Raw genomic sequence first — 144,179 nt, 5'->3', positions numbered from 1 at the left:
AATCAGCACAACAGTTTTCAGCTGTGCTAACATAATTGCAAAAGGGTTTTTGAATGATCAAATAGCCTTTTAAAATGATAAACTTGGATTAGCAAACACAACGTGCCATTTGAACACAGGACTGATGGTTGCTGATAATGGGCCTCTGTACGCCTATGTAGATATTCCATTAGAAATCAGGCGTTTGGGTAGTAACAGTCACTATCTGGTGTGGCCACCAGCTGCATTAAGTACTGCTGTGCATCTCCTCCTCATGGACAGCACCAGATTTTCCAGTTCTTGCTGTGAGATGTTACCCTACTCTTCCACCAAGGCACCTGCAAGTTCCCGGACATTTCTGGGGGGAATGGCCCTAGCCCTCACCAACAGGTCCCAGATGTGCTCAATGGGATTGAGATCCGGGCTCTTCGCTGGCCATGGCAGAACACTGACATTCCTGTCTTGCAGGAAATCACGCACAGAACGAGCAGTATGGCTGGTGGCATTGTCATGCTGGAGGGTCATGTCAGGATGAGCCTGCAGGAAGGGTACCACATGAGGGAGGAGGATGTTTTCCCTGTAACGCACAGCGTTGAGATTGCCTGCAATGACAACAAGCTCAGTCCGATGATGCTGTGACACACCGCCCCAGACCATGACGGACCCTCCACCTCCAAATCGATCCCGCTCCAGTGTACAGGCCTCGGTGTAACGCTCATTCCTTCGACGATAAACGCGAATCCGACCATTACCCCTGGTGAGACAAAACCGTGACTCGTCAGTGAAGAGCACTTTTTGCCAGTCCTGTCTGGTACAGCGACGGTGGGTTTGTGCCCATAGGCGACGTTGTTGCCGGTGATGTCTGGTGAGGACCTGCCTTACAACAGGCCCACAAGCCCTCAGTCCAGTCTCTCTCAGCCTATTGCGGACAGTCTGAGCACTGATGGAGGGATTGTGCGTTCCTGGTGTAACTCGGGCAGTTGTTGTTGCCATCCTGTACCTGTCCCGCAGGTGTGATGTTCGGATGTACCAATCCTGTGCAGGTGTTGTTACACGTGGTCTGCCACTGCGAGGACGATCAGCTGTCCGTCCTGTCTCCCTGTAGCGCTGTCTTAGGCGTCTCACAGTACGGACATTGCAATTTATTGCCCTGGCCACATCTGCAGTCCTCATGCCTCCTTGCAGCATGCCTAAGGCACGTTCACGCGGATGAGCAGGGACCCTGGGCATCTTTCTTTTGGTGTTTTTCAGAGTCAGTATAAAGGCCTCTTTAGTGTCCTAAGTTTTCATAACTGTGACCTTAATTGCCTACCGTCTGTAAGCTGTTAGTGTCTTAACGACCGTTCCACAGGTGCATGTTCATTAATTGTTTATGGTTCATTGAACAAACATGGGAAACAGTGTTTAAACCCTTTACAATGAAGATCCGTGAAGCCAACACTACCAGCTAGCAGTACTGTAGCAACTAAATACAATATCATTTTAGCCAGCTACATTCGTTCGCAGCGACGCCGTTTTTCAAACAAAGTCAACACCGCAGCCATTGCTAGCTAGCCAACACTACCAGCTAGCAGTACTGAATACAGCAGTACATAATTTTGTAACGTAAAGCTTCACTTTCTGAACATTCGAGATGTGTAGTCCACTTGTGTAGCTAGCATAACTGACTTTGTGCTAGCTAGCCAACGTTTAATTATTTCTGCGTTATGAAAGGAACTAGACACGGACACAAATGATCTGTTTAGTGTGTTAACACACTATTGGTAGTTTGTTGTAACCAACTATTGGTGCTAAACCGTGTGTTATTGGATGCTAGCATGCGTTAGCTATGGCGTCATAGGATATGGTGCCCTGGGCGGTTTTCACGGAAGAATACTGTACCAAGTTAGCTAGCTCAACAAACTAAGTTAGAGTCTGTTCCTAGAAAACATTGAACCGCTGTAGTTTACAACAATTATAATTTCTAAAGTGGAAGTTGGGATAGTTATATTTTAGTGTTTCAGTGAAAGGTAAGTGAGGGATGCCCCGCTCTCTCGCTTCCCCAGATGTTTAGTAAATTTTATTCCGATCACTTTTGCATTATTGTAGCCTTTTCTGTAGCCTGTCAACTATGTGTCTGTCTATCCCTGTTCTCTCCTCTCTGCACAGGCCATACAAATGCTTCACACTGCGTGGCTGCTGCCACTCTAATCTGGTGGTCCCTGCGCACACGACCCACGTGGAGTTCCAGGTCTCCGGCAGCCTCTGGAACTGCCGTTCTGCGGCCAACAAGGCAGAGTTCATCTCAGCCTATGCTACCCTCCAGTCCCTCGACTTCTTGGCGCTGACGGAAACATGGATTACCACAGAAAACACTGCTACTCCTACTGCTCTTTCCTCGTCTGATCATGTGTTCTCGCATACCCCGAGAGCATCTGGTCAGCGTGACGGTGGCACAGGAATCCTCATCTCTCCCAAGTGGACATTCTCTCTATCTCCTCATTTGAATTCCATGCTGTCACAGTCACTAGCCCACTCAAGCTTAACATCCTTATCATTTATCGCCCTCCAGGTTCCATTGGAGAGTTCATCAATGAGCTTGACGCCTTGATAAGTTCCTTTCCTGAGGATGGCTCACCCCTCACAGCTCTGGGTGACTTTAACCTCCCTACGACTGCCGTTGACTCATTTCTCTCTGCCTCCCCTCCTGCTCTGTGGCTTGATGACTCATTGCGAGCTCACAGAACAGGGCTCCGGGCATCTTTTCACTCCCTCCTCTCTACATTTTCTTCCTCTGTTTCTGCTGCTAAAGCCACTTTCTACCACTCTAAATTTCAAGCCTCTGCCTCTAACCCTAGGAAGCTCTTTGCCACCTTCTCCTCCCTGCTGAATCCTCCTCCTCCTCCCCCTCCCTCCTCCCTCTCTGTGGATGACTTTGTCAACCATTTTGAAAAGAAGGTTGACGACATCCGATCCTCATTTATTAAGTCAAATGACACCACTGGTCCTGCTCACACTGCCCTACCCTATGCTATGACTTCTTTCTCCCCTCTCTCTCCAGATGAAATCTTGCGACTTGTGACGGCCGGCCGCCCAACAACCTGCCCGCTTGACCCTATCCCCTCCTCTCTTCTCCAGACCATTTCCGGAGACCTTCTCCCTTACCTCACCTCGCTCATCAACTCATCCTTGACCGCTGGCTATGTCCCTTCTGTCTACAAGAGAGCGAGAGTTGCACCCCTCCTCAAAAAACCTACACTTGATCCCTCCGATGTCAAGAACTACAGACCAGTATCCCTTCTTTATTTTCTCTCCAAAACTCTTGAGCGTGCCGTCTCTAGCCAACTCTCCTGCTATCTCTCTCAGAATGACCTTCTTGATCCAAATCAGTCAGGTTTCAAGACTGGTCATTCAACTGAGACTGCTCTTCTCTGTGTCACGTAGGCTCTCCGCACTGCTAAAGCTAACTCTCTCTCCTCTGCTTTATCCTTCTAGACCTATCTGCTGCCTTTGATACTGTGAACCATCAGATCCTCCTCTCCACCCTCTCCGAGTTGGGCATCACCGGCGCTGCTCACTCTTGGATTGCGTCCTACCTGACAGGTCGCTCCTACCAGGTGGCATGTCGAGAATCTGTCTCCGCACCACGTGCTCTCACCACTGGTGTCCCCAGTGCTCAGTTCTAGGCCCTCTCCTATTCTCTCTATACACCAAGTCACTTGGCTCTGTCATATCCTCACATGGTCTCTCCTATCATTGCTACGCAGACGACACACAATTAATTTTCTTCTGATAACCAGGTGGCGAATCGAATCTCTGCATGTCTGGCGGACATATCAGTGTGGATGTCGGATCACCACCTCAAGCTGAACCTCGGCAAGACAGAGCTGCACTTCCTCCCAGGGATGGACTGCTTGCTCCATGATCTCGCCATCACGGTTGACAACTCCATTGTGTCCTCCTCCCAGAGTGCAAGGAACCTTGGCGTGACCCTGGAAAACACCCTGTCATTCTCCGCCTACATCAAAGTGGTGACCCGATCCTGCAGGTTCATGCTCTACAACATTCGCAGAGTACGACCCTACCTTACACAGAAAGTGGCACAGGTCCTAATCCAGGCACTTGTCATCTCCCGTCTGGATTATTGCAACTCGCTGTTGGCTGGGCTCCCTGCCTGTGCCATTAAACCCCTGCAACTTATCCAGAACGCTGCAGCCCATCTGGTGTTCAACCTTCCCAAGTTCTCTCATGTCACCCCGCTCCTCCGCACTCTCCACTTGCTTCCAGTTGAAGCTCGCATCTACTACAAAGCTGTGAGGGGAACGGCACCTCCTTACCTTCAGGCTCTGATCAGACCCTACACCCAAACGAGGGCACTACGTTCATCCACCTCTGGCCTGCTAGCCCCCCTACCTCTACGGAAGCACAGTTCCCGCTCAGCCCAGTCAAAGCTATTCGCTGCTCTGGCACCCCAATGGTGGAACAAGCTCCCTCACGACGCCAGGACAGCAGAGTCACTGACCACCTTCCGGAGACACTTGAAACCCTACCTCTTTAAGGAATACCTGGAATAGTATAACAGTAATCCTTCTACCCCACCCCCCCCACCCCTCCCCCACCCCCCCATAAAGGGTGGTTGTCCCACTGGCTATCCTAATTTGAATGCCCCAATTTGTAAGTCGCTCTGGATAAGAGCGTCTGCTAAATGACTTAAATGTAAATGTAAAAAGTTATTTGGAATTTTACGAATTATCTTTGAAAGACAGGGTCCTGAAAAAGGGATGTTTCTTTTTTTGCTGAGTTTATGATCAAATGCCACCAGGTGGGTCCATATTTAATAACCACGCCACAAGATCAAATGACCAACCAGGTCCATATATTTTACATCAACTGATAAACAATGTGAAAATATAATAGTATATGATCTAATGCCAACAACAGTGAGTGAGTGTCACGCCCTGGCTCTGGGGACTCTTAAATGTTGAGCCAGGGTGTGGATTTTCGATGTTTAGTTTTCGATGTTTTTTGTTCTAGATCGTTTAGTTCTATGTTGGCCAGGGTGGTTCCCAATCAGAGGCAGCTGTAGCTCGTTGTCTCTGATTGGGGACCATACTTAGGCAGCCTGTGTTGCATTAGTATTTGTGGGATCTTGTTCCGTAAGGTTTTGTGTATAACCTAGGACTTCACGTATCGTTTGTTTATTGTTTTGATCGGTTGTTAAGTACAATAAAGAATGTATGCTTATCACGCTGCGCCTTGGTCCGCTTCAGTCGACGATCGTGACAGAAGATCCCACCATAAGAGGACCAAGCAGCGTGCCCAGGAGGAGAGGATGGCGATGTCGCAGGTGGGCAAATGGTGGTCTTGGGAGGAGATCTTCGCGGGCAGAGGGCCATGGGCAAAGTTAAATGCCCAGGCAGGAGAGGAGAAACGGCACCAACCGCGCCGACGCCGGACATGCGAGAGGCAACCCCAATAATTTTTTTTGGGGGGGCACACGGCGTGGATGACGGGGCAGCAGGAGGCAGCTACAGGGCGAATCTGTGGACTAGGAGAGGAGGCCACCAGGTTACGGGGGCTATTGGTCATGAGGGAGAGGGAGAGTGTAGAGGCACGGCGAGAGGAACTGGTTAGGCAGCAGAGGGAGCGGAGATTTAGAAGGAAACCCAGTCCCGCTCCTCGCACCAAGCAAGTGGTGTGTGTCACCAGTCCGGTCCGGCCCGTTCCTGATTCCTGCACAAGGCCAGTGGTGTGTGTTCCCAGTATGGTCCGGCCCGTTCCTGCTCCCCGCACTAAGCCTGTGGTGCGCGTTGCCAGCCCGGTCCGGCCTGTTCCTGTCCCTCGCACCAAGCCTGTGGTGCGCGTCGCCAGCCCGGTCCGGCCTGTTCCTGCCCCTCGCACCAAGCCAGTGGTGCGCGTCGCCAGCCCGGTCCGGCCTGTTCCTGCCCCTCGCACCAAACCAGTGGTGCGCGTCGCCAGCCCGGTCCGGCCTGTTCCTGCCCCTCGCACCAAGCCAGTGGTGCGCGTCGCCAGCCCGGTCTGGCCTGTTCCTGCCCCTCGCACCAAGCCAGTGGTGCACGTCGCCAGCCCGGTCCGGCCTGTTCCTGCCCCTCGCACCAAACCAGTGGTGCGCGTCGCCAGCCCGGTCCGGCCTGTTCCTGCCCCTCGCACCAAGCCTGTGGTGCACGTCGCCAGCCCGGTCCGGCCCGTTCCTGCTCCCCGCAACAAGCCAGTGGTGCGCGTCGTCAGCCCGGTCCGGCCCGTTCCTGCTCCCCGCACCAAGCCAATGGTGCGCGTCGTCAGCCAGGACCGGCCCGTTCCTGCTCCCCGCACCAAGCCAGTGGTGCGTGTGTCCAGTCCGGCACAGCCCGTGCCTGTTCCACCGGTGCCTGGTCCGGCACCGGTCAGCTGCTCCACTCCGGAGCCAGAGCAATCCGCTCCACCGGTGTCCAGTCCAGCTCCGGCCAGCAGGGCCAGACCAGATCAGGGGCGCAACGAGGGGGTGGAGAGAGAGTGGTGGTCACGCCCGGAGCCGGATCCGCCTCCGAGGCGGAATGCCCACCCGGCCCCTACCCTCTTGTGTTTGTGTGGCGCGGTCGCAGTCCGCGCCTTTGGGGGGGGGTACTGTCACGCCCTGGCTCTGGGGACTCTTAAATGTTGAGCCAGGGTGTGGATTTTCTATGTTTAGTTTTCGATGTTTTTTGTTCTAGATCGTTTAGTTCTATGTTGGCCAGGGTGGTTCCCAATCAGAGGCAGCTGTAGCTCGTTGTCTCTGATTGGCGACCATACTTAGGCAGCCTGTGTTGCATTAGTATTTGTGGGATCTTGTTCCGTAAGGTTTTGTGTATAACCTAGGACTTCACGTATCGTTTGTTTATTGTTTTGATCGGTTGTTAAGTACAATAAAGAATGTACGCTTATCACGCTGCACCTTGGTCCGCTTCAGTCGACGATCGTGACAGTGAGTGACCTTTCAACCCACTCTAGCATTAGTGGAGGAGGATGATAAAGGTGGATGAAGTCCAAAAGTCTAACGATGGTCCACTGCAAATCAGCCGCTGATGTCGGAATCATCTGTCACCTCTCCTTATAATGTACCTCACCCTTCCCTGTACTGAACATAATAGCTGGAAGGCTTAGCTGAACATAACACAATTACTACACACACACTGTCATCTCATATCTCAAGTATGGAACATACTGTACTGGAGAGAGAGAGAGAGAGAGAGAGAGAGAGAGAGAGAGAGAGAGAGAGAGAGAGAGAGAGAGAGAGAGAGAGAGAGAGAGAGAGAGAGAGAGAGAGGTGTACATGCCCGCGTGTGTGTTCGCGCACGTGTTCTGTATGCGCGGTACTAGCGAACCTAATGGAGGTCGTGGCACCTGGGTGATTACACCCCTCCAAGTATCCCTCTCATGGGTAATTTGGAGCTGCGTGTTCTAGAACACGCTGACAGACAGGAAATGTAACCACGACAAATAAGGCATTTCTCCAAGTTGTAATGTGGGGATAATGGGCCAGCTACAGGTCCACTCCATTATGGCTGGTTGGTTGGTTCTCCCCCTCAGTGTTGTGTGTTGGTATGAATCATCATAATGGCTGTTGTTTTAGACTGATGAATTAGACTTGATGTTTAATGGATTATGTACAAGTTCAGTGAGTGTATGTGTGTTTGGTTGTCAGGCTGAATTTAAGATTAAAATGAGTATTTTGTGTCCTGTAGAGTGAAGGACTTGTATAAGTCATTGTAATAGCTGTTGTTTTCAACAAGATGTATGTGTTCGTCACGTAACTGAGACTGAAATTCCTATTATTTAATTTTATTGTATAGTTGTATGAAGCACTGTTATGAATGACTATTGTTTTGGATTCAACCAACATTCGACGAATTATGTTCACTAACTTTACAGTCATCACAAGTTGAGAATGAAATCCCTAGTACTGTATGTCTTTGTAGAGTTCAGTGACTGTATGTTTGTCACATACATTTTCCAAATTCCTGTCACATACACAAAGAACATAGTACGTCAAGCCTGTGTTAGAATCAAAGAGTTCCTTCATCTTGGAGCTATGGGGCATCTTACACATTTGAAATAATGATGCAACAATGTAACGTAGAGAGTATGCAAATATAATGTATCCACTGAGTAAAATGTGTCAAATTTATACTCCATTAGCACACTCATTACCATGTTGTCATGAAGTTCAGAGTAAGCTGGCATGTACCACTAATACGTATTAAGCCCTTTACTTTACACACACACACACACACACACACACACACACACACACACACACACACACACACACACACACACACACACACACACACACACACACACGCGTGGGGGTGCATAATCACACACCTTCCTTTGGGATCCCTCTTAGTCCAGTATGATTCCTTCCAAGTATATCGTGTCCGGGTTGTGGTGTGGGTCTGGCTTGCTATTGGTCTGGAGATGGCTGAATAGGCCAATCAGTGACCTGCAGATGTTGTCTCAGTGGGGGCAGGGATGGTTCATCCTGTAGACAGGGCTTATTGTTACAGGCACTGTCGGTCCATTGCAGCGTGCTCTTTTCCCGTTAAACCCCCTAGTCTAAGGGCCCGGGGATGGGTTTCTAATAAGCTAACATGGAATTGTTTTAAGATGGTCATACCAAGGAATTGTTTGAATTTTAGGACCCCTGTAGGTATCCCAAATAAATATTTTTTTAATAATTTGACGAAACATTACATTTGGCCTTACTGCTATTAGCCCATAGCAATACATTGAATAACAGATAGTCAAACAATTAATCAAAAGGAAGTACAGTACCAGTCAAAAGTTTGGACACCTACTCATTCAAGGGTTTTTCTTTATTTTACTATTTTCTACATTGTAGAATAATAGTGAAGACATCAAAACTATGAAATAACACATATGGAATCATGTACTAACCAAAAATATATTTTATATTTGAGATTCTTCAAATAGACACCCTTTGCCTTGATGACAGCTTTGCACACTCTTGGCATTCTCTCAACCAGCTTCATCTGGAATGCTTTTCCAACAGTCTTGAAGGAGTTCCCACATATGCTTAGCACTTGTTGGCTACTTTTCCTTCACTCTGCCCTCCGACTCATCCCAAACCTTCTCAATTGGGTTGAGGTCGGGGGATTGTGGAGGTCAGGTCATCTGATGCATCTGATGCAGCACTCCATCACTCTCCTTCTAAAATAGCCCTTATACAGCCTGGAGGTGTGTTGGGTCAATGTCCTGTTGAAAAACAAATGATAGTCCCACTAAGCCCAAACCGTATCGCTGCAGAATGCTGTAGTAGCCATGCTGGTTAAGTGTGCCTTGAATTCTAAATAAATCACAGATGGTGTCACCAGCAAAGCAACCCCACACCATAACATCTCCTCCTCTATGCTTTAACGTGGGAAATACACATGCAGAGATCATCCGTTCACCCACACCGCGTCTCACAAAGCCACGGCGGTTGGAACCAAAAATCTCACATTTGGACTCCAGACCAAATAACACATTTCCACCGGTCTAATGTCTATTGCTCTTGTTTCTTGGCCCAAGCAGGTCTCTTCTTCTTATTGGTGTCCTTTAGTAGTGGTTGCTTTGCAGCAATTCAACCATGAAAGCCTGATTCACACAGTCCCCTCTCAACAGTTGATGTTGAGATGTGTCTGTGACTTGAACTCTGTGAAGCCTTTATTTGGGCTGCAATTTCTGAGGCTGGTAACTCTAATGAACTTATCCTCTGCAGTAGAGGTAACTCTGGGTCTTCCATTCCTGTGGTGGTCCTCATGAGAGCCAGTTTCATCATAGCGCTTGACGGTTTTTGCGACTGCACTTGAAGAAACGTTCAAAGTTCTTGAAATATTCCGGATTGACTGACCTTCATGTCTTAAAGTAATGATGGACTGTCATTTCTCTTTGCTTATCTGAGCTGTTCTTGCCATAATATGGACTTGGTCTTTTAACAAATAGGGCTATCTTCTGTATAGCCCCCCTAACCCCTACAACACAACTGATTGGCTCAAACGCATTAAGAAGGAAAGAAATTCCACAAATTAACTTTTAAGAAGGCACACCTATTAATTGAAATTAATTCCAGGTGACTACCTCATGAAGCTGGTTGAGAGAATGCCAAGAGTGTGCAAAGCTGTCATCAAGGCAAAGGGTGTCTATTTGAAGAATCTCAAATATAAAATATATTTTGATTCGTTTAACACTTTTTTGGTTACTACATGATTCCATATGTGTTATTTCATAGTTATTTCATTATCCTACTGTCACGGATTCAGCCGAGGCTGCTCCTCCTCCCTGCTCGGGCAGGCTTCGGCGTTCGTCGTCCCCGGAGTACTAGCTGCCACCGATCTATGTTTCGGTGTTTGACTTGTTGTGTCTGATTGTGTACACCTGTTCCCCATTATGTTGTATTGTATTCCCTAATTAACCCTCTGTCGTGCATTGTATGTTGTGAGTTATTGTTTGTGTCATCGGCACACTTAGTTTTTCTCCGTTGTTTGGAGACTGTTTATTTTCACTGGCGACTTTCATTAAAGTACGGTTTCCAGTAGCTCATCGCATTTCACTGTCGCCGTTCTGACACCTACAATGTAGAAAATAGTAAAAAATTAAAGAAAAACCCTTGAATGAGTAGGCGTGTCCAAACTTTTGACTGATAGTGTATGTTTTGAAGTGTTTTTCCTATATCTGAGAGATACAATGCATTCAGAAAGTTTTCAGACACCTTGATTTTTTCCACATTTTGTTACATTACAGCCTTATTCTAAAATGGATTACATCGTTTTTTCCCTCATTAATCTACACATAATACCCCATAATGACAAAGCAAAAACAGGTTTTTAGAACTTTTTGCAAATGTATTTAAAACAAACAACAAAAGAATCACATTTACATAAGTATTCAGACCCTTTATTCAGTACTTTGCAGGGATTACAGCCTCGAGTCTTCTTTGGTTTGACACTACAAGCTTGTCAAACCTGTATTTGGGGAGTTTCTCACATTCTTCTCTGCAGATCCTCTCAAGCTCTGTCAGGTTGGATGGGGAGCGTTGCTGCACAGCTATTTTCAGGTCTCTCCAGAGATGTTCAATCGGGTTCAATTCCGGGCTCTGGCTGGGCCACTCAAGGACATTCAGAGACTTGCCCCGAAGCCACTCCTCCGTTGTCTTGGCTATGTACTTAGGGTCGTTGTCCTGTTGGAAGGAGAACCTTCACCCCAGTCGGAAGTCCTGAGCGCTCTGGAGTAGGTTTTCATCAAGGATCTCTCTGTACTTTTGCTCCGTTAATCTTTCCCTCGATCCTAACTAGTCTCCCAGTCCCTGCCACTGAAAAACATCCCCACAGCATGACGCTGCCACCACCATGCTTCACTGTAGGGATGGTGCCAGGTTTCCTCCAGACGTGACACTTGGCATTCAGGCCAAAGAGTTCAATCTTGGTTTCATCAGACTAGAGAATCTTGAGTCTTTAGGTGCCTTTTGGCAAACTCCAAGTGGTCTTTCATGTGCCTTTTACTGAGGAGTGGCTTCCATCTGGCCACTCTACCATAAAGGCCTGTTTGGTGGAGTGCTGCAGAAATGGTTGTCCTTCTGGAAGGTTCTCCCATCTCCACAGAGGAACTCGGGAGTTCTGTCAGAGTGACCATCGGGTTCTTGGTCACCTCCCTGACCAAGGCCCTTCTCCCCCGATTGCTCAATTTGGCCATGCGGCCAGCTCTAGGAAGAGTCTTGGGGGTTCTTCTTCCATTTAAGAATGATGAAGGCCACTGTGTTCTTGGGGACCTTCAATGCGGCAGAGTTTTTTTTGGTACACTTCCCCAGATCTGTGCCTCAACACAATCCTTTCTCGGAGCTCTACGGACCATTCCTTCGACTTCAAGGCTTGGTTTTTGCTCTGACATGCACTGTCAAATGTGGGACCTTATATAGACAGGTGTGTACCTTTCCAAATCATGTCCAATCAATTGCATTTACCATGGGTGGACACCAATCAAGTTGTAGAAACATCTCAAGGACGATCAATGGAAACAGGATGCACCTGAGCTCCATTTCGAGTCTCATAGCAAAGGGTCTTAATACTTATTTACATAATGTATTTCTGAAAAACTGTTTTCGCTTTGTCATTATGGGGTATTATGTGTAGATGAATGAGGGGGAAAAATACTTTTAGAGTAAGGCTGTAACATAATAAAATGTGGAAAAAATAAAGGGGTCTGAATACTTTCCGAATGCACTGTACAAGAAAGCTCATTATATATATTTTTTACCCATATTTAACACTTTTTTGGAACAAAGTATCTCCATACTTCTATTCTTTTTTTAAACAGATGAATCTTGTGAAGCTTGTGGGCGTCATAGAGCGAAACTCGACATGTACATGTTCGTGAGAATCTCCTCTTTCTACAGTGGCGTCACATTATTTTGTAGCGCAAAACTTTTTCGTGAGAAGACTGATTTTCGGGATGTCTCCTTGTGTAGCTCTACCAGCTTCCACCGCAGATGCGGAAGTCCGACAATCTGTGGACAGTAGCCCATTCAAAAAATAGATATCTATATCTTAAACGGATGGATTTTGATTAGGATTGTTTTTATTTTATAGATCAATCACCTCTAGGGGGTAGTTCTCTTCTTTCGGCCTCAAAGAGTTGAGTTCCATTAGTGATTGTAGTCCTCCATTCGTGATTTTGGTCCTCCACACGCACACCACACACACCACACACAAACACACACACACACACACACACAGCCCCCCCTGTCCTCATATGACACATGCATAGTTGATAAGGATGGCGTGATTAAGCAATAAGGCACGAGGGGGGGTGTATATGGCCAATATACCACGGCTAAGGGCTGTTCTTATGCACGACGCATCACGGAGGGCCTGGACACAGCCCTTAGCCGTGGTATATTGGCCATATACCACAAACCCCCGAGGTGCCTTATTGCTATTGTAAACTGGTTACCAATGTAATTAGAGCAGTAAAAATAAATGTTTTGTCATACCCGTGGTATACGGTCTGATATACCACGGCTGTCAGCCAATCAGCATTCAGGGCTCGAACCACGCAGTTTATAATAAACTCTAAACCTATCCGGATATAGAGCAGGATCTGTAGCACATTGTGATGGTTAAGTTGACTGAGCAAACGGTCATAAATCAACACATACACAACTGTGTGAACACTGCCCATGGTTGGCTTATAGAGGTTTATGAAGCGTGACCATATAACACACACACACGTGTACACACACACGTAAACACACACACACACACAGTGTTGGCAAATAGTGTGAAGCGTGGCTGTCTTACGTTAGAATAGGAGTAGGGAAGGGAAGGGAAACAGGACACTTGGTCAGTTGCACAACTGAATGCATTCAACCGAAATGTGTCTTCATTTACTTAACTGACTAATTCTGTTGTTTTTTCACTGTACTAAGAGGTCTTGCATGTGTCAACAGTGAATGCAATGTTAAATATTGAATATGTGTGTGTGTGTGTGCGTGTGTGCGTGTGTGTGAGTGCGTGTGCGTGTGTGTGTGTGTGTGTTATTGGGAAACAGCAAGCAGAACAATACAAAAAAATGAATATATACTTTTTTATTTAACTTTATTTGACCAGGTTAGTCTCATTGAGATTAAACATATATTTTCCAAGAGAGACCTGGCCAAAAAAGCAACACAAAGCACTGGAGTTTAAAACATCAGTTTACACATTGAATTGGCACATTTGTTTTGGGAGGAGGGGTTCAAATATTGACAGCCCGCTAAATAATTTTCCACAATAGATTTTACCCTAGCTGTAAAATACACTATATGACCAAAAGTATGTGGACACCTGCTTGTCAAACATCTCATTCCAAAATCATGGGCATTAATATGGAGTTGGTCCCCCCTTTGCTGCTATAACAGCCTCCACTCTTCTGGGAAGGCTTTCCACTAGATGTTGGAACATTGCTGTGGGGACTTGCTTCAATTCAGCCACAAGATCGTTAGTGAAGTTGAGCACTGATGTTGGGCAATTAGGCCTGGCTCGCAGTCGGCGTTCCAATTCATCCCAAAGGTGTTCGATGGGGCTGAAATCAGGGCTCTGTGCAGGCCTGTCAAGTTCTTCCACACCGATCTCGACAAACCATTTCTGTATGGACCTCGCTTTGTGCACGGCGGCATTGTCATGCTGAAACAGGAAAAGGCCTTCCCCAAACTGTTGTCACAAAGTTGGAAGCACAGAATCGTCTAGAATGTAATTGTATGCTGTAGTGTTAAGATTTCCCTTCACTGAAACTAAGGGGCCTAGCCCGAACCATGAAAAACAGCCCCAGACCATTATTCCTCCTCCACCAAACTTTACAGTTGGCACTATGCATTGGGGCAGATAGCGTTCTCCTGGTATCCGCCAAACCCAGATTAATCCGTCGGACTGCCAGATGGTGAAGCGTGATTCATCACTCAAGAGAACGCATTTCCAATGCTCCAGAGTCCAATGGCGGCGAGCTTTACACCACTCCAGCCGACGTTTGTTATTGCGCATGGTGATCATGGTGTGCGGCTGCTCGGCCATGGAAACCCATTTCATGAAGCTCCCGACGAACAGTTCTTGTGCATGACGTTGCTTCCAGAGGCATTTTGGAACTCGGTAGTGAGTGTTGCAACCGAGGACAGACAATTTTTACAGTGAGGGAAAAAAGTATTTGATCCCCTGCTGATTTTGTACGTTTGCTCACTGACAAAGACATGATCAGTCTATAATTTTAATGGTAGGTTTATTTGAACAGTGAGAGACAGAAAAACAACCAAAAAATCCAGAAAAATGCATGTCAAAAATGTTGTAAATTGATTTGCATTTTAATGAGGGAAATAAGTATTTGACCCCTCTGCAAAACATGACTTAGTACTTGGTGGCAAAACCCTTGTTGGCAATCAGAGGTCAGACGTTTCTTGTAGTTGGCCACCAGCTTTGCACACATCTCAGGAGGGATTTTGTTCCATTCCTCTTTGCAGATCTTCTCCAAGTCATTAAAGGTTTCGAGGCTGACGTTTGGCAACTCAAACCTTGAGCTCCCTCCACAGATCTTCTATGGGATTAAGGTCTGGAGACTGGCTAGGCCACTCCAGGACCTTAATGTGCTTCTTCTTGAGCCACTCCTTTGTTGCCTTGGCCGTGTGTTTTGGGTCATTGTCATGCTGGAATACCCATCCACGACCCATTTTCAATGCTCTGGCTGTGGGAAGGAGGTTCTCACCCAAGATTTGACGGTACATGGCCCCGTCCATCATCCCTTTGATGCGGTGAAGTTGTCCTGTCCCCTTAGCAGAAAAACACCCCCAAAGCATAACGTTTCCACCTCCATGTTTGACGGTGGGGATGGTGTTCTTGGGGTCATAGGCAGCATTCCTCCTCCTCCAAACACGGCTAGTTGAGTTGATGCCAAAGAGCTCCATTTTGGTCTTATCTGACCACAACACTTTCACCCAGTTCTCCTCTGAATCATTCAGATGTTCATTGGCAAACTTCAGACGGGCCTGTATGTGTGCTTTCTTGAGCAGGGGGACCTTGCGGGCGCTGCAGGATTTCAGTCCTTCACGGCGTAGTGTGTTACCAATTGTTTTCTTGGTGACTATGGTCCCAGCTGTCTTGAGATCATTGACAAGATCCTCCCGTGTAGTTCTGGGCTGATTCCTCACCGTTCTCATGATCATTGCAACTCCACGAGGTGAGATCTTACATGGAGCCCCAGGCCGAGGGAGATTGATAGTTATTTTGTGATTCTTCCATTTGCGAATAATCGCACCAACTGTTGTCACCTTCTCACCAAGCTGCTTGGCGATGGTCTTGTAGCCCATTCCAGCCTTGTGTAGGTCTACAATCTTGTCCCTGACATCCTTGGAGAGCTCTTTGGTCTTGGCCCTGGTGGAGAGTTTGGAATCTGATTGATTGATTGCTTCTGTGGACAGGTGTCTTTTATACAGGTAACAAACTGAGATTAGGAGCACTCCCTTTAAGAGTATGCTCCTAATCTCAGCTCGTTACCTGTATAAAAGACACCTGGGAGCCAGAAATCTTTCTGATTGAGAGGGGTCAAATACTTATTTCCCTCATTAAAATGCAAATCAATTTACAACATTTCTGACGTGTTTTTCTGGATTTTTTTGTTGTTATTCTGTCTCTCACTGTTCATATAAACCTACCATTAAAATTATAGACTGATAATTTCTTTGTCATTGGACAAACGTACAAAATCAGCAGGGGATCAAATACTTTTTTCCCTCACTGTACGTGCTACGCACTTCAACACTCGGTTGTCCCGTTCTGTGAGCTTGTATGGCCTACCACTTCACGGCTGAGCTGTTGTTGCTCCTAGACATTTCCTCTTCACAATAACAGCACTTACAGTTGACTGGGGCAGCTCTAGCAGGGCAGATAATTTGACGAACTGACTTGTTGGAAAGGTGGCATCCTATGACGGTGCCACACTGAAAGTCACTGAGCTCTTCAGTAAGGCCATTCTACTGCCAATGTTTGTCTATGGAGATTGCATGGCTTTGTGCTCGATTTTATACACCTGTCAGCAACAGGTGTGGCTGAAATAGCCAAATCCACAAATTTGAAGGGGTTTCCACATACTTTTTTATAGATAGTGTAATTTAAGGAGAGAAGCTCCTGTAGTTTCAAGTCCTTTTGTAGCTTGTTCCAATAAGAGGGGGCAGAGTAGACTACAGGAACGCTTTTTTACCAAGCTCTGTACGGGTCTTAGATACAGTCCTGTGAGAGTAGGAGATAATTGCCATTAGTCTGCTGGACAATGTAGGTCCACAGGTACATGGTACATGGGAGCTGTTTCAGTTTGGCCTTATAAATATAAACCTACCAATTACTTAGTCTCTGTCTCTCTGAAGAGCTAAGGACGGTTTTGGAGTTTGTAACAAACCTCAGTGCCCCATGATACACAGTGTCCAGCATACGTAATGACGCCATACATGTACAAGGTATCACCATAGTCGGTTACAAGCAAGAAGGTAGAGGAAACTAGTCTCTTTCTCGCTTCAAACGAAAAACATGACTTATTTCGAAAATAAAAACGTCTTATATTATTTTATTAGTACCAGCTAAATGTTCAAAGTGACCATCAGACTCTTAAAATTCACTATTTCTCATTAGCATTACAAATGGTTCCCCTTCCTTTCTGACAGCAGCACACACACACACACACACACACACACACACACACACACACACACACACACACACACACACACAGTGTTGGCAAATAGTGGGAAGCTTGGCTGTCTTATGTGAGAATAGGAGTAGGGAAGGGAAGGGAAACAGGACACTTGGTCAATTGCACAACTGAATGTATTCAACCGAAATGTGTCTTCATTTACTTAACTGACTAATTCTGTTGTTTTTTCACTGTACTAAGAGTTTTGCATGTGTCAACAGTGAGTGCAATGTTAAATATTGATTGTGTGTGTGTGTGTGTGTGTGTGTGTGTGTGTGTGTGTGTGTGTGTGTGTGTGTGTGTGTGTGTGTGTGTGTGTGTGTGTGTGTGTGTGTGTGTGTGTGTGTGTGTTATTGGGAAAGAGCAAGCAGAACAATACAAAAAAATTATATATAAAATGTTTTATTTTACCTTTATTTTACCAGGTTAGTCTCATTGAGATTAAACATATATTTTCCAAGAGAGACCTGGCCAAAAAACAGCACACAAAGTTTCAATAATTTACAACATAAAACACAAAACATCAGTTTACACTTTGAATAGGCACATTCGGTTTGGAAGGAGTGGTTCAAATAGGGGTCAAAACATTGACAGCCCGCTAAATCATTTTCCACAATAGATTTTACTCTAGGTTTAAAATAATTTGAGGAGACAAGCTCCTGTAGTTTCAAGTCCTTTTGTAGCTCGTTCCAATAAGGGGGCAGAGTAGGCTACAGGAACACTTTTTTACCAAGCTCTGTACGGGTCTTAGATACAGTCCTGTGAGAGTAGGAGATAATTACCATTAGTCTGCTGGACAATGTAGGTCCACAGGTACATGGGAGCTGTTTCAGTTTGGCCTTATAAATATAAACCTACCAATGACTTAGTCTCTGTCTCTCTGAAGAGCTAAGGAAGGTTTTGGAGTTTGTAACAAACCTCAGTGCCCCATGATACACAGTGTCCAGCATACGTAATGACGCCATACATGTACAAGGTATCACCATAGTCGGTTACAAGCAAGAAGGTAGAGGAAACTAGTCTCTTTCTCGCTTCAAACGAAAAACATGACTTATTTCGAAAATTAGTTGGTAGAGCATGGCGCTTGCAACGCCAGGGTTGTGGGTTCGTTTCCCACGGGGGGCCAGTATGAAAAATGTATGCACTCACTAACTGTAAGTCGCTCTGGATAAGAGCGTCTGCTAAATTACTAAAATGTCAAATCTAAATAAAAACGTCTTATATTATTTTATTAGTACCAGCTAAATGTTCAAAGTGACCATCAGACTCTTAAAATTCACTATTTCTCATTAGCATTACAAATGGTTCCCCTTCCTTTCTGACAGCAGCACACACACACACACACACACACACATCCCTGCCCTTCTGACAACTCACGTAGTGTGAAAGTGCTTGCTGTGATCGTTCTAATGGCTTATGGAGTGTTACGTTTAGTGTAAATTACGTTGGAATGTTGGTAGGAGTGTATGACCTTTATAAAAGCGAGAACAAAACCTTCTGTGGCCAATGATAATGTCTGCATCACAAACAGCACTGTAGTCCCTATATTGTGCCTGGAGGCCCTATGGGCCCTGGTCAAATGTAGGGTACTAAAAAGAGAACAGGGTGCCATTTGGGACGTAGATATTGTGTTTTCATGCTCAAATACCAGTGTGGGTTTTCAACAAGTGTAACAACAAAAACTGTAAAATCCTCCAACGTTGGTTCTGGTCGACCAACCAAATGGCTTAAGAGTAATTACATCGACAATGTGATGGTTATTTCTTTTCCAAAAGGAACAATTATTTTTCCAAAAAGGAACATTGCATGCATCCCAAATTGCAACCTTTCCCCTATATAGTGCACTACTTTTGACCAGGGCCCATAGGGAATAGGGAACCATTTGGCACGCAGACATTGAAATGCAATGCAGCTAATTAAAACAGACCGTTATGAACGACCCCGACTCCCCCAGTGTGCTTCCCTGTATTACGTGTCACAATCTCTCTCCACCTATGAATGAGGAGACTGATGACACTCAGACAGTCACACAAAGGAACAGAGTTAATTACAACAGATCTTTATGAACGACCCCCATGTGCTTCACTGTTATACGTGCCATCACTGTCCACCTATGGTGTCATCAATGCCAATCAGTGCTCAGTACAGCACAAGCGGCACGCACACACACCACACACACACATCCCACACACATCCTATCATACATACATATCAAATATACTGTAAGGTCAGTCACCCTGATTAAAAACGTCACTCTGATTAAAACAGATAAGAGCCTTGTGATGATGACTGTAACATTATTACTCACTGACAGTGTGTGTGTGTGTGTGTGTGTCTGGTGTGTGTATGTGTGTAGTGTATGTGTGTAGTGTATGTGTGTGTGTGTGTGTGTGTGTGTGTGTGTGTGTGTGTGTGTGTGTGTGTGTGTGTGTGTGTGTGTGTGTGTGTGTGTGTGTGTGTGTGTGTGTGTGTGTGTGTGTGTGTGTGCGTGCGGACCATCCTCCTCAGTGAATTTCATAAAAACAGCGAAATAGAGAATTATCCTTTTTAGATAAAACTATACTAAATATATTCATGTCTTACACAGTAATTATGACAACTTCCGGAGGACGTCCTCCAACCTATCAGAACTCTTGCAGCATAGCATGAACTGACATGTTGTCCACCCAATCAAAGAATCAGAGAATTAATCAAGTACTCAAAGCAAAAGCTACAGCTAGCTAGCACTGCAGTGCATAAAATGTGGTGAGTAGTTGACTCAAAGAGAGAGAAATACAATAGTTGAACAGTTTTTAACAAATGATTTGATTTAAAAATGAAGGAGAAGCAAGAGAGAGAGAGCTAGCTATATGTCATTGTATTTTTTTCACTTTCACTTAGCTAGTGAATACAGCTAGATAGTTTAGCCTACTCAAACACCCGGCTCAAACAAAAAGGGATGCTATGTTAGCTAGCTGGCTTTGACTATCCAACACTGGAACTCTTCCAAGTCAAGGTAAGCTTTTGGTTTTATTAATTTATTGCCACTGGGGCCCGCCGATGTAACTGCTAAACTGCTTGCTGACTACACTGTACTGCATGATTGTAGTGGGTTTACTAATGTGTTAGTTCTAGTAGCTATGTTGACTAATATGACGTTAACTAATACGGCAACACCAATGTAGGCTGTGTGTAGCGGTTAGCAGCTATGATATGAAGGTTTGGCTTGGAAAGATTTTTTCGCCTGGTCACAGACAGCTGATGTCCACAAGCGAAGGGAAAGGGTGAGAGGAGGAGAGCGCGTAGATGTGAGAAGGAATTCTACAACGTGCAAAGTGATCATGCTGTTTATATGTGGCTGCTATGAAAGTGAACTGTGTTTGCGTGTGATCAGGGGTATATTCATTCCGCCGATTCTGTTGAAAAACATTTATTAAACGGAAACAAAAGGAATGAAACAGGGATAAACATACCTGAATTTCTCCAATAGAAACTCTCGTTTGGGACTGTTGGACTAATGATTACACCCTAGATCAGCTAGATGCATGCAAGCGTGTGCAAGGTGATATTGAATGTGTCACTGTCTGTCACTTTGATTATTCAAGTTTTTCTCTCGACCTGTGCCCCTACGTTATAAACTTTAATTCATAAGCTAGGTTTTAGCAACATCATGGTATAGGGAAAATATGAGTATCATGTAGTAGCCTCAACCTATCAATGTTACATTGAGGTGGGTGAATGGAATATGAATGACAGTCATCCAATATGCTGTAATAGAAATAAGGCCATGCTCATAAAGACAATTATCTTCGGCACCGACCGTTTAAGATGTATGTGTGTGTGTGTGTGTGTGTGTGTACTGTTGCTAAAGAGTTATTAATTTAGCCACCCCCTCATGGGACAATGGGAATGGAGTTTAATAGAAAAACATCCAACCAATGCATTTCAGCATCATTTAAGCTTCGTGTTATAGTATTCATCAAGTTCCCTTACAGAAAAAACATTATTTCACATGTGAAAATGTGTATTTGGAACACTTCACATGTGATCACATGTTTTAACACATATAGTTATAGAAGACAGAGAGAGAGAGAGGAAGACAGAAAGAGAGGAAGACAGAGAGAGAGAGAGGAAGACAGAGAGAGAGAGAGAGAGGAAGACAGAGAGAGAGTGAGGAAGACAGAGAGAGAGAGAGAGGAAGACAGCGAGAGAGAGAGAGAGAGGAAGACAGAGAGAGAGAGGAAGACAGAGAGTGAGTGAGGAAGACAGCGAGAGAGAGAGAGGAAAACAGCAAGAGAGAGAGGAAGAGAGAGAGAGAGAGAGAGAGAGAGAGAGAGAGAGAGAGAGAGAGAGAGAGAGAGAGAGAGACAGAGAGATTGTGTGTGTCTCTCTCTCTCTCTCTCTCTCTCTCTGTGTTTATACTGTAAGTTTATTTGATCAGGAGAATGGGTGGCATAGGTTCAGTTGGACCATGGTACAGTACTTTGATCAATCTTTAGATCGAATTAACAATGACAGTTGGCTGCTGTTTAATAGGACCTAATCCACATCAAATAACAAATAAATTGTCATAAATAGGAGATTATCATATACTCTAAGATAGTTGATCCACAGTAACTATATAGTTTATTGACTTAACTCTAGGCCTACTAGACAACCAGAATAAAACAATCTCTCTCTTACACTTTTATTTCTAAACCATGGGCTTTTTTCTATTATTCAAACATACTTCTTCACAGCTAGCACAATTTTATTATTCTATTCCACTTGATAGCCCAACTTTTTTTCAAAACCTATCCATTATTCAAATACAGCTGACAGCTAGTGGGAAAGTGTATTCCATCCCACTTGTGAGCCCATGTATCTATTTACTATTTGGGAAGATGCTTTTAAACTATGCCAATGAATTGATAGCATGGCAGCGCAGCGCAGCAAAGGTCAGAGTAAAGAGAAGCTCTTGTAGAGAGTCTGCAGGGAGTCACTTTGTTTGTAGCGCTCTTTGAGCAACACATTGTTAATCAATACAGTTTTATGTCCGCTTCTATGTGTGTGTGTGTGTGTGTTTGTGTGAGAAAAACAGAGAGGGCATTTTAGAAATAAGCCTTGGGCCCTGAAGCAACTCCACGCTCTCTCTCTCCTGTCCTCTACCCCTCCAACCACATCTGCCCTCCCTCCCCTCATCCCTCTATCCTCTCACCCCTCCCTCAATCCCTTCCCACAGGGACAGACTAGTTAGGTTTTTAAATATATCTTCTACGTCAACAAACGCTGAGAAAAAGGCAGAAATATGCCTAATGTTTTTGGTTTACAAAGAAGCCTTATATCCTTAGAGCTTATGGTTAGTGGGTGGAAGGATGGGTGGAAAGATGGGAGGAAGGAAGGATGGAAGGATGGAAGGAGGGGTGGATGGAAGGAGGGGTGGATGGAAGGATGGAAGGATGGAAGGATGGAAGGATGGAAGGATGGAAGGATGGAAGGATGGAAGGATGGAAGGAGGGGTGGATGGAAGGATGGAAGGATGGAAGGAGGGGTGGATGGGTGGATGGAAGGATGGAAGGATGGAAGGATGGAAGGAGGGGTGGATGGGTGGATGGAAGGATGGAAGGAGGGGTGGATGGAAGGATGGAAGGATGGAAGGATGGAAGGATGGAAGGAGGGAAGGAGGGAAGGATGGAAGGATGGAAGGAGGGGTGGATGGAAGGATGGAAGGATGGAAGAAGGGGTGGATGTGGGGGAGAGAAAGACAAGACACAAAGCAGGTCAAATCATAATCATAAGTTATTTGACACAACGGTTGTGTTACATTTACATTTACATCATTTAGCAGACGCTCTTATCCAGAGCGACTTACAAATTGGTGCATTCAACTTATGATAGGCAGTGGGACAACCACTTTTTAAAAATAATAGATACAAATTATATACTACCTAATGATATACTTCTGCCAGGTAAGCCTACTTTGCAGTTAACATTTCATTGAGAAGGTTTTGCGGAAAGTATTTCTGTCAACCCACAAGACGGTCATCACATCAACTGGCTTCACATGGAGTGAGGAGTGATTGACAAACGCCTGCACTACATAGACAGACTAGGGCAATATTGCTGGAAATTAATTGGTAGATATTGTGTTAGGTTTGGCTTTTTAAACCAATAGTGGCTAACCAGGGGTGGGATAATATCAATGTTGCGTTAGTAGCCTAGCTGGGAGCTTGCGGTGTCTGATACTTCTGAGATTTGTTAATGACAGTTTGTGGTGGAACACGTGAAAGTTGCATATTCTTCCAGAATAGTTTGGCTTGCTACTCATAGGTGGTCTTTGAACTACTTGGATTGTAGTTACAACTGGTATTGTTGTGGGACAACGGAGAGCTTGACTGCACAAAAACGATTACACAACCATTGTGCGGATTCTTGACAACCTTTGTATAAAACAAATATAATCTCTCTCTCTCTCTGCCCACATTTTTTGGATTGTTTGGTTTGTTTCATGGGGAATTACTCAGACCGTGGGGGAATTACTCAGACCGTGGGGGAATTACTCAGACCGTGGGGGAATTACTCAGACCGTGGGGGAATTACTCAGACCATGGGGGAATTACTCAGACCGTGGGGGAATTACTCAGACCGTGGGGGAATTACTCAGACCATGGGGGAATTACTCAGACCGTGGGGGAATTACTCAGACCGTGTGGGAATTACTCAGACCATGGGGGAATTACTCAGACCGTGGGGGAATTACTCAGACCATGGGGGAATTACTCAGACCGTGGGGGAATTACTCAGACCGTGTGGGAATTACTCAGACCATGGGGGAATTACTCAGACCGTGGGGGAATTACTCAGACCATGGGGGAATTACTCAGACCGTGGGGGAATTACTCAGACCGTGGTGGAATTACTCAGACCGTGTGGGAATTACTCAGACCATGGGGGAATTACTCAGACCGTGGGGGAATTACTCAGACCGTGGGGGAATTACTCAGACCGTGGGGGAATTACTCAGACCGTGGTGGAATTACTCAGACCGTGGGGGAATTACTCAGACCGTGGTGGAATTACTCAGACTGTGGGGGAATTACTCAGACCATGGGGGAATTACTCAGACCGTGGGGGAATTACTCAGACCGTGGGGGAATTACTCAGACCGTGGGGGAATTACTCAGACCGTGGGGGAATTACTCAGACCGTGGGGGAATTACTCAGACCGTGGGGGAATTACTCAGACTGTGTGGGAATTACTCAGACCGTGGGGGAATTACTCAGACCGTGGGGGAATTACTCAGACTGTGGGGGAATTACTCAGACCGTGGGGGAATTACTCAGACCGTGGGGGAATTACTCAGACCGTGGGGGAATTACTCAGCAAAATAGTGAGATCAAATCTTTCACGAAATGAACAAAGACCCAAAAAAGCAGCAGATAGCCTGTGGTATTCCATTTTTCATGAACTACTATGTGATATGATCGGAATGATGTCCAGTCAGAGACCTCATTTAAACATTCACACACTTTTAGTTCTCTTGTAACTGGAGTATTTTCTCATGGGTCTGGAAAAATGCTGATCCCATTGAAATATATATAAACAGAAACATTACCCCATAGCCCACTTTAAGGATGTGACCCTAGAGAGAGGAGCGTTTTTATGTATGTGTCATCCCCCAGTGATTGGTCCAGTGTGTGTGTGTGTGTGTGTGTGTGTGTGTGTGCGTGTGTGTGTGTGTGTGTGTGTGTGTGTGTGTGTGTGTGTGTGTGTGTATGAGTGTGTGTCATCCCTCTGACCCACTCAGCATGGAGCCAGATGGATCCTGTCCAGAGTTCCACAGTAGTCTATCCTCAGGGCCCTGGGGGGCTAACATGACAAACAGACAGCTTATTCACATCTTCTCCCTTCTTCTCCCCTCTTCTCCCCTCTTCTCCCCTACCCCCCTCTTCTCCCCTCTCCTCCCCTACCCCCCTCTTCTCCCCTCTTCTCCCCTACCCCCCTCGGTCGTTCTCCAGCTCTACCATCCCTCCATCCATTGCTCTCACATCTGGGGACCTCTCCTCCCCCCGGCTAAGTGGCTAAGTGGGAACTCTCAGCTGAAATATGAAAACAACACGTAGTGGCCTGAGTTGCAGTAAGTAAAGTAAGTAGCCTCGCCCGAGAACAGCTCATAGGGCAGGAGCCAGAACAGCTCATAGGGCATGAGCCAGAACGGCTCGAAGGGCAGGAGCCAGAACGGCCCATAGGGCAGGAGCCAGAAAGGCCCATAGGGCAGGAGCCAGAACGGCACATAGGGCAGGAGCCAGAACGGCCCATAGGGCAGGAGCCAGAACGGCCCATAGGGCAGGAACCAGAACGGCCCATAGGGCAGGAGCCAGAACAGCTCATAGGTAGAGGAGCCAGAACGGCCCATAGGGCAGGAGCCAGAACAGCTCATAGGTAGAGGAGCCAGAACGGCCCATAGGGCAGGAGCCAGAACAGCTCATAGGTAGAGGAGCCAGAACGGCCCATAGGGCAGGAGCCAGAACAGCTCATAGGTAGAGGAGCCAGAACGGCCCATAGGGCAGGAGCCAGAACGGCTCATAGGGCAGGAGCCAGAACGGCTAATAGGGCAGGAGCCAGAACGGCCCATAGGGCAGGAGCCAGAACAGCTCATAGGTAGAGGAGCCAGAACGGCCCATAGGGCAGGAGCCAGAACAGCTCATAGGTAAAGTAGCCAGAACGGCCCATAGGGCAGGAGCCAGAACAGCTCATAGGTAGAGGAGCCAGAACGGCCCATAGGGCAGGAGCCAGAACAGCTCATAGGTAGAGGAGCCAGAACGGCCCATAGGGCAGGAGCTTATCTCTTGTTGTAAATTGAGGCAATTTGATGTACACTGCTCAAAAAAATAAAGGGAACACTTAAACAACACAATGTAACTCCAAGTCAATTACACTTCTGTGAAATCAAACTGTCCACTTAGGAAGCAACACTGATTGACAATACATTGCACATGCTGTTGTGCAAATGGAATAGACAACAGGTGGAAATTATAGGCAATTAGCAAGACACCCCCAATAAAGGACAGGTTTTGCAGGTGGTGACCACAGACCACTTCCCAGTTCCTATGCTTCCTGGCTGATGCTTCCTGGCGGTGCTTTCACTCTAGTGGTAGCATGAGACGGAGTCTACAACCCACACAAGTGGCTCAGGTAGTGCAGCTCATCCAGGATGGCACATCAATGCGAGCTGTGGCAAGAAGGTTTGCTATGTCTGTCAGCGTATCCAGAGCATGGAGGCGCTACCAGGAGACAGGCCAGTACATCAGGAGACGTGGAGGAGGCCGTAGGAGGGCAACAACCCAGCAGCAGGACTGCTACCTCCGCCTTTGTGCAAGGAGGAGCAGGAGGAGCACTGCCAGAGCCCTACAAAATGACCTCCAGCAGGCCACAAATGTGCATGTGTCTGCTCAAACGGTCAGAAACAGACTCCATGAGGGTGGTATGAGGGCCCAACGTCCACAGGTGGGGGTTGTGCTTACAGCCCAACACCGTGCAGGACGTTTGGCATTTGTCAGAGAACACCAAGATTGGCAAATTCACCACTGGCGCCCTGTGCTCTTCACAGATGAAAGCAGGTTCACACTGAACACGTGACAGACGTGACAGAGTCTGGAGACGCCATGGAGAACGTTCTGCTGCCTGCAACATCCTCCAGCATGACCGGTTTGGCGGTGGTTCAGTCATGGTGTGGGGTGGCATTTCTTCGCACAGCCCTCCATGTGCTCGCCAGAGGTAGCCTGACTGCCATTAGGTACCGAGATGAGATCCTCAGACCCCTTGTGAGACCAGATGCTGGTGCGGTTGGCCCTGGGTTCCTCCTAATGCAAGACAATGCTAGACCTCATGTGGCTGGAGTGTGTCAGCAGTTCCTGCAAGAGGAAGGCATTGATGCTATGGACCGCCCGTTCCCCAGACCTGAATCCAATTGAGCACATCTGGGACATCATGTCTCGCTCCATCCAACAACGCCACGTTGCACCACAGACTGTCCAGGAGTTGGCGGATGCTTTAGTCCAGGTCTGGGAGGAGATCCCTCAGGAGACCATCCGCCACCTCATCAGGAGCATGCCCAGGCGTTGTAGGGAGGTCATACAGGCACGTGGAGGCCACACACACTACTGAGCCTCATTTTGACTTGTTTTAAGGACATTACATCAAAGTTGGATCAGCCTGTAGTGTGGTTTTCCACTTTAATTTTGAGGGTGACTCCAAATCCAGACCTCCATGGGTTGATACATTTGATTTCCATTGATAATTTTTGTGTGATTTTGTTGTCAGCACATTCAACTATGTAAAGAAAAAAGTATTTAATAAGATTGTTTCATTCATTCAGATATAGGATGTGTTATTTTAGTGTTCCCTTAATATTTTTGAGCAGTGTATAAGTACACCCCCTGGACAGGAGGCTGATTGGCCTGAGTTGGCATGGGTTCAAACCCTACGCACTCCCCTTCTGTCTCGCACTCATACCTTTCCTGTCTTCTTTTCACTGCCCTATCCATTCAATAAAACCACAAAAACATGGAAGAGAGAGTGGGACGCAAGGCTGTACTGTAGGCTATGCAGGCCTGCCACCGTCGTCACCGGCTGGTGTCAGCGCGGCAGCGCTTGAGGAGATAAGCGATAACGAGTATCTGTTCTTTCAGAAGCTCCTCATCCTTGGAGACAGACACACGCACAACCACCCCACCCCACCCCTCACCCCCACACACACACACACTCCGAAGGTAATGCAGCAGGAAATGATTACAGATATGCTTCAAATGGTTGAAATTAGAGGCAGTCAGGCAACCGACAGAGGTTCAATTGCCGGCATCCTTCTTAGGTTTGCAGAGCCTCCCGGAGGAGGATGTCTCAGAGCGCCAACATTACATCAGGGTTATTGCAAGGTGTGGAATTGGATTGTTATGATCATCACCACCCTGTCATTGAGATTCATTGAACCAATAAGGAGAAGCCTAGACAGTGATAATTGTTGTTTTGTTCTAATCTCCAACATAGATGGTCTACGAGATGTTTGTAATGTGTGATTGCTTGGACTAACAATAAAAAGTTTAGTAGAGTTTATCGAAGAACAGACAAACAGCTCTTTCTACAATGACAGCCAGAAAATACAAATAAAAGAGTCTGAGAAATCATCAATATCACGATTGTTGTTTTGTCCTCATCTCCTACATAGATGGTAGAACATTACATGATGTTATGTTTGGTAGTGGCTGATTACTTGGACACATAGTGATAAACAGATTATCAATGAACAACCGAACAGCTCTTTCCCACATTGACAGCCAGGAGAAAAAGAGTGGAAAAAACAGACCAATTTATTGGATTGTTTTGTTGTGTTGTGATGTGTTGTGGCAGCAGCAGGTAGAGAGACCAGACAGACTCAGTTATTTGCTATTTTCTGTAAAAACCCAAACAGACCAATAAAGGTGGGGAGTGGGGACTGCCTGGCAGCATGGCATCTTCAGGACTGTGAGTTATCTGATCTGGATTAGGCCCTGTGGCCATTTTTGATTGAGCAGAGATTACTGTGTTTACTCTGGGGGATGTTGAGTGTGTGTGTGTGTGTGTGTGTGTGTGTGTGTGTGTGTGTGTGTGTGTGTGTGTGTGTGTGTGTGTGTGTGTGTGTGTGTGTGTGTGTGTGTGTGTGTGTGTGTGTGTGTGTGTGTGCATGCGTGGGCTCTCTGGATGGTCTGCCAGTCATAAAACAGTGGTAATTGAATGAGTGAGAGACTGGAGCCCCCCTTCAGACAGATGAGTAGTAAATCCCAGGATGTGACAGGAAGGCGATCCTCTAGTATCCTCCTCCTGGTGTACTGTGAACAGAACCATGAAGACATCTCTGACAGGCTAGGGCCCAACCTGCACTGTTGTACTGTGAACAGAACCATGAAGACATCTCTGACAGGCTAGGGCCCAACCTGCACTGTTGTACTGTGAACAGAACCATGAAGACATCTCTGACAGGCTAGGGCCCAACCTGCACTGTTGTACTGTGAACAGAACCATGAAGACATCTCTGACAGGCTAGGGCCCAACCTGCACTGTTGTACTGTGAACAGAACCATGAAGACATCTCTGACAGGCTAGGGCCCAACCTGCACTGTTGTACTGTGAACAGAACCATGAAGACATCTCTGACAGGCTAGGGCCCAACCTGCACTGTTGTACTGTGAACAGAACCATGAAGACATCTCTGACAGGCTAGGGCCCAACCTGCACTGAAGGCACTATCCCAACTGACATACAGTTAGTAAGTCGGACTATGACAGTAAGGCTATCTTCCTCCAACTGTATATTGATATAGACAAGGGGCCTGAATTGCATTCGAGGAAGCACCCCAAATAACACCCTGTTCCCTATATAATGCACCCTATTCCCCATAACGTGCACAAAAAATACGGTGTCAGTTCAAATAGAACAAGTTTTAAACTAGTATACCTTTTTTAACCAAAGATGAGTGAAAATATCTAATTTGTCGAAAAATACATTCATCATGACACGCTTGGCCCTCTCCAATGTCTGTTTGCCTCTCCAATGTCTGTTTGCCACTTCACAATATCTGTTTCATTCATCTCATCCCATTAAGAGCTCTCTGCTCCTGGCTGATGGTTGTTCGTCACACACATTAACACACACATCCCTCCCTCCCTCAGGGTTCCGGCTACAACGAGATACTCATAGAAAAATGCAGTTGTGTTAAAAAAGCTGCATTTATGAATCACCGGCATGATTTTTTCTAGAAATGTACAAATGTATAAAACTTCTAATGACGCATTGCGATGACAGAGGGGAGTGGTGTGTGTGTGTGTGTGTGTGTATGTGTCCCCCCCCCCACTACTTTCCACAGGCCATTGGGTTCTAATAGGATAAGAAGGCATTCCATTAATTTCTAGCATTCTCGTTCAGCAGCTACCAGTAATGAAAAACCCCACAGAGACTGCGGAGAGAGAATGACAGGAGAGATTTGTATAATATCATCTAATATAATGCTGCATGGGCTTGATACCAGGGACAGACTAGGACCAGAAATAGGCCTGGGCATTTCTAACACACCGGCCCATTGTGTTCCTTGAGGCCGCCACACCGGCCCATTGTTTTCTTCAAGGCCCCCAGTTTTAGCCAAATAATGACAATTCTGCTCAAGAAAAAACTATTTAGACAGGCCCACTCGGCTAACAATGGACCAGCCCATCTGGCATTTGCCGAACTGCCCTACGGCCAGTCTGTTTCTGCTGGAGACTGGAGCGCTACTGGTGTATAGTCTCATTATGAGCCAACGGACAGAGAGGAAGAGTTACCCTGGTAAATCTGCCGACTGTGTCTGAATAGGACAGAGACGGACTGTGTCACCGGACAGGAGTGTTCAGCTATACGTCAGGAAATGCGAGATTACAATGAGTAATACGTCACTGTGTGTGTGTGTGTGTGTGTGTGTGTGTGTGTGTGTGTGAAACAGGAGATTGCCATGAGTTATGATCACAATGCATCTCACTAGGAAGTACAAGAGCCGTATCTTTGATAAGAAACTGTCCTCTCACAACATAACCAATACAGAATCAAGGTGTCAGGTTCCAATATGAAAGATAACACCACTACATTTAACCCCAATAAAATTACACAGCGATGCTTCCTGGTGGTATCTGTCCCAGCCAGGTAGCCCGCGATACAAGTCAGTATTCGACGTCCATCCATGCCTAAGGACGTCGGGAGATTACATGGAAATCGGCCACTAGGGGCAACAGTGAGCGGTAAGATTTAATTTTGCTAGGGCGTTGTGGACAGGGATAGCCAGGAATTTCAATGCAAGCACATGTACGCACACACACACACACACACATACACACCTGTTGGCTGTGAACCTAAACCTCTTTGGGTCTAGTTTGAATTATGTGAAGGAACTCTGATTTATTGGCAAAACAATATCAGCCTGAGAGTTTACAGTTCTCTCCCTTTCCTGTTGTCTCACTTTCCCTCTCTCTTTCCCATTCTCTCTATATATATTTCTCTCTCTCTCTCTCTCTCTCTCTCTCTCTCTCTCTCTCTCTCTCTCTCTCTCTCTCTTCTCTCTCTCTCTCTCTCTCTCTCTCTCTCTCTCTCTCTCTCTCTCTCTCTCTCTCTCTCTCTCTCTCTCTCTCTCTCTCTCTCTCTCTCTCTCTCTCTCTCTCTCTCTCTCTCTATATATACATCCTTCAAACTCAACTCTGGACCTGGAAGCCAGTTCCACTGCCTTTTTTCATTGGTCCCCTCTAATCAGGGACTGATTTAGACCTGGGACACCAGGTGTGTGCAATAAATTATTAGGTAGAACAGAAAACCAGCAGGCTCCGGACCTCGTAGGTTATAAGAATTGCTCTATATCACGTGTCAAAGTCATTCCACGGAGGGCCGAGTGTCTGCGGGTTTTCGCTCCATCCTTGCACTTGATTGATGAATTAAGGTCACTAATTAGTAAGGAACACCCCTCACCTGGTTGTCTAGGTCTTAATTGAAAGGAAAAACCAAAAAAACACAGACACTCGGCCCTCCTTGGAATGAGTTGGACACCCCTGCTCTATATGGTGTTAAGAATTAACAAAAATTTAGGCAAGAGGACCAGACTTGAATGGAACACTTTAACTAGTTGCCTTGAACGCAGCTCCCTAGCAACTCAACAAGCAACAGCTGCTACTAATTGCCAATCAGCCTCCACGCCTGTTTGCATCACTTTAACTAGTTGCCTTGAACGTGGCTCCTCAACAAGCATCAGCTGTAACTCATGTCTAATCAGCCTCCACACTTGTCCTCACTCTCCTTAATCACCACTGCCACCCTACTTAAACCTTACCAAACTAACATTCCTCCTCTTGGTCTGCAGTGCATGTTGCGTTGCATGACATTGCGCGTTACAAGCCTGATTAAGGTTTTGCTTCTAGCTAGTATCTCTAAGGTTCTTCCGAGGATGTCTTGGGGGATCGCCATCACCACAGCAGCCTAACTAACACGGCCTGACGGTGATGTCTACCTGAGACTCCGAGCCAAACTCTACAGCAGGGTTCTTCAATTCCGGTCCTGGAGGGCCGAAACACCTCTGTTTTTCATCCTCTCCTTCTAATCAGGGGCTATTTCAGACCTGGGACACCAGGTGAGTGCAATTAACTACCAGGTAGAAATAAAAAACAGAAGTGTTTCGGCCCTCCAGGACCGGAATTGAAGAACCCTGCTCTACAGAGTCAACCCTCTGGATCCTTCATCTGCAGCCCTCTGCTTCATCCATCCCATTCTCATTCCCTTCCTGAATCCTCATTATCACATCCATTCCATTTCCTCAATAGATATTCTAAACTGGTCCTTTAACTAGTGAATTGTCATTCATTTCCTTTCTCCTTGTCTCTCTAACTCTGCCACCAGCCCTCAGCCTTATCATAAACTGTCAGCTGCTGTCTTCATTTCCCACCATACTAGATGCCTGACACATATAATAGTCTGCCTATTGGGATTCATATTTGGCAACACTGCTTCCTGTCAATGTATTTGCTCAGGTTATTGCTAATCAGAGAGCCTTTACCCCCTACTGTTCACCACCTCTGTGTTCATCATAAGACGACCATAGCAGTGGAGCTACAAGAGAGACCAGGGCCTGTATCCACAGTGTCTCAGAGTAGGAGTGCTGATCTAGGATCAGTTTAGCCTTTTAGGTCATAATGAATAATATTACAGTGCATTCGGAAAGTATTCAGACCCCCTTGACTTTTTCCACATTTTGTTACGTTACAGCCTTATTCTAAAATGGATTAAATGAAAATTTTCCCTCATCAATCTACCCACAATCCCCCGTAATGACAACACGAAAACAGGTTCGTAGAAATTTCTGCACATTTATAAAAAATAAAACAAAGAAATACCTTATTTACATAAGTATTCAAACCCTTTGCTATGAGACTGGAAATTGAGCTCAGTTGCATCCTGTTTCCATTGATCATCCGTGAGATGTTTCTACAACTTGATTGGAGTACACCTGTGGTAAATTCAATTGATTGGACATGATTTGGAAAGGCACACACCTGTCTATATGAGGTCCCACAGTTGACAGTGCATGTCAGAGCAAAAACCAAGCCATGAGGTCGAAGGAGCGCTGAGACACGATTGTGTCGAGGCACAGATCTGGGGAAGGGTACCAAAAAAGGTCTGCAACATTTACATTTACATTTAAGTCATTTAGCAGACGCTCTTATCCAGAGCGACTTACAAATTGGTGCATTCACCCTATAGCCAGTGGGTTAACCACTTTACAATATTTTTTATATATATATATATATATTTTTTTTTTTAATTATTTTTTTTTTTGGGGGGGGGGGGGCTGCGGCATTCTGGATGAGTTGTAGGGGTTTAATGGCACAGGCAGGGAGCCCAGCCAACAGCGAGTTGCAGTAATCCAGACGGGAGATGACAAGTGCCTGGATTAGGACCTGTGCCGCTTCCTGTGTAAGGCAGGGTCGTACTCTCCGAATGTTGTAGAGCATGAACCTGCAGGATCGGGTCACCGCCTTGATGTTAGCGGAGAACGACAGGGTGTTGTCCAGGGTCACGCCAAGGCTCTTCGCACTCTGGGAGGAGGACACAACGGAGTTGTCAACCGTGATGGCGAGATCATGGAACGGGCAGTCCTTCCCCGGGAGGAAGAGCAGCTCCGTCTTGCCAGGGTTCAGCTTGAGGTGGTGATCCGTCATCCATACTGATATGTCGGCCAGACATGCAGAGATGCGATTCGCCACCTGGTTATCAGAACGGGGAAAGGAGAAGATTAGTTGTGTATCGTCAGCGTAGCAATGATAGGAGAGGCCATGTGAGGATATGACAGAGCCAAGTGACTTGGTGTATAGGGAGAAAAGGAGAGGGCCTAGAACTGAGCCCTGGGGGACACCAGTGGTGAGAGCACGTGGTGCGGAGACAGCTTCTCGCCACGCCACTTGGTAGGAGCGACCGGTCAGGTAGGACGCAATCCAGGAGTGAGCCGCGCCGGAGATGCCCAGCTCGGAGAGGGTGGAGAGGAGGATCTGATGGTTCACAGTATCAAAGGCAGCAGACAGGTCTAGAAGGATAAAGCAGAGGAGAGAGAGTTAGCTTTAGCAGTGCGGAGAGCCTCCGTGACACAGAGAAGAGCAGTCTCAGTTGAATGACCAGTCCTGAAACCTGACTGGTTTGGATCAAGAAGGTCATTCTGAGAGAGATAGCAAGAGAGTTGGCTAAAGACGGCACGCTCAATAGTTTTGGAAAGAAAAGAAAGAAGGGATACTGGTCTGTAGTTGTTGACATCAGTGGGATCGAGTGTTGGTTTTTTGAGAAGGGGTGCAACTCTCGCTCTCTTGAAGACGGAAGGGACATGGCCAGCGGTCAAGGATGAGTTGATCAGCGAGGTGAGGTAGGAGAGAAGGTCACCGGAGATGGTCTGGAGAAGAGAGGAGGGGATGGGGTCAAGCGGGCAGGTTGTTGGGCGGCCTGCAGTCACTAGTCGCAAGATTTTATCTGGAGAGAGAGGGGAGAAAGAAGTCAAAGCATAGGGTAGGGCAGTGTGAGCAGGACCAGCAGTGTCATTAGACTTAACAAACGAGGATCGGATGTCGTCAACCTTCTTTTCAAAGTGGTTGACGAAGTCATCCACAGAGAGGGAGGAGGGGGGGGGTGGGGGGGAGTTTCAGCAGTGAGGAGAATGTGGCAAAGAGCTTCCTAGGGTTAGAGGCAGATGCTTGGAATTTAGAGTGGTAGAAAGTGGCCTTAGCAGCAGAAACAGATGAAGAAAATGTAGAGAGGAGGGAGTGAAAAGATGCCAGGTCGGCAGGGAGTTTAGTTTTCTTCCATTTCCGCTCCGCTGCCCGGAGGTCTGTTCTGTGAGCTCGCAATGAGTCTTCAAGCCACGGAGCTGGAGGGGAGGACCGAGCTGGCCGGGAGGATAGGGGACACAGGGAGTCAAAGGATGCAGAAAGGGAGGAGAGGAGGGTTGAGGAGGCAGAATCAGGAGATTGGAGGGAGAAAGATTGAGCAGAGGGAAGAGATGATAGGATGGAAGAGGAGAGAGTAGTGGGAGAGAGAGAGCGAAGGTTGCGGCGGCGCATTACCATCTGTGTAGGGGCAGAGTGAGTAGTGTTGGAGGAGAGCGAGAGAGAAAAGGATACAAAGTAGTGGTTGGAGACATGGAGGGGAGTTGCAGTGAGATTAGTAGAAGAGCAACATCTAGTAAAGATGAAGTCAAGCGTATTGCCTGCCTTGTGAGTAGGGGGGGACGATGAGAGGGTGAGGTCAAAAGAGGAGAGGAGTGGAAAGAAGGAGGCAGAGAGAAATGAGTCAAATGTAGACGTAGGGAGGTTGAAATCCCCCAAAACTGTGAAGGGTGAGCCATCCTCAGGAAAGGAACTTATCAAGGCGTCAAGCTCATTGATGAACTCTCCAAGGGAACCTGGAGGGCGATAGATGACAAGGATATTAAGCTTAAATGGGCTAGTGACTGTGACAGCGTGGAATTCAAATGAGGAGATAGACAGATGGGTTAGGGGAAAAATTTAGAATGACCACTTGGGAGAGATGAGGATTCCTGTGCCACCACCCCTCTGACCAGATGCTCTCGGGGTATGCGAGAACACATGGTCAGACGAGGAGAGAGCAGTAGGAGTAGCAGTGTTTTCAGTGGTAATCCATGTTTCCGTCAGCGCCAGGAAGTCGAGGGACTGGAGGGTAGCATAGGCTGGGATGAAGTCAGCCTTGTTGGCGGCAGAACGGCAGTTCCAGAGGCTGCCTGAGACCTGGAACTCCAGGTGTGTGCTGCGTGCAGGGACCACCAGGTTAGAGAGGCAGCAGCCACGCGGTGTGAGGCGTTTGTGTAGCCTGTGCGGAGAGGAGAGAACAGGGATAGGCAGAGGCATAGTTGACAGGCTGCAGCAGATGGCTACAATAATGCAGAGGAGATCGGAATGAAATGAACTAAACATCTGGGAAAGGAGAGAGCAGGCCTCCCTCACCCCAAAAAAATATAACTCTCCCAACTTCCACCTCAGAAACTATAATTGTTTCACTGAACCACCCGAATAAAACTCTCCCAACTTCCACTTTAGAAATTAGAATTGTTGTAAACTCCGGCAGACTGTTATCAGTAGCTGTAATTAAGTACAGCAGCTACCAACCACCTAACGTTAATGCCTCGGATAATGAGGTTAGAAAAACAGCTGAATGGTGGCAGCTAGCTGGCTCAATCACAGGTACTCTTAAGCGTGAAATAACATTGGAAACAACTAACCACAGTTGCTAAAAGTTACCAGTAGCTACCCGCTAGCTAGCTAGCTAGCTTTGTTGGTCCAAGTAGTGGGTAAGCTATCCTCGTGCTTCGCCGGGGTCCGCCGAATACAATACTTACCTACAATAATTACCTACAATAACCTACAATAACTACCTGAGTAAACTACCTATAATACCTAACTACAATACCTACCTACAATCTAAATACATGGTTTAAGCTTTACTCAACACCATATAAGAAGCCAAGCTTACCTTTCATAACGCAGCAATGATTAAACGTTGGGTAGCTAGCACAAAGATATTGTATTTAGCTACTACAGTACAGCCAGCTGGTAGTGTTGGCTAGCTAGCAATGGCTGCTGTGTTGACTTTGTTTGAAAAAAAGCTTGTAGCATCCTACCCAAGAAGACTCCAGGCTGTAATCGCTGCAAAAGGTGCTTCAACAAAGTACTTATGTAAATGTGTAATATTTCCGTTTTTTATGGGCAAAAAATTCTAAAAACCTGTTTTTGCTTTGTAAATACGTGTTATTGTATGTAGATTGATGAAGAGGGAAAAAACTATGTGATCCATTTTAGAATAAGGCTGTAACGTAACAAACTATGGAAAAAGTCAAGGGGTCTGAATACTATCCGAATGCACTGTATATGGACAGATCCTAGATCAGCATTCCTATTCTGAGATGCTTTGTGGATACGGGCCTGCTCCAGTTTCTGTGGATGGAGGCATATTGGGCTCTTTTCAGCCAGACGGACACTGATCCTTACTCTGATTTTTACTACAAACATATTAGAGATGCTTTCATAGAAAATACCCCAAACACTTTTGTACACGACTATGACATCACACTGCTACTTTCAAAATGGCCATTTATACCATCAAGCTATCACAGACTGCTCATTCAAGACTTCAAGGATATGGGCTTACTTGTATTAAACCATCACGCCCTGCTTTCATAAAAACGTTTTTATAGAGAACACCCAAACTCTACTCTATCACTACTTGAATCAAGTTTGAAAATCTAAAAGTCTTCTTTGTACAAGACTATGAGGATATGGGTTTACGGCTAACAAAATGTCAGTTTATGTTCAAGGCCATTACAGACTGCCAAACAGCAGAGTACTTAGGTCTAATCTCCTTCACACACCCACAAGCTGTCCATCACCACCCACAGGATAGAAGATTAGAGACACTAGAAACAGCCCACTCCAGCTCTCTACTGTGTGTGTATGTGAGAGAGAGAGAGAGAGAAAGAGAGAGAGAGAGAGAGAGAGAGAGAGCAAGTGGGGTAGAGAGAGATGAAAAGAGAGAGAGAGAGAGAGAGAGAGAGAGAGAGAGAGAGAGAGAGAGAGAGAGAGAGAGAGAGAGAGAGAGAGAGAGAGAGAGAGAGAGAGAGAGAGAGAGAGAGAGAGAGAGAGAGAGAGAGAGTGTGTTTGTTTGTGCATGCACACTTGCCTGTCTTGATTATGGTGAAGCTCAGTCCCTCCTGATATCAAGTTACAGGGAGTATGGGTTACCATGGTTGTGTTAAGTATAAACATCTCTCAATGGCCATTGTTCTGGTTCCTTAACTCTTTTAGGAAGGTCAACTCTGTGAGACGACAGCATCACAATATTATGCGTGGTCACACACACACACACACACACACACACACACACACACACACACACACACACACTCCTATACACACACACACACACACACACACACTCCTATACACACACACACACACACACACACACACACACACACACACACACACACAGCAGTGTTACTTCAGATTAACATAATAATAACATCTCAAATTCACGTTTAGGGAGAGAACACAATGAAACTCTGTCTCTCCTGTACAACAGTCTTTATACTGTCTGCCCTCATACAGTGAGAAATGAACGTCGGAACACCCAGAACACTGGGTCAGAGAGCACCATTAGGAATGGGTCTTAATATAACTGTTATAATCATCTATCATTATTATATCAGTATTACACACCATAACATAATATACTCTAGACTGTGTGTGTGTGTGTGTGTGTGTGTGTGTGTGTGTGTGTGTGTGTGTGTGTGTGTGTGTGTGTGTGTGTGTGTGTGTGTGTGTGTGTGTGTGTGTGTGTGTGTGTGTGTGTGTGGTGTGTGTGTGTGTCTTTGCTGTCTTCTGTTAAAGCCTCATTAATGCGACTGTGAGCGACCGAAAACATAAATTGTGTGTCTTGTATCAGAGTGAACAGTAAACCTTGTGGTTTCCATCGATGGTACAGAGGGAGAGAGAGAGAATGAGAGATAGAGAGAGAGAGGAGAGAAAAAAGAGAGAGAAAATGAGAGAGAGCCTGACACGGTTGAGTGTGTGTGTGTATGTGTGTGTCTGTTTAGAGTTTGTGTCTGTGTGTATGCATGCGTGCATGTGCGCCTTTGTGTGTTTCAGAATGGCAGGAAGGTTCAATAATCAAATCCCCAAATGTCCTCTATTTGTCTGTGAGAGGATGAGAGATAATTGCGTTCGGTCATAATGAGCTCTGGAAAATAGATTGTCTACCCAAATTGTTTTCGGGGAAATTTGTTTTTAGGGAATTTGTCATCCTGGTATACAATACACCCAGCCTAATACAGTACTATCCATATAAATAGACAGATCTATTCATTTAACATATTTCTATAGTACTATCATATACAGGTAACTGCCAAAATAAAGGAAACACCAACATGAAGTGTATTAAGGGCGTTGGGCCACCACGACCCGCCAGAACAGCTTCAATGCACCTTGGCATTGATTCTACAAGTGTCTGGAACTCTATTGGAGGGATGCAACACCATTCTTCCATGAGAAATTCCATCGTTTGGTATTTTGTTGATGGTGGTGGAAAACGCTGTCTCAGGCAACATTCCAGAATCTTCCATAAGTGTTAAATTGGGTTGAGATCTGGTGACTGAGACACACACACACACTTTAAACCTCCTACGCTCCATTGAGACCCCTCTTTCAAAGTCACTGAGATTTCTTCTTCTAACCATGGTAGCCAAAATAATGGGCATTTTTATAAATGACCCTAAGCATGATGGGATGTTAGTTGATCAATTAACTCAGAAAACCACACCTGTGTGGAAGCACCTGCTTTCAATATACTTTGTATCCCTCATTTACTCACGTGTTTCCTTTATTTTGGCATTTACCTGTATTTATCAAAGAGATTATTAAGATTATTATTAAGGTTATCCATAAACTGGTGTTGGCATACAGTTGAAGTTGGAAGTTTACATCCACCTTAGCCAAATACATTTAAACTTTATTCCTGACATTTAATCCTAGTAAAAATTCCCTGTCTTAGGTCAGTTAGGATCACCACTTTATTTTAAGAATGTGAAATGTCAGAATAATAGTAGAGATAATTATTTATTTCAGCTTTTATTTCTTTCATCACATTCCCAGTGGGTCAGAAGTTTACATACACTCAATTAGTATTTGGTAGCATTGCCTTTAAATTGTGTCAAACGTTTCAGGTAGCCTTCCACAAGCTTCCCACAATAAGTTGGGTGAATGTTGGCCCATTCCTCCTGACAGAGCTGGTGTAAATGAGTCAGGATTGTAGGCCTCCTTGCTCGCACACGCTTTTTCAGTTCTGCCCACAAATTTTCTATAGGATTGAGGTCAGGGCTTTGTGATGGCCACTCCAACATCTTGACTTTGTTGTCCTTAAGCCATTTTGCCACAACTTTGGAAGTATGCTTGGGGTCATTGTCCATTTGGAAGACCCATTTGCGACCAAGCTTTAACTTCCTGACTGATGTCTTGAGATGTTGCTTCAATATATCCACATAATTTTCCTTCCTCATCATGCCATCTATTTTGTGAAGTGCACCAGTCCCTCCTGCAGCAAAGCAGCCCCACAGCATGATGCTGCCACCCCTGTGCTTCACGGTTGGGATGGTGTTCTTCGGCTTGCAAGCAACCCCCTTTTTCCTCCAAACATAACGATGGTCATTATGGCCAAACAGTTCTATTTTTATTTCATCAGACCAGAGGACATTTCTCAAAAAAGTACGATCTTTGTCCCCATGTGCAGTTGCAAACCGAAGTCTGGCTTTTTTATGGCGGTTTTGGAGCAGTGGCTTTTTCCTTGCTGAGCGACCTTTCAGGTTATGTCGATATATACTCGTTTTACTGTGGAAATAGATACTTTTGTACCTGTTTCCTCCAGCATCTTCACAAGGTCCTTTGCTGTTGTTCTGGGATTGATTTGCACTTTTCGCACCAAAGTACGTTAATCTCTAGGAGACAGAACACGTCTCCTTCCTGAGCGGTATGACGGCTGCGTGGTCCCATGGTGTTTATACTTGCGTACTATTGTTTGTACATATGAACGTGGTACCTTCAGGCGTTTGGAAATTGCTCCCAAGGATGAACCAGACTTGTGGAGGTCTACAATTATTTGGCTGATTTCTTTTGATTTTCCGATGATGTCAGGCAAGGTAGGCCTTGAAATACTTCCACAGGTACACCTCCAATTGACTCAAATGATGTAAATTAGCCTATCAGAAGCTTCTAAAGCCATGACATAATTTTCTGGAATTTTCCAAGCTGTTTAAAGGCACAGTCAACTTAGTGTATGTAAACGTCTGACCCACTGGAATTGTGATACAGTGACTTATAAATGAAATAATCTGTCTGTAAACAATTGTTGGAAAAATTACTTGTGTCATGCACAAAGTAGATGTCCTAGCCGACTTGCCAAAACTATAGTTTGTTAACAAGAAATTTGTGGAGTGGTTGAAAAACGGCTTTTAATGAGTCTAACCTAAGTGTATGTAAACTTCCGACTTCAACTGCATGTCCATCATGTGTTGGACATACAGTCTGTGTACTAGTTATCAAATAGATTATTCTAGTTATAGTTAATAATAGTTTTATGTGTTCACCCAGCCTAGTATACAGTAGCTTCCGTCATTGTAAATAATAATTTGTTATTAACTGACTTGCCTAGTTAAATAAAGGCTAAATATATATATATATATTTTTTATTATCATGTAGTTGTCATGGAGATTATTATTAAGGTTAATCATGAACTATTGCTGGTATGTCCAACCTCTAGGCTACAATCTCACTGTACTAACAGCACTAATAGCAAATATGTCACGGTTTCGGCCGAGGCTGCCTCTCTCCCTTGTTCGGGCAGGCTTCGGCGTTCGTTGTCTCCGGAATACTAGCTGCCACCGTTGTATGTTTCATGTTCGTTTGGTTTTGTCTGTTTGTTGTCACACCTGTTCTCGCTTAGCCTAATTAGTGTTCTATAAGTTTCTCGTTGTGTTTGTCTAGTGTTGTGTGTTATTGATTTTGGTCAGTCGTGTGTAGGGCTTAATTCTTGTATTTCGCTCGGTTGAGCTTCCCTCCACTGCGTTGGAGTATTACGCACCTGTTTTGTGCGCTTTTGTTTTGTGCGCCTACGTGCGTATTTCGCCTTCGGGCAAGAGTTGTCCTATTTCCGTGTTTGGCGATTACTAAAGTCTGTTGGACTATCCGTCGGTGTCCTGCGTTTGATTCCACCACTGCACCCACCTACAGCACGCGTTGACAAAATAGATTTTTGCAGTTATTAAGCTAACATATTTAATAATAGGTATTAAGTTGATGTCATTTTAACCAGTTAGGCCCACTAGGAGTGTCACGCCCTGGCTCTGGGGACACTTGTATGTTGAGCCAGGGTGTGCATTTCATTTGTTTATCTGGTATGTGTATTTCTATGTTGGCCTGAGTGGCTCCCAGTCAGAGGCAACGAGTGTCAGCTGTCGTTGGTTGTCTCTGATTGGGAGCCATATTTAAACTGTCTGTTTCCCATTTGTGTTTGTGGGATCTTGTTTCAAGTCTGTTTATGTTAGACCGTGAACTGTCACGTATCGTTTATTGTTTTGATCGTGTCTCTAATTAAAGAGTATGTTTGCCTGCAACGCTGCGCCTTGGTCCTCCTCTCTGGTAGACGATCGTGACAGAAGAAACCACCAAGATTTGACCAAGCAGCGTGTCCAGGAGCCATCGCCAGGGAGATCTCTAGCAGATCTCCTTCGCCTCCTCGACTGGGTCAAGCCGGGTGAGGAAGAGAAGGGCTTGACATTGTGGCAGAAGGGCGAAAGGCTGGCGAGGGACATGGAGACCTGGTCCACGGGTAGGAGAGACGCCCAGAAAAATTTTAGGGGGGGGCTAACGCCGTGGACGACGGGCCAGCAGGAGACCGCGGCAGAGCGGCCCAGCGGGTTGGCAGAGGAGGCCGCCAGGTTACGGGGGCCACTGGTCGAAGAGGGGGTGGAAGGTGTAGAGGCACGGCGAGAGGTACTGGGGTGTGTTACCAGTCCGGTCCGGCCCATTCCAGATCCCGGCGTAGGACCAGTGGTGTGTGTCCCCAGTACGGTCCGGCCTGTTCCTGCTCCCCGCACCAGGTCAGTGGGGCGCTTCGTCAGCCCGGCTCGGCCCGTTCCTGCTCCCCGCACCAAGTCAGTGGTGCGCTTCGTCAGCCCGGCTCGGCCCGTTCCTGCTCCCCGCACCAAGTCAGTGGTGCGCTTCGTCAGCCCGGCTCGGCCCGCTCCTGCTCCCCGCACCAAGTCAGTGGTGCGCTTCGTCAGCCCGGCTCGGCCCGCTCCTGCTCCCCACACCAAGCCAGTGGTGTGCGTCGTCAGCCCGGCTCGGCCCGTTCCTGCTCCCTGCACCAAGTCAGTGGTGCGCTTCGTCAGCCCGGCTCGGCCCGTTCCTGCTCCCCGCACCAAGTCAGTGGTGCGTTTCGTCAGCCCGGCGCGGCCCGCTCCTGCTCCCCGCACCAAGTCAGTGGTGTGCGTCGTCAGTCCGGCACGGCCCGTGCCTGTTCCACCGGTGGCTGGTCCGGCACCGGTCAGATGCTTCACGCCGGAGCTAGAGCAATCTGCTCCACCAGTGTGCAGTCCAGCTCCGGCCAGCGGGGCCAGACCGGACCAGGGGTACTTTGGGGGGTTGGAGAGGGAGCGGGGATCAGGCCCGGAGCCGGATCCGCCGCCTAAGCGGAGTGCCCACCCGGTCCCTCCCCTGTGGTGTTTGGTGGGCGCGGTCGGAGTCCGCGCCTTTAGGGGGGTGGTACTGTCACGCCCTGGCTCTGGGGACACTTGTATGTTGAGCCAGGGTGTGCATTTCATTTGTTTATCTGGTATGTGTATTTCTATGTTGGCCTGAGTGGCTCCCAGTCAGAGGCAACGAGTGTCAGCTGTCGTTGGTTGTCTCTGATTGGGAGCCATATTTAAACTGTCTGTTTCCCATTTGTGTTTGTGGGATCTTGTTTCAAGTCTGTTTATGTTAGACCGTGAACTGTCACGTATCGTTTATTGTTTTGATCGTGTCTCTAATTAAAGAGTATGTTTGCCTGCAACGCTGCGCCTTGGTCCTCTGTTCCCGACGATCGTGACAAGGAGTGAATAACAGGTATTAAGTAAGATTAATCATCAACTATATTTTTGGCATTCTACCAATACATAGACTACAATCTCAGTGTGGAAAACATAGGTAGCCAAATACAATACAATACTGTATCTCTTTCTCTCTCTGTTTTTAGTTTTTTTTAACCAAGAAGAGCAATGCGTCACCACACCTTTCACAATGCCCTTAATCATATTGCCCTATTCTGCCACGATGATATTGTTGGGTATGGTTGGGTAGGCCACTTGAAAAAGCGGATGTTTTTTCCTGAAAGTGCACTGGGGGTCAGAATAATACATGGGTGTGTTGGATTCATCACCATTTCCCTCCTCCCCTATATGGTTTTATGATATCAACAGTGAGGCAGTCAGGTCAAATGTGATTCCAGCTCGACAGCACCTCATCCTAACTTCAATTGATATGTCCGAGATGGCAGGAAAGTGGGTGACATGTATTCCTGTCTTTTGATTGGTTGGGCCTTGGTGACAAATGAGCACTCAGGTCTGTTGATCTATTTCCATGAGGGATGTGTGTGTGTGTGTGTGCATGCGTGTGTGTGCGAGCACGTGCGTGCGTGTGTGCATGTATGTGTGTGTGTGTGAAGGGAGGGCTGTAGACTACCAGCTGACCTGTTAGTTGAGCTGATTCATATGAGGTTCTTGTTATGTGGCCCAAGTGAACGCACACAGAGCTTGGTGGTTTGTTTTGAATAAAACATCTACAAATAAAGTCTATGGTCTTTTTCACGGCCTGAAAATGAGGGCAGGTAGACAATATCTTCACACAGACGATGTTGGCATTTAAAAACCATGCTGTGCTCCTCTATGAGCTAGGTCTAACCTAACATTTATAACTAGGTCTAACCTAACATTTATAACTAGGTCTAACCTAACATTTATAACTAGATCTAACCTAACATTTATAACTAGGTCTAACCTAACATTTATAACCAAGGCTAGACTAACATTTATAGCTAGGATTAGATTAACATTCATAGCTAGGGTTAGACTAACATGTATAACTAGGTCTAGACTAACATTCATAGCTAGGGCTAGATTAATGAATAGCTAGGGCTAAACTAACATTTATAACTAGGGCTAGACTAACATTCATAGCTAGGGTAAGACTTACTATCATTTGATGTCTTCTTTAGATGTGAGCTCAGTAGTGAGAGAGAGAGAGAGAGAGAGAGAGAGAGTGTGTGTGTGTGTGTGTTTGTGAGTGTGTGTGTGTGTTCTACCCATGACCAGTCTATCAGGTTCTGGTTTGATGAGCCAGCTAGCTCCACGTCCTGGGTTTAATGATGCGTGAGGCGGCAGTACGTGGAACTCTAAATGAACAGTTACTCTGCAACACGGATGAGACCTGCTCTCATAACTGCCTAACTACCGGTGGATGTGTGTGTGCCAGGCTGAACAGACTGGGAATTAACATTCTGCCTTTGATTACAGCTGCTAGGCTATGTTCAAAATGGAACTATATTCCTTATACAGTGCACTACTTCTGAAACGACACCCCATATTCCCTGGCCTCACAGTGAAGCACAGTGTCTGAAGCACGTTCATGAACAATGATCAATCTCACTTCTTTCTCCCTTTCCTATTGTCTGTGTTCTCTCCCTAGACATGAATTTGAGACATTATTATTATTTTCATCAGAAGTAACACTGCTGTGTGTGTGTGTGTGTGTGTATGTGTGACCACGCATAATATTGTGATGCTGTCATCTCACAGAGTTGACCTTCCTAAAAGAGTTCAGAAACCAGAACAATGGCCATTGAGAGATGTTTATTCTTACCATAACTATGGTAACCCATATTCCCAGTTGTAACTTGATACCATATAAAATGGTAGTGTGTTTCAATAACGATGAAATAGAATACACGAGGTGGCTCAGAAAGACACAATTATTTCAACATCATATCAACATAACATCAGAAAATACTACATATATTATCATATTCCTGACCACGTTTATCCAATGTTGTGATTCAAACATTCACAAAACTGTAGAAAAACATTGGTTGAATGTTGGATGAACGGGGCTGGAATGGTTGAGCTTTTTTAAAAGTCTGTATTCACAGGATAGTTTGTTTCCAAGCTGTGGTGTGGCGTAGTGTGGCCGACCTTTTGAAAAACCACATTTCAATGCTTTTACTGCACGTACTGTAGTAGGTTTTAGTCTTTCCCCCAAAAGCCTTTGCAACATAATACATTTAGATGTTTTGCCACAGGTAGGTACATTATTTGTTTAAAGCCACGGATCCGACCATGCACAATAACTATTTATTTAAAAAAACATGTAAACAACTAAATGTCCCAAGTCCAATCATACCAATCTTCGGTTATCCCTGCATAGGATCTTTTTAAAAGACCTTCGGAAGTCATTGTTGAAGATTGTATAGATAATAGGGTTGGCTGAACTGTTACAGTAGCCGAACCAGAAGAAGAATTTAAACAGTGTGTCAGGTATGTAACACGAGTCACAGAGCGCCTTCAGAGTGTAGGTAAAGAAGAAGGGGAACCAGCAAATGACAAAAACTCCAATGACCACAGCCAAGACGAAGGTGAACCGTTTCTCTCTGTTCTGTCTCCCCTTCCATCGACTCCCCTTAGAGCTCTGTCTCACCACCAGTTTGGGCAACGCTGGGTGGTCCACTCCTGGTTTGATCTGGCTCAGTTTGGTTTTAGCCGTGTGTTTCTTCTTCTTGATAGAACAGGGATTGTTGACCTGGTGGTCAGAGGATGAGGAGTCCTCCATGTCCACGCCGTTTATCTCTCCTTCTTTCTCCTCCTCTCCTCTGTGTTCATCCCCCTCTCTTTGCTCTCCGTTGAGCTTTTCGTGACAAGCGTGTTGGTCACATCCGACCCCCCCAGCCCCGTTCTCCTTCTTGCCCGTCACCGGCGATGCTGCGGCCACCCTTTTGGGTTTCCGGTCGACCAGTGGCGCCCGCGTCCGTTTCTTAGCGATCTGATAGATCCGGATGTAAACGAGGATCATGATGACGCAGGGCACGAAGAACGAGCCGATACTGGACGAGATCATGTACCATTTGTCTTCGTTGATCTTACACACTGGCCCCTCCTCTTTATCGCTCTCCTTCTCCATGGTGATGAGGGGCGGGAACGAGATAACCGCGGCGATGACCCACACGATGACGATGATGCACTTGATCCTGCGCGGCGTCCGTTTCAGGTTGTACTCGATGGCCTGGGTGATTGACCAGTACCTGTCCAGACTAATGGCGCACAGGTGGGCGATGGACGCCGTACAGAAGAGAACGTCCAGTGCGAGGTAGATCTCACACCAGACTTTACCAAAGTACCAGTAGCCCATGAGTTCGTTGGCCAGGGAGAAGGGCATGACCAGGGTTGCAACCAAAATGTCAGCCGACGCCAACGAAACCAGGAAGAGGTTCTGAGGGGCCTTCAGGGCCCGGCTAGTAAACACAGCGATGACCACTAAGACGTTGCCGAAGACTGTCAATAGGATGAGTATCCCGACCAGGATCGTTAGGGGCAACGAGATCTGGAGGCTATAGGGCGGACCCCCAAGGATGGTCTCATTGGTCATGTTGCTCATGATGGTCGGGCTTGTAAGAGTCTCATTGTTCATGTTCGTCATGTTATCCCACCCCGCCATTGGTTCTCCTTAGATCCTCAGGGATCCAATCATGTGAGGTCAGCAAATGTCGTCCGGGAAACCGTGTAGTTTGCAGCTGGAAGACTGGAAAGGGAGGGTGTGGGACTCTTCACTGTTATTTGTGTATTTATTTTTCGCTCCATTGCATGTTGGTCGACCAAGTACAGTTTAGGTTGAATATGGCTGACTGTCACTTCATCTGAAAAATAGGAGGCGCAGAAGTAAGAATTTTTAAAAGAACAAACTGGAGATGTTTTAACTGTCAATTTACACACATACAACATAACTCTCTAGTTATACTTTCCAAGAATATAGCAGGAACACATTAAAAATAACTCTTACCTCAAGCATCGTACTGTGTCACTTGGGTCCTTTTGAGTGCCCGACAATAGAATGGACAGCGAGTAACAACTTGTTTATGCAGGTCAGTTACTCGGGAATCAGCTGGCTTCTCGCGCATCGCTTCTGTGTTCCATGGATGAGCGCGAGCTAAGATTTCACAGTCAGTTTTCCTCTCCACAGAATTATCCTCACTAGCAGAGAGCTAATAGAGCCGTAATCACGTTATCCTGTGGTTGCTGCTGCTGCTGCTGCCGTCGGCTCTGTGAGTGGAGACTCTCGCCCTACTATGCTACTGCTGGCCACTCCAAGCACCGCTGCGCCACGCCCTCTATTTACAACCCCAACCTACCAGTACTGCGTTGCTATAGCAGCACCCGGAGCCCACACCACGTGGAAATTAAACAGGCTTTTTTTTTTATTAGTTGGCGCGCGCTAACTCCATTCACGAGCCCACCCCTTTTAAGCACCATTTATTTTCACACAAACCATTCTAAAACTGTTACAATAAAAAACTGAAGGGGCTGGGGGTCATAGTCAATGGTAAATAATAATAAGCCATTTAGCAGACGCTTTTATCCAAAGCGACTTACAGTCATGCGTGCATACATTTTTGTGTATGGGTGGTCCCGGGGATCGAACCCACTACCTTTGCGTTACAAGCGCCGTGCTCTACCAGCTGAGCTACAGAGGACCACATAAGAGAATTATAGGCTAGGCCTACTAAGCAGTAAACTATTGACCAGTCAACATTGGCTGTAGCCTAAGCTTAATAGTTAGCCTATGGGGTAAAATAACCAATGTCAAGCCATGTGATGCCTAATAGGCTCATTGATGGATCACTATTTATTAAGCATTTGCAAAGGCTCGTGCATAGAACATCACATGATTTAAATGGTCTAATACTTTCCTAAGTATGCACATAACATGTAAAAACATATGATTTGGACACCACTTAAAGTAGCCTATATCCTAATAATGGGAGTTTTATGTATCTCCATTGTTTAATGCTGCAATATGTAACTTTTTGGGCGACCTGTGAGTTATAGATCTGTCATTCTCATGGAAAGCAAGTCTAAGAAGTGATAGATAGATCTGTTCTTTGTATGCAATTTCTATGCTTCCTGTACTTAAGTTTAGTTTTTGTGTCTTTTATTTTCGGTTTTGTACACCAGCGTCAAACCGCTAAAAATACAATATTTATGGTTATTGAAAATATATTTCATAGCGGTTTAGATGGTACAATTGCTTGTTTTGTCACATAAACTGATATTAGGCTAACTATTAGCATTTTAGCAACCAGGAAATGGCAGAGCGGTTTCTGCATATTGCACTTTTAAAATATATTATTGAGACAGACTACATTGGATCAACTTGAAGAGTGATAACACAAAAGAGGTAGGCTATGCTCAATTTAGCCACTCTCCCATTTTGGAACATGTGCTTTCAATAACATAGCCTTCTACCATTAGAAAGCTTTTCTACCATATCATGTGTGGTTGGCAGAGGAATGGAGGAAAGTGTTGTTAGTGTGATATCATATGACACCGGACTTCTGTGTTTTGAGTAAACATCACTGCTAGGATCATGCATCTGCGCGCGGATGGAGCGCGAGGATACAGTGACACCTGTCGTCTTCTGAAAAAGCTTCCGCGCCCACCGACCGTCTCTCTCTGGTTCGCTTTGGAAGAAATAGCCTATGAGGCGCGCCATCACCACTGATGTTGTGACATTCAGGAGTGTAAAACCTACCGTTAAGTATCGAATAATACCCCATAGTACACTATGCTTTTACTGAATTTAGGCGTTTTAACTTTAACCTTTTCTAATATGACCATAGGTGCTTCCAACTTCTGTTCTCCCATATAAAACATTTTTTAAATGCAAAAGTGTCACATATTTGACATTATTTAAATAGGTTAAGACAGGACCATCCTAGGTAAATCTTTAGGCAAGGTATTTAGTTAATGCAATAAATTGGAACGTACTCTGATGCAACATCATCATTAAGTGCTGAATGCAGTAAATTCCAAATTCAGACTGCCAGTCCAGATGACACATGAAGTATTGTGATACTTTACCAATGTCCAAACTCCTGTCTCTCCATTTTCTAGTGGTGGCTTCAACGGGAAACGACAAGACAGAAGAAGAAAAAAACGTACCTCACCTGTAATATGTCTAATGTAATGTATTCTGAAACCCCAGTCAAAATCCTCAATCTGACTATAATTCAAATAAATTTAGAAGTTGAAGGGTGAAAGTAATTGATGTTGACTGGAGTCGAGATGTGAGGGACCATGTTTTAAATTATCCAGTAGGGGGCGCTCTTGTATTGGGACAGGCAGAGCCGTACATTGGTCTCTCTGGGTACAGGTGCAATAGAATGGAAGTGTGTCGAGTTTGAGAAGTACAATTTCCAGTTGTATTACACAGACCATTTCCATCTACTTATTCATAATGAATCAACCGTGATATTGAATCAAATTCAGACGTAGCCATCCATATAAATATAATGAGTAATTATTTATATATATCGTTAAATTGCACTTTATTTAGACAGGTTGGAAACAGAGTGGGAGGCATGCAAGCATCAGTACAGAAGAATGAGTGGATGCGAGATTGAACCGTGGGGAGTTGTACATGTGCCATGAGTGTTACCATTCGACAACAGCGCTACACAGAGTTAGTCATTCAGATATTCTATGTGCCTGTTATTGCTCTTCGATTGCTGTTTAGACCTTTCATTGGTCAGTTCGAGGTAACCTTACTGTATGTGTACGTCCCAAATGGCACGCTATTCCCTATATAGTGCACTACTTTAGACCATAACCCTAGGGACCCTGGTCAAAAGTAGTGCAGTGCACTGTATAGGGAATAGCGTGCCATTTGGGACAGACTCTGTCATGTGCCATAAGTGAAGTAAATAGGAAGACATTGAACTAATGGTTTCCCGCACACAAATTAAACCTAATTGAGTTAGCTTTTAGTCCAGGACTAGGCTTAATCTTTGTCCGGGAAACTGCGCCACAGTCCCTGAAATAGTGGTCAGTTATATTCTCTCATTTGAAAGAAGAACACATCCATACAACATCATTTATAAATTCAAGACAGGGCAACCATTTTCTTTATATTGAAGAAGTAACATGAACTGCACATTACAATTAATTGGATTAAAAGTACATTTATAATTTTTTTTCAGAGCTCAAATTCCACAATTTGACAAAATAGTGGGAAAACCTCCAAAATATAAAATCAAAACCAAAGCATTGTGCAGGCATGACAGGAGTAATATACAAACATCAGAAAATTCTAAAATGGTAGTTTGTACACTCGAATGACATCAAATGACACAAAAATGACAAGTTTTTCTAGGTACAAAAGATAAATTTGAGAGAGAACAGCCCAGGTCTGAACTTATTAAAAAAGGCACAACACTACATTTCAACTGTTTTTGGGTGGGGGGTTAACTGACTAACAGGATTAGAGTCAATTACATGTTCAATTCAGTCAAGAAGTACAATAAAATAAAATAAAATCAGATTTCCCTCAATGCTCCTCTATGAGAATTTTAGCAAACATCAGGAATTTACCGAATTGAAATGGATCCCTGCTGACTAACACACAAGATACTGTTCAAAGGTCTCCAGCTGATACTGCTGTGTATAATAGGCAGAGAGGGAGAGATCTTGAATGTACTTAGCAAAAGGGCCAGACAATATAGCTAGGGCTGGATAATGTAGCTAGTCAGGTGCTTCTAGAATCTACGTAGCCCAAAAACATTCTGGGCCCAGACAGTATCGCAACAATCCAAAGCCTATATGAGTTTAGTTTTTCATTTAGCTTCAGGCAACAAGTCTGGGCACCGTATCAAGTGTTCCAGAGTAGGTGGACTGCTGATCTAGGGTCAGTTTTGCCCTTTAGATCATACTGAATAAGATTACATGGACAGGTGGGACCCTGGGCCAGTGTTCAAAACTCATTTCACAGTAGGAGTGCTGATCTAAGATCAGGTCCCCACCTGTCCATAAAATCTGATTCATTATGATCTAAAAGGCGAAACTGATCCTACATCAGCACTCTTACTTTGAGACGCAGATATTTTTTCACAAATTGGTATTTTGACCAATCAGATTAGCTCTGAAAAAGAGCTGATGTGAAAAGATCTCATGTGATTGGTCAAAAGACCAATTAATATCAGAATTGGGCTGCCTGTGTAAACAGCCTAATTGCCATTCTCTTCTGTATGATTGGGATTTTTAAATTGTGCCCTCGCTGTGCTTGTGCAAATCATTGCTAAAAGGTCAAAGGTAAAACTGTACAGGACTCTTGGCTTAAATGCTGCTTCATGAGTTTTTAAAAGCAATACAAATTCAGTTACAGAGAAGAAAAAAGCAACAAAGACAAAAATAGGAATTACTTGAGGACATAGGCAGCTCTGTTCTGCTCTCTAAATGTGACTGGCAACAACCAACCATGTTCATTTTGCAGTACTTTTTGGTGAAAGCACAAGAAAAAAAAAGTTACAAGATACTATATTTTTTCCACTTTTTTTTTCTTCAATTTGTAAATGTTTATAGGTTTATTAGTTCAAAATATGTACATGCAGAACGTCACCAAACATTGCAGTTTTCTCCCCATTTTGCAAAACTTAGGGGTCTGAATAATTCTTTACAATGGGTCGGCTTTGATTAATAATTGTGTAATTTACAACCAAGCAAACAAATCATTTTTCTCGTTTCATTTGCCAAGTAATACTTAGTAAAGGCATGTGTCTCAGTACTGAAAAGTATGATGTTAAGGTAAAATAAATTTGTCATGTCATCATGTCTCATGTCAAAATGTCAGAGAAACCATTTTTCCAATCCCTACCACCACAACTTTAAGAACAATTATCTTATATACTCCTCAACTTGTACAATGGTGGCCACCGTAGTCAGCAATGCAGACTCACGTCTAGGTAGTCACGTCTGCATATACTGTACTCATATATTGGTTTAGACAGAAAAGAGAACCTTCAGTTCTGGAACATAGGTGCGCTAGATTATGGTTGGCGCGAAAGCCTACAGGACGGTGGCGCTCCAGGAACAGGGTTGGAGAGCACTGGTATAGGGATTGTTTGGGGTAGCTAGCCTGGAACCCGAACTGAATTGTGTTGTTTCACTATTGATCACTAACAAAGTGTTCCAGAATAATGAAACTGAACACAGAATTCAGTTTGGAGAGTGCTTATGTGAACTGTCAATTAATCATCACGTCAGGTTAAAATATACATGTACAGAGCTAGAAAGGAAGAGAGAACAGAAAGTGAAAGTTACCTACTACAGTCACAGACCATAGACACAAAGAAGGGTAAATAACAAAAAGGTTTTTAACAGTTAAGGCTGCTTGATAAAGAATATGTAGCTAAAGCATCGCTGGCTACACAATGTTTCAGATACTGTGAAATGTACAAAAAAAATCTACAGGAAACATCTTTGCAGATACCAAATAGTAGCAACATTATCTGGTGTTACTTATACAACGAATCGCTGCCCCCAACGTAGTTCCGACCCAGACAAAAAACCATGTCAAATTATTTTTCAACATGCTTGGTTTCCTATACAACATAGCCAGGCAAGAAAAAGGATTGAGACACACAAGACATTTTTCTACAATAATTAAAAAAAGACGATAAAAGGAACAAAATGCCCATGATTATTACACACTTTCTATGAACTGAAATCAGACAATTGAAAAATCATTAGAATGCATCAGAACAATACCTCTTCATCGTCATCAACCTCAGATATAAGAGTCCAAAATATGACCACCCCCGAACCTAGACTAAGTTATAATTTTTTTCTTCAAAAAGCATGTTTTTACTTACATTCCTTGTTTTTGATAAATGCTTTTCTGAACGATAATGATTATGTCTCAGGTTCTCTACACATACATCAGTAATTCACCCCTCAATCGCAAATGGCACATAGATTAAAATGTATGAACAAAAACAAAGACTCAACATTATACAGGATAACAGCCTTTCTCTCGCTGCATACCCTAATGCACATCTCACTTTTAACTACTCACTGAAGGCATTTTCACATAATGATTCCATTTTGTTTATAGCTAAAACGTAAATACACAACCATTCCCCCCAAAAAGTACATTTGTTTTTTTATTTTTCATTTCTTCCGAAGCTTTAAAAAATATATAAAACCAGGAATGCAATGCCTCTGTTGGTATTCTTTGAGCGTGAACGAGAAGAAAGCCCTTTTTAAATTTTTTGGTCTTTCCAAAAAAAGTTGTGTTGTAACTGCGTCGTTATAGGCTCAAATATGCACCTTAGTTTTTCCTTGTTGTACGTCGGTCCAAACAATTTGATCTGTTTGAAAACCACAAGATCTCATGTGACTCCAAACTCAGAGGTCAATGAATTTTCCCAGCCAAGCTACTGTACAAGTCTTCTGTATCGAGTCTGTATCGCTGTTGTTGTTTTTGTTTAGGATAGATCTCACTCCCCCCTCATCAATTGTTTACAGCATATTTTTCAAGCAGCAACAGGTTCTGCTGGTAGGATTAGAAGCAGCAATACATTTTGTCCGGGTGTGTGCTCTGCCCAGGCCTAGTTTTTTTCTTACCAGTCCACAACCCACATCAAAACCTTAATCGTAAACTGCTGCCAAAAAACTAGACCCACACTTGATTAAAAATAAATACTAAAAGATGATTGAGTACAAAGCTTGGACGCAACACGTTTGTTTCCAAAACCAAAAAAGCTTTTGGTTTGATTTACCTTAGTTGGGATTTTAATGTACAGTCACGTGATATAATACTAACCCAATACAGTGTCATAAAAAAAAAAAAGTAGTAACAGAAAATGATTTACATTTTACAATGTGGATCTCAATGAATTGCAATAATTTGACAAAACATTTAGCTTGTAGTACATATGAGCAAGATATGGGGTACTTTAATACATCTTTAAACATATCAACAGGCCCTTATTGGACATACACAGTTCAAGCTAATATTTTCCATCAAGATTGAAAGAACAAAAGCCAAAACGTCTGAATTTGACGCTCCACATACTTACTAGTTTAGATTTCTTTTGAGCTTGTTATCCCATCCTTAATATTCATTTGACACTATTATAAAATGTACATGATAAACTGTTCAAAGAGATAAAATACTTATTCACTGTGAAACAAAAATGCCCCAGTTCAACATAACCATGGAGATAAGGATATTGTCATTGTTAAAAGAGGATGATGCCAATGTCATTTAGAAAGTGCATAAGAACAGCATCATTGCTGGGACAGTGTGGGACAAAAAAAAGAAAGAAGCTGAGCAATACTTCAACTTTCAGATCTCGTGAAGAAGCGTACTAAAAAGCAGTCAAAGAAACTGGATGTAAAATGACAATTATGGGGTTTGATTCATGTTTTTGGCATACCTTAATGACCGTAACCATGGCAACGTTAGTCATTAGTTATATTGACACCTTTCCTTCAACGTTCCTGATATGTTGTTGTTGGTCGATCGTTTCCACGTTGTATGACAGTAACGGAGCCCCAACACTGAAGATATAGCAAAAACGTTAACATTACAATGACTCAATTGCACTCAAGGCAACAATCAGTATTTATAGAATATAAAAAAATCACTACAGATCACTTATGTCTTTTTACAGTTTTCAATACTTTTTCAAAAAATAAAAAATAATAAGTTGAATATCTTAAACATGAGGGCAACATTACTGCCCATTTTGGAAAGGTTTGAGTCAAACTTGCTAAGTCCTTTTTTTAAGCATTAAAGATTTCGCATTTATTTTATATATTACTAGCTTACTGTTTAAAGATTACTGCTTATTTTTTATTTTAAAACCTCCGAAAGCCATTGATTCGAATTTATACTGTATCTTTATCGCTTTCTTTTATAGAATCATTGTCATCCAACAATGATAGAACTAATATAAAATAAATGTAAAAACATATATTTTTAAACAAATCATAATTCTAGGAAGAAAATTAGTTAAAATAAATTATACCTTTGTATAATATTCATGGTCAATTGTGTTTAGAGCGTCGGAAAACCAGTGGACCATCCTGGACATATAGGCACAATTTTTTTACATATTAATGTGAAATTAAAAACATCAACATTAGACCTTTGTTCTTTAACCTCAAACCTCACGATAACACAAATCTTTAGTCGAGTGGTAAAAAAAAAAAAGTATATATATATATATATATATATATATATATATATATATATATATATATATATATATATATATATATATATATCAAAAAGAAAAAGACATGACAAAATGAACATTGATAATGGCAGCAGCAGTAAAAATTAAAGTTTCAAATATTATTTTGTTTTTGCATACAATAGTTGTATCCTAAGCTCTCCTAATATACATATACCTAATTACTGTAAATGCGTTCGCATTGGGAATATGGTTTATATGTTAAAAGAATCATAGCCACTTTAGCGCACTGTTACTCAATATACATGATCCGTTTTGGCAAAAGAGTGGTAGATATATTAAAGGGGAATTCCACCACTTTTTAACCTCCTATTCATTACCTCCAGTGCTATACCAGTGTCTTCATATGTATGCAAACAGATGATGTATTGTATTGTGCTGGAGTTAATGAATGTAAAAAAGTGGTGTAATGACCCTTTAAGTTGTCGTCTTACATGATTCGGGAATAAAATATTGGGGAAGTTGGCCTTCTAAATGGCTATGATTCCTCAACAGAAACGCTGGAGCACAGTCTCAATATAATTGTACTTGTTTGTTTAGTTTTTTCCTCATATAGATAGATAATGTATGAACCGAAAATGTTTTCCTACTCCTCTCTTTTTGTACATTTAGTTTGTTTTTGTTGTTGTTATGATGTTGTTGTTGTTTTTTTTTACAGTGTACGACACACGTAGTTGGATAGGTAAGGGATTGGGTGGGGTGTCTGAGTGGGTGGGCGTCGGCCTTCAGAACATTGGTGTGGCTTATCCGATTACGGGCGTGGTCTGTTGTCAGATCATGGGCCTTGCGTGGGCCTTTAACACCATGGACCTGGTCATTCAGCCATCATATCAGCTCTCAGACCATGGCCTCCCTCCGGGCCCTCACAAAATCTTGGACTCCGGGCCCTATCAGACCATGGCACGGTAGGGCCCCTGCATTTTGAGGAACTGGATAATGAAGGAGGGGCCCCCGGCCACGATCTGCGGGGGCAGGTGGCTGAGGGGACAGTTCTCGATGCTCATGATGGACAGCTTGCTGCACAGGGCCAGCTCAAACGGGAGGCTGTGCAGGTTGGGGTTGTCGTTGAGGTACAGCTCCTCCAGGTTCTCCAGTGTACCTAGGATCGAAAGGAGGGAGGGAGGAGAGGGTGGAGAGAGGGATGGAGGGAGATAGTAAGGGTAGAGGATAGAGGAGTGTTAGGTTCTGCCTGGAGGCACTGAGACAGATACATAATAATAATAATAATAATAATAATAATAATAATAATAATAATAATAATAATAATATGCCATTTAGCAGACGCTTTTTATCCAAAGCGACTTACAGTCATGTGTGCATAACATTTTTTACGTATGGATGGTCCCGGGGATCGAACCCACTACCCTGGCGTTACAAGCGCCATAGCGCCATGGTCTACCAACTGACCTACAAAGGACCACATGTAGTTTTCTCTCTATTCTGACAAGTTTAAGTATCCATTTGAAAGCTTGTGACCTCCTCCAATAAGCTCCTTGTTTCTCAATGACATTTGGAGTTGGGGTGAGGATGGAAGGAATCAAGGAAGGACTTTTGAGATGCACTCCTAATCTGAGTTGTATTTGTATTTATTATGGATCCCCATTAGCTGCTGCTAAGGCAGCAGCTACTCTTCCTGGGGTCCAAACATATTAAAGCACTTACATTACATATAAAACAAAAGATAAAACAGTACATCATATTACATTTTTACTCCTCTACATATCTACAATACAAAATGTTTAAAAACCACCATACAACAATATCACAATGTGTACGTATGCATGTGTCTGTACCTTTGTGTGCGTCTCTTCACAGTCCCAGTTGTTCCATAAGGTGTATTTTTACCTGTTTTTTAAAATCTGTTTCTACTGCTTGCATCCGTTACCTGATGTGGAATAGAGTTCCATTTAGTCATGGCTCTATGTAGTACTGTGCGCCTCCCATGGTGTGTTCTGGACTTGGGGACTGTGAAGAGACCTCTGGTGGCATGTCTTGTGGGGTATGCATGGGTGTCCGAGCTGTGTGCTAGTATTTTAAATAGACAGCTCGGTACATTCAGCATGTAGCCTGGGTACCAGTCTTTTTCTGTATGTTTGGCAAATGACACAGAGTACAAGGAGTGGTCTTAGCAGAAACAGACCGGTACCCAGGCTGAGTGGTATGAGGTAAAATGTATTTACCAATCTCTTCCGGCAGGTGCTGCAGCAGGTTCTCTCCCAGACCCAGGTGGGTCAGGTTGGTGAGGTGACCGATCCCACGGGGCAACGTGGTCAGCTGATTATTGGTCAACACTAGTTTCTGATAGGATACAAGCAAAAATGGAATGTCAATTTCACACCATGGAAACCCTGATGAAGACACCTTAGCTGTCGAAACGTTGTTAATAAATTATTGTTCAAAACATCCTGGAGATATAAAAATAGTTTATTTAAAAGGTCCAATGCAGCCGTTCAATATCAAATTGTTTCTGATTGTTTTGAATTAAAATGATAAAAAATAAACCAAAATAGATTCTTAGCCAAGAGTGTCTGGGAGTGGTCTGAGTGGGGAGGGGAAAAGTACAAACGAGCTCTTAATGGTTTGGAACTCTTTCTTATTGGTCTATTAACTAATTTACCACTTGGTGATGTCACCAGGCAGGCCAAAACTCCAATCCACCAAAACAGGCTGAAATTTCAGGCGGTCTTTTCAAACAGCATTATCATAATTTTCACAATTTCACAGCATTATTCCAACTTTATAGTGTGGAAATACACTAAATGACCAAAAGTATGTGGACACCTGCTCGTCGAACATCTCATTCCAATATCATGGGCATTAATATGGAGTTGGTCCCCCCTTTGCTGCTATAACAGCCTCCACTCTTCTGGGAAGGCTTTCCACTAGATGTTGGAACATTGCTGTGGGGACTTGCTTCCATTCAGCCACAAGAGCATTAGTGAGGTCGGGCACTGATGTTGGGCGATTAGGCCTGGCTCACAGTTGGCATTCCAATTCATCCCAAAGGTATTTGATGGGGACTGCCAGACGGTGAAGCGTGATTCATCACTCCAGAGAATGCGTTTCCACTGCTCCAGAGTCCAATGGCGGCAAGCTTTACACCACTCCAGCCGACGCTTGGCATTGTGATCTTAGGCTTGTGTGCGGCTGCTTGGCCACGGAAACCCATTTCATGAAGCTCCCGACCAACAGTTCTTCTGCTGACGTTGATTCCAGAGGCCGTTTGGAACTCGGTAGGGAGTGTTGCAACCGAGGACAGATTATTTTTACGCTCTACACGCTTCAGTACTCAACGGTCCCGTTCTGTAAGCTTGTGTGGCCTACCACTTCGCGGCTGAGCCGTTGTTGCTCCTAGACGTTTCCACTTCACAATAACAGCAATAACAGTTGACCGAAGCAGCTCTAGCAGAGCAGACATTTTACGAACTGACTTGTTGTAAAGGTGGCATCTTATAATGGTGCCATGTTGAAAGTCACTGAGCTCTGCAGTAAGGCCATTCTACTGCCAATGTTTGTCTATGGAGATTGCATGGCGGTGTGCTCGATTTTATACACCCATCAGCAACGGGTGTGGCTGAAATAGCCGAATCCACTAATTTGAAGGGGTGTCCACATACTTTTGTATATACAGTGCCATCGGAAAGTATTCAGACCCCTTGACTTTTTCCACATTTTGTTAGGTTACAGCCTTATTCTAAAATTGATTAAATTGTTTTTTCCCCTCATCAATCTACACACAATACCCTATAATGACAAAGTAAAAGCAGGTTTTTATATATTTTTGCAAATGTATTAAAAATAAAAACGGAAATATCACATTTACATAAGTATTCAGACCCTTTACTCAGTACTTTGTTGAAGCACATTTGGCAGAGTCTTCTTGGGTATGACGCTACAAGCTTGGCACACCTGTATTTGGAGAGTTTCTCCCATTCTTCTCTGCAGATCCTCTCAAGCTCTGTCAGGTTGGATGGGGAGCGTTGCTGCACAGCTATTTTCAGGTCTCTCCAGAGATGTTCGATCGGGTTCAATTCCGGCCTCTGGCTGGGCTACTAAAGGACATTCAGAGACTTGTCCCAAAGCCACACCTGCTTGGTCTTGGCTGTGTGCTTAGGGTTGTTGTCCGGTTGGAAGGTGAACCTTCGCCCCAGTCTGAGGTCTTGAGAGCTCTGGAGCAGGTTTTCATCAAGGATCTCTGTACTTTGCTCCATTTATCTTTGCCTTGATCCTGACTAGTTTCCCAGTCCCTGCCACTGAAAAACATCCCCACTTCACCGTAGGGATGGTGCCAGGTTTCCTCCAGATGTGATGCTTGGCATTCAGGCCAAAGAGTTCAATCTTGGTTTTATCAGACCAGAGAATCTTGTTTCTCATGGTCTGAGAGAGTCTTTAGGTGCCTTTTGGCAAACTCCAAGCAGGCTGTCATGCGCCTTTTACTGAGGAGTGGCTTCCGTCTGGCCACTCTACCATAAAGGCGTGAATGGTGGAGTGCTGCAGAGATGGTTGTCCTTCTGGAAGGTTCTCCCATCTCCACAGAGGAACTCTAGAGCTCTGTCAGAGTGACCATCGGGTTCTTGGTCACCTCCCTGACCAAGGCCCTTCTCCCCTGATTGCTCAGTTTGGCCTGGCGGCCAGCTCTAGGAAGAGTCTTGGTGGTTCCACACTTCTTCCATTTAAGAATGGAGGCCACTGTGTTCTTGGGGACCTTCAATGCTGCAGACATTTTTTGGCACCCTTCCCCAGATCTGTGCCTCGAAACAAAATCCTGTCTCGGAGCTCTATGGCAATTCCTTCGACCTCATGGCTTGGTTTTTGCTCTGACATGCACTGTCAACTGTGGGACCTTATATAGACAGGTGTGTGCCTTTCCAAATCATGTCCAATCAATTGAATTTACCACAGGTGGACTCCAATCAAGTTGTAGCAACATCTCAAGGATGATCAATGAAACAGGATGCACCTGAGCTCAATTTCGAGTCTCATAGCAAAGGTCTGAATACTTATGTAATTAAGGTATTTGTTTTTTATTTTAAATAAATGTGCAACATTTTCTAAAAACCTGTTTTTGCTTTGTCATTGTGGGGTAGTGTGTAGATTGATTGACTTTATTTATTTTTTGAGGGGAAAACACAATTTAATCCATTGTAGAATAAGGCTGTAACGTAACAAAAAGTGGAGAAAGTCAAGGAAAATCACATTTTTGAATGCATTGGGCCTTTAAAAGTAGAAGAAAGATTACTTATGTCAATGAAATTCCTCATCACAGCACTACAGTATCACTACATTTGGTAGTGGTCTTTGAATGGTTTATAACTCAACACATTTTAGTTAAAGGTAGGCCTAAATGCTTAGGTGACAGTGTAGGGAATTAGCATAATAGTATCAAACCTGTAAATCTTTCAGGTAAGCAATTTCATTCGGGAGCGATTCCAACTTGTTCTCCTCCAAGTCGAGCTCCCGTAGTTTCCTCAGGTTGCCAATACCATGTGGCAACTTCTTGAGAAGATTGTTGGACAATATCAAGACCTGTGAACAAAACAACAGAGATGTTTCAGAACACTGAACGGAACATTAAAACACTGAAGCGAACCGTCACAACCTGTAGCTTGTGTTAGACTTTAAAATAACTAAATAGTTGATAAACTATGTTGAAAAGGGAGTGATAATCATTTAGATTTTCGGGTCAGTTTGAATAATGTAGGAACTGAAGATGGCATCAGAAAAGCAGTAAGTCAATTTTTCAGGAAAGATCCCATCCGAGAATTCTATTTAGGCCACACCTCGAGCGAAACGAGTCCGCAGATGTCCTCGGGGATCTTTGTCAGCTGATTAGTGGCCAGGTTGAGCTCCACCATACTGGTCCACGTGCCAAAGTCTAGCGGCAGAGACGTCAACTGGTTGTCCTGAAATACAACAACGATATTGACAATCCACAACGGACAACGATTCCAGAACCAGAGCAGAAGGAAGACTTTGTTCAATAAGGTTAAGTGGATAATGTTGCTCACGTCAGCTATTTACCTAAGCAAGCACCATCACCAACCATTGTAAACCTTAAAGGGATAGTTCGGGATTTTGGCAATGAGTCCCTTTATCTACTTCTTCAGAGTCAGATGAAATCAAGGATACCATTTTTATGTCCCTGTAGAGTTCCAGTCATTGCGCTAACGCTAGTTAGCATTGGCTCGAGAAACTACCTCTAACTTCCTTCATACTGGACGCAGATACATACAAATGGTATCCACCGTTGGGAAGTAGATAAAGGGCTTTATTGCCAAAATCTCCAACTATCCCTTTAACATCAGAAGAAAGAGCCACATTGACCTGCCTACATAATGTCTGGGACTATTGTCTTGGTCCCCTTACTAGAAGTCATCAAAAAAGAGGGAAGGAGACGACAACACGTAACAATGGACAGCATTACCTTCATGTTGAGTTTGCTGAGGACTTTGGCCCTGGAGAAGATTCCGAAGGGGATCTTGTTAATGCGGTTGTGCTCCATGTTGAGAGAGTAGATGGTGGAGAACTGGGAGGGCCCTCCCACCGGGTAGGACTGGAAACAGTTCCTCGCCAGGGTTAGACTGGTCAGATTCACCAGACTAGACAGGAGACCCTGGGATAGAGAGAAGGAGGAGGTGGTAGACAGATAGATAGATAGATATGCTTTATCTCTAACAATTCCATTAAATTCAATAATCAATAAAAGCACCACTCACTTCTGGTAACACGGAGATGTTGTTGTTTTCTAGGTTGAGCTCTTCCAGTTCTCTGCACTTAGCTAGCGACCTGGGGATGGCTGACAACCGGTTGTACCGCAGACCCAAGCGGTTTATGCTTGACAAGTTACCTGCAACGAGAAAAGGTTCAATACAAAAATGACAATAAACAAAGTCAGATGTTAGATATCATGTTAAGCGTTTCAAATGTATGTAATGTATGTATTGGCTGGTGCAATCAAATTTCCCCTCTGGGGGATCAATAAAGTACTATCTTAAATACCAGCACTTGCAGTTCCTAAAACTGTAGATTATACCATTTCTGAGAATGTTCAAAAGTTTTATCCTAAAAACTACACCTAGTCATCACAGTGTACAGTTAAGAATGTGCACTGTACAGCTGTGTCAGTATTGGTATCATGTAGGCTAAGTATAGGCAGATTATTGCCCAAATTGCATTGAGAGAACATTGCTGACTGCTGAGGTCCCAGTCAGTCTCACCTATAGTTTCTGGTAGGTCCAGTAGCTCGTTGTGCTGTAGGTCGAGGTTGGTGATCTGTGTGCAGTTGCCGATCTCCTTGGGTAGGTGTTCCAGCTGGTTATGGGCTACGTCTAGGGTGATGAGGTTACAGAGCTCCCCTGCAGAGAGGCAGGGCCAATACAACCGAGTCAACACACGAACGTGACTCATCTGGACAAGAACCGCAATCAGAGTTATCAAAAGACTGGTTTAGTTTACAGCTTCCGCTTCTTCACAACACTGCAGCAATGTCTTCTGTAATGCCGGGTTTACACTACAAGACTTTCAAAATCCTAACATCGCTGAGCCTCTCACATTTAACGACCGTCTTTCCTGTAGTTTTTTGTCTTGCCAACGTCGTGGTGCGCACACTAAACGACGTGGCACAGACGGGGTTCACACTTTACAACAGGGTTCTTCAATTCCGGTCCTGGAGGGCCGAAACACCTCTGTTTTTCATCCTCTCCTTCTAATCAGGGGCTAATTCAGACCTGGGACACCAGGTGAGTGCAATTAACTACCAGGTAGAAATAAAAAAACAGAAGTGTTTTGGCCCTCCAGGACCGGAATTGAAGAACCCTGCTTTACAAGATACTTCACTTGGTCGTGAGGATTCTCTATACCACGCTGTCTCTCCAAAACAATGATGCGTTTAGATAGTTAACTTAGCTACAACAAGCTGTGACTGAAACAAGCCTCAAACGTTTTCAGTCAGACATTCACGCTTGCCATACAGAGTTGAAATATCTAGCCAATACATTTTGAATGGAATAACATTGGTAGTGAACTTCAGAGCTGTAACGATTTGATACTTTGGCTTTGGTTAAAGGCATGTACAAACGCATACTAGTAGTAGTTATCACTCCTGATGGAGAGTCTACACATTCTTGGTGATGTGATGCAACATCATCATCATCTCACTGGCGAGCTCTCATTGGCTAGTGCTGATCACCATTCCCAAAACGTGTCATTGCACAACTCACACTACAAGAGCTTTGCAGATTTTGTGCTGATAAAATCAAACACGTTTGAAAATATCGGGACGTCTGGGATGGCCCAAAGACGGGATCGGTAGCACTCAGATTGCATCTCTGACCTCGCTCACATTAAACGAGCGTCGGTGACGGCTGCGCGCCCCAAGTACGCAAAGCATGGGGATTTGTCTCCGATCTCAAAAACGTATCTGGGACAGCTACAATCAGGGCCAAAATAGTGTGGTGTACCTCCCGGCTTAAGGTGGGCAAAAATTACAGATACATCGTCATTGTCATCAAGAACCCAATCCGCCAGCCTCGACTCCCTCCCTCTCTCTCTCCTCCTCCCCCCCAACACTCATCCATTTCATCTGTTTGATCTTGTTCTCGTGGATGACACACACCCACTCCCCCCCACTCACATCTCCCTACCCCCTACTCCTCCCCCTCACATCTCCTTCCCCCCACTCACATCTCCCTCCCTCCTCCTTCCCCCCCACTCACATCTTCCTCCCTCCCTCCTCACATCTCCCTACCCCCTACTCCTCCCCCTCACATCTCCCTCCCTCCCCCCCACTCACATCTCCCTCCCTCCTCCTTCCCCCCCACTCACATCTCCCTCCCTCCTCCTTCCCCCCCACTCACATCTCCCTCCCTCCTCCTTCCCGCCCCCACTCACATCTCCCTCCCTCCTCCTTCCCGCCCCCACTCACATCTCCCTCCCTCCTCCTTCCCGCCCCCACTCACATCTCCCTCCCTCCTCCCCCCCCCCCCACTCACATCTCCCTCCCTCCCCCCCCACTCACATCTCCCTCCCTCCCTCCTCCCCCCCCACTCACATCTCCCTCCCTCCTCCTCCCCTCCACTCACATCTCCCTCCCTCCTCCTTCCCCCCACTCACATCTCTCTCCCCTACCAACATCTCCCTCCTCCTTCCCCCCACTCCCATCTCCCTCCCTCCCTCTTCCTTCCCCCCACTCCCATCTCCCTCCCTCCCTCTTCCTTCCCCCCACTCCCATCTCCCTCCCTCCCTATCTCCTTTTCCTCCCCCACTCACCCATATCCCTCCCTCCTTCTCCACATTCACCTTTCTCCCCCACGCAGCCATCTCCCTCTCTCCTTTTTCTCCCCCACTCACCCATCTCCCTCCCTCCTTCCCCCCTACTCACATCTCCCCCCCACTCACATCTCCCTCCCTCCCCCCACTCACATCTCCCTCTTCCTTCCCCCCACTCACATCTCCCTCCCTCCCCCCACTCACATCTCCCTCTTCCTTCCCCCCACTCACATCTCCCTCCCTCCCTCCTCCTTTCCCCACTCACAGCTCCCTCCCTCCCTCCTTTCCCCACTCACATCTCTTTTCCCCTCCCCTCCCCCCACTCACATCTCCTTTTCCTCCCCCACTCACCCATATCCCTCCCTCCTTCTCCCCATTCACCTTTCTTCCCCCACGCAACCATCTCCCTTTCCTTTTCCTCCCCCACTCACCCATCTCCCTCCCTCCCCCCACTCACATCTCCCTTCCTCCTCCTTCCCCTACTCACATCTCCCTCCCCATCCCACTCACATCTCCCTCCCCCTCCCACTCACATCTCCCTCCCACCACTCACATCTCCCTCCCTCCCTCCCCCCACTCACATCTCCCTCCCTCCCTCCCCCCACTCACATCTCCCTCCCTCCCCCCACTCACATCTCCCTCCCTCCTCCTTCCCCCCACTCACATCTCCCTCCCTCCTCCTTTCCCCCACTCACATCTCCCTCTCTCCTTTTCCTCCCCCACTCACCCATATCCCTCCCTCCTCCTCCCCCCACGCACCCATCTCCCTCCTCCTCCCCCATCTCCCTCCTCCTCCCCCAGCTCCCTCATTCACCTATCTCGGCGGGCAGCTGTTTGATCTTGTTCTCACGGATGCTGAGCATGGTCAACTTCGCCAGGTTCCGGATGTCCCTCTCCACCGCCGTGATCCGGTTGAACCTCAGGTACAGCGTGGTCAGCGACGTCACCCGGTAAACCACCGCCGGTATCTCCCTCAGTTTGTTATGCCGCAGGTCCAGCATCCTCAACTTCTTCAGGGAGTCCAAGGACTCTGGTAGGCTGGTTAGAGAGTTCTCACTCAGGGCTAAGGTGACCAGGCCAGACAGGCAGCCCACCTCTGAGGGGAGGCTCTGGAGCTTGTTGCTGTACAGGTAGAGCTCAGCCAGCTGGGTGAGTTCCTTTATGGAGGTGGGTAATATGTGGATGGAACGCTTGGACAGGTCCAGACGCATGGAGTTCTCCTCACGGCACTTGTTGAGCTCTTTGATCACCTGGGATTGGGAAAGTTATAATATGTCCATGTTATTGAAGACACGTTATGTCAGTGTTTCCCAAACTCAGTCCTGAGGACCCACGGTTAGTTTTTTTGCCCTAGCACTACACAGCTGATCAACAAGCTAAGATTATTTGAATGAACGGTTTAGTGCTAGAGCAAAAAACTAAATGTGCCCCCCTTGGGGTCCCCAGGACCGAGTTTGAGAAATGCTGTGTTGTGTGACGAATGTAGAATAATAATAAATTAGACAGAGTTTTTTCTGGATCAAAATTGGGCTTAGGTGGAGTCGTAGCCATGGTGTGGACGCCAACCCAATTTTTTTGACATATCTACACATTTTGCCATGTAGCGGAGATGAAACTTAGCTAATTTCCTGCAATTCTACACATTTTACCATGGCTTATGCTACCGGAGTGATACAAACATCATAACAAAATCAATAGGAGCCCCATGCCATGACACAAACAATCCTGTATGCATCATTTTGGGAATTTGACAGATTTTTTGTTCTCAGAGATGATCTTATTGAAAAGTATATCGGTCCATTATCTTTTATACATACTTTACATCTGTATCTGAAAGTTATTTCCCCAATCCCCCCTCCCGAAGAAAAAGGAATTGTCCGTAGAGCGCCGAGACAGGATTGTGTCGAGGCACATATCTAGGGAAGGGCACCAAAACATTTCCGCAGCATTGAAGGTCCCCAAGAACACAGTGGCCTCCATCATTCTTAAATGGAAGAAGTTTGGAACCACCAAGACTCTTCCTAGAACTGGCCGCCTGGCCAAACTGAGCAATCAGGGGAGAAGGTCCTTTGTCAGAGTGACCATCGGGTTCTTGGTCACCTCCCTGACCGAGTTCCCTACGGACAATTCCTTCGACCTCATGGCTTGGTTTTTGCTGACATGCACTGTCAACTGTGGGACCTCAGGTGTGTGCTTTTCCAAATCCTGTCCACAGGTGGACTCCAATTAAGTTGTAGAAACATCTCAAGGATGTTCAATGGAAATAGGATGCACCTAAGGTCAACTTCGAGTCTCATAGCAAAGGGTCTGAATACTTATGTAAATAAGGTATCTGTTTTGTTTTCTGCAATCAATTTGGAAACATTTCTAACAACCTGTTTTCGCTTTGTCATTAAGGGGTATTGTGTGTAGATTGCTGACGAAAAATGTTTTATTTAATCAATTTTAGAATAAGGCTGTAACGTAACAAAATGTGGAAAAAGTCAAGGGGTCTGAATACTTTCCGAAGGCACTGTCTAAATATATTTTAAAAAATATATATATATATATATATTTAAAAACACACACAAACACACACTGAACAAAAATATAAATGCTACAATTTAAAATATTTTACTGAGTTACAGTTCATAAAGAAATCAGTCAATTTAAATAAATTCATTAGGCCCTAATCTATGGATTCCACATGACTGGGAATACAGATATGCATCTGTTGGTCACAAATACCTTTAAAAAAAAGTAGGGGCGTGGATCAGAAAACCAGTCAATATCTAGTGTGACCACCATTTGCCTCATGCAGTGCGAAACATCTCCTTCGCATAGAGTTGATCAGGCTGTTGATTGTGGCCTGTGGAATGTTTTCCCACACCTCTTCAATGGCTGTGCGAAGTTGCTGGGTATTGGCGGGAACTGGAACACGCTGTCGTACATGTTGATCCAGAGCATCCCACACATGCTCAATGGGTGACGTCTGATGAGTATGCAGGCCATAGAAGAACTGGGCCATTTCCAGCTTCTAGGAATTTTTTACAGATCCTTGTGACATGTGGCCGTGCATTATCATGCTGAAACATGAGGTGATGGCGACGGATCAATGGTAGACAATGGGCCTCAGGATCTCATCACGGTATCCCTGTGCATTAAAATTGCCATTGATAAAATGCAATCGTGTTCGTTGTCCGTAGCTTATGCCTGCCCATACCATAACCCCACCGCAATCATGGGGTAACGCCATACACATGGTCTGCTGTTCTGAGGCCGGTTGGACGTACTGCCAAATTCTCTAAAATGGCTTATGGTAGAGAAATGAACATTTAATTATCTGGCAACAGCTCTGGTGGACATTCCTGCAGTCAGCATGCCAATTGCAAGCTCCCTCAAAACTTGAGACATCTGTGGCATTGTGTTGTGACAAAACTGCACATTTTAGAGTGGCCTTTTATTGTCCCCAGCACAAGGTGCACCTGTGTAATGACCATGCTGTTTAATCAGCTTCTTGATATGCCACACCTGTCAGGTGGATGGATTATCTTGGCAAAGGGAAATGCTCACAAACAGGGATGTAAACAAATTTGTGCACAACATTTGAGAGAAATAAGCTTTTGGTGCTGTGGAACACTTCTGGGATCTTTTATTTAAGCTGATGAAACATGGGACCAACACTTTACATGTTGCGTTTATATTTTTGTTTAAGTATATATAGTTGAAGTCGGAAGTTTACATACACCTTAACCAAATACATTTAAACTCAGTTTTTCACAATTCCAAAACTGCACATTTTAGAGTGGCCTTTTATTGTCCCCAGGTTGACAAACAAGTTTTAAATGACTCCAACCTAAGTGTATGTAAACTTACGACTTCAACTGTGTGTGTGTATATATATATATATATATCTCTATCTATATATATATTTTTTTGTTGTTGCTGTTTTGACATGGGCAGCCGAAAAAACACTTAGGTGGCCCGCCCAGGACTTTTCTTTGCAGAAAAAACCCTGTAATATATGCCATTTAGAAGACACTTTTTTCTTCTTCTCCGTATTGCATGTATTATAGTGTATTGTTTTTGTGTATATGTCTGCCAACTTCACAAAATGAATTTCCATGTAAATGGACAATAAAGTATATCGTATTGTGCATTCATTTTCTTATGGGTGACCCCTGCAGGAATCAAACCCCTTGACCCTATTGATGCAAGCGCCATGCTCTACCAACTGCCACATAGGACCACAATCAGGACTACAATCACAAATAATGTGTCTTATTGATATGTGTTTTGTAAAATAAAACATTCACCCACAATCACAAATAATGTGTATGTTATGATGTTAGGCTATGTGTTTTGTAATAAAGTATCTTCATCTCATCTCACCTCGGCATTGCTGGACTTCTTGCGCGTCCCTGGCGCCGGGTTGGGTCTCTTTATCGTGTTGTCCACGGAGAAGGCGACGGCGGGCGACGCGGAACCGGCATCCTTCTTTCCTTCTTTGGCGTCTTTCCCTTTGGCCTTGGGCTCCTTGCCGCCATCTTTGCCGCCTAAGCCAGCCAGAGCCTTGGCCTCTTTTTCCCTTTCTTTCCCTCCTGTCGGACCTCCTTTCAGGTCCTTCTCTTTCCAGTCTTTGTCTTTGTTACCTAAAGTACTACTCATGGCGTGGACGTGGTTGTCGGTCCCCCTGCGGAGTCTCTCATGGGACCGCAACGCCCCAACTGTCACTCTCCCTGGTTTGTTTGGAGTTTTCCCTCAAAAAAGCGGTCAACCGACAAGTAGGTGTGGAGAGGGATAAGAGTAGGAGACGGCCTTTATAAACACACCCGTTGATACATACCTGTGTAGGCCTATACATTTACAAGTATTTTACTTCACAAATAAATCACTGTGATCCAAGCGGTTTCTTTTCTCTTTTTCGTTTCTCAGAACACCATAGGGGAGTAAATCCTTTGAAGTTGTGACTTGACAGGAGTGGTGGTGGCAGCCATGGGCCACCTAGTTGTTTGAACAGTAGACGATTCCCCTCAGTCTGGTTTGAAGCCAGTTCAGACTAGAAAGGTCATCGAGGTTCTCATCCTTTGGGCTTTTTGAATGCTGTTGAATAAAACATAGACAATGATGAGTCAAAAGGATGTTCAACGTGATCACATTTGAAATTAGTCAAAATCACATTTGATATCTTAGTGAATAGTGGTGGGGATAAAAATTTAAAATATTGTAAAAAATAATTCTACAAAAATTTTACGATATATTTATTGATGATATATCGTATTTAGAGATCGACTGATACAGATTTTTTAGGGCCGATGTCGATAAAAAAATGTTGGGGGTCAAGGAGGCCGATGGATGATATTTTAGGCCGATATTCAATATCATTAAAAGGGGCAATCAGCAGTTGCTACATTCATTTTTGGACTTAGATATTAATGATATGTACCCATTGATTCTTGAGGAATATAACTTATAAATGCCTCATGAGCTTAGTTCAACTGTTGTACCCCATCAGAACCCAAAATATAAGTTTGTTTTACTCCAATGTTTGTAAACAAACACTATTTAGCCTCAAAACATGATTAAAACTATAATGTTGATATCATGGATGGTCAATCCTTGCATCCATAGCTCTGTCTATGAATTTGAGAGTGATGAAATGTCTCCAGCCCCATCCCTCAGCTGTTTACCGAACCAGGGCTGGGGAGTCTGCTTTACTATTGTTTCTACTACTCTTGATAAACTGTGTAAATTAAGATGTAGCCTAGGCCTACTCACAATACAGGGGAATGCATATTCAATAGGAATGTGTGCATATATTGAGTTATTGAGCTTGTTGAGTCTATGGTGCTACAGATTACAAAATCTGTTTGCCTTCCATTTGGGAGTTATATTAGCTTACTGATCAACAACATTTGCATAGAGGCATCACTCCAGCATGTAGGCACTGCTGTTAGTTTGAGAATATAAAATAACATCTATTCATTGCAAATGGGTCCAACGTAACGTCATGATTTGTGATCACGGATGCTTATGAAACTAGTATTTTTTTTGTCATTTTCTGTTATCTAAACAACTCAACTGCCAGGACAAAATTCGAAACAACTCTCCATCGCTCATATCACTTGGTGCGGTTTACTGCTACTATGACAACTAGCTCAATGGCGATGGCATTTGGAGTCACAGTCACTCGCTGTCATTATTTATTTTTTTAAACAGCGCAACAAATCTGAGCCCAGCACATTCAAATCAATCGCAGTCTGACTCCCTCTAGTCATTTGTGTGTCTTAATTATTTCATCAAACAGTGTGCTTAAAGCATCAGACAAGCTCAGTGCATATATTTGATTTGATTAAAGCACATAGGATGTGTATATATAATGGAAAAATACACGTTTTAAAATTTGGACCAAGTATTTGTTCGAAAGAACAGACGACTCGGTCGACCAAGATTTTTTTTTGTCGGGGACAGCCCTAATCGAATACATAGAATTGTGAGATTTGCAATAAATATCGTATCGACACCTAAGTATCGTGATATCATATCGTGAGGTCCCTGGCAATTCCCAGCCCTAATAGTGAATAAGCTAGGCCATAGGCAACTTCAACAGGTTGAGTGAGATGACATTGTAAGCCAATTAATGTACTACAATAGCTGCTAGTGATGTTGAGAAAACCTGGTAAGTATGTTGGCCTGACATAACCTAAAAGACTAATTGACAACAAGTGTCAAGAGCTTCAACATCAAAATTATTGATATGAAACCAAGGTCTTGGTTCCTGTCTTTGTTCTGTCCATAGAAATAGATAATCTAGAAAGGGTTTGGAACCTTTAACACTCAGTCTAGTTCTGTGGTTCCATCTCAGAGGCTGTAGTACAGTAGCATCATTTGTTATTTCTTTGTAGTAATAGGCTACAGTATGAAGCCTAATAAAGTCATTGTCTGTTATGCTCTAGGTGTGTGTGTGTGTTTGTGTAGTGTAGAAAAAGTGCAGGCGTGGCTACAGATCAGAGCTAAGGGAAAGGTTAGCACTGCCGCTGAGAGAAGTGTGTGTGTGTGTGTGTGTGTGTGTGTGTGTGTGTGTGTGTGTGTGTGTGTGTGTGTGTGTGTGTAATCTTTGGGAGGGAGCGGTCTTCAAAGCACAAGACTCATAAAACTTTTAAGGGTAAAAAGGGGTCCTGTCGATCCCCTTAATGACAAAGAGACAAGCTTAAAGGCCCAATGAAGCAGTTGTTATATCAAATCATTTCTGTAACATTCTCCATTAAAATGGTCAAAAATAAAGAAAATGGCTTCATTAGCAAAAAATAAACTCAAACAAGCATTTGTCTAGGATTGTCTGGGAGTGGTCTGAGTGGGGAAGGGAAATCTGGAAACTAGCTTTTATTGGCAGAGGTTTGTAACTCTTTTTGTTATTGATCTATTAACTAATTTTCCCCTGGTGATGTCATCAGGCAAGCTGAATCTCCACCCATGCAAAACCTACTGATGAGAAGGTATTGTATAGATTGTATTTTCAACCAGCAACTATTTTTACAGTGTTAGTTTCATCAGCTGTTGTACAATATGATACAAAACACAGGAAAAACTGAATGTTGACTGCACTGGGCCTTTAATTTATATTTTTATTTGACCTTTACTTAACTAGGCAAGTCAGTTAAGAACAAATTCTTATTTACAATGACGGCCTACACCGGCCAAACCCGGACGACGCTGGGCCAATTGTGCGCCGCCCTATGGGACTCCCAATCACGGCCGGTTGTGATACAGCCTGGAATCGAACCAGGGGGTCTGTAGTGACGCCTCAAGCACTGAGATGCAGTGCCTTAGACCACTGCGCCACTCGGGAGCCCATAATATTACTCTGTAGGTACATTTTGTACTGCTCTTCTCAGTAACAGTTATGTTTACTCAACAGCACTGACATAGGATAACTGTCAACTCTATTAGGCTACTAATAAAATGAGAGAAAATAGATGGTGAATATAAAAATTACATCAATAAAAATGTGACAGACTGTATCCTGTGAACTAGGCCTACAGCAAAGCATCAATCACCGAATGACCTTTGACTCAACCCAGAACTATTATAATGAAATGAGAGAAAGGGGATGGATGTTTAATATCAAAATACATTACTGTATAAAATAAGTTGGTTGTATCAAAGCAGGCAGCTTCTTTGTGTTTTCTTTTGGGAATGGTCCCTCAAATAGGGTCGTCACTAGTTACCACAGCCACAAAGTCATAAACCCTGCTTATTTTTTCAATTTCTCTTCTTAAAATGTGATTTTAAACCTAACCTTATCCACACTGCTTTTATTTATTTTTATTTCACCTTTATTTAACCAGGTAAGCCAGTTGAGAACAAGTTCTCATTTACAACTGCGACCTGGCCAAGATAAAGCAAGATAACATAAGACCAAAACACTCATTTTTGTTTTCATGTATTTTTACAATATAGACAAATTTGACTGTGGGTGTGGTAACTAGTGGAAACCCCTAAAATAGGGTATTAAGTAGGCTATCAATCATGTCTTGGATAAAGGCAACAATGCAACACAGCACTGGGGTCTGGGGTTGCCTGGCGCCTCATACCTAATTTAATTTTGCTGCTCTACCTATCGGTATGTACATTCAGTCAGACTGCCATCGTAGAAGTCCTTTCTGCTGACGTCAAAGTGAGGGGCGTTGTACAAAACAAGTCATCAGCGATTGGATCATCTCTAACCAATCAGAGTATCAAAGGCAATGGCTATTTCTGAAATGAAGCTTTACCCGCATGCGTTCAGGCTCTGGACCAACCCATCGGTTACTGGGACCAATCAGAACGGTTTGACTGTGTTCGCATTCGAGAAGTCCTCAGGCAGGAGATCAAATCCAGACTCATGGTGGAGAAGAAATGTGAGTGGTCGTGGCCGGAGCGATGTGGATTGGTCGCCAGGCAAAATTTGGGGTGCATCAAGTGTCAGAATCCCAACTATAAACATGGTCACAGAAAGGAGAGGACTAAACTACTGGCCCGCAGTGGGTGTGATGTCATTGTTTGTTTATTCTTTAAAATTCCTCTTCAAAATCATACATGTAGCCAAAGGTTTGAAACAAACATGAGCTAGTTAATAATATGCAGGTGACCGAACCGAAGGAGCACTCTCTCTCTCCAACTCCAGAAAAATAACTTGTGGGCGAATTCATGCTGTAGAAAAAGCACATAAGGTCAAGGGTCACGCAGCGCAGCAACTTTCCAGTTATTTTTCATCACTGACTGACACTATAAATGTATCATTCCAGATTCCACTCCATGGAACGGAAACCAGAAAGGAGATGAACCAAGGAGAGGAACCAAGTTTGGGATGAATGACAGGCAGTGCAACAGATGATATACAGAAAATGAGAAGGCTGGACACCATTTTCCTCTGATTATCATGAGGATCCAGCAGCACCCCCATATTTAGGAAATAAATATTTTACATTTTAGTCATTTAGCAGACGCTCTTATCCAGAGCGACTTACAATTATTGAGTGCATACATTTTTCATACTGGCCCCCCATGGGAAATGAACCCACAACCCTTGCGTTGCAAGCGCCATGCTCTACCAACTGAGCTACAGGAGGGCCAATTTTGCTGTGAGCATGGGCATGGGTGAGTGAGCCCATCAACATACCTGTTTTTTCAGTGCACTAGACAATGAAAGAGGCTAATGAAACAGGCTAATGAAAGATAGTTCTGGAACAAAACCTAGGCCCAACTCCATCTGTCAATATTTAAATCCTATAACCTAATCCGTCATCATTGATTTCCTCCTCCACCACCACCACCACCATCATCATCACTGTAGCTTTCCTCAATTCACATGCCAATTGTTAAGCCTCTACTGGTATAATGTAGCCTATAGCCACAGTCAGTGGACATCTTGAGCAAAGCAAGCAGTCACTACTACCAATCCTGCCAAGTCTTCCCATGTTGTTGCGTCATATTTGCTCAAGACTGGCCAATTTTCTTCATCTCTGTCCTCTCCTTTTGAGGATTGCATAAGCATACGCATCTTACACCATAGGAATAGAGGGAATAATATATAGGCTTTGATATGATACAATCACCACAATTGTGCAAATACATTTAGCTGCCATATTTGTGCTTGATTGGGGGTTAAGGACTTTGGAACAATCTCCCCATGTTCACTCCTGAATCAATACATGAATGAATGACATACAGTCACAGTTTATTTCTGCTCTCTTTCCCTTGCATATGTTTTTTTTATATTACAAAGCATTTAGCTAACTATGTAGGCTTAGCAACTATCTCAAAAATTAGTACAACCAATAGGCCTAATACTACGCAGCTCCTGTAATTTTTCTCTACATTTGACAGTTATGGTAAGAGATGCACTGGTGAGGTGGCAGGCAGCTAGCTACATAACCAGCCAACAGCACAAGCAGGATGTAACCGTGCCAATAACAAATCCGTGGAAAGAGAGATTATCGATAAAACCGGTGCCACAGTTCGTGGAAGTCAAGTTACGTTCCAAGATCACGATTGATTTGCGTAAGAACGAGACGCAAGCCAACCTGTGTGTGTATGATACAGCAGCAAACGGTGGGGTGGTCCTGCTGTTCTTGTCAAAGCCACATAGTTAGCTAGCCAGCCTACGAACTGGCTAACATAAACTAGCTAGTTGGCTATTGATTGTATGGGAAAAGTAGCCACAAATAGCTAGCTATTTTTAATGTAGTGTCGCCCTTGTCGTGCTAACAAAACCTGTAAGCAAACTAGCTAAATCATTTCAACTGGTCATGAAATCAAAACACGAAACGTCAACACAGCAAGCTAACGCAGAAGCTAGGCTGGCAAACATTTTTTGCAGCCATTCAGTCAAATCAAGGAGCAAACAACTATGACAACGTCATATGTAGCTACAATTCTGGTAGTGGAAACAATTATCAGTCTCAGTTGCTAGATGGCCTTTTTATTTATACAAAAAAAACAAGAACACCCGAGCGTTCTGACTGTGCGGTTCCCGTAGGCCCCACCAAAGCAGCTGTCAGACTTGGAACACCGTCCCGACCATTGCGAACTTATCACGGGAAACAAGCTGCAGCAAGGACGCAACCCCACTATCGCGCTGCTCAATACAGTACCTACCGTCTTCAACTGTACTGACACCCAAATAAGGACTATTATGTTAAAATCGTTCTTTAGTTTACAGATTGACACTTGGGCATTCGAGGCCGTCTTCTAGCCTAACATTTTCGCAGCGCCCTTTTCTCGCTCTCGTAGTGAAATTAGAAAAAATAAAACACATTCTCAAAACAGCGGCCATTCCGAACGAAGCTTGAACAAAAGAGTGCGTTCTCAGCCTACGGAAAGGCAGTACTGCGTCATCAACCAAGCTAAGCGGATGACAAAGGGGACATTTAAGAACCCTACTATAAAAACATAAGCTTGATTTAAGGGTATATTGAACGGTTGAAATAATATAACTGTTTTACCTTCAGAGGTGTGACTCGGCCATCCCTGCTTCCTCCTCTTTCCTACTGCTGTTGCTTGGATCCCCTCCCTACGACCAAATTGCGTCACACGCACGCATTACCAATGTATCACGAGACTTGAACAGAAAAAGGTGTTTGGGTGAGCTCAAGGAGTAAGTGAAAGTGGTAAAAAATGTGTAATTAGCTACCTGACATATTTATTGTCATCATTAAAGTGTCAAAGTCAGAAACCCCGGAATATTACAATACCACCTCCAGTATAAATACCTCCACTCCAAGCTTTTTCCTGGGAGTGAAAATGCATGTTTGAAGCAAGCATATATTGCTAGTAGGTTTAGTATAAATTCGTGTATATTCGTATTCAAACAGTTAGTTAGAATAATAATGCACACCCAAAAAGGTTGGATTAGGTCTGCTCCATGAGCATCTATTTTAGCCACTACCAGAGCTGCCAACTCTCATGCATTGGCGGTGAGACACGCATTTGACTATTTTCTCACGCTCTCATGGCACACCTTTTATATCACACGCATTGAAAAGTACTGATTTTATTTGTCTAATTAGTCCATTGTATAGTCAGCGCGTTCACTTTTCAACTGTGCTCCAAATCGTTTTGAAATCGTAGCATCTGCGCCTGCAATTTAACATCACGAGCGGAACCTCTATCGTTGTCTTGTTTTGTCACAGCACTGTGAACCGTGGCAAATTGAAGCATATGATTGGTCTAGTTATGTAAGGCATCAAGGGGATTGGATGCATGTTTTAAAGAAACGCCCCTCAAGATTAGAGTGGAGCTGAATAGAGAGAGAGAACGTTATCCGCTGAGTTGATAAAACTGTAAAAAGAGCACCACCGTAGCGCTGTTTTATGTACAAAGTTGTCAACAAAATTAGGTTGCTGTTACTCCCGTCCTTATTGCAGAATGCAGCCTTTAGACAGCATGTACTAAAATCGATGTAATCCACGTTTGCATTAGTCCCCTCATTTGGTGATTGGCATTTAGGCTGTGACAACGAACAGGTAGCAGACAGACCCACACAGTTTTAGCAGGAAGTTTGCTAGGGTGACCTGATTTGTAACTATAAAAAATAATTTTGTCAAACAGATTGCCAACCTAATAGTGTAGATTGCCCCTACACGCAAATTATTTGCTTTGCGTGTAGGGGCAGATTTATGTCGTCTTCGGGAGATTTTATTATCTATCTCATTCTTAACAATTTGATCAAATATAGGGTAATTACTGTGGTTGTCAGCAAGACAACTGTTATTCCCCACACTTATTTTATTATTCTGCTTCTTCCCAATTTTGCCAGTGTAATCAAATATTTGAAATCTGATAGGCCTACTTGTGTCCTTGAAAATGAATTATATGAGGCTATGTATTTTTTCAGGCAATCATGGACAGTTTTGAATTTGTCATACAAATAAGCATTGGATATTAAATGCTCTAGGAATCAAATATAATTGTTGACATTTTAGTATTGTGCGCATGCTAGGCAGAGATGGTAGGGGGACTCACAACTCATAAACGTATCATGTCAAATTAGTTTATGCCTACTAGTTGAAGATCCAAAATTGTCTATGTAGAGTAAGATGATGCCAAGGATATTCAACTAGTAGGTATAAACCACCTGAATATTGATATTCATTCGATTTTTCTTGAAGGTTGGGTGATTTTGAGAAATTAATTGTTATAACAAGAACATTTTCAAACATATAGCACTTGGAAAATATACAGGGTCAGGGGTGGCCAACCTCCTTGGAGAGCAAATAGGATTTTCTTCCAGACCAATTTTAAAGAGATAGTTCACCCAAATTACAAAATACACAATGTTTGTGTCCTCACCTTGAAAGCAGTCTATGGACAAGGAGACTGCAATCTATAATTTGGTTACCCACTGCCATGAACCATTAATATTAACATTTCCTGTGGAGAGCCTTGGTGTAGTGGTACTTGTCCTTGGCACATGTCACATACAACTTTCCACCTGAGAACAGGGATCGATCCCTACTTCAAGTCAAATCAAATCAAATTTTATTTGCCACATGCACCAAATAAAACAGGTGTAGACATTATCGTGAAATGCTTACTTACAGCCCTTAACCAACAATGCATTTATTTCTTAATAAAAAAGTAAAATAAAACAACAACAAAAAAAGTGTTGAGAAAAAAAGAGCAGAAGTAAAATAAAATAACAGTAGGGAGGCTATATACAGGGGGGTACCGGTGCAGAGTCAATGTGCGGGGGCACCGGCTAGTTGAGGTAGTTGAGATAACATGTACAGTGAGGGAAAAAAGTATTTGATCTCCTGCTGATTTTGTACGTTTGCCCACTGACAAAGAAATGATCAGTCTATAATTTTAATGGTAGGTTTATTTGAACAGTGAGAGACAGAATAACATAAACATAAATCCAGAAAAACGCATGTCAAAAATGTTATAAATTGATTTGCATTTTAATGAGGGAAATAAGTATTTGACCCCTCTGCAAAACATGACTTAGTACTTGATGGCAAAACCCTTGTTGGCAATCACAGAGGTTAGACGTTTCTTGTAGTTGGCCACCAGGTTTGCACACATCTCAGGAGGGATTTTGTCCCACTCCTCTTTGCAGATCTTCTCCAAGTCATTAAGGTTTCGAGCCTGACGTTTGGCAACTCGAACCTTCAGCTCCCTCCACAGATTTTCTATGGGATTAAGGTCTGGAGACTGGCTAGGCCACTCCAGGACCTTAATATGCTTCTTCTTGAGCCACTCCTTTGGAGCCTTGGCCGTGTGTTTTGGGTCATTGTCATGCTGGAATACCCATCCACAACCCATTTTCAATGCCCTGGCTGAGGGAAGGAGGTTCTCACCCAAGATTTGATGGTACATGGCCCCGTCCATCGTCCCTTTGATGCGGTGAAGTTGTCCTGTCCCCTTAGCAGAAAAACACCCCCAAAGCATAATGTTTCCACCTCCATGTTTGACGGTGGGGATGGTGTTCTTGGGGTCATAGGCAGCATTCCTCCTCCTCCAAACACGGCGAGTTGAGTTGATGCCAAAGAGCTCGATTTTGGTCTCATCTGACCACAACACTTTCACCCAGTTCTCCTCTGAATCATTCAGATGTTCATTGCAAACTTCAGACGGGCCTGTATATGTGCTTTCTTGAGCAGGGGGACCTTGCGGGTGCTGCAGGATTTCAGTCCTTCACGGCGTAGTGTGTTACCAATTGTTTTCTTGGTGACTATGGTCCCAGCTGCCTTGAAATCATTGACAAGATCCTCCTGTGTAGTTCTGGGCTGATTCCTCACCGTTCTCATGATCATTGCAACTCCACGAGGTGAGATCTTGCATGGAGCCCCAGGCCGAGGGAGATTGACAGATCTTTTGTGTTTCTTCCATTTGTGAATAATCGCACCAACTGTTGTCACCTTCTCACCAAGCTGCTTGGCGATGGTCTTGTAGCCCATTCCAGCCTTGTGTAGGTCTACAATCTTGTCCCTGACATCCTTGGAGAGCTCTTTGGTCTTGGCCATGGTGGAGAGTTTGGAATCTGATTGATTGATTGCTTCTGTGGACAGGTGTCTTTTATACAGGTAACAAGCTGAGATTAGGAGCACTTTAAGAGTGTGCTCCTAATCTCAACTCGTTACCTGTATAAAAGACACCTGGGAGCCAGAAATCTTTCTGATTGAGAGGGGGTCAAATACTTATTTCCCTCATTAAAATGCAAATCAATTCATAACATTTTTGACATGTGTTTTTCTGGATTTTTGTTGTTGCTATTCTGTCTCTCACTGTTCAAATAAACCTACCATTAAAATTATAGACTGATCATTTCTTTGTCAGTGGGCAAACGTACAAAATCAGCAGGGTATCAAATACTTTTTTCCCTCACTGTACATGTGGGTAGAGTTACTTCCAACCTTCCCACTGTTTCTAGCATTTGCATGTCTCCCTATCTCATTTCATTATTGTATGAATAAAGTGTCAAACAACTTTAAAAATATGTTAACAAAAATATTAGCATACTTTCAATTTCAAAGTAACATAGTCGTTCAACTTTGAGTGTTCATTTAATGTTCAATGCCTCCTGAATACACCTGACCTGTGTTATTATTATTATTTTACCCTGGTCATATGTTTAAATTAAATTATGTAAAGAAAATACGTGACTTATCTCTTTATCACATTAATATGATGTGTAGTGTTTGGAGATTTTATGAACTCAATATAAACTTCCTACTGTGCCCACTAGATGGCTGTAATGCGATGCACTGTATCTAAACCGGTTCGTAATACCATAGAAGAAGAAAACGCTAGCTAACAATCCTGGAAGTGGACAGAAATTGTTTTGTTTGGCTTGGCAACCTGAACTACACAGCCAGTTGAATAATACAGTAAATGTGATAGGAAAGCATCCAACAGGAAAGTGTGATTGTTGTCAGGAAACAGAGACCGTGGAGCATGTATTGCTACAGTGTGGGCAGTATCAGAGGGAAAGAGAGAGGATGAGATCTAGTATGAGGGAGAAGGGGATACAGGAAATTAGTTTAAATAGTATATTTTTACAATTAAGTCATTTAGCAGACGCTCTTATCCAGAGCGACTTACAGTTAGTGAGTGCATACATTTTTCATACTGGCCCCCGTGGGAAACGAACCCACAGCAATGGCGTTGCAAGCGCCATTCTCTACCAACTGAGCTACATATATTGAGTGGAACGTCATTAGATATAGTGTAAAATATTTTGTTATCTTTTTTTAAGAGCAACGGGGCTGGCATGTAGGATTTACTTCCTCCCTGTCTCTGGCCCACACTCCAGTACAGTTAGTGGCAGTAATGCACCATAACGTTGGATGCCAACCGCCGATAAACCCCACTGAAGAAGAAGAAGAAGAAGCAGAAGAAGGCAGCAACCTGAACCTGTCAATTGAGGTAATGGTATGGTTATAAATCAATTTCGTGACGTTTTCGTGTAGATAACATCACCTACCTATATGAGATTGATGGATAAATATGTTTTTAATCATCAGTGACATAAATCGTGTGTGTGCAGGAATGGCTGTTCTTGTGATGCAAAGTTAGCTAGTAGTAGCTAACTAAGCTCATTAGCTACAGTAACTAGCCATATTATCGTGCCGTAATCTTTTGTCAGATGTCAACTATAATTATTCATGCTTTTATTTCAGCTGGACCTAACAAGACATAATGCCTGAAGTCAAGTCGATGTTCAGAGAAGTGTTGCCCAAACAAGGTGAGTAACGACCATTATCAATAAAGACTGTGTGGGCGGCAGGTAGCTTAGTGGTTAAGAGCGTTGTGCCAGTAACCGAAAGGTCGCTGGTTGTAATCCCCAAGCCGACTAGGTGAAAAATCTGTCGATGTGCCCTTGAGCAAGGCACTTAACCCTAATTGCTCCTGTAAATCGCTCTGGATAAGAGCGTCTGCTAAATGACTTAAATGTAAATGGTATAAATGAGCAATTTCGTCTATCTATCATGCAACCCAATACAGACATCCCTTCACTGCACTGCTGCAGTAACGTTAGGTGCTCTAAAATACTGTAAACAAATTCCTTTCAGTAGAAGGAACATTTCGAAACACTGCCAAGTGTGTGCCAACTGCCAACCGATGTTCTGTTCCTTCAGGTTTTTACTCCTACAGAAAATACCTCTCTGCCATCTACTGTTGAAACCGGTCACTGACCCCAAAAAGATCCACCTACACATAGCCCACCAGCTTTTTTCTCTTTACCTGAAAACGTAGCTACAGTATGTTCAGTGGAAAACTGCACAGTACTACACAATAGAGTATACCATGTTGATATAGTGTGATGAATTATGCAGATTTTATTGATCATAGTAATGAGTCTATTCTATAAAGACAGTCTTGTAAAGTGTAAGAGTTGGTTAATTCCTATTATTGTGGCACACAGGAAACCTGGGTTCCTGTCTGTGTTATCATTTATTTTCTTTATCCATTCTGATAACTAGACGACAAGCCTGTAATTTCTCACTCTTGGTTTTGCTACCATTCAAAGGGCAGTTGTCCATGGAGGACGTCCCCACCATGGTGCTTTGTAAGCCCAAGCTGCTGCCTCTGAAATCAGTCACCCTGGAGAAACTGGAGAAGATGCAACTGGAGGCCCAGGAGGCCATCAAGCAACAGGATCTGGCACTGAAAGCGCAGCAGTAGCCACAGTAGACACGCAATGGCAGCTCAAGGAGTAGTAGGGTCAGTAGACACAAAATGGACGATAGCCGGAGTAGTTTATTATCAAGCAACAGGAACTGGCACTGAATGAGCAGCAGGAGCCACAGTAGACACACAATGGAGGACTCTAGCTACACCAGTAGACACAAAATGAACGATAGCCAGAAGTTTCAAGATGGATACGATGGAGGGCAGAGGTTCACACTAGTCACAACTAGGGCTGTTGCGGTGACCGTATTACCGCCACACCGGCGGTCACGAGTCATGAAGGCAGTCAAATTCCACATGACTGTTTAGTCATGGTAAATAGGCTTTTCCAAGCTCTGATGCTGCTGCTGGTCATTAGTAGCCTACCAAACTTTTTTCCTGCTGTCCCTGTTTCGATACATGTGCATGATAATGGTCCATTCTAAATCAAAACAAATGTCACACATATATTATTTAGTATATGTAAAGACAAGATTAAATCAAGAATAGTCTGATGGGTGACAATATTAGCCTATCACTTGTGAATTATACACTGCTCAAAAAAATAAAGGGATGTAACTCCAAGTCAATCACACTTCTGTGAAATCAAACTGTCCACTTAGGAAGCAACACTGATTGACAATACATTTCACATGCTGTTGTGCAAATGGAATAGACAACAGGTGGAAATTATAGGCAATTAGCAAGACACCCCCAATAAAGAAGTGGTTCTGCAGGTTGTGACCACAGACCACTTCTCAGTTCCCATGCTTCCTGGTTGATGTTTTGGTCACTTTTGAATGCTGGCAGTGCTTTCACTCTAGTGGTAGCATGAGACGGAGTCTACAACCCACACAAGTGGCTCAGGTAGTGCAGCTCATCCAGGATGGCACATCAATGCGAGCTGTGGCAAGAAGGTTTGCTGTGTCTGTCAGCATAGTGTCCAGAGCATGGAGGCGCTACCAGGAGACAGGCCAGTACATCAGGAGACGTGGAGGAGGCCGTAGGAGGGCAACAACCCAGCAGCAGGACCGCTACCTCCGCCTTTGTGCAAGGAGGAGCAGGAGGAGCACTGCCAGAGCCCTGCAAAATGACCTCCAGCAGGCCACAAATGTGCATGTGTCTGCTCAAACGGTCAGAAACAGACTCCATGAGGGTGGTATGAGGGCCCGACGTCCACAGGTGGGGGTTGTGCTTACAGCCCAACATCGTGCAGGACGTTTGGCATTTGCCAGAGAACACCAAGATTGGCAAATTCGCCACTGGCGCCCTGTGCTCTTCACAGATGAAAGCAGGTTCACACTGAGCACGTGACAGACGTGACAGTCTGGAGACGCCGTGGAGAACATTCTGCTGCCTGCAACATCCTCCAGCATGACCGGATTGGCGGTGGGTCAGTCATGGTGTGGGGTGGCATTTCTTTGGGGGGCCGCACAGCCCTCCATGTGCTCGCCAGAGGTAGCCTGACTGCCATTAGGTACCGAGATTAGATCCTCAGACCCCTTGTGAGACCATATGCTGGTGCGGTTGGCCCTGGGTTCCTCCTAATGCAAGACAATGCTAGACCTCATGTGGCTGGAGTGTGTCAGCAGTTCCTGCAAGAGGAAGGCATTGATGCTATGGACTGGCCCGCCCGTTCCCCAGACCTGAATCCAATTGAGCACATCTGGGACATCATGTCTCGCTCCATCCACCAACGCCACGTTGCACCACAGACTGTCCAGGAGTTGGCGGATGCTTTAGTCCAGGTCTGGGAGGAGATCCCTCAGGAGACCATCCGCCACCTCATCAGGAGCATGCCCAGGCGTTGTAGGGAGGTCATACAGGCACGTGGAGGCCACACACACTACTGAGCCTCATTTTGATTTGTTTTAAGGACATTACATCAAAGTTGGATCAGCCTGTTGTGTGGTTTTCCACTTTAATTTTGAGGGTGATTCCAAATCCAGACCTCCATGGGTTGATAAATTTGATTTCCATTGATAATTTTTGTGTGATTTTGTTGTCAGCACATTCAACTATGTAATGAAAAAGTATTTAATAAGTTTATTTCATTCATTCAGATCTAGGATGTGTTGTTTAAGTGTTCCCTTTATTTTTTTGAGCAGTGTATATTATCACTTGTGAATGATGCCCAGCACAAGAAACATTGCCTTTTTTTTGCGACTTGTTCGAATCATAGTCGCACACCTCATGTAGCCTAGCCCATAGGCCTATATGTTTTAATAAGGTTTGTATCACAACTAAAGTGGCCAAATAACTTCTTAAAATTTAAGCACATTAATCCACTTTACAAGGGGTGTAGAGCCTAACTGGCATATATAAGCAGCGCGTGAGTTTCAAGTTTGGGGAAGATAATTTTCACCATAAAAATGCACCTTTATAATAAAATAATTTCATTTGCGGTCACTTTTGATAATGGTGTTTTCTGCTAATGGAACATTCGCGCTTATAGTCTACTACCATGTGCGCATTGCTGCGCTTATAATGTGAAGAAATACCCAAATAGTTTATCAACATTTTAAGCTAAATGTTCTGATCTGTTGCATCAATATGCACCTCAGAATTGGATAAGGACGCGCGCAGTTGGGTCCCGGATGTGTCGGTCTTAACTTGTAGCCTGTGAGAAAGACTTGATCACGTGACGGAGAGCCGTGTGAGTGACAGACGCTTCGGATTGCGCAGCACACTCAGGGAGAAGGGCACTACACAGCACACTCAGGGAGAAGGGCACTACACAGCACACTCAGGGAGAAAGGCACTACACAGCACTCCGGGCCGCAAAAGGAATGGAGTTTTTTAGGGTGCATTACGGCCACAAAGGGGATGCCGCCGTGAAATTCAAAGCATTATCAAGTGCTTGTCAAATTGTGAATGAGAGATTATTGGAGTGTGTACAGCCTGCGCAAAAAAACAAAGCAGAGCTCATGCCTTTCAAGTGACTTTTTTCATATCATAATTAGTCTCATCATGCAGCCTTACAATGTATTAAAAATCAAAACATATAGCCCAACGTTTGTAGAACAACTAAAGTTACATTAATAACCTCCCGAGTGGTGCAGTGGTCTAAGGCACTGCATCGCAGTGCTAGCTGTGCCACTAGAGATCCTGGTTCGAATCCAGGCTCGTAGCCGGCCGCGACCGGGAGACCCATGGGGCGGCGCACAATTGGCCCAGCGTCGTCCAGGGTAGGGGAGGGAATGGCTGGCAGGGATGTAGCTCAGTTGGTAGAGCATGGCGTTTGCAACGCCAAGGTTGTGGGTTCGATTCCCATGAGGGGCCAGTATGAAAAATATAAAAAATTATGTATGCACTCACTAACTGTAAGTCGCTCATGGATAAGAGCGTCTGCTAAATGACTAAAATGTAAATGTAAATTAAGCATATAGGAGTACCTATTTCTTTGTTAACCGCTCAACACAGAATAGCCGCATGTGTGCACTCTCATCGTTTTGAGAAAATATTTATATTTTATTCAGCTTTGTTCAATTGTATTCTTCATACTATAAAATAATTCCACGGAATTATAAGCAAATCTTGTCTGCTAAATGAACTAGTGTAGCCCACAACCATTTGGCATAGCCACATCAGGACCTAACATAAGGACAATTCGGAGTATGCTATTATTTTCTTCTGAAATAGACAATATTTTCTTCATATCATGCTTCTTTAGAACTGTCTAAAATAAATAATGGATTTATTGTGAAGGTGTAGGCTATATTACATGGATTTATTAGACTTTTAAAAATGTCTTGTAGGCTGTGTGTGGAAGCCAGGAGATGCTAAATGTGTTTGTTAATTAACGGTCAATTACCGTGAGACCGACAGTTATTTGCTTGACAATCACCGGCTGACAATTTCGTGACCGCCACAGCCCTAGCCACAGCCTAATATTGCAACATATCACTGTTGGCATCAATCTCTCATAATAGATTATTTTGATTGCTGAGAATGTATACTAGCCTTGTAAATGTTATTTCTGAGAGGAAAGTTGAATTGGAGTCTAGGTAAATGTAACATTTCTCTTGATGTTAGTTGTGAATAAGTTCTACAAATGAAACAACTATATTTATTTCCCCTTTATGACGGTACTAGATTTAGATCACACCATGATTCTCAAGTCCTCTTTCATCCACCCACACAGATACATTGATAATAGCATACATTTTGTATAGCAATTTATTGAACTTCAGACAAACCGGGAGCAATTAGACTTGGTACATTACTTCACAACAGTATTCCCCAAATATAAAAATAAACATTCTGGACACCATTTTGTTGTGAAATGATCGCAACCAGATCCCAATCTCTTAGCTTTAAACTAATTGAATGTGTTTTATTAATTGCCTTGAGTAATGACATCTGTCAGTAATTTAAAGGGGAGAAGAAAAAAACTCAAGCACAGCATAGAAATAGACTAGCCTGGTACCCAGATCTGTTTGTGCCATCTTGCACAAATTCCTATGGTAGAAGTTGTGTAAAACAGCACAAACAGATCTTGAAACCAGGCTAGAAACAGACAGCAGCTGGTGAGGGAAGGTATTGCTTTGAACCAACGATCTGCCCCCTTTTCATTATAAAGCTTTATGCACAAACCATTTAAATTCCTGTACAAATACTGCTTTTCATCTAGAACACAAGACAAAGGAGTGGCAGTGAAATAAATCAAGAGAAAATATAAAAACAACATGGAATGACTCGTTGAGGTTTGGCACTTTCTGGGTTTTAGCTTATACATGTATACTCAAACACCTTAGTGGTGTATCGTCTTAACTTTTCTTTAACTAAAGAACAAAGCGCCATTTTACGTTTTTTTTATTTGTTTTACATTCTTTCACTTAAGGAAAACAATAACAGTTTTGTACCCAACCATTATGACAAAATATGGATCATAGTAAAAAGTTGCTTCAGTTTTGCAGAACATCTCTGGCACAAAATGGCTCCTTAGTAGCTTTCCAGTTTGAAGCGACCGCCGTCCCCCTCGCTCACAAACCTCTTCCGGCCCCTGTGAAAATAGACAAAATCAGTACATCCACATCAATCATAAAACATGGATTTGTGTGTGTATGTAATAGCAAATGAAAAGATACTTACCGGCAAGGACAACGATCCCTCAGCTTTTCACCGATGACACCCGCACTGAAACTCTTGTCGACAAACTGCTCCAAGATGAAGTACGCACGGGGGACGTCGATGTTGATTTCAGCTATGTCCATGTAAACTCTTTCATATCCCTGCAAATAAGATAATTATCACGTCATTTTCAATGTACTTCCAATGAAAAAACAAAGTGTGGAACATTTTATAGATCAAATCAATGGTAAACAAAAATGCAGTGGATTGATAAATTGATTGGTTGATTTTTTAGGTACAAAGTAGTCCCCTGTAGCTGAGTTGGTAGAGCATGGCGCTTGCAACGCCAGGGTTGTGGGTTCGCTTCCCACGGGGGTCCAGTATGAAAAATGTATGCACTCACTAACTGTAAGTCGCTCTGGATAAGAGCGTCTGCTAAATGACTAAAATGTAAATGTAAGTATTATACAACACATTGGTCCTCAAACCACAGTACATCGTTTCAACACCAGGTGGCGCCATTGGCACTGCAGTAGTATAATGTGACCACTAGGTTGTGCCCAAGCTCACCCTTCTCATTTGGTCCACAGTGATGACGGAGGACACCCACAGAAACTTCAGCAGCTGCAGAACCATTTGGAACGTTCTCTCTCCTTTGGATTCCAGGACCATGACTATGGCCTATTGATAATAGGAAGAAAAGATGAATAACTTTTGTTACAATCAACTAAGGAAAATTCAGTATGTTTGTCAATTTATTTGATATTCTCAAGCAATACAACCCTCCATGGTAAATTGAACAGTGAGTACATTTCCAATGCACCTACAGGTAATACGTTCATATAAGATAATAATTACAGTTAACAAGTGAACATGAAAACTGTGGAAAGAAAAACAAGATAGCGGATGCCGTAAGTTACCTCATAGACAAACTCATGGTGGAAGTGTGGTACCTCCAGTTCTCTCAGACACCTCTCTGCTTCCTTGTTGTCTCCAGACAGGAGATACTCCTTCAGCAACAGGGTCATCTGATACAGAAAAGGGGATATCCAAAGTCAATGTATGCCCATTGTACACCTGAGGTTCATAGATAACAACAAAAGGCCTGCTCACAGATAGGGAATAGGAAGAATACATGAAACTAAGCCATAGTTCAGTAATGGCTGAGATGTTCAGGTGAAGGGTGGCTTGACCATTACGGCTACTCTGATGTATATGTGTCGATATCGTGATCACTGGAGACATCAGTGAAACTCTAAAGCGGGTCTTGATGACATCACCCTTCCATAGTGTAAGCTCAATTAAATTACATTAACTTACATTTGGAGAACAGACATGATTTAAATAGCTGTCATACATAGAGGACAGAGCATACAGAACACACACTTGAAAAACAGCTTTCAATCTACAGTGGGGAGAACAAGTATTTGATACACTGCCGATTTTGCAGGTTTTCCTACTTACAAAGCATGTAGAGGTCTGTAATTTTTATCATAGGTACACTTCAACTGAAAAATCCAGAAAATCACATTGTATGATTTTTAAGTAATTAATTTGCATTTTATTGCATGACATAAGTATTTGATCACCTACCAACCAGTAAGAATTCCGGCTCTCACAGACCTGTTAGTTTTTCTTTAAGAAGCCCTCCTGTTCTCCACTCATTACCTGTATTAACTGCACCTGTTTGAACTCGTTACCTGTATAAAAGACACCTGTCCACACACACTCAATCAAACAGACTCCAACCTCTCCACAATGGCCAAGACCAGAGCGCTGTGTAAGGACATCAGGGTTAAAATTGTAGACCTGCACAAGGCTGGGATGGGCTACAGGACAATAGGCAAGCAGCTTGGTTTAAAGTAATTAATTTGCTTTTTATTGCATGACATAAGTATTTGATACATCAGAAAAGAAGAACTTAATATTTGGTACAGAAACCTTTGTTTGCAATTACAGAGATCATACATTTCCTGTAGGTCTTGACCAGGTTTGCACACACTGCAGCAGGGATTTTGGCCCACTCCTCCATACAGACCTTCTCCAGATCCTTCAGGTTTCGGGGCTGTCGCTGGGCAATACGGACTTTCAGCTCCCTCCAAAGATTTTCTATTGGGTTCAGGTCTGGAGACTGGCTAGGCCACTCCAGGACCTTGAGATGCTTCTTACGGAGCCACTCCTTAGTTGCCCTGGCTGTGTGTTTCGGGTCGTTGTCATGCTGGAAGACCCAGCCACGACCCATCTTCAATGCTCTTACTGAGGGAAGGAGGTTGTTGGCCAAGATCTCGCGATACATGGCCCCATCCATCCTCCCCTCAATACGGTGCAGTCGTCCTGTCCCCTTTGCAGAAAAGCATCCCCAAAGAATGATTTTTCCACCTCCATGCTTCACGGTTGGGATGGTGTTCTTGGGGTTGTACTCATCCTTCTTCTTCCTCCAAACACGGCGAGTGGAGTTTAGACCAAAAAGCTCTATTTTTGTCTCATCAGACCACATGACCTTCTCCCATTCCTCCTCTGGATCATCCAGATGGTCATTGGCAAACTTCAGACGGGCCTGGACATGCGCTGGCTTGAGCGGGGGGACCTTGCGTGCGCTGCAGGATTTTAATCCATGATGGCGTAGTGTGTTACTAATGGGTTTCTTTGAGACTGTGGTCCCAGCTCTCTTCAGGTCATTGACCAGGTCCTGCTGTGTAGTTCTGGGCTGATCCCTCACCTTCCTCATGATTATTGATGCCCCACGAGGTGAGATCTTGCATGGAGCCCCAGACCGAGAGTGATTAACCGTCATCTTGAACTTCTTCCATTTTCTAATAATTGCGCCAACAGTTGTTGCCTTCTCACTAAGCTGCTTGCCTATTGTCCTGTAGCCCATCCCAGCCTTGTGCAGGTCTACAATTTTAACCCTGATATCCTTACACAGCGCTCTGGTCTTGGCCATTGTGGAGAGGTTGGAGTCTGTTTGATTGAGTGTGTGTGGACAGGTGTCTTTTATACAGGTAATGAGTTCAAACAGGTGCAGTTAATACAGGTAATGAGTGGAGAACAGGAGGGCTTCTTAAAGAAAAACTAACAGGTCTGTGAGAGCTTCCGTCTCTCACAGTTGAAGTGTACCTATGATAAAAATTACAGACCTCTACATGCTTTGTAAGTAGGAAAACCTGCAAAATCGGCAGTGTATCAAATACTTGTTCTCCCCACTGTATAAACGAGCAGGTCTCACCTCTCTGACGAGCTGGGTGACAGGTCTCTGACCCCCACCTGTTCCCCAGAGGTTGTGGATGCGCAGGCCGCCCATACCCATCTTCAACAGCACTGCCGCTCGCTCCAAGGCCGCCCTATATGGAAAAACACCCACTCCAGGAGTTAGTATGGACACACTCTTCTGTCATAATTCATTCAATCATCCATCTCTACCGCCCTCCTTCATGGAATGATCCTTCCCTTAGTCATTCATTCTTCTGCCCGTTTATACCCTCTCTCCCTCATTCCAAACTCCCATAAACCATCTCTCAAGGGATGTATAGTTCTCTCAATGCATTCATAGAATGGAGTATTTCATTACATAAACTCTGCCTAGCAACAAGCCAACTCAACTATTCTGTAAACCATGTATGACACTCCCCCAAAAGCTTCACTCATTGTTCTCTGTGAATACACCCACGAAATTACAAGCTGAAACACTAACGTAACAATCCAGGGGTTCCCAAACTTTTTGGGGCCGGGGACCCCTTTTGTGATAGCAAATTCATCAGGTACACCCTCAATATCAGAACATCACTCCAACTTTAGAGTGCGATAAAAAATTGCATACAGGGAGTTGTACTATGATTGCTGCATCGCATGCCAAGTCTCAGGCCCTGGAAAATAACATTTTAAAGGCCACCCTCTGCATCGGAGAGAACATTTTGCTGTTTTAAAGCTAATTTCCAGCAACTCTACACATTTTGCCATGGGGCAAACAATTTTGCAGTTGAGTTGAAAAACTGGTATTGAGTTGAAAACTGGATCATTGATGGAGTATTGTGTATCCCTGTGAGCCTCCCAGGCCCTGTTGTGCATATATATATATATAGATATAGATATAGATATAGATAGATAGATAGTAAACCAACTCGACAACATTTCCATGACCATACCACATAGAAATGCGAGAAGGAGTTTCGTGTTTAACAAATAATGACGCCAACACATACCTTGCATGTACACAGTCGACTCTCCCCTTGTAGCCGTCTAAGTAGCTCTTGGAGAGGATCTTGTCTTTGACAGCCCGGGCAATAAATTGGCCGACGAGCTGAAAGACAAAATAAAACACTTAACACACACTGAAGGGCACTGGTCTCGAAACACAGTTATTATCATTGGAACCTCTGTGGTCCACCCAAACCTACAGAACAGGAAGTTAGCTCTGCAAACAAAGAAATCTAAATAAAAAGAGGGCAGACTGAACTGTTGCCAAATAGCATGCCCATGGGCCTGAAATATCTTGACTGCAGCATGGAGTTCAATGTCATCTATTTGGAAATGAAGTATCACAAACACATGTAGGCGTAACTGCATAGCCATAAACCATTTATTACAGTACAATACACATTTTATAACCTAATTTGATAATGAGTTACTGCATAAGCAAATATAGACAATAAATCGCCTACATTTAGCATCAAAGTAGGCCAATGGAGAGACCAGAGGCTGGATGGATGAGTAAAAACTTGTGTTGTTTGGGATGAGGTGACAGTGGAAGTGTTTGTTGACATGACTCAGAGAGATGAGAGATATAGAGAAAGCGACGGGGGGGGGGGGGGGAAAGAGCCAGAGAAAAAGAGCTGGCCTTGCTGTTCTGGACTGGACAAAGCCTGTTGCTAACAAGCCATTGTGTCTGTGCAGACAACAGAGCTCTAAACTCATCTGACCAGAACCAGTCTGGAAAGAGAGAGAGGGATGAGGGAGAGACTACACAGGCAGGGGGAAGAACAGAGAGAGAGACAGCACAGCCAGGGGGAAGAACAGAGGGAGAGAGACTACACAGCCAGGGGGAAGAACAGAGAGAGAGACAGCACAGCCAGGGGGAAGAACAGAGAGAGAGACTGCACAGCCAGGGGGAAGAACAGAGAGAGAGACAGCACAGCCAGGGGGAAGAACAGAGAGAGAGAGACAGCACAGCCAGGGGGAAGAACAAGAGAGAGAGACTACACAGCCAGGGGGAAGAACAGAGAGAGAGACAGCACAGCCAGGGGGAAGAACAGAGGGAGAGAGACTACACAGCCAGGGGGAAGAACAGAGAGAGAGACAGCACAGCCAGGGGGAAGAACAGAGGGAGAGACAGCACAGCCAGGGGGAAGAACAGAGGGAGAGAGACAGCACAGCCAGGGGGAAGAACAGAGAGAGAGACTGCACAGCCAGGGGGAAGAACAGAGAGAGAGACTGCACAGCCAGGGGGAAGAACAGAGAGAGAGACAGCACAGCCAGGGGGAAGAACAGAGAGAGAGAGACAGCACAGCCAGGGGGAAGAACAGAGAGAGAGAGACAGCACAGCCAGGGGGAAGAACAGAGAGAGAGACTGCACAGCCAGGGGGAAGAACAGAGAGAGAGACTGCACAGCCAGGGGGAAGAACAGAGAGAGAGACAGCACAGCCAGGGGGAAGAACAGAGGGAGAGACAGCACAGCCAGGGGGAAGAACAGAGGGAGAGAGACAGCACAGCCAGGGGGAAGAACAGAGAGAGAGACTGCACAGCCAGGGGGAAGAACAGAGAGAGAGACAGCACAGCCAGGGGGAAGAACAGAGAGAGAGAGACAGCACAGCCAGGGGGAAGAACAGAGAGAGAGAGACAGCACAGCCAGGGGGAAGAACAGAGAGAGAGACTGCACAGCCAGGGGGAAGAACAGAGAGAGAGACTGCACAGCCAGGGGGAAGAACAGAGAGAGAGACAGCACAGCCAGGGGGAAGAACAGAGAGAGAGAGACAGCACAGCCAGGGGGAAGAACAGAGAGAGAGAGACAGCACAGCCAGGGGGAAGAACAGAGAGAGAGAGACAGCACAGCCAGGGGGAAGAACAGAGAGAGAGAGACAGCACAGCCAGGGGGAAGAACAGAGAGAGAGAGACAGCACAGCCAGGGGGAAGAACAGAGAGAGAGAGACAGCACAGCCAGGGGGAAGAACAGAGAGAGAGAGACAGCACAGCCAGGGGGAAGAACAGAGAGAGAGAGAGACAGCACAGCCAGGGGGAAGAACAGAGAGAGAGAGAGACAGCACAGCCAGGGGGAAGAACAGAGAGAGAGAGAGACAGCACAGCCAGGGGGAAGAACAGAGAGAGAGAGAGACAGCACAGCCAGGGGGAAGAACAGAGAGAGAGAGAGAGACAGCACAGCCAGGGGGAAGAACAGAGAGAGAGAGACAGCACAGCCAGGGGGAAGAACAGAGAGAGAGAGACAGCACAGCCAGGGGGAAGAACAGAGAGAGAGAGACAGCACAGCCAGGGGGAAGAACAGAGAGAGAGAGACAGCACAGCCAGGGGGAAGAACAGAGAGAGAGAGACAGCACAGCCAGGGGGAAGAACAGAGAGAGAGAGACAGCACAGCCAGGGGGAAGAACAGAGAGAGAGAGACAGCACAGCCAAGGGGAAGAACAGAGAGAGACAGCACAGCCAGGGGGAAGAACAGAGAGAGAGAGACAGCACAGCCAGGGGGAAGAACAGAGAGAGAGAGACAGCACAGCCAGGGGGAAGAACAGACAGAGAGAGACAGCACAGCCAGGGGGAAGAACAGAGAGAGAGAGACAGCACAGCCAGGGGGAAGAACAGAGAGAGAGAGACAGCACAGCCAGGGGGAAGAACAGAGAGAGAGAGACAGCACAGCCAGGGGGAAGAACAGAGAGAGACTGCACAGCCAGGGGGAAGAACAGAGAGAAAGACAGCACAGCCAGGGGGAAGAACAGAGAGAGAGAGACAGCACAGCCAGGGGGAAGAACAGAGAGAGAGAGACAGCACAGCCAGGGGGAAGAACAGAGAGAGAGAGACAGCACAGCCAGGGGTAAGAACAGAGAGAGAGAGACAGCACAGCCAGGGGGAAGAACAGAGAGAGAGAGAGACAGCACAGCCAGGGGGAAGAACAGAGAGAGAGACAGCACAGCCAGGGGGAAGAACAGAGAGAGAGAGACAGCACAGCCAGGGGGAAGAACAGAGAGAGAGAGACAGCACAGCCAGGGGGAAGAACAGAGAGAGAGACAGCACAACCAGGGGGATGAACAGAGAGAGAGAGACAGCACAGCACAGCCAGGGGGAAGAACAGAGAGAGAGCGTGGCTTTGTGGGGAAGTGAGAGAGAGAGTAGGAGGACAGACAAATGAGAGAGAGAGAAAGTGAGAGAGAGGGAGGGATGATGAATAACCCTTTTAGCAGCCTCCTACGCTGAGCTAGCATTTTGTGCCTGGCGCTGCGGAGACAATGAGGCGAGAGATCGCATGTCTGCTCTGTGTGGACGGGAAGAAAAGAGCTGAAACTCCCCATCTCTCTCTCTCTCTCACAGATTGAACCACAGACAGTCATCTACAGTAAACAGTACCACAGTGTTATTCAGTTGTGTAAATTACTTAAGTAAAATACTTTAAAGCACTACTTAAGTAGTTTTTGGGGTATCTTTACTTTACTATTTATATATATTTACTTCACTACATTCCTAAAGAACATAATGTACTTTTAACTCCATACATTTTCCCACCCAGAAGTACTCGTTACATTTTGAATGCTTAGCAGGACAGGAAAATGGTCCAATTCACACACTTATCAAGAGAACATCCCTGGTCATCAATACTGCCTCTGATCTGGTGGACTCACTAAACACAAATGCTTAATTTGTAAATTATGTCTGAGTGTTGGAGTGTGCCCCTGGCTATCAGTAAATAAATGTATATATTTTTTTATGGTGCTGTCGGGTTTGCTTACTAAACAAATTTACTTTTGATACTTAAGTATATTTAAAACCAAATACTTTTAGACTTCTACTCAAGTAGTATTTTACTGGGTGACTTTCACTTTTACATGAGTCACTTTCTATTAAGGTATCTTTACTTTTACGCATGTCTGAAAATTGGGTACTTTTTCCACCACTGGTGTTATTCCCATCTGTCTGTTTCACCACAGCTAGTATCAGACCTGGGTTCAAAGACTATTTGAAATATTTTGAAATACTTCAACTGGGCTTGATTGAGCTTGCCTGGCGCAGTGGAACGGAACACACAGAAAGTGCAACCCCTGTCCACCTGGCACTCTAGGCAGTCTAAAGCAAATGTATTTGAAAGTATTTCAAATACTGTTTGAACCCAGCTCTGTTATGCACACAGGGTACAGTACATCAACATCCATCCCACACAGTAGTGACACTGTATTTGGGACAAATCATTCACTAAACCCTAAACCTCAACTAAATCTTGTAATGAAAAATGTGGAAATGTAGCAAGTTGAGGTGCTTTGAGTAACCCTGGATTGTAAACTGTCATGGTAAAAACATATTGATACAACAGTAGCTAAAATGGGGAGAAGTCTGTCCATAATAAAGCGCTGCTCTGCCTTCTTAACAACACTATCAACAAGGCAGGTGCCACAAAGAGGGACTTAGGAAAATTACAATTGGCTCAGAACAGGGCAGCACGGCTGGCCCTTAAAAGTACACGGGGAGCTAACATTAATGATATGCATGTCAATCTCTCATGGCTCAAAGTGGAAGAGAGATTGACTTCATCACTACTTGTTTTTGTAAGAAGTGTTGACAAGCTGAATGTACCGAGCTGTCTGTTTAAACTACCAGCACACAGCTCAGACACCCATGCATACCCCACAAGACATGCCACCAGAGGTCTCTTCACAATTCCCAAAGTCCAGAACAGACTATGGGAGGCGCACAGTATTACATAGAGCCATGACTACATGGAACTCTATTCCACATCAGGTAACTGATGCAAGCAGTAGAATCAGATTTTTAAAAAACAGGTAAAAATACAACTTATGGAACAGCGGGGACTGTGAAGAGATACACAGGTACAGACACGCATACGCACACAAGCGCTAGCACACGCACTCTACACACACATACATTGTAATATTGTTGTATGGTGGTATTATACATTTTGTATTGTAGATATGTAGTGGTGTAATAATGTTTTATCTTTTGTTTTTTATGTAATGTAAGTGCCTTAATGTGTTTGGACCCCAAGAAGAGTAGCTGCTGCCTTGGCAACAGCTAATGGGGATCCCTAATAAATACCAAAGAATCCCATGTTTGAACAGTGCGTGTGACGGTTTACAGTCGCGATAGGAACTGTCAGATGGCTAAAGTAACTGTGAATCTCTTTTACTTCTTTTATGACACGCATATGGAATTTCAGAACAAAACATATGCGTTCCGTTCTGAGATACACTGCTCCGGTTTGCATGCAGAACAGAACACAGAACATACAGTGCCTTCGGAAAGTATTCAGACTCCCTGACTTTTTCCACATTTTGTTAGGTTACAGCCTTATTCTAAAATTGATAAAATAAAATAAAAAATTTCGATTTTCTTTGTGCAAATGTATGAAAATAAAAAACATAACGGAAATAACACATTTACATAAGTATTCAGACCCTTTACTCAGTACTTTGTTGAAGCACCTTTGGCAGCAATTACAGCCTTGAGTCTTCTTGGGTATGACGCTACAAGCTTGGCACACCTGTATTTGGGGAGTTTCTCCCATTCTTCTCTGCAGATCCTCTCAAGCTCTGTCAGGTTGGATGGGGAGCGTTGCTGCCCAGCTATTTTCAGGTCTCTCCATAGATGTTCGATCAGGTTTAAGTCTGGGCTCTGGCTGGGCCACTCAAGGACATTCAGAGACTTGTCCCGAAGCCACTCCTGTGTTGTCTTGGCTGTTTGCTTAGGGTTGTTGTCCTGTTGGAAGGTGAACCTTCGCCCCAGTCTGTGGTCCTGAGAGCTGTGGAACAGGTTTTCATCAAGGATCTCTCTGTACTTTGCCTCGATCCTGACTAGTCTCCCAGTCCCTGCCGCTGAAAAACATCCCCACCGCATGATTATGCCACCACCATGCTTCACTGTAGGGATGGTGCCAGGTTTCCTCCAGATGTGGCATTCAGGCCAAAGAGTTCAATCTTGGTTTCATCAGACTAGAGAATCTTGTTTCTCATGGTCTGAGAGTCTTTAGGTGCCTTTTGGCAAACTCCAAGCGGGCTGTCATGTGCCTTTTACTGAGGAGTGGCTTCTGTCTGTCCACTCTACCATAAAGGCCTGATTGGTGGAGTGCTGCAGAGATGGTTGTCCTTCTGGAAGGTTCTCCCATCTCCACAGAGGAACTCTAGAGCTCTGTCAGAGTGACCATCGGGTTCTTGGTCACCTCCCTGACCAAGCCCCTTCTCCCCCGATTGCTCAGTTTGCGCATTGTCATTATGGGGTATTGTTTGTAGATTGCTGAGGATTTTGTTTTCGTTAATCCATTTTAGAATAAGGCTGTAATGTAACAGAATGTGGGGTCTGAATACTTTCCGAAGGTACTGTATACACACTGCAGTGTGCCTGCTAAGTCACTCAAACATTCACAAGGACACAGTCCTACACATTGGCCTCCACGGTCGGTTAGACATTTTCACAGATACATCCACACACTTCTATTCTTAGACGGTGCGATATCACACACACTACCTGAGGGGCTCCAGGTGTGTCCAACACCAGGTCAGGCAGCTCCCTGAGTAACTTGTCAAAGGAGCTCTCCACGTCTTTACGGCTCAGCACGCGGCCACACAGGTCCGTCAACAGCCTGGACGTCAGCTCTCTGTGGCTGGCCTTAGCCTCCAGGGCCAGGCTCACAGCCAGCATGGGCACCCCGCTAGACATGGAGCCCAGGTTGAGTTCACCCAGGAGCTCCTATGGAGGGGAGAGAGGGGGATGGGTGTTGGTCAGATGGAATACAGAGTTGGTCATGGGGAGAGAGAGGGTATTGGCCAAGAAGAGGGCGTGGGCTCATAGGTCATAGGGTCAAATCATCAGAGAAGAAGAACATAGCTACATCCTTCAGAATTAACTCAGACTACAGTCAGATCAAATAAAAGGCAGAAGCAGGTCCACCAGTGATTAGGAAATGGAAAGCGCCCTAAACACAGAACACTACAGCCAACTCAAATAACCGTTGAAATGAACCTACCGCTACTTCATTGGTGTCGCCGTGTTCAAAGTATTCCTGCACGATGGGAATGAGCGTCTTCTCAAAGTCACCTTCCTCCAGCGGAGGGACCACCGTCTCATACACACAGTTCTCCTGTAGAGGACACAACAGAAAGCAGAACAATGAAGCCGATCAAGATTGGATACCAAAAAACTTGTATAGTGTACTTAAGGGCTGAGTTGTTTCATGAGCAGGTAAAACTCAGCATCCTAACCGTACTGTACCTAACTCAGAGGGTCAGAGGTCCAATATAAATGGTCCAATACCTGAGCTTCGTCATAGTTGGGGTCTTTGACGTCGACCTCATCCAGGTCATACACTTCTCCAGGTGGGCCCCACACCCCTTTGCCCCCCGCGCCACCTGACCAACAGACAAAAAACAAGGTCAATGCCAGTGATGTTTTCAAAACAGAAACAACATTTTCATGGTGCAAAATAGTTTAAATCTGTGGAAAAACAACGTACAAATCATAATCTGGCAGTGTGATTTAAAGATGTATGAAAAAAAAAAAATTGTTCACTAACTGTAAGTCGCACTGGATAAGAGCGTCTGCTAAATGGCTAAAATTTAAGATGCAATATGCAGAAATCGCTCCGCCATTTCCTGGTTGCTAAAATTCTAAATAAATAGTTTGCTTAATTTCAGTTTATGTGACAAAACAAGCAATTATAGTGTAGAGAATCATTGTACCATCTAAACCGCTGTGAAGTATCTTTTCCATAACCAAAAATATTGTATTTTCAACTGTTTGAAGCTGGTGTACAAAACGCAAAAACAAAACTTAAGAACAGGAACCATAGAAATATCCACATATACTGAACAAAAATATAAACGCAAAAATATTGTATTTTCAACTGTTTGAAGCTGGTGTACAAAACGCAAAAACAAAACTTAAGAACAGGAACCATAGAAATATCCACATATACTGAACAAAAATATAAACATGGGACCAACAATATAAAGTGTTGGTCCCATGTTTCATGAGCTGAAAAAAAAAATCCCAGAAATGTTCCATACGCACAAAAAAGCATATTTCTCTCAAAAATGTGTACAAATTTGCTTACATCCTGTTAGTGAGCATTTGTCCCATGCCAATATAATCCATCCACCTGACAGGTGTTGCATAACAAGAAGCTGATTAAGCAGCATGATCATTACACAGGTGCACCTTGTACTGGGGACAATAAAAGGCCACTCTAAAATGTGCAGTTTTGTCACATAACACAATGCCACAGACGTCTCAAGTTGAGGGAACGTGCAATTAGCAAGCTGACTGCACAAATGTCCACCAGAGCTGTTGCCAGAGAATTGAATGTTAACATAAACCGCCTCCAACGTTGTTTTAGAGAATTTGGCAGTACGTCCAACAGGCCTCACAACCGCAGACCACGTGTCACCACGCCAGACCAGGACCTCTACAGCCGGCTCTTCACCTGCGGGATCGTCTTGAGACCAGCCACCCGGATTGCTGATGAAACTGAGGAGTATTTCTGTCTGTAATAAAGCCCTTTTGTGGGGAAAAACTCATTCTGATTGGTTGGGCCTGGCCCTCCCAGGCCCACCTATGGCTGCACCCCTGCCCAGTCATGTAAAATCCATAGATTAGGGCCTAATTAATTTATTTCAATTGACTGATTTCCTTATATGAACTGTAACTCAGTAAAAAAATTTAAATGTTTGTTTATATTTTTGTTCAGTATAGAAATAGCCACATAGAATGCTCCTTTCTTCAGCAATGTGCGTTATAAAAATGCCACTATTGAGGTATTGCTCAGATTAGGGTGAAGTTGTCCCTACACATTGGTCTCAGGGCAGTTTTGCATTTCCCCCACTAAGGGTTAAGGTTAGGATTTAGGGAAGGCAAGCTGATCCTAGATCTGCATCACCCCAGAGCTTTCAAAACATACTACTAACCAGTAGCCTATATGTGGTCACCTATAGCTGGAGTGGGTTTACATCACAATGCAGCCTACATTTGAACAGCACACAAACACTGTACTGACAAAGGAAAGAAGGAAGGTCAACAGTACCCTATGTACAATATACAGGAAGGCACACACACACGGTCTGTGATTTTGACAGGATGTCTCCAATTCAACTGAAGTGAAACACTGAAAAGCACCTTCAGTTCAAAAGGCTTTTCTCCAGGAAGACACAGAGAGCATATGACGTCATAGACAGAGCTCATCATGGAAATGATACTACTGATCGCGGAAACCAATATGAAACATTACAACAAACAGGAACTGGCCTAACTATAGAGGGGAATAGATCAATTATATATAAACAAATCAGATTTCCTACAGACCTTTTATTTATCCATACCACTATGGTGGGCCTATAACTAGACAGGAAAAAGTGGTGAGCACAAAAATACCTATAGTGTGTGTTGGACTGTATAGCACGTCCTATAGAGGGTGTTGGACTGTATAGCACGTCCTATAGAGGGTGTTGGACTGTATAGCACGTCCTATAGAGGGTGTTGGACTGTATAGCACGTCCTATAGAGGGTGTTAACTTTAAAGGCTCAACTGCTGACATAAACCACATATTTTAAAAGGGTAATTCCTCATTAGTAAGTGTTACACAAAGCCACATCTGTTGGTGGCTCTGTAGAAACAGATTGCCAGTCTATTTATGAAGAGACCCATTTCCAAAGCAGCTCAGCTTGTCTAGGCCTACATGTTTTAACCCCCCTCCCCTATAAGTCCCACCCAGTGTGAGTGTGTTATGTGGAGGCTATGTGTGTGTTATATTCCTCCTGTATATAGCTCTGCCCCTTTAGAATGTTGTCTGTGCCATGGCTGATTCTGGAACATCATGTACCTACTACCCTTGTTGCCCTGCGAGATTCCACCCATAGAATAGTTTCTGTTATGCTTCCAAAACGTTACACAACTTGAACTTTTACAGGAGCCCCTAAACCACAGCGGGACCTAGACTGTGTTCCAAATGGCACCCTATTCCCTTTAATATAGTGAATAGGGTGCCATTTGGGACAAATGCCCAGGCATTTACATTGACATCATGGCCCAGTTCTTTGGTTACATAACTCAAATACATCTGTGCCAAGATACTATGGTTCATTTCTATCAGAAAATAACTAACTGTACTGTGCTTCTGCAAGATGTTATGTTGGCAGTGGGGACTGACATCATCAAACAAGGCCAAGAAAGATACTGCGGTTTCTTTTTATCAGATAAGAACCGAACTAACCAGGGCCTGACCTGTATTCAAAAAGTGTCCCAGAGTATGAGTGCTGATCTAGGATCTGATTCCCACCTTTCCACATAATCATATTCATTATGATCTAAAAAGGCTAAACTGATCCTTTATCAGCACTCCTACTCTGAACGTCACTGTCAATATGGGCCCAGAGGACAAATAGCTGGGGGTACGGCAAGGTGCTCTGACTACATCTCCCTATATAGTGTAATACTTTGACCAGGGCCCATAGGGATCTGTGCACTATATAGAGAATAGGGTGTAATTTGGGACACATGCTTTGACTCTGCTGAGAAGCAGCTTCCTCTCTGTTCTACATGCATGACGCTTCAGCAGTTATTTATAAGGTGATTAAAGAGTAGTAAATAGCTTATCACAAGGAAGATTAATATGCATGCAACTATAAGATTCAAAGGAGTCACTTGTGTTATTGGTAAACAAGCTAGGCTAGTTGGAGATATTGGCCAAGGGGTCATGGGAAGGTGAGGTGATGTTATCTACAACAAACCGCCATGCTCTTGCTATCTATAGTTTACTTTATTGCTTAGTTTGCATGTCTTTGGACAAATGCTCAATCTTGTTTCAGTTATCCAAGTCTGTTAGACCAAGAGCCATTGAAAAAAAAGCCTTCAGCGGATGGATACCAAAAGGACATAAGAGGGGTGTTAATATAAGTGAGTGTGATCGGATCAGGCTCACCTTGCCATTTGTTTACATAATTGGTTTACTACTGGGCTGGCAGTTGGAAAGGCAGGGACAGCGAGAGATCTCTCGGGGACTAGGTCACGTGTAGCCTTGATTCCAGCCAACAAGAATATGGTGTGATCTCTGGTCACGCAAGACTAGGACACACCATATTGTAACTCCGTAGGCAATGATAGGCTATTCCTTGAAGCATGTTTTTGCTCAAAACACAAATAGACTAACTTGTTGCTTATCAATTAATGCAGCAACAGTATTACGCCTGTTTGGTATTACATTATTCTAGCAATGTTAACACCTTATTACATAACGTCCCATTACTAGTCTTCGGTAGACTTCTATGGTCTTCCCTTCCCTCGCCGTGACTTCACGTGATCACAAGTAGGCCTATGTTAACAACACGTTATTACATAACCACATAAATAGTCCCTCCCCATACCTTTCTCTGGTAGTCCTCTTCCCTTCCTTTTAACATGATATGTTATTAACATCTACATATCTCCCCATACCTTTCTCTGGTAGTCCTCTTCCCTTCCCTTTAACATGATATGTTATTAACATCTACATATCTCCCCATACCTTTCTCTGGTAGTCCTCTTCCCTTTCCTTTAACATAATATGTTATTAACATCTACATAACTCCCCATACCTTTCTCTGGTAGTCCTCTTCCCTTCCCTTTAACATTTACATTTTAGTCATTTAGCAGATATATTATTAACATCTACATTTCTCCCCATACCTTTCTTTGGTAGTCCTCTTCCCTTCCCTGCCCGTGACTTCCTGTCCAGCAGTTTGCTCTTGGGGCTGGTGGGGGGTACGGTGCCGTTGGTGCCCCGGGAGGGGTCCCCATTATCACTAAACGAGTCCCCTCTCCCAGAGTCTCTAGAAGAAGTCTTCCTCAGCCTCCTCTTCGCTTTGGCTTTGAGACGGGCCTCGTGGATACTGTTAGGTGCCGAAATCCAGTTGCCATTTATTTCGTTCTTGATGTTTTTGGTGATAATGCCATTCTCCTCTTCGCCCGAAAGGAAGGAGTCGCTCAGATCGTCTGCATCTGTTGGTGGGGGATGAAGGAGGTGGTGAGAGACAAGGTAAGATGGCAGTTTGACCAGAACAAACTCTATTGGCAGTTTGACTGATTGACCAGAACAAACTCTATTTGCAGATGTTCTATTTCATAACAGAGGTTATGGGTAACGATAAGGTAATTTGATGTTCGCAATGCATTATGAATTGAATAGGGTTTAGATCCCAAGTTTTGTAGTATGAATGCATCATTCCATTTATAATTGAACCATAAACTATTTGTTATGCTTGACCATATACAATGTAAGGCCAGCAGAATAAAAATCATGATCAGTGGTTACAGAAAAAGCAGCAGTCACTGCAAATTAGAATCACCAGTAATCACTGAGCTACTTCCGCATCAAAAGTCCAGACAGACTACAGACTGGTAAAGATAACTTACCAAGGGGGTTAGCGTTTAGCCATGCCTCGCAGTCAGTTGCCATTGTTTTAAAACGGGGATTTGGAGCAGCGGAAATGCGTTCAAATTTGTAAAAATTCTGCAGACACCTGAAATTATAAAATAACGTTTCAATTAATTTTGATGTGCATTCATTTCATTGGCACAACATCAACATGTCCAGACAAGCCCCCTCACATCCCTCCCCCCTGACCTAATTCATGCATTGATAACCGATAATCGTTAATCTCCAGACTAAATACAAATCTGTCAACAAATGTTTTTGGACAGCAGCAAAGCAAATCACTTTTTGCAAGCTCCTGCTGCTACGACGCACCACAACTACGCAGGCAAAACAATGACCGCATCGTTGTGCTGAAATCATTGACGAGAAATTACACGATAAAAGAAAAAAGGTAAGTATTGAAACAATAAGAGGTAAATACTGCTTAAAGTTGATGTACTCTATATATAATTCATATTTCAGTGATAATTTGTATCTCCGTTATTAGTTTAGCCGTTATCACAAAGTTGAAGGCTGCCTCGCTCGGTTGTTGTCACTTTGCAGCCCAAGCGACGGGAAAATGCACGACAACAACAAAGCCAGCTATCATTTATCGTCGACTTAGAAAAACAGTTCCATAATATCATGCATTAGCTGTCTACCTCTTGAGTGTCAAAAGTCCAAAGGAAAATGACTGAACGTGTCTGCCGTTGAAGCTGTAAATTGATGTGGGTTTAAATGCTGTTGTTTTTGTGTTGTATACCCAGCAACACTTTGGCATAGAATTGTGTTTGAGATATCCGATTGGCTTAACTAGCAGACGTGTTGTAAAAAGGTCACCAATCAAAATCCCGGATGAGATCTGGCTTCTCGTATTTTCTGTAGGGTCGAGTTCCTAATGATCTAGTGCTGCCCCTATCGTTGGAGTTGCAGAGTAGCAACAAAACGTTTGTGTAAAACACTATTACTGTATTAACGACTTATAATAAGCCTTTTTGTGTTGGAAAAAGGGTAAAATAACTCTCATTGTTGTATTTGACACCCAACAAAAATAGGCTAAGTCCCAAATTGTGCAATTTTAGACCCGAAACTAGCTAGAACATTTTGTTCACTATAGTGTAGGCCAGGGGTTCTCAAACGTTTTGAAGCCTGGGACCCCTTGTGATAGCAAATTCATCAGGGACCCCCTCATAATCAGAACACAACTCGAGTGAGATAAAAAAAAAAAATAGCATACAAGGAGTTCTACTATGACTGGCAGTGCATGGCCAGACGAACCAAGTCTCGGCACTGGGAAGGAACATTTTAAAGGCCCATCTGTTGGCATCGGAGAGGACATTTAGCAGTTTTCAAGCAAATTTCCTGCAATTCTGCACATTTTGTCATGGGGCAGAGAGATTTTTTTGTTTTGCATCTTTAAAGCTAATATCCTGCAATTCTACACATTTCGCCAAGAGGCAAAGATAAAACTTTGCAGTTTTGAAGTTTAAATTACAGTGCATTTATGTAAAAAATACACGGCCCCCACATTAAGAACCCCTGGTTTAGGCTACTGTATTGTACATCCTATACATGGACAACATGTACAGTACAATATGCATGTTTGAGTCAGTACACGTAATGTACAGCCAGTGCAATCAACTATACATCTATCCTCACCCCACCCAAATAGTTTTTTTCAACGTCTCATATTCACATACTGAAACACTTCTAATGTTACTTGTATGTAACCAGTTGTTACATACCAGTCCTGTGAAACTGTCCCAATATAGATATGTTAGTAATACACAGTTTACCTTGTATCTACTTACAGAGTAGAGACAGACTACTTTTCCCCATTTCAAAACTTATAGCAATGTGTTCTGTAAATGAAAAAAGTCCAATTGATTATACATAACAATTTGTTACTGGGAAACTGTCCAAAGATAGATAGTTTATTATATAATTTTTCCTATTTGACTGTAATGTGTATTGTCAATGATAAAGTCCAAGAGTGCAATTGACTTGACAAAGTCTGTGCTATCGAAAGGAATCATCATTATACAATTAGTTTGTCCTCTGTAGCTCAATTGGTAGAGCATGGCGCTTGTAACGCCAGGGTAGTGGGTTCGATCCCCGGGACCACCCATACGTAAAAATTTATGCACACATGACTGTAAGTCGCTTTGGATAAAGCATCTGCTAAATGGCATATTATTATTATTATTATTATTATTACTATTATTATTATTATTATTATTATTATTATTATTATTATAGTTTGGTCTGACAAGTGTAATATCCTACCTTAACACCTGGGGGCGCTCCCCTCAAACAGTAGAAAGTCACAACGCCCCATGCACATGAAAGTAGCCGTTTTTCTCATCCTCAAGGATTTTATTTATGCACGTTGTCTTATACTGTGTTTTGCTTCTCCAAATTGTCTAATAACCTAAACTAATTATTTTGCATCCCATTATTCAATGGGAGAAAATAGAGAAAATAGCTAAATTGGTGCCTAACTGCAACACAAGTTTGCATAGCTTCAATAACACATACACCACAGGTGGTTGGTGGCACTTTAATTGGGGAGGATGGGCTCGTGGTAATGGCTGGAGTGGAATCAGTGGAATGGTATCATATACATCAAATACATGGTTTTCATGTGTTTGATGTCATTCCATTTGCTCCATTCCAGCCATTATTATGAGTCGTCCTCTCCTTAGCTGCCCCCACTGATACACTAACAGCTTTCTCTCTTAAAATGTTTATTCAAATGTTTGCATCAGAAAATAACCATAAGAAAAGTTCAACAAAATCTTAAACACAATCTTAAAACAATCTTAAAACTTGGAGCAACATTCACAGTGTAGAAAACAGAGAGAGAGAGCAAGTTTCAAACCCTGCCTCAACAATATATTATACTGACTTAAAATCACACTTAATTTAACTCTTAACAATTAATTTAACTCTTAAATAACACACATGGTCCAGTTCAAGTTTCTATACAGTTTAAAGGCACTGTATAAATTATTTAGACATTTGCAAAATATTGAACCTGATGTGACAAATTTCACAATTCTCAAATTTGTCAAAGTATTTTTAAATGAAATCAAATGCAGGACAAAAAATTGAAGAAACCCTGAAGAAAACATATGGCGATTCTTTGGTAAAACTGCACCTCAATTTAAAGGAAAATTCCACACAATAAATATATTTTGGTATTTGTTTCATTAGTCGATTGTTGTTCCAAAAAGTTTCTACTTGTCAGCACTCAAGTTTTCAAGATATGTAACTTAAAAAATACAGAAATCATCCCCGTATGATGCATTTGGCATCATATGATGCAAAAAGCAGCATCATATGATTCAAAATGCATCATATGGGGATGACATATTTAATGCAAAATGCATCATACGGGGATGATTTTGAAAGTTACATATCTTTCAGACTGATATGTTTTTGTCCATGTCTGTCTGGAACCGTATTCCATTTTGTCTCAATGAACAGACACAGTAGGTATAACAAGTGTAGGCCTTTATATCCTGCAGTTATACACAAAAACACTGTGTAATGAAATACACATTCAAAATGTAACGTCCAAATTAAATCAACCTGAGGATTACTTCTAAACTACTAAATCTACCAATGACAGATATGTTCCAAGGCACTTTGCATCTAAAATCGCATTATGTAATATCCCTAACACTTTACAGACAAAAATGTAAAGTTAAATCAAATGATTTGAATTGTATGTGGAGAACAGCTACATAGAACAACATGTAACCAGAACCATGACAAATACTAATATGGATGAGTTTCAATTCATTATATCACAGAGTCTGATTTCAACAATAATTACTAGAAAGAAGGCTGTGTTTATTCCTGTGATGAATAACAAAACACATTTCTTCTCTACTGCCAACAAATCAAAGTGTGAAAGATAGATAAATATCTTTTAACACAAATCTTTGGTGACCGGTTTTCATTTAGGCAAATGTAGTACTGCAATATCCTACACAATATCTGAACACTGGAACCTTTCTACACTCACAGTATTTTTAAACTATGTACAAAATCAAACATTTTGCTATATTGTATATAGCCTCGTTATTGTTATTTTATTGTGTTACTATTTTCTTAAGCAAATATTTTTCGTACTTTTTAACTGTGCATTGTTGGGAATGGGCTCGTAAGTAAGCATTTCACGGTAAAGTCTACATCTGTTGTATTCGGCGCATGTGACCAATAACATTTTATTTGATTTGGTATTCAGCAATGAGTTGTTGTCCAAGCAATTCCCAGAGAATGGCTCTTCTCTCCGGGTCCAGTTCATTTTACCGTGTGACCTCCATCCGATATGTCATTTATTCATGTCTCTTTCGTTGAGTAGTCCTTGGCAAGCTCAGATCACTCAGTCTGTAGCACACACGCAACGCCGTCCGCCCCACCAACTTGACGGTACCGTGTGATGAGTATAGGTCAGAGGTCACTCTGTAGCTGAGGGGTCAGTGAGTGCACCAAGTAGACTGTCCTCTGCCAGCTGAGACAGGTACTTCTGTGAAGAGAGGAAAGAATAAAGTTAGCTTTGTGTACGTACTTGTAGAGAGCTCCCCTTTAAGTGGGATATTAAACTGCATTCAAATACTTAGCCTATAACACGGCTATCCACGTTTCACCTTTATTTCGCTTTCCACTATCATACACTACAACTCCATCCGACTTCCTGTGAATTTTAAAATAAGGAGACCTGATTTATCTATATTGAGTTTCTTATGCATATTCCCCTGTATAAACTCCTCAGCCAGAGCTACTGCTGTTTGACACAATAGTCAAGGAGCGAGACTGAAACCTAAGAGAGTGGAATGTGCTGAGAGAGAGGCAGGTGCTTCCTGAACAGACATGAACCTGTCTAGTGTCTACATTCACAGCAAGTCCTGTTAAAGGCAAAAACCATCATCACCAACCAGCTCTCGGCTAAGCGGGTAGCAGCAGGGAGCCCACACACACACACACACACACACACACACACACACACACACACACACACACACACACACACACACACACACACACACACACACACACACACAAAACCCCTCAGCTTTTGACGGACAGCGCATCTGTTCTTGAGGTTTTTTACCCTCGCAATGTTATCCATCAAATGTGAAGGAATCTTTTCCCCTTCTGGCTGCTTCCAGCTGTGCAGCTTTGCGTGTGTGTGTGGGGTGTTTGCGTGTGTGTGTGCCTGCTCGCATGCGTGTGTGTTGAGGTCTCCGTCCTGGATGGGCATTGAGCACTAATAGGTAACCTAATACAACTCCCAGTACTCAACACTGTGAGGGGGCCTTCCTGTGGTATAGGGCTGCCCCTTCCACTGCCTGTTCACAGCCGCACAGAAGGACCCTGGCCAGCTGAACCAAGAGCCTATTGGGAATGAACTGAAGAGCACAATGGGTCTAACAAGTGTAGGGCTTTCTAACCGCCAGTTAGTCTACACATTGCCTGTATACAAAGTAGGTCCCCAGGAAGGACTAGAGCAGCTGGGCCCATTGGAAGGGAGCCTTTAGGAAGTAAAGTAATTGATAGACTCCCATGGAGGCCACACTAACACCCTCTACTCCACTCACTCATCCAAAGTCTCCTTTTCTGACACCCCACTGTAGGACTCCCCCCCCCCCCCTCCCCCCCTCTCTACCACCCACGGTGGAGAGGGAAAAAAGCTTTGGATTGTGCTGCCAGTTTTGACGTGTGTGTGTGTATGTGTGTGTGTGTGTGTGTGTGTGTGTGTGTGTGTGTGTGTAGGGATAGTGAGTGACTGATCTCTGTATGTATCTTGTGCTTCGTCTCAAACTGTAACTCAACTCTAAAGACATTTTTCTGAACTTTGGTCTCACAATGATGTCACTGAGTGATAAGCTTACAATGTTTCCCTGTAATAACTTATAAATATGTTCATAACACTTCTGCAAGGGGTAGTGTCCTCCCCTCTTCCTCCTCCCCTCTTCCTCCTCCTCCTCCTCTTCATCCTCCCCTCCTCCTCCTTCTCCTCTTCCTCCTCCTCATCCTTCTCCTCTTCATCCTCCTCCCCTCTTCCTCTTCCTCCTCCTCCTCCTCCCCTCTTCCTCCTCCTCATAACCAATCATAATGACCTATGGTAATAGTAAATGTGTTACTGCACCTGAAGGTTCCTGTAGTGGACAGCACTGCGACAGTGAGAGGCCTTGGCTGTCTCCTCGCTGGTGTAGAACAGGCCACACAGTTTGCAGTAGAACCCCGTACTGGGCACGATGAACTCCACCCCTAGAACGGCAACACACTAATCAGCAAACCGCTAAAACTCCTTTAGAACAGCGACATACCAATCAGAGAACAGAACATGTACCCCTAGAACAGCCGCAGACCAATTAGAGAAGAGAACCCCCCGACCATAGAACAGCATCAGACCAATCAGAACACAGCCCATGTAGCTCTAGAACTGTTAATAAAAGTTGTTACAAATGTGATTACAGTGTTACTACACAGGTACTAGAGTAACGTAATGTAGTGTTACCAATGGAACTGATTGGCTGGAGAGATCACACAGGGCTAAATCCCAGGTCTGAAACAGACCCATTTTCAAAGGCAGCTAGGATGAAAGTCAGCAGGTGCATGGCCCCTCCACCCCTCATCAGTTGCCTTGTTGTCAGTGTGACAGAGGGGAAGTTATCAGCTGTACTGTCACTGTCTCTCTCATGGGAGAACACAACACCACAGCTAGACACTACTCAATTGTGAATCTATCTCAGCCATGCTATCAATGACTGCAGCATTTGGCTATGAAACACACACACACACACACACACTCACACACTCAAAGGCCATCATAGTGCACTCATGTGATAGAAATAGCACAATAGCCCATGATGAAAGCAGCTACAGAATTGAGTCTATACAGTGTTTTAGCGTTGACCAACACTTATGCAAGGCACAGTAGTCCATGTGTTGCATGTGCCTATGTCATTCCAGGCCTAAATACACACATCTCAGGGGTGCGTTTAACACCTTGCTCTCAACAAGTGGCCAGCTGAAGCTACCACGTGCGCTCTTTCACTCCAGGCAAAGATAGCATCGGTATAACAGGTTGTTGATTCATAATCATATTATATTCAATAAGCTTTATTTGTCCCCAAGGCCAAGGGGCAATTGTTACTCGGCTTAAAGTCACATTGCAGATAGCATACAACAACAACAAACAACAACAACAATACTTTATGTAAATAAAAGTAATTTGGTCCATACCCAGAGGGATGCTGTGTTCACTGATAGCCTTCTGCCCTCTAGAAGGTGAGGGAGCCCCTATGTCTATCAGGTTTATAGGACATGGGACATGTGTTGAATTCTGGATTACTGTGAAAGAGAAGTGAACATTAGTTACCTATCAAATCTGTACAATAGTAAACAGGAAACATGGATGACGATTCAGAATCCCGATACTGGCTTATTTTAGCAGGAAGTAAAATACTGGACATATTATTTTATAGTGAGAGCAAATGTTCTGTACCTCTAGGAGTCTCAGCCTTGTGCTGCTGTATGTCTGGCTCCATGACCGGTACTTCCCTCCCCACGTCCTCCATCTTGTGTATTACATCCTGGGTCTTGCTGCTTTCACACGCACCAACGTGATTGGTCAGCGTCAGCTCCTGCTTCGGCTCTCCTCTCTTCAGTACTTCAGCTTCCAAGTTCGAGCACGTCTCTTCCAGGGCTGCCTTGAACTCCGGGTTGGGGAAATCATTCAGGTCTGAACTGAGCTGTTCTGAGGCTACTGGGATGGGTAGCTGTGACTGTGACTGTGACTGTGGCTGTGACTGTGGCTGTGACTGTGGCTGCGACTGTGGCTGTGACTGTGACTGTGGCTGTGGCTGTGACTGTGGCTGTGATTGTGGCTGCGACTGTGACTGTGACTGTGGCTGTGACTGTGACTGTGGCTGTGGCTGTGACTGTGGCTGTGACTGTGACTGTGGCTGTGACTGTGGCTGTGACTGTGGCAGTGAATGGTCTGTGGGGCTGGGGTTTGTGCTAATCTCCCCATCTTTCTCCTCTGTAGGAATAGGATCCACCACCCTACCTACCCCACCTCCTCTGCCCGACTGGGTATCGTCTCTCTGGGCTAACTCCTTCTCAGCACAGGGCCTGGGACTGGGGGTGGAGGTTGATCGTGGAGCCTCCCCCACGTCCTCCTCCTCCTCCTCTGTAGGATCCTTGTGGAGGTCTGAGGCTGACACGTCCTCGTGCTCCTGCAGTTCAGGGAGGTCCGGTTCGATGATGGAGTCGTCCTCTCCTACCTCGTCGACTGTGACCAGCTCCTCCATGTTCTTGGGGTACCAGCCCTCACCCTCCGCGTCATCCCCACTCTCCCACTCCTCCGCCTCGCTGTCTTTTTCTCTCTCATGCTTGCCACTTCCTTGAGGAGAAACAGACTTCTCTTTGGATTGCTGATACTCAGCGGTTCCTCCCTGTAATGATATGGCATTTGTTTGTAAATAAGATATACTGTCCAACTTCAAATTTATATATAAATCTTACTTGTGTACAAAAAATCCTCTCACTTACGTTATTTTCAGTAGTCTCTCTTTCCGGTTTCTCCGTCCCGTGTCTCCTGGTGGGTTTCTTGCTCCTTCCCCGTGTCGGGGACCCTTCTGTCTGCCTCCTGTCTTCTCCTGTCCTGGTGGGTAGAAACTCCTCTCCCAGCTCTGACTCTGAGTGTCTGGATCTGTGGTAGTCCGCTCCATCCCTCCTCTTCGACTTGAGTCTCCCCTCCTCATGTCTTTGGTACTGTTGCCTCAGGGGCTTCTCTGACTTATACATTTGTTCTTTTTTGTAGAAGACCTCATCCATGTTCCTGTACGAAGGGAAGGGGGGCATGCCCTGAGGGCTACCCCGCGGGTGGGGGTACCAGTCTCCCCCCCTGTTTCCCCCCCTCATCCCCTCCCCTCCTCCTCCTCCTCTTTCCTCCGCTGATCTGGGACTGATCCGGTCTCGGTCAGAGGGTTTCAGGTACGGCTTATTCCGTCGATCCTGCATCCTCCCGTTCAGCCTGTCGTCATCCACTGTACCTCCGTTCCTCCATGGCACCTCCTCCCTTTCCCTCTCTCGTTCTCTGACCTCCTCCCCCCTTCTCATGTGTTGGGTGGTCCAGGAGCCCCGTTCCGGGCCTCCTCGGCAGGGTGCCCCCTGGGGGCTGTGGGCTGAACTACAGGAGGTAAAGCTGGGGCTGTGGGAGCGAGGGCTCAGAGAGCGGCTGATGGGACTACGGGACCGCGCTCTCTCTGGCATGTAGCTGAAAGGAAATCATATCATTAATATGCAGTTTGTAGTCAGGAAGTAGTGTTGGATAATTTCATCCAGTTTTTGTCGTTTTCTACAGGGGATCGATCATGCAAAGACAATCGCATATTACAAAAAAAAAACGCCACTCAGAAAATGTAAAAGGAAAGAAAGAAAAAAGTTGCCTTACTGATCAATCTCCTGCATCTCGTCCCTTTCCCTCTGAGAGTTGATATCCTGTATGATTGAATCAACGTCTTTACCTGGTTTCTGTATGAACAGAGCAGAAGAGAAACTCAAATGAGCATTTTACACCATAATATGATACTGTACAGTAGATACAGTATATAGTTGGTGTGCGCTAAATAAAAACTAAAATCAACATTTCAACACCACAATGTGAACACAATTCAACTGTCGGTCGGTGTGAGCTACTCACCTTGAGCTGAAGCTCCATGTATCTCTTGGACATCCTGATCAGTAGTTTCTGATCGTTGATCGTGGCTGGAGTCAGCTGGTAGTATTGAACCATAGCCTGAGCCGCCTCAATGTACGCCATCTCCACAAATGCCTGTGGAGTAAAGAAGAAGAAGAAGAATACTTTATTGATCCATTTTCCCTTACAGTGTCTTACTTTATCCCAACCCCTTCTAAAGACATACAAACACACACAGGTTGGGGATGTTGGAGAAGAGGGTATTCACAGTGCAGGCTGCAATGCCCCATGCAGATTTGAGCGCTTAAGTGCCTTGCTCAAGGGCACAACTGCAGTTGAGTGGAATGAGAGAAAGACACCAATGTTAGACAATTGTTTCTGACAGTTTAATGTCCTTTTTTCAAATAACATTTTTGCAATAACATATGTCAATCAAGGTCCGAGCAAATCTTCTAAAATCACAGCCAGGTTATCATATTTCATTGGCATCATAAATCAAAAAGACAGTTACAATCTGCTCAAATTAATTTGTAGGTAACCAACACCCATGATTTTAGTATCGTCGATCCCCTTGAATGTGATCTGGGTGACATTAATGAGTCAATTTAATACAGTATCTGATAAATGAAATTCTAGAGACTTGAGTGAGACATCATGTTCTGTGATAAAATAGTTGGATGGACCGTAGGAAAAAATACATCATTATCACATTACAATATAAAATGGTCCATGAAACCGTCAGAGAAAAAGGCATCTTATCGTATTACAAGATAATATGAAGGGGAAACAATCCATCTGGTCCATAGCAACACAGGGGTATTTCAAGACATTAGGTAACTGCTCCAGTTGTCAAGGGCAATGACTTTTTTCTCCCAAAAAATATCTGTGACCAATATTGTGACTAGACTCCACAGTAGAGCTGTAGACATTTATGAGGGGGGAAATGGTGTATCTGGTCCATAGCAACCGAGGGTTATTTCAAGACGTTACAAAGGGCCACACGTCCTTTGGTTTCCATTTCTCCATGTCAGTTAATTGAAGTGTGAGTTGACTCCTTAGTGGAGCTGTATACATTAGTGAGTATTTGTTCTGCAGTGATATCCCACAGGGCTAATGGCAGTAGCTGTGAGGGTAAAGCGAAACCACAGGTTTGTTCTTTGAGGCATTTCCAATGACTAGGGCTCACTGTGAGGAGTCTGTCGGGATAGGTCTCAGTCGTTAAGTTAATCGTTTAATTCATCTTTTAATAATCATCAGGGAAGACCAAAAACGAGCTCACATTTTGGCCCTTCTGAGACTAGAGTTGTGCACCCATGTTTAAAGAGAATAACATTGTACTGTACCTGGTGGGTAGAGCGCATGAGGATGTAGTTGGTGACTTTGCCGAAGGGCAGTCCCAGGTTGATGACATCATTCTCTGTGCAGCTGCCCTCGGGGAGGTTGCAGATGTGGACGACCCGTCCTGTGATCGATTTCCTGGGTGGAAATGGCTAAAATAAAGAGAAATAAGAAAAATGCATCAGTATGTTTATTACTGTTAAAACATCATAGGATTCGTGTAATATTTCATTGTATTTCATGTATTATTTACACTAGTAAAAGTCTGATTGAAAGAATAAATTACAGGTATGCTCTTATCTATAATCCCAAATATGACAGTAAAGCTTAGACAAAGTTTACGGTCAAAAACATGTCCGCTTTTAAGAAAAGAGCACAATGATCTGAGAAATGGTCATACAGAAATGCAGTCCATTCCAGGGTGTTGCTGTCTTCTTCCCTCTTTTTGGAAGACTTTTAAGGTCAGTGAAAATATTTGACCCTACTTCAGCCACAGACTGTAGACCTAGACTAGACTGTGGGGAACTATTTCCTCCCTAATGTCAAAGCACTTCAGCATTATCACTCACACTCAGCTACAGAATGTGATGTATCCCTCCACTCTTAGAGCGTATCCCTCCAGCTCAGTGGCTCTGATATAAATAGATCCCTGGTGAAGCGACATGGTCGCCGTGACAGCATGACGTTGATAGTGAGAGCTTTCTCGTTTGGATTTGGGAACATTTCAGCTGACCAGGTACAGACATCCATAGCGCACACACACACACACACACACACACACACACACACACACACACACACACACACACAAAGACCCAGACATCCCAGTCATCTTTGTCACTAATACCTCTGGATTGCCAAGTATAGTAACCCCCACTGCTCCTCTCCCCCCTCCCTCCCCCCTCTCTCTCCCCCTCAGAGTGGTTTAATTTACACCCAGGGGCAGCTCTCAGCTCTGAGATAAAAACCATTGGCCTCTCATCTGACTGAATAATGGCCAACAAAGTAAGTGAATGAAGAGGGCGTCAACACTTTTCCCTAATAGCTACGACACCAGATGTAATGGGAATCATCATCATGGGTCAACCTATGGAATATATCAACCACTGTGTTGTTCAGTTGATACAGCACTGGATATACAATAACATATGCTACTGTACACTACTACTCAGACATATACCGTTCACTTAGGGGAGAACATCCAACATATCTTTATTTTTGTATTTTATTTTTAGCTCTGCATCGTTGGAAAAGGACCCGTAATTAAGCATTTCACTGTTAGACTACACCTGTTGTTTATGAAACCTGTGACAAATAACATTTGATTTGATTTTGATTAGAAAATTCCAAGAAATTCCAGGCCAAACCGGGATCGTTCCTAACCCTAACTTTCACCTTCAGATCACTTCAAAGCAAAATGTGATTATGTGTCACATAAAACAGCACTGACAGACAGTCCCTGACAGCCGGGGGTTTGGGTGACCATGATATCACCCAGGGCGGTCATAAATCCCTCCCTCCCATCCCTCCAGGTTCTCCCCTAACCTCTGCCCTCTCTACTGTCAAATATGTCAGTTAGTGCTGGATTTCTTCAGATCAGATTGATAAGAACAACAACACTGCAGCCTGACAGACCTGAGCTGTCCTTAACCATGACATTACCCCTGAGACGGGCCCAGCTAGCCTGACAGACCTGAGCTGTCCTTAACCATGACATTACCCCTGAGACGGGCCCAGCTAGCCTGACAGACCTGAGCTGTCCTTAACCATGACATTACCCCTGAGACGGGCCCAGCTAGCCTGACAGACCTGAGCTGTCCTTAACCATGACATTACCCCTGAGACGGGCCCAGCTAGCCTGACAGACCTGAGCTGTCCTTAACCATGACATTACCCCTGAGACGGGCCCAGCTAGCCTGACAGACCTGAGCTGTCTTTAACCATGACATTACCCCTGAGACGGGCCCAGCTAGCCTGACAGACCTGAGCTGTCCTTAACCATGACATTACCCCTGAGACGGGCCCAGCTAGCCTGACAGACCTGAGCTGTCCTTAACCATGACATTACCCCTGAGACGGGCCCAGCTAGCCTGACAGACCTGAGCTGTCCTTAACCATGGCATTACCCCTGAGACGGGCCCAGATAGCCTGACAGACCTGAGCTGTCCTTAACCATGACATTACCCCTGAGACGGGCCCAGCTAGCCTGACAGACCTGAGCTGTCCTTAACCATGGCATTACCCCTGAGACGGGCCCAGCTAGCCTGACAGACCTGAGCTGTCCTTAACCATGACATTACCCCTGAGACGGGCCCAGCTAGCCTGACAGACCTGAGCTGTCCTTAACCATGACATTACCCCTGAGACGGGCCCAGCTAGCCTGACAGACCTGAGCTGTCCTGAACCATGACATTACCCCTGAGACGGGCCCAGCTAGCCTGACAGACCTGAGCTGTCCTTAACCATGACATTACCCCTGAGACGGGCCCAGCTAGCCTGACAGACCTGAGCTGTCCTTAACCATGACATTACCCCTGAGACGGGCCCAGCTAGCCTGACAGACCTGAGCTGTCCTGAACCATGACATTACCCCTGAGACGGGCCCAGCTAGCCTGACAGACCTGAGCTGTCCTTAACCATGACATTACCCCTGAGACGGGCCCAGCTAGCCTGACAGACCTGAGCTGTCCTTAACCATGACATTACCCCTGAGACGGGCCCAGCTAGCCTGACAGACAGTTCCCCCCTTTACCTCTACCCTTTGTCCTCTCTGCCTTCTGTAAAATGTCCCGTAGTGCTGGATTTCCTCCAAAGAAAATCCCTATACATGTAAGAACAACACTGTAGCCTGACTAGGGTTGCAAAGGGAGGGTATATTACTGGTAACTTTTGAAGTTTACCAGTACACTACCAGAATTCTGGTAACTTTCAATGAATTTATGGAATTTTATCAAATTACATCTAGGGGCCTTTTTGGGTTCTCTGGCCCTCTGTGTGGCGTTATCACATGTAAAATATATAAAATAATAAAATAAGATGATTTTAAAATAGAGAAATAGAATGACAAAGCTGTAAAACATTATGCTAAATATAAACCATCAATTTAGTGAATACCATTGGTGTTTAAAATGAGCGTTTCAGCATGAAATATCCTTTATTTATTTTTACACACAGTTATTTATTTTACTATGCCAATATGTCTTTATTGTAAATGTTCTGCCGCTAAACTAGTGGCAGTTGTGAAAAAAGTCAATAGTTGGAAGAGTTGCAGAGTTAATTGAAAATAATGCCATTGTTGATTAGATGCTTTTTTCATCAATTAGACTATTTTCTCTTGGACCGTAGGGTCTGTCCACTAGAAACTCATGGACAATATGGACACAGATATAAAACATTAATACTTTATATGAATACTTTCAAGTATAAATTACCAAAGTTACCATAAATTGCCATAGATTACCTGTTAATAACCTAAATTACTGAAAGTTCTGGTAACTTTGGTAAATTACCGGTAGTTTTGCAACCCTAAACCTGATGTGCCTGAACTGTCCTTAACCATGGTACTACCCAGATAACCATGCTACTACCCCAGGGATGGGCCACCCAGCCTGCCTGACAGACAGGTCCACATGTGGGACAGTCTGGGGTCGGATTCTCCTGTTTTTATGTTAGTTTGAGTAATGCCCAACGATCTTGTGTAAACTAACTTGACTGTCTTGTAATGTTAAGAAAATAAACTTGCATTGTGCTTGACGCCACAATGGTCCCCATACACCAGGTCACAGGCTAAAATGGGGGAACTCTTACCAGCGTATCTGTATAGCTAACTATTTCCAATAAGGAACACTGCTACATTTGATAGTAGACAGAAGACTAGACTATACTAGTAGATGTGATGAATTGGGAAAGTTATGTCAAAAGAACATTGCTACTGTGCTGCTACCCTATAATCCTCCCCTAAACCCAAGATTAGAACCAAGATGTTGCACCCCAAGATTAGAACTAAAATGTTACACCCCAAGATTAGAACTAAAATGTTACACCCCAAGATTAGAACCAAGATGTTACACCCCAAGATTAGAACCAATATGTTACACCCCCAAGATTAGAACCAAGATGTTACACCCCCAAGATTAGAACCAAGATGTTACACCCCAAGATTAGAACCAAGATGTTACACCCCCAAGATTAGAACCAAGATGTTACACCCCAAGATTAGAACCAAGATGTTACACCCCAAGATTAGAACCAAGATGTTACACCCCCAAGATTAGAACCAAGATGTTACACCCCAAGATTAGAACCAAGATGTTACAACCAGTTTGTAAAAATAACATTGTTACTGTGCTGCTACCCTAGACTCATCCCATAAAACCCAAGATTAGAAATAAGATGTTACACCCCAATATTAATAGGTAGTTGATGTGAAGAACATTGCTACTGTGCTGCTACCCTAGACTAATCCTCTAGCCCCAATGTTAATCTATCCAAAGCCCTGATTGCCTACAGGGTTTAATAACTCTCTGGCATGCCACCTGACTTTAACGGTTTCAGATGCGAGAGTGATAATTCTAGTAGCAGCTCTGTGCCAACTACCACTAGGCTAAACTAGCTCTCACGCACGCATATATATATATACACACACACACACACACACGCACACACACACACACACACACACGCACACACGCACACACGCACACACAATAAAGGTCGCAGCAGCCCGGTCAGTAAACAGCTACAGAAATAGACAGCAACAGGCTGTTAATGTCCTTGAGGTGAAAGAGGGAACAAGAGCCTTGCCACCGGGCCGTCGGTCATCGGTAGAGTGTTGCATCAGTCAGAGTGTTTGCCTTGTAAATATGTGGTCCAGCGATCTGGACACTTGTTCATGCTTTTACCTCCTTTGGATCCATAAGTTGAGGGTCATACAGTGTCGATGTTTCTGGGCTTGGGGAAGATGTTGACGCTTCTAAATCACCGATCTTGGATTAGATGACCCTAGTCTTAAACCATCAGGAGGATGAAAAACCTCTGACCTTGAATCAGTGGTTAGAGACTTGTTCATACTTTTATACAGCCAGAGCCTTACCCCTGACTTGAGGGTCATACGGTGTAGATGTTCTTGGGCTGTGGAAAGATGTTGACTCTTCTTAACCACAGCTCTAGGATGACATTACCCCTTGCTTCAATTTTAATCATTAGAAGGGTGTAAAAAAGCCAGACCTTGTATCAGTGGTTAGAGACAATTTCTGTACATTACTATACATCTATGTACTGTTGTGTATTGTAGATTTAAAAAAAATATTAAATACATAATCCTAAAAATGACCAAAAGAAAGCACTGGTCCTTACATTGACATTGGACATTGCCAGTGTTGGATGTTATTAGGTTAGCTGATCTACAACAGCTGTGGATGGACTAAAGTGTTGCTGTTGATTAGTGTGTGGAGGCTGACAATGGCAGATGATGTACACATCTCGTAAACATGATTGGGTTTACTGGTGTTGGGGGTGCTGCGTTTCTGTTGGGAGATTGTATCACAATCACACACTGCCTGACCTACAGCTGGGTTCAAATGCTATTTCTAATACTTTATCTGGGCTTACTTGAGCTTCGCCTAGCGCAATGGAACCAATAGAATAGTTGTAAAAGTGCAATCCCCGCCCATCTGGCACTCAAGGCAGACTAGAGCAAACTCTCTAAGTATTTGAAAGATTTCAAATAGTATTTGAACCGTGGTCTGGTGACCTATTCATCAGGAACTGAAGTGAAGTTACAATTATAATACATGAGGCAGTTAGTTAAGTTACCAAAGGCCCTGCCTGGCAAATGTCATCACGGCTTGTAAACACATTTGAAACCTGTGATTGGAATGATATGGCCTGATGTTTATCACATTGTTTATGATGTCAGGGTTCAATTGATATTGCAATCAATTACAAGAAAGACAGATGAAAAAAAAAGAGAGAGAGAAAAAGAGAGAGAGAAAGAGAGAGAGAGATGTTTTCGTGCACCAGTGAATGTTTTGATACTGCTACCTAGAGTCAACCAAACATGCTTGCAAATTCCCACTTTCACTCACAGCAGTCTCAGTGGTAGATCTGCCCCATAGACAAACCACTGATAAAGAACGTAGCCCTTTACACCCGTACCTGTACCCGGGTTGAAAATTGCAGATTTGGACACTAATAAGCTTCTAAATTGGTACGCAGTGGCTGTACAGTAACATGCTATACATGACGTCAGAGCTCAGGCTTTGCGCTTCACAGCTCTGTATGGGTTTTGACTGACAACCATTCTGAACATGAGCACCGTGTGCGACAAGAAGTTGCCCCCACCCCCACTCTAATTGGGCAACTTTTAGCACATTTTGGGTTGTCTGAGTGAGGTACATTCTGTAAATTACGAGGACTCTATGTATTTTGAAAGATGAGACGATGAGAATTATAATAAATACCTCTTCGATGTCATACAAGCAAGCCAAACACCTGTCAGTCCAAATGTGCACTTCACATGTCCATATCATGTTTGATGTACAGTTCCAAGATGACATGGCGCTATACCCTGGGTTGTCCTGAACAGAATGGGTCTATGTTTGTTGTATTGTGAAGAAGGACCACGCATCTGAATGCACTCATGACGCTATTCTACGCGCACCCAATTTACGATCTGCTTCTCTGAATTGCCTTGTGAATGCCTTACACTGTAAGATCGTATTTTATCATTTAGCTAGTCATGTTGGCAATAGAACAAGCTTTCAAATGATGCCTTGACTGACCCAGACTGCGATTTATAATGGATAGTTTTGGGATTGCGTAAACAACAACAGTCATTGTGTGATGGTGGGGATGCAGGGTTGTGTTCCAAACAAAACAACTACAAGTGTGCTTGCTCTAGTTCCTCAATGGCACAGCTAGGAGAGCTAAAAAAAAATACTTTATAGTTGAAGACTCTTCTTTGAGTTATAAAAGTGCATTGAAATTACTTAGGAACTGTGCACACTTTGGTGAGATGTGTGGCCACTTGGAGACACCAGTTAGACCTCACTCATTTTTTTGTCTTATGTTGCACCTACCCCAAATCATGTTACTATACACTGAGTGCACAATACATAGTATTTTTCGATTTCGTTATCAAGAAATGCGGCGAAAAGTAAGGTAAATGTAAAATGCACATCAAATCAACAGTGTAATGTTTGGATTCAGTCTTGTGTCAGGTGAACGTGTTGTGTCCTCACCTTTAGACTAATAATTTTCCCATAATCTCCAAACTGTTCCCTTTTAATTGCTACCATAGTTATGCACATGCTTTTCATATTTCTTCTTTAAGAAACATTTCAATTTAGCCCTATCCATATAGGCCAATTCCCATTAGTGTAAGGGGTTAAAACGCACACTTCAATGGCAGTGGTCTGAGTTGATAGAGGGGTGAGATGCGTTCTACAAGAGTAAGGTTTAGAGAAGTAACAGGAGTCTCACTCTCTCATCGCTCAATGCTCTGACAAAGGATTTGAGACCCAAAACTATTTATACTCTTCCAGTGCACTCTCAACCAAACATTTGGCTGAATTATACTTTATACACTCTCAAGAGGCTCAAAGCGTAGGAAAAATATGTTATATAAGTTATGCTAAGTGCTGTGTGCAGGAGCTTATTTTACACCCTCCCTCTCAACCAAACATTTAATTTTGAACTATACACTTTACACTCTCAACCAAACATTTAATTTTGAACTGTACACTTTACACTCTCAACCAAACGTTATGACTAGCAGCGTGCTGTGTCCCTCGAGAGACATTCCTGTTTGTTTATCCAACGTTGGATGAACGTTAGATCCTCGTCTGAGTGGCCGAGCCCTCCCGGTATTCCTAACACAGAGGACCCGGCCACCCCGCGGGATCGCCTTACGGTTCCCGTCGGTTCTGCTTGGTTTGAAACTCAACCCCCCTGCACCGCCAGGCCCTCCTGTGGATCTGTGTGTGTGCTGGAGGTCTCAATTCTGTTTCAGTTATTTCGTTTGACCGTTAAATGTAAGCCACTGTGTATTTCTGTTTGCGTACTGTTGTCATGTATACTGCATTGTAGTTAAGCCCTATATTTAATTTGACTCTGCATATCAATACTACTACTAAAGATAAATGAAGATATCAGCAGTGCTTGTATCAGGAGTGAGTTGCTGCGGTATAGACCTAGGCTATGAATGCAAATTATTATGTTATAATAATTTTGAACTTGATATTCAAGTGTACTATAACAAAATCACGAAAGTCTCAAACCATACCGTAGACTAGTTGACAGAGTTTAGCTGACAGAGTGTCTGTTGACTATTATATATTTCTAAACAGACCACCAAAGTCACATTACTATAGGCAGCCCTGCAAGGCTTGCATTTTGCTGGGGAAAATAAAACCTCCATCTGTTGGGTTGCTGGTAGTTGGGACAGCTGTAGAGTTTATAGGGGCTAACATTAGCACATGTATACAAGGTTTTCCACTGACATGATAAAAGGCATCGTAAATAAAACAGTGTCAAATGGATCCATAGGTTTCTGTGGAAGCCTATCTAGCCTGGTCCCACATCTGTTTGTGCTTGCCAACTTGGTAAGACAGAACAGACACATCGGGAACCAGGCTAGTTTTTTGTAGGAGTTCCACAATTCACATCAAATGCTTTTAAATCTCCAATAAAAGTTATTGCCTAACAACAGTTGACAATGATAAAAGTTGTTGCCTAACGACAGTTGACAATGGTGACATGTTTGTTGGTGCAATAGGCATCAGTGTGTTGTTCAAAGGAAGAAATGTGAACATGTTTATAGTGGAAAGGGACGTAGGCCTATTCCAAGTTGTCAGTTTGAATCAAAATATTGATAAAGCACACAAGCAGACACGTAAAAAAAAATAACATGATGGGACTTGAGCGCCATATTTTCTCGCTATGGAAGGCTATCACTCGATCCAGTGACATAAAAATACTTAACCTCTGACATAAAATACCTAAAAAGGTTTCCTCAATTAATTCCACAGATAAAATGGCCACCTATAAATGTCACTCTGAAATAGCCCGACAAGCCGTCGTGGCGATACTCTACACCTCAAGTAAACCCAAGTAAGACCTCACATCAAAAAGTATGCTGCCAGACACACACACACACGGATGCGCACAGACACACACACACACACACGGATGCACGCACACACATCACCCCTCTCCTCACTTCCTCTCCTGATGGAGAGGGCGTATTGGTCACCTTTTAAAGGACCCACGTGGCACGTTTACACCTCCAAGCCAAGGTGCCCTGTCATATGGTGTAACAGGGTGTAACAACTGTTTCTTACATGTACCACATGGCACAAATAATATAATATAACAGAATAAAATAGAATGGATCTTTGGTGAAAAGGGATTAATGAAAACTTTTAAAAAGCTATACTGAAAATGAAATAACATAAGAAAAAGTATCTATTAATACTCCATATAAATGAATACCGAAAATTCAACAATTGCATGTATAAACCGTTATTATCTGTCCAGAGCCTACAGGGTTTTTGTAACTGTGTAACTACATATTCACGTACGGTTGCGATTTAATACCCATTAGACCCGTTTTATCACTAAAGAGAAAGCAGAAATCTGGTCATTTAATTTCACGTGTTTACAAGCCAGGCATTTTAATTACATAGTTTGTAGGAGATATCAGTTTGAAATCAAATCAACACAAAAAAAATACTCAAAATGAATATACAAAAAGCAACAAAAACGAACAGTGATTATGAAAATATATATGTATATATGTATTTTTGTGCAGTTTTGCACTGAAGAGTCCTCGCATATGCTTGTGATAAAGTCCATTAGACCCGTTTTATCACTAAAGAGAAAGTTTAAATCTGTTAATTTCACACACATGTTTTCAAGCCAGGCATTTAATTACATAGTTTGCCGGAGATATCAGTTTCAATGGATTTAAGTTGTCAAGCAAAGACAAAAACTGCTGTCTGGATCCACAGCTGTCAACAAGGCCTTTCGCTGGTCCGTTCTTATTTACTGACACAACACACAACACCATCCGCCACCACAGCTTAGAGATAATAACAGCTGAAACACAGAGAGATATGGATGGAAGCCAGTGGTCAAACTATAATAATAGAAGAATAATATGCCATTTAGCAGACGCTTTTATCCAAAGCCACTTACAGTCATGTGTGCATACATTTTTACGTATGGGTAAACGGGGATCGAACCCACTACCCTGGCGTTACAAGCGCCATGCTCTACCAATTGAGCTACAGAGGACTAAAACAAGTGTGCACATCTCAGTCAATATGGAACATCTGATTTAGTTCTTGAAATAAAAAAATATACTCTATTTAAAAATACATAAAAGAAGTAGAACTGACTGGAGAAACACTGCCTTACATCAAGAAAAATACACCTTGGCACCAATACATAGCCTTTTCTGTGCCCCCACGATGGGCCCCCATGTTGTGCCCTTCCTCTGCCATGCTCTCTCTGGGCACAGAGGCAAGCCAGGGCAGAGGTGGAACAAGGTGACATGTCTAACCAGCTTTCTCACAGACACACAACACATCACAAACCACATAAACAATATGTTGATTAAATATGTAGGAATAGACATATTCAATTCAATTATATTAATAACTTTAAGAGCAGAGACTGTGCGCCAAAGATGGTGGATAAATAAAAATACTTCACTCAGGCCATTTACCATTGAAAAAAATGGTCAGTTCCTGTCTACTTAATCTGTGATAGCAGCTGGGTCTACTTAGTTCATTGACTTCCATTGAAACAGAAAAGATTAGGGAGTGGGATGTCTCTCTTCCTCTTCCGTCTCTGCTGTGCGCAAAGTAGAGAATCCCGCACATGCGCAGAAGCTTCAGACCTTTAGTTGTCGGGAAGAAGGTTCGAGAAAACATGGCTCTGCAGCCACTCCGTAACTTTAATTAATAAGCCATACTAAATACTTATTAGTGCTTTATAAATTATTGTAATTAATATAATGCTTATAATTTGTAATGCTTATCAATGTTTATAAATGCACTATTAATATTAATTTTTAACTTATAAATAGTTGATTCATGCTGACTAGTTAAATTAAAGTAATATACTTTATTAATAAGTTATTATAAAGTGTTACTATAAAATCAATCTGTCATTCTGCCCAAATTTACTATATGTATTTCACAAAAGCACGTATTTACTAATGTTGATATATACAAAAGCCAAAACATTGACCTTTAAATGGTTTAATCATGCTTACTAATGAAAGTTATTGTAAAGCGTTACCCAAAACGACAATCCTTATATCTCATTCAGTAGGGATTTACAGTATGTGTTCCACAGCAGCATTCTTACTAATCTTGATAAGCGAAAGCCAAACATTTGTCTGACCTTTTACAAGTTTAAGTACCCCAAACTGTACAATCTGTCGTTGTAGCCTACACGTATTTACATTCACACACAGCAGTAGCACATATCCCCTAATCTTAATAAGCGAAAGCCACAACATTTGTCTGACCTTTGACCCAGGTGGGAGTTGGGTAAATCCAGCCCCTGACATGGGATAGGTCCTCATGGCTGCAGCTGGTAGGTTAGCTCCGGATGATACATCTGGAGAAATATGGAGGAAACAGGAACAACAGGACCATGAAACACATGGGATCGACTGAAGTTTATGTTGTGTTAATTCTTGACTGTGAAGAAACCAGAAAATCACAATTACCTATGTTTAAATGTTGTCATCTTATCCTACTTTTGCTTGCTATGTTTGTATCATGGCTGTTCTTGAAATTAAAGGACCAGTCTACTTCACAAGCTCACCTTAAAAAATAAATAAAAATACATCTTGGCTCTGATAAGAAAATACCAGATTTCTATTAAAATAAGTTGTACTCTCAAAATACATTAATCTTTACTTAGAAAAAACTATAAACCCCAGACAAATAGTGTAAAAATACATCAACAAGTTGCACAATTATTAATAGTAATTTACATAAATATTAAACGTTTTATTGGTGTTTTATAAGTACTATATTGAGATGATATCAACACATGTACGCTGAAGTTATCCCCATCTGCTCCCTACTCCCTAGATCGAAATATCCAAAACGAGACCCATGCCATGCACCCTGCAGTCTAAAAATAGCATCAGTTCCACCCCCATCTACCACATATCTATCACATATTTCCCCTCTTAAAAACACCACAACATTGACCTCCAACCTCCAACCCGAGGTCTTTGAGACACACACACACACACACACACACACACACACACACACACACACTCCAACCTACCTTGATTGGCGGTGGAAGAGTAAGCCATGGAGTTATTCACTCCGACGTTGTTTAAGCATCCTTCAGACGACCCGGCAGGACCGTAGTGGACAGCTCCGGCTGTGATGATAGCACTGCAGACAGAACGGGACGCAACAAGAGGCTTGTTTTAGTTTCCTGACTAACTGACTGAGTGATCTGGCTACCTGCCCCTGTGCTGCTCTGTCCTTCCTGGCTAGTCTATCTGGCTGACTAACTAAACGTATGAAAGAAAATTAAATAAAGAATGTTGCACACTCTATATACAGTATATCCCAATGATTTAATGGGTATTAATTACACCAATGTTTCGGGCATAATGCACCTTCTGCAGGGACGCTACGGGAGACTAGTTTTAGATTTCTGACAGACTGACTGACTACCCTCCCCTCGACTGTCCGTGCCTGGCTGTTGCTATATCTTGTGACGGGGGAGTCTCATATTCATAAGCCATTAAGGCTGTATATGGAACATAAGTGTAAAATCAAATGCCTCGGCTGTCCGGGGATATTTACTTTGGGAATACAATAGCTGTGTAGGACAGGTCAGCCATAATGGAGGAGATCAGATTCAGGTGAAGACATGACTTAATGGTCACAAGAGTATGACGATTAAACGTACAAAACAAGGTCAGAAACTAATACATTTTGGCTGAGAAGCTGCCAAATAACGTATTAAACTTACAATGGAGCTTGTTACACAAACTTGCAAAATAAGGTCAGAAACTAATTCATTAAGTAACTTATAAAGCATTTTATAAAACATGTATAAACACATATAATGGCTTAATCATAAGTTATTACAATTTTGTAGCCCATATCTGACTGAAAAGTACCCTAAGAACGTAGCAAACTTTCAGTGAAGAACATGCTACATGCTAAGAACATGCTACACAACCTTTGAAAACAAGATCAATATGTAAGACATTTAGGAAAAGTTTTTGATAACGTTACAATAAGGTACACTTTCTAAAGTGTTTCTAATTATGTTATTAATGATTTATAATGCATTTACCAATGATTAAATAACCATTAATGATGTAGTTATAAACCCTTTAAAACCCTATTGTAAAGTGTTACAGAGTTTTTTGCCTATCTGACTGAATATACTTCTCAAACCCACAAAATGTCAAAACAAGATCTAAACAGAACACCTTTAAGAAATAGTTTTAGCCTATACTGTATCTAACTGAAAGGCACCCTCAACACTGTATTTCGCAACTCACAGTATGAGTGGAACACGTTACACATGACTAATTTGTTGTCAGTCACTCCCTATTCCTAGACAAGAAGCAGAAAACCGTTTCTAGATCACACAGAAGCCTATCAACGTGCTGTCTAATCGATTTGACCTCCCTATAACTCATAACTCACCCTTCAGAGTACAGCAAGCGGTTCTGCAGGTGTAGTTTACCTTTCACGTGCTGGTCCCAGTCCTGAAAACACACATCCAACCAGACCCAGTCAGATAGATAGACTCTGACTCACTGAACGCTTACCCCTACCTCAGTGCACCCCCCTTGAGCACCATGACATGCCCCCTGTGTGTCTGGCCCTGATGATGGGTGGCTGGACTATAATTAAAGGGGCAACGACTTGGAGCGGTGAGCAACGGCTTCTGGAGCAGCTACAGTTAGCCTGGTCCCAGATCTGTTTATGCTGTATAGTCAACTTGTCGTGCCAATGGGATGTAGGAGTCCCAAAGGAGTAGGCTAGACTGCACAAACATATCTGGGACCAGGCAAACTGTAGTTGGCTTTGTGGGATTGTATTATGACAGCCTGCATCCTACAGTAAAAAAAACATAGCATTTTCACACTATTATGGCAACATTAATGACCCATACTCACTATTGTGTTACTAAATACTCTTATTACCCTTTTCACACTACCAGGCCAATCCAAGTCATACTGTGCCGAGCTGTACCTGGTTAAGCTTCCACCACATTTGCTGGAGGAACTGCGCTGGAAATGACAATGTGCAAAGAAAATATCCCAACCAGTACAGTATGGTTCAGGTTGGCATGGTAGTGTGAAAAGGGTAGTTGGCTTTGTGATGTAATGATGTTACAGCCTGCACACTACAGTAAAACGAAGCTGTTCCTCACACCCCCATTCGAAGAAGAGGCCATTCACAGTTCACTTCACACACACTAATGAACTAGTTGTTGAGCAAAGGATCTATTACAGAGCTTAACAGTAGAAAGAGCAAGATGCTAAAGGGATTGAGTTCAATATTCACACCATATAATTAGGAATTAGAATACTAGAATCGACTTGAACCTTCTTATGATAGGATAAAGGTCAGCCATTTTGTTCAGGAAGTTGATCAACCATGGTTTGCCAGTGCTGTGATAAGATATTATGTAAAATAATGAATTTGATGAATTTATCTGCACTGTATGTTTATTAGCAAGCTAGCCAGACAGCTTTAGAGGAATGATTCTAATATTTCATTTTTTTAATGAACTTCCAATATACCAACAAACAATGCAGTCAATCCACAGCCATACACTGGTTGAAATCAGTTGATGATAGGACTTAGACAAGTTGTAAATGCAACAAGAACTGATATTGTATCATATAACAGCTCTCACAGCTTTCCAAGAAAACTCAAATAAATATACATTTATGGTCTGTTTACATATATTTTAGAGGCTATTTATACAGACAATTGGTATAAAACCTGTATAAGCTGTCTTTATAATTATATGACAATATTTTAGGTTGACAATAATTATATTACACAATTTGCCTTACTTTTATTTTCCTGCATAATTAAAATCAGGATTATGCCTCTACTGCCATTCATTCCAATCAGACTGGTTTGGATTTCTCCCTGACCAATTTGGCTGCAATTTCCACCCCATTCTGGAACTTTTAGGGTTTATGACATAAACCCTCTAGTCATTTAATATGATCTCTATGGTTCAGACACAACAGTAAATGAAAATGGAAAGGTATTAATGATGTATGTTGACTAGAGTAAAACCATATGTTATCCCACATCGTCTATGCCTGCATCTCAGTTTCATAGAGCAATACATTCTAATAGGAGTGTCACCAAGCTTGTTCAATGTAAGGAAGTGTTTCTCTAGTTTACAGGACGTTACATGTTTCTCCACAGGAAGTGACATACTGCCCACAGCAAATTACATAATCCCTGTCCAGTGAGCTCCACCCACCTTGAGGTTATAGACCTTCTTCTCACATATGGTGCACTGGTGGGGCAGGTGGGATGGCGTTACGGCGTGGTAGTCATTCAGCTGGTGAGGTTGGAGTGGTACGGAACCACCCGTAGACAGGGTCTCCTCTCCCCCCTGCAGGGGCTGCTTGTGGTATCCTACAAACCCCTGGATGCCGCCCATGCCTGCTCCAAACGAGGAAGTAACACCCCCACCACCGGAATTGAACTTGGGGTCAGAGGTTGGCTCCTCTGGATTGTACAGTTCCTCTCTGGCACGGAATGGCTGCCCAGTCCCCATCCATACTGTGGCAGTATTGGAAACCATGTCTAACCCTTTTCCCGTGTGGCTCATGTTAGCTGGGCTTTTCCACTGCTGCTCCTTAAAAGCGTTCTTGTTCTGATCGTTTTGATTCCCAACACCGAACCCAGCCTGTTGTTGTTGCTGACTCTGATCGTTTTGTCCATAGAAGTCAATCTGAAAGCTTTGGTTTGTACTCTTGGCCTGAGTCATGATTGGCACGTACTGCCCTTGTCCCTCTCCGGCTTCACTCAACGCCACCGATGTCCCCCCTAGGAAGCCATACTGGAGACGCTTATCCGTATCTAAAGGGTATGTTGATCCGGCTTTCTTGCCGTAGTCTGATCCACCATGCTGGTTGGCCTGTTGCTGCTGCTGTTGGTTCCCTGAAAAACCCCCACCTCCGTAATGGTTCAGCCTCACATTACCATGATTCTGGTTGAACCCAGCCCCTACCATCGTCCCCAGGGCAGAGTTGGGGGGTGGCGGGGGTGGCGGCGGTGGTGGAGGCAGTTGGAAGGCTAGGGCACCGGAGTGGAAACCACCACCAACTGCTTGGGCATTACTGACCATGGCCGAGGCACGGAGCTGGTTGAAGAGGGGCTGGGACATGGCCACATTGGCGAGGACCTGATTGAGGGAGAAGATAGATGAAAAAACATTGGTCTCGAAAACAGCCTAGAGTTATTTGAAAAGTGTGTGAAAATAAAAGTTTGCATTTCAGAATAAAAGTCCCATATATGTAAATACAGGCAAACCAACCAATCCTGTTCCATTCCTTACTAGTTTTGTGTGTATTGGGTATATGTTGTGAAATTGTTAGATATTACTTGTTAGATATTACTGCACTGTCGGAGCTAGAAGCACAAGCATTTCGCTACACCCGCTATAACATCTGCTAAACACGTGTATGTGACAAATAAAACGTGATTTGATTTGTTACAGGCCTGATTGAGGAAACTGTATGACACTGTAAGTATGTCAAAATAAAAGCTTGCATTCCAAAATAAAAGTCCTATGTACCGATAAATACAGGCAAACCAATCAATTCTTTAACAGACCTGATTGAGGATGCTGGCTGCGTTTGCGGAGTTTGCGTTGCCCCCCACAGCACTCTGGGCCAGTTTAAGGCGGTGGAAGGTGAGCTGGGCCTGGAGCTGGGCTAGCTGAAGGCTGGCGGGTGTCAGGAGGAGCTGGGCGTTCTGGTGGTTCCCAGCCCCACCACTCAGCTGGCCCTGGCCACCGCCCACTGGCTGGGGCTTGTTATCATTGCCGTCGGACACGCTGGTGCTATAAACAAACAGAGAAAAGATGGATGAGAAAACGTAAACAACAGTAGCTATAAAACACAGCTTTTAATCAGAGGTTTGGGACCCACTGTTTAAAATGAATAAATAAATACATTGTATAGCCTTAATATTTAGCTTTTGTGCCTTCTGTGGAGGAACTACAATGCGTATCAGGATCATAGGCCATTGCATTATAGAGGAACCGGTAGCAGTAACAACTTGTTTCGCACCACGCATGGTTAAACGAGACCACAGAAGTTTTGTAATCAGCTGTAGACATTAACACTTATCCACATACCCACATAGCCACCACACAACCCCAGACCCTTCGCGGATGCGACCCCGTTTGACTGTGCCCTGTCCTTTCGTGTTCTGATGAATGTGCTCACATGCTGGCTAAACTTAGTATCTTGCACTATCAATCAAATCATCTATAGAACCCCATGACTTGACACAGCCCAACCCGACCAACCAACACCCCCGATCCAACACTCTAGAACTAGAAGGCAAGAGACCAATTGGATTAGGGGTGGGCAAGGTCCCAAGAGAAAGTTATTTTAGACATTGATGGACATGGCAGCCATGTTGTTTTCTCACATACATGAAGGTCTATAGCCCTGCATAAGGGATATTTTGTTTGTGACAAGTAACAACACAGCTTCTTCATAGGGTTAGTGTCTGCTGGGTTCAAATTGTGAAATATGGACAAGAGATAAATATAGATATTTAGATCGTTGTGTTTTACTTCGGAACTTGGAGAAGCAACTAAATATTTGTGAGGATTAGCACCCCTTGGTTTGTGTTGCTACTGGCTTGTAGAGTTGTCATATGGTCTTACGGAGAGGTACGTTTCCACATCATAAAGTCATCACGTCAGTGCTGTTGCTAAATTAGACATCAGTTATATTATAGACCACGGAGTGGATTTTGTTATTGAGATTTCACCATTTTAACAACCGATCACATTTCACTGATAGTATGCCATCATTATTCAATAGATTATTCAAATAATGTTTTTCCATAGTATTAGGCAACTGTTTATTTTACAAAATAGTCTAACATCATACACACTTATAGTGCACCTGCAACTACATTTTTTAGAGATATTTTCTTGATATTAGCATACTATATTACACACTTCTGATAGTACACATGTCCCTCTGTGACCTAATTCAAACTTGGACAATTAAATGCTATGACTTAACGGTCACATGATGACCTCATATTGACATCATCATACAGTATTACTGTGTATATCATATATCATATCACAATGACTTTGGTCTTACGGTCACATGTTACTGTATTAATGTAGTAATATACGTAGCCATCATTAAAAGTCCTGATTTACGGCCTGCACACTGTAAAACCCCACAAACAACAACTGCCCCGGTTGCCCCTCGTTGTCCTTCTGTTAGCTGAGATTAAAGCGCCAGTAATGTCACAATGATACCCTCTGTCTCTGTCAGACCAGACCAGACGATAGGCCTAGCTGCCCAGATCAGACGATAGGCCTAGCAGACCAGACCAGACGATAGGCCTAGCTGCCCAGACCAGACCAGACGATAGGCCTAGCTGCCCAGATCAGATTAAGCTGTTTATGTCATGTCACCCAATAAACGGATAAAGACAGTGAGTGTCACAGTAGAGGTGGATAAGTAGGTTGTCTTGTGCTAGAGCATAGGACAATATGAGAGGTAAATTTATAAATACGGGTTTATAAAGGAAGCAAGGAAGCAAAAAGATTGAACAACAAAATACTTTACAGCATATGGTTGTCTTTCCACAATATGCTTTGAGCACCAATACCAATATGTACTTTATTTAAAAGCTACATAATAATAATATTCCATTTAGCAGACGCTTTTATCCAAAGCGATTCACAGTCATGCGTGCATAATATATATATTTTTGTGTATGGGTGGTGTGGTCCTGGGGATCGAACCCAAAACCTTCGCGTTACAGGTGCCGTGCTCTACCAGCTGAGCTACAGAGGACCACATAAGTATGTGTTAAACTAGCTCTGTTGGACACTTGGCAGGGCGGTCAGCCCCCTGAGCTGCATGTTGTACACACTCTTATCAGTACAAGCACGCTGATGGATCATATAAACACAGCCGCAGCCGATGACTCGCTGCTAAAAATACTAGTCTCTCATCTGTTCTGACACACAGCCCTTAATAGACAAATATGGCCTCGGCTCTGAGGCAGCTGGCTCTGTGTAGAGCAGACCTGGGTCCAAATAATATTTGTTTCCTTTCAAATACTTTAGCTGCTCTTGATTGAGCTGGCATAATGGGACCAATGGAATAGTCCCAAATGTTCAAACCCCGCCCACCTGGCATTCAGGGCGTAGCTCAATCAAATGGCTAAAGTATTTTAAAAACAGCAAGTACTATTTGAACCTAGGTCTGGCTCGCTGAGTGCTGCTGGCCAGGCCACTTCAGACCTGTTCAAATATTATACTACGAAACAGATTTAGTAGTAGAGTTATAGATCCATGGCTGTGTCTCAAATGGCACTCTATTTTCTATATACTACTACTTTTTACAATGAGCCCTCTTCAAAAGTAGTGCACTACATAGGGAATAGGGTGCCATTTAAAACGCAACCCAGGTGTCAAGTCGTCCCAGACAGTTATTTATTAATTAAAATTAGGTTGTGGGATATTGGAGTGTGATCTGATAAGCCATCATTAGATGCCCCCCGTAGAATGTGTGTGTGTGTCTGTCATACAACCATTGATAAATTCAAACCAGGTGATAGGGGTATTGGAGCGTGATCTAATAATACATCATTAGACAGGCCTTTACACCAATCAGCGATGGATACAGTGTATATTACACTGACTGATGACAATAGGAATGTCACACTGTGAATTTCTCTGGAGCGATCCTCAGCTGAAGATGACTCTCTACATATGGTAAGTTGCTCTTATACCTGAGTAACTAAGTAATTGCATTATAATTGAGTTAAACATGTTATTTTTTATTACAGAGGAATAAACACTTGCTTTTAAAAAACGCTGAGTCCACTGTTGTTTCGCTAATGATCTTGTAACTAACTAGGCTACTAGGCCCAAATGCTTGTCTGGGGTCCTACTGTGTGTCTGCTGTCTGTTGGGATCTCTTACCATGTCATAAATGCTGGACCCAGTCTCCTATAAGCCAGAAAAAGACTCTCGCACACACAGGGTGACGTCATCGCTGCCTTAGCCTATGTCGCCACGGTTCAACAAGCTCATCCTTGAGTGTATAGTTGGAGGTGTTCGGTTTTAGAAACACAATAGCAACGTAGGGAGCGAGCTATTATTTTCTAAATGTATATACCGGTATGTCTATTTGCACACCAACTAAATGCACACCAACATTATGAATAAATATAATACAGAAATACATTACAAATACAAATTATTGATCATCCAAAACAATCTTAGCAATATACAATCCTATACATATAACTAAATCAAATTAGACTAGTCTTAACTGTGGTATTTGTCATGTTCTCGTGTGAAACTATTTCATGCTCCTGTTTTTAATAGTGTAACAATGTGGACGGGACGGTGTTGTGCTGTGGGTAGGGCCGCATGCTTCATAATTCATTAGTAGTAGTTATTATAAACAGGTAAGGGCGGAGAGCTCACTGGCATTGTTATGCTGCATACAGGTGTTGGATCTTAATTTCACCAGTATTGTCACAGCAAAATAATCCTTAGTCCGTAATGTTGCTTGATCGGTGGTTAGGCTATTAGCAGGCCAAAATTAGGCTACATGAAAACTGCAATACTGTTAATATAACCAACGGCGTGTTAGTGTGAGTTTTCAGTGAATTCATGTCAATCATGAAGCTCATCTGCATTTCCTGAGGTGCATGAAAATTCTCAGCAACAAAAGAGTGATCAAATTAATATCCTACATCTGTATGTATATGGTCATATGTGATAATGTAAGGATTAGCCTACCTAAATAGTATTTAATGTAAGGCCTGCTTAAATAGTATTTCATGTAACTATTTACTGGTTAGGTCAAATTGCCTCAAATATACATGATAAGTTATAATATGTAAATTTTGGAAATGTAGTTCATATAAGCAGTCATCTGAAGAAACAGGATACTAATAATGTTAATGATGTCAAATTACCCTAAAGTGTATGCGTTCAAAAACAAAAATATAGTCACTATTTTGAATAGGATTGTATCTCTCAACGTTACCAGATGGTCTTATAGTTAGTGAGTGCATAATTTTTTTTCATACTAGCCCCCTGTGGGAATCAAACCCACAACCCTGGCGTTGCAAGCGCCATGCTCTACCAACTGAGCTACAGGAGGCCCTGAGAGAGACCACATTGAAGTCTAACTTTTACTAACAGAAAACAGTTAAGCTAATAATAATTTATCAGCACATTTTCCATTTACACATTTTATTTCATAGAAAATGTGCAGTAATTGAAATAAATGAATGATAGACATATTTGTATTTGTGCTGCTACTTGGACAAAAATATTATACATTTTATAGAGTTTATATACAAGTATATGTTTAAATTATGTATTTTATTTAAGTATATGTCCACATTTGTTAACTTATACTTAAGTTATTATTGTATACACTGAGTGCTTCAAAACATTATGAACACCTGCTCTTTCCATGTTCCCTGTGGAACGCTTTGGACACCTTGTAGAGTCCATGCCTGGACCAATGGAGGCTGTTCTGAGGGCAAAAGGGAGGGGGTGCAACTCAATATTAGGAAGGTGTTCTTAATGTTTTCTACACTCAGTGTATGTTATAAGTATAACTATAGGTATATTATAAGTATATGTTTTGGGCCAAAGCATGCTAGGAGCAAGGGCATTCACATTGGTTGATTATTATTGTTTCCCACACACACTGTTGGGTTCTACTTAATTCAATAACTTACATTTACACAAGGAACAGTTTATGTATTATGAAACAACAATTATTTTAATGTATTTATTTATTATGAAACACTAATTATTTGTCCATACAACACTTCAAGCAAATGTGTTACTAGCAAAATTGCATATTGTTGTGTAGAAGATACTGTATACAAAAATACTACTCACAAATTCAAACACATTCTTAATGAATCATTCTAAATGAACAAAAACAAACATGGATCATTCTAAATGAACAAAAACAAACACAATTCAGCAAAAGCAAATCCCTCTCTTCTCCGCTCCCGACTTTCCTTCTCTCTCTCCCTTGTTCCCTCTTTCCTCTCCTGCAACACAATACACTATTTGGAGCAGCTGGTTCCCTCTCCTCTGTGTGTATAAGCAATTTGTCATGATCAGACTTCTCACCAACATTCAAACACACAGTTCCCCTCTCCTCTGCAGCCTGATAGATGACTGTACTAACCATAATCACCCTTATCTGTTATGTGACTGTCTCAAAGCCCAATGAGTGTTGACGCCATAACAAATGAGGACAGAGTAGCTTAGCCGTGTAGCATGTCTCTATAATGGACTCTGTAACCTACACTACATGCATATATGGTACATTACTAGCAAATACAGCATATGTGTATGGATATATCTGTATGGAGTGTGTGCATGTATGGCGCATTACATGTAGCCTGCATGTTGGGGATTGTATTTCTAGGAAAATAGTATTGATATAGCCCATACATATTTTAAATGAATAGTAACAGTATATAATAAGTAGCTCAATATATCATTGACACTATATTTTAGTCTCACGCTGAAAGAGTTGTCTGTAAGCCAAGTGTTCCTGCTGAAAATATGAACACGCACATGAACTTGAATGAATATGCAAAAACTGAAATAGTAAATTGAACGGACTTAAAATAAGGAGAAGGAGATATGATAATAATAAATCATGTGTGTATCCAAACAAATCAAATAATTATCTTATATTAGTAGTGCAATAAAAATGCCAGTGATAAAGCTCCATGTTGATGAATTGAATAATAAAAAATGATACCAATGACATAATTTGATAAATAAATCAGAAATAAATCATTTGAACACATTGAGTATTTGTGGACAAAAGTTAAACAAGCAAAATAAAGTCAAAACCTATCTGAAATAAACTCAAAATTACTCCCACTTTCCAACAAATCCCAAAACACCCAGTGTCTACCGGTAAGTCATCAGACTTAATAAACCAAGTCCAATATTCGGATATAAGTCCATATTGTTTGGACGTAAGCAGGGTTACTCAATCAGTCCCATTCAAGTAGAGATCCATATAGTTCCTTCCACAAAACACTTAGAACACTTCTAAAGACATCAAAGAGAACTCTTCAAACATAAAGTTCTACACACCAAATAGGCCAAGTTCCGCTAGCTTTATGAGAAGAAATACACTACTTAACTGGACCCTAAGGTGCCGAGTGAGTGAAGCAATTTAGGGAGCACAGTTCAAACGTGAAAAGTGTGTCGAACAAGACGCCCCATGCTTTCCCCAACCAAATCAAATCAAATGTATTTATGAAGCCCATTTTAAATCAGCAGACCCTATACACCTATACTCAACAGAGCGATCTCCAGTATCAGAAACACCCCAGGAGGAACAGAAAAGTCACACCAACCTGGAGCAGCGGTTGCACTGTAGGAGTCGTCTCTATGTTACACCCCACTAGCAGCTACTGTAGCTATGTTATGACCTATGTCTAGAGGATGCATGAGACATGCTTACTGCCCGTCTCTCTACAAGCACTGTGGCTAACTGTACACCAACTCCACCACCCCAACCCTTTCCTATGTCGTTAAAGTTAACTCCACCACTATACCCCTGCCCTTGTGAGTGCACTGTCGCTATACTCCAACACACTGCCCCTGTGAGTCTGTGTTTGTGAGTGCACTGTCACTTTTACTACAACTCCACCACAATACCACTGCCATTCCATATGCGAGTGCCGCTGCCCCTATGTAAGTCCAGTGTTGTTAATGCTAAGTTTACCACTATACCACTACCCCCTGCCCTTCCCTGAGCTAGTCCCCCAGCCCACCTGGTTTATTATTTACCACCAGATGTATTGGGAGAGATGTGGGGCAAGGGACCATTTTGAGGGTCAACTCTACTAGGATTCCACAATGACAAAACAGTACAGTATTCAGAAAATATGTATATTTTATAGGTTTAAAATGAATTATATTTGAATTAATTGGCTGTTGCAAGTTAATATAATTTGAATGATAAGACAGCTAAATACATATAACAAAAAAATATATATATTATTCTAAACATTATAACATAGAATATTGGGTAGGCTAAAGGGCAGTATGTCTGAAGATAGTATTTATAAAGGTGCATTACCTTTATAAGGTACATTACAAAATTCATTAGGTGATATGTTCAACTCGGCTTTCTCATACTGACCCTCACACTTGCCTTAAATTATATTTTATCCACATCTAATCGCCTTGGTTGGCTCACACACCCACACACCCACACACCCGCACACACGCAAGCACACATAAACACACACACACATACACACACACACTGACCAGAGACTGATATTAATATGTTAACCTAGATGTTACATTTATAATAGGATACATTTAGCAACAGGTTTAACAACACAAATCCTAAATGGATATAGCACCACACGCCAATGACCATAATGACAGATTTTTTCCCATAACGTTTTCTTTGCACATATTAAAAACAGGTAAGCTGATAATTTGCTTGAATAAAGTGTTTATTTCTTTCTATTCTTCTTCCTATTATTATCATCCTTCTTTTTATTTTTTTTTACAAAGAACCCCTTTTCATTAAGAAAGTATTTTGAGAGGCTAAATGAATAATTAGGTGTTAAAACTGTATGTTTACTGTCAATGTAGTAATGCTTTTGTAACAACTAATAATAATAATATGCCACTTACTTCATCTATCAGTTTGCACCCAAAAAAAGAATGTTCACAACATCATATAGATTGTATTTTCATTTGACAACGAAATAATATTATAGCGTCTTCAAATGTGTTTTATGAAGATACATTTTTAAAATCAATTTGCCAAGGCTTATCAGAATCCCATAACTGTCCACAAGCAAATCAGTGAAAGTAAATTAATAGGCTTACATCAACTTCTATTAAGTTTGTAAAGTTTCATAGCATTTTTGGATAATGTTTGATATTGTCTGTTCTATGAAATGCATATCCTATGCCAGTAGAACTAAGAAGAAGACTAAGCATATAATTAATAAGAAGACTAAACCTATAGCCTACGACACAACTTTTCCAGCTATTTGAAGAAATGAAAACACCAAATGCCATTATTCTACCTCAAAGAGCTAAATTAAATTTGATCGACATTTGAAACACTTACTAGTCTACCCACTTTTTGACGACCTGCCTAACTTGCAAGAATAATGGTCAAGGTGACTAGGTCTAATAACCTGTTAATATATCCTTATCATGCATTAATAAAAATGATGATTGGTCCATACTTTGAATCAATAAACTATTTGCCAACTTTATTAACAAGCGGATAGTTAATTTGGTGACATCTCACCACTTTTGCGCATTGGTTTCCAGCGCTCATAAACATGAGCATTTTACCTAAGCTCCCAGGCATCCTATTCCCTGTGAGGTGCCAATGCAACAGATTTACAGCCACTCCATCTGTTGCACTTTAGCTCGGAGAGGTCCATCCCGGGGAGAGCGAGAACAAACTGCTTTTAGTGAGCCTAACTCCACCTTATTTTAGAAGTCCGGGACAGGACACGACTGACGCCAAAACGTTTACAATTGCCAAAATGATAGGCACTAAATTCAGTGCACCGTGCACCACTATTCTTTCCACCGAGGTTGTCTCAGGACAGCAGCCTACGAGGTGGCACCTGTGGCCTACAGGTCAACTGCCCGCTGCGCTGACTGTAAATAGAATTCAGGGAGCGTCAGTTTGGTTGCCCAATTCTTAGTCTACTTTTATATTGAGTTACCAAGAAATGTCCCTGCAGAGGACATACATTTGCCTAAAAAGTACTACATTAATATCACAATAATCATAATTTATATTTAAAAAAAGTGACAAGCAAAATATTCATAATGTAGAATTAATGCATAGGGCCTACAAACCTGTTCACTTTAAAATAAATGTAATTGACAGATTATCAATTATGCCCCTTAATCAAAGCAACACCACCATACCATCACCTCTGTAGGAATACAATCTTTAATTAACCTAGTCTAAGTTAATCCCACTAGATGGCACTAAATGTTTTGCTCTGTGGCCCCATGAATCCCTGTGGAGATATGATTTAACCATATGAGGGCACCATTATCTTTCTGATGAATCTAAACCAGGGTCTCCAACCCTGTTCCTGGAGAGTTACCCTCCTGTAGGTTTTCACTCCAACCCCAGTTGTAACTAACCTAGTTCAGCTTATCAACCAGCTAATTATTAGAATCAGGTGTGCTAAATTAGGGTTGGAGTGAAAACCTACAGATCGGTAGCTCTCCAGGAACAGGGTTGGAGTGAAAACCTACAGGAGGGTGGCTCTCCGGGAACAGGATTGGAGTGAAAACCTACAGGAGGGTAGCTCTCCGGGAACAGGTTTGGAGTGAAAACCTACAGGAGGGTGGCTCTCCGGGAACAGGTTTGGAGTGAAAACCTACAGGAGGATAGCTCTCCGGGAGCAGGGTTGGAGAGCCCTGATCTAAACTGTGTCATATCTGTCTATCATGTCTCTGTCATGTCTGTCTATCATGTCTATGTCATATCTGTCTATCATGTCTCTGTCATATCTGTCTATCATGTCTCTGTCATGTCTGTCTATCATGTCTCTGTCATATCTGTCTATCATGTCTCTGTCATATCTGTCTATCATGTCTCTGTCATGTCTGCCTATCATGTCTCTGTCATGTCTGTCTATCATGTCTCTGTCATATCTGTCTATCATGTCTCTGTCATATCTGTCTATCATGTCTCTGTCATGTCTGTCTATCATGTCTCTGTCATATCTGTCTATCATGTCTCTGTCATATCTGTCTATCATGTCTCTGTCATGTCTGTCTATCATGTCTCTGTCATGTCTGTCTATCATGTCTCTGTCATATCTGTCTATCATGTCTCTGTCATATCTGTCTATCATGTCTCTGTCATATCTGTCTATCATGTCTCTGTCATGTCTGTCTATCATGTCTCTGTCATGTCTGTCTATCATGTCTCTGTCATGTCTGTCTATCATGTCTCTGTCATATCTGTCTATCATGTCTCTGTCATGTCTGTCTATCATGTCTCTGTCATATCTGTCTATCATGTCTCTGTCATATCTGTCTATCATGTCTCTGTCATGTCTGTCTATCATGTCTCTGTCATATCTGTCTATCATGTCTCTGTCATGTCTGTCTATCATGTCTCTGTCATATCTGTCTATCATGTCTCTGTCATATCTGTCTACCATGTCTCTGTCATATCTGTCTATCATGTCTCTGTCATGTCTGTCTATCATGTCTCTGTCATGTCTGTCTATCATGTCTCTGTCATGTCTGTCCTCACAGCTTATAAGAGTTAGATTATTGATATAAATGTTGCTCAGTTGGTAACAAGGGTCATGGGTTTGATTCCCGCTGGGGCCACCCATACATAATATATGTATGCATGACTGTAAGTCGCTTTGGATAGTTATTATATTATTCAAAACTGCAACCATAATTTGCATAAGAATGCAAGATAAATCAAAGAGTATGTCATAAAATGGTCCCATGTGGCTAAATTGGTAGAGCATGGAGCTTGCAACGCCAGGGTTGTGGGTTCGATTCCCACGGGGGACCAGTATGAAAATGTATCCACTCACTACTGTAAGTCACTCTGGATAAGAGCGTCTGCTAAATAACTTAAATATAAATAAACACACCTGTCTGTCGATAATTAAATAATTAGTACAATAGTAAAGAATAATGCATTTAGGGTACTGATGATGATGATCATCTCTCTCACACAGGTGTAAGCCTGTACAGTCTGTTTGTCTCTCACACACGCACACCAGTGGAGGCTGCTGAGGGGAGGACAGCTCATAATAATGACTGGAAAGGAGCGAATGGAATGGCATCAAACACATGGAACCCATGAATTTGATACCATTCAACAGATTCCGCTCCAGTCATTACCATGAACCCGTCCTCACCAACTAAGGTGCCACCAACTTCCTGTGACGCACACACACACACCCAAACCCCCAATCTCATGACCCAAGAAGACACGGATCCGGAGGCCAAGTCCATCAACCCTAACCGTGCCCCTTGACTCTTCCCAAAAAGGAACAACCAATCAATCACATTCCACAACCCTAATTAAACTTTTCA

At 43.5% G+C, this 144,179-nt stretch overlaps 4 protein-coding genes and 1 long non-coding RNA gene across 5 annotated transcripts; 1 reads left to right on the top strand and 4 right to left on the bottom strand.

Annotated features, from left to right (window-relative positions):
* Nucleotides 1-45,668: 45,668 nt before the first annotated feature.
* LOC311125294 (alpha-2A adrenergic receptor-like) lies at nt 45,669-48,052 on the bottom strand. Its single transcript, XM_084199345.1, has 2 exons — nt 47,882-48,052; nt 45,669-47,738 (listed from the first exon to the last, which is right to left on the bottom strand). The coding sequence occupies exon 2, from the start codon at nt 47,537-47,539 to the stop codon at nt 46,226-46,228; it is 1,314 nt and encodes a 437-aa protein (XP_084055471.1). The 5' UTR covers nt 47,540-47,738; nt 47,882-48,052; the 3' UTR covers nt 45,669-46,225.
* An 8,197-nt stretch (nt 48,053-56,249) lies between these two features.
* LOC311125302 (leucine-rich repeat protein SHOC-2) lies at nt 56,250-76,943 on the bottom strand. The gene is made up of 10 exons (XM_084199351.1): nt 76,868-76,943; nt 69,774-70,484; nt 66,217-66,652; nt 63,353-63,490; nt 62,852-62,982; nt 62,560-62,748; nt 61,916-62,038; nt 61,524-61,661; nt 58,316-58,433; nt 56,250-57,234 (listed from the first exon to the last, which is right to left on the bottom strand). Exons 2-10 carry the CDS (start codon nt 70,047-70,049, stop codon nt 57,026-57,028), a joined length of 1,758 nt encoding a protein of 585 aa, XP_084055477.1. The 5' UTR covers nt 70,050-70,484; nt 76,868-76,943; the 3' UTR covers nt 56,250-57,025.
* Nucleotides 76,944-81,766: 4,823 nt separating this feature from the next.
* On the top strand, nt 81,767-82,985 carry LOC311125309. Its single transcript, XR_014612859.1, has 3 exons — nt 81,767-81,791; nt 82,046-82,110; nt 82,902-82,985. It is a non-coding gene; the product is annotated as an uncharacterized lncRNA (long non-coding RNA).
* Nucleotides 82,986-87,197: 4,212 nt separating this feature from the next.
* On the bottom strand, nt 87,198-105,416 carry LOC311125308 (programmed cell death protein 4-like). Its single transcript, XM_084199359.1, has 12 exons — nt 105,373-105,416; nt 104,710-104,816; nt 103,984-104,295; nt 99,582-99,676; nt 99,295-99,408; nt 98,796-99,017; nt 92,309-92,406; nt 91,336-91,450; nt 89,030-89,137; nt 88,680-88,790; nt 88,131-88,270; nt 87,198-88,041 (listed from the first exon to the last, which is right to left on the bottom strand). The coding sequence occupies exons 2-12, from the start codon at nt 104,750-104,752 to the stop codon at nt 87,981-87,983; spliced, it is 1,419 nt and encodes a 472-aa protein (XP_084055485.1). The 5' UTR covers nt 104,753-104,816; nt 105,373-105,416; the 3' UTR covers nt 87,198-87,980.
* Nucleotides 105,417-109,178: 3,762 nt separating this feature from the next.
* Nucleotides 109,179-132,878, bottom strand: LOC311125313 (RNA-binding protein 20-like; the record flags this gene model as incomplete). Its single annotated transcript, XM_084199366.1, has 13 exons — nt 109,179-109,247; nt 110,871-110,992; nt 111,971-112,078; nt 112,233-113,184; nt 113,282-114,008; nt 114,186-114,265; nt 114,435-114,566; nt 115,775-115,921; nt 127,309-127,400; nt 128,088-128,200; nt 129,479-129,540; nt 131,289-132,218; nt 132,650-132,878. Coding segments are annotated over 13 exons (3,763 nt in total), but the record flags the coding sequence as incomplete, so codon positions are not given.
* Nucleotides 132,879-144,179: the final 11,301 nt, after the last annotated feature.

The sequence above is a fragment of the Coregonus lavaretus genome (genome assembly GCF_964263955.1).
Source record: "Coregonus lavaretus genome assembly, contig: HAP1_SCAFFOLD_255, whole genome shotgun sequence".
Lineage (NCBI taxonomy): Eukaryota > Metazoa > Chordata > Actinopteri > Salmoniformes > Salmonidae > Coregonus > Coregonus lavaretus.
The sequence above is the reverse complement of the archived record's forward strand: the minus strand, read 5'-3'. Positions and strand labels throughout refer to the sequence as shown.

Coding starts and splice junctions, on each gene's coding strand:
- LOC311125294 (XM_084199345.1), bottom strand. CDS start 47,539: ATGGCGGGGTGGGATAACATGACGAACATGAACAATGAGACTCTTACA.
- LOC311125302 (XM_084199351.1), bottom strand. CDS start 70,049: ATGAGTAGTACTTTAGGTAACAAAGACAAAGACTGGAAAGAGAAGGAC. Junction 61,662..61,915: donor GCGGACTCGTTTCGCTCGAG/GTGTGGCCTAAA, acceptor TTTTGTTCACAG/GTCTTGATATTGTCCAACAA. Junction 57,235..58,315: donor GCACCTGCCGGAAGAGATTG/GTAAATACATTT, acceptor TTTCGATCCTAG/GTACACTGGAGAACCTGGAG.
- LOC311125308 (XM_084199359.1), bottom strand. CDS start 104,752: ATGGCAACTGACTGCGAGGCATGGCTAAACGCTAACCCCCTTG. Junction 99,409..99,581: donor CCAACTATGACGAAGCTCAG/GTATTGGACCAT, acceptor TGTCCTCTACAG/GAGAACTGTGTGTATGAGAC. Junction 99,018..99,294: donor GCGACACCAATGAAGTAGCG/GTAGGTTCATTT, acceptor TCCCCTCCATAG/GAGCTCCTGGGTGAACTCAA.